This window comes from Syzygium oleosum, unplaced genomic scaffold (assembly GCF_021117445.2).
Source record: "Syzygium oleosum isolate NSW1041296 unplaced genomic scaffold, Sole_v2.1 Sole_v2.04, whole genome shotgun sequence".
In the NCBI taxonomy this organism is placed as follows: domain Eukaryota; kingdom Viridiplantae; phylum Streptophyta; class Magnoliopsida; order Myrtales; family Myrtaceae; genus Syzygium; species Syzygium oleosum.
The window spans coordinates 3281953-3402839 of NW_026607488.1; the positions used below are offsets into that span (position 1 = coordinate 3281953).

At 40.4% G+C, this 120887-nt stretch overlaps 8 protein-coding genes, 2 long non-coding RNA genes and 2 other non-coding genes across 18 annotated transcripts; 7 read left to right on the forward strand and 5 right to left on the reverse strand.

Annotated features, from left to right (window-relative positions):
- The first annotated feature begins 9573 nt into the window (after positions 1-9573).
- On the forward strand, positions 9574-10775 carry LOC115665306 (transcription factor MYB123-like). The gene is made up of 3 exons (XM_030587180.2): positions 9574-9751; positions 9867-9996; positions 10125-10775. The coding sequence occupies exons 1-3, from the start codon at positions 9619-9621 to the stop codon at positions 10711-10713; spliced, it is 852 nt and encodes a 283-aa protein (XP_030443040.1). The 5' UTR covers positions 9574-9618; the 3' UTR covers positions 10714-10775.
- Positions 10776-17601: 6826 nt separating this feature from the next.
- Positions 17602-18766, reverse strand: LOC130137856 (NAD(P)H-quinone oxidoreductase subunit U, chloroplastic-like). Of its 2 annotated transcripts, none has more exons than XM_056310346.1 (4): positions 18525-18766; positions 18321-18382; positions 17955-18191; positions 17602-17751 (listed from the first exon to the last, which is right to left on the reverse strand). In XM_056310346.1, exons 1-4 carry the CDS (start codon positions 18549-18551, stop codon positions 17640-17642), a joined length of 438 nt encoding a protein of 145 aa, XP_056166321.1. In that variant the 5' UTR covers positions 18552-18766; the 3' UTR covers positions 17602-17639. The 2 variants fall into 2 exon arrangements, with proteins under 2 accessions (XP_056166321.1, XP_056166322.1); XM_056310347.1 differs by having other exon boundaries at positions 18321-18389.
- A 99-nt stretch (positions 18767-18865) lies between these two features.
- On the forward strand, positions 18866-18937 carry TRNAD-GUC (transfer RNA aspartic acid (anticodon GUC)). The gene has a single exon. It is a non-coding gene; the product is annotated as a tRNA-Asp (tRNA).
- An 18882-nt stretch (positions 18938-37819) lies between these two features.
- Positions 37820-38409, forward strand: LOC130137954 (uncharacterized). Its single transcript, XR_008816395.1, has 2 exons — positions 37820-38005; positions 38094-38409. It is a non-coding gene; the product is annotated as an uncharacterized LOC130137954 (long non-coding RNA).
- Positions 38410-40784: 2375 nt separating this feature from the next.
- On the reverse strand, positions 40785-49859 carry LOC115688674 (uncharacterized). 2 transcript variants are annotated; one of them, XM_030614566.2, is made up of 15 exons: positions 49675-49859; positions 48130-48237; positions 47923-48037; positions 46771-47516; positions 46476-46607; positions 45833-45922; positions 45625-45745; positions 44982-45305; positions 44075-44139; positions 43375-43543; positions 42168-42272; positions 41984-42085; positions 41736-41909; positions 41279-41410; positions 40785-41201 (listed from the first exon to the last, which is right to left on the reverse strand). In XM_030614566.2, the coding sequence occupies exons 1-15, from the start codon at positions 49737-49739 to the stop codon at positions 41058-41060; spliced, it is 2592 nt and encodes an 863-aa protein (XP_030470426.2). In that variant the 5' UTR covers positions 49740-49859; the 3' UTR covers positions 40785-41057. The 2 variants fall into 2 exon arrangements, with proteins under 2 accessions (XP_030470426.2, XP_030470431.2); XM_030614571.2 differs by lacking the exon at positions 49675-49859 and having other exon boundaries at positions 47969-48037; positions 48130-48179.
- A 13302-nt stretch (positions 49860-63161) lies between these two features.
- On the reverse strand, positions 63162-65651 carry LOC115665968 (transcription factor MYB23-like). The gene is made up of 3 exons (XM_030587777.2): positions 65513-65651; positions 63823-63952; positions 63162-63618 (listed from the first exon to the last, which is right to left on the reverse strand). Exons 1-3 carry the CDS (start codon positions 65649-65651, stop codon positions 63162-63164), a joined length of 726 nt encoding a protein of 241 aa, XP_030443637.2.
- Positions 65652-71301: 5650 nt separating this feature from the next.
- LOC130138044 (transcription factor MYB23-like) lies at positions 71302-85704 on the reverse strand. The gene is made up of 3 exons (XM_056310964.1): positions 85566-85704; positions 71963-72092; positions 71302-71758 (listed from the first exon to the last, which is right to left on the reverse strand). Exons 1-3 carry the CDS (start codon positions 85702-85704, stop codon positions 71302-71304), a joined length of 726 nt encoding a protein of 241 aa, XP_056166939.1.
- Positions 85705-93080: 7376 nt separating this feature from the next.
- On the reverse strand, positions 93081-94468 carry LOC115688640 (NAD(P)H-quinone oxidoreductase subunit U, chloroplastic). Its single transcript, XM_030614521.2, has 5 exons — positions 94121-94468; positions 93924-93985; positions 93728-93820; positions 93494-93634; positions 93081-93287 (listed from the first exon to the last, which is right to left on the reverse strand). Exons 1-5 carry the CDS (start codon positions 94389-94391, stop codon positions 93192-93194), a joined length of 663 nt encoding a protein of 220 aa, XP_030470381.1. The 5' UTR covers positions 94392-94468; the 3' UTR covers positions 93081-93191.
- A 436-nt stretch (positions 94469-94904) lies between these two features.
- TRNAD-GUC (transfer RNA aspartic acid (anticodon GUC)) lies at positions 94905-94976 on the forward strand. Its single transcript has one exon. It is a non-coding gene; the product is annotated as a tRNA-Asp (tRNA).
- Positions 94977-95075: 99 nt separating this feature from the next.
- LOC115665520 (peroxisome biogenesis factor 10) lies at positions 95076-98758 on the forward strand. The gene is made up of 11 exons (XM_030587390.2): positions 95076-95333; positions 95460-95491; positions 95596-95685; positions 95984-96078; positions 96192-96402; positions 96657-96726; positions 96804-96882; positions 97261-97394; positions 97609-97700; positions 98175-98266; positions 98359-98758. Exons 1-11 carry the CDS (start codon positions 95111-95113, stop codon positions 98459-98461), a joined length of 1221 nt encoding a protein of 406 aa, XP_030443250.2. The 5' UTR covers positions 95076-95110; the 3' UTR covers positions 98462-98758.
- A 902-nt stretch (positions 98759-99660) lies between these two features.
- LOC115665521 (uncharacterized) lies at positions 99661-101979 on the forward strand. Of its 5 annotated transcripts, XR_008816353.1 has the most exons (4): positions 99693-99861; positions 101066-101149; positions 101226-101291; positions 101505-101979. It is a non-coding gene; the product is annotated as an uncharacterized LOC115665521 (long non-coding RNA). The 5 variants fall into 5 exon arrangements; XR_008816352.1 differs by having other exon boundaries at positions 99682-99861; positions 101066-101415; XR_008816351.1 differs by having other exon boundaries at positions 99686-99861; positions 101066-101291.
- Positions 101980-109288: 7309 nt separating this feature from the next.
- Positions 109289-113151, forward strand: LOC115688634 (thermospermine synthase ACAULIS5-like). The gene is made up of 10 exons (XM_030614514.2): positions 109289-109836; positions 110513-110579; positions 110655-110749; positions 111185-111287; positions 111702-111790; positions 111867-112023; positions 112241-112316; positions 112426-112484; positions 112572-112708; positions 112830-113151. The coding sequence occupies exons 1-10, from the start codon at positions 109682-109684 to the stop codon at positions 112906-112908; spliced, it is 1017 nt and encodes a 338-aa protein (XP_030470374.1). The 5' UTR covers positions 109289-109681; the 3' UTR covers positions 112909-113151.
- The last annotated feature ends 7736 nt before the right edge of the window (positions 113152-120887 follow it).

Below are 120887 nucleotides of genomic sequence, written 5' to 3' on the forward strand. Positions count from 1 at the left end.
TGAGTATAACACAACATCGCAATGCTTAATCGCAACTTAGAAATGTAATTCTGTAGTCAAATAGTGTTTGTGTTGAACAATACAAATGTATTTAAAACCTATAAAACCAAAAATCACGAATTTTTATGTTTCTTTAACCGATAGAATCCTAAGCTAGAGCTTGAGTTTTGAATTGAAATCTCGTTTTTCAATCACCGAGCTATCTTATTGTTAACTCTGAACACCTAGATAGAAAGCATATCGAGTCAAGCTGAAGGTTGAGGTTGAGAAACCAAGTTTGACATAGGCCAATCTTAGACATCAATCTCAAGTCAAGTTTGCGCTGTATATTGAATAAAATCGACTTGGGTTAATCTTACCTCCTTTCTTATAGTGTCAGGACCTCTCACTCGAACCTCCATTGATTTCATTAACCCCCACAAGTCGATTAGTTTAACACCATGAAGAGAATAACCTCCGGCGACTGAACCCTAAAATATTCCTCGCAGCATAAACCAATCAAAGATCGATATGTTCCCAAGAACACGGGAATTTAGCTGGCCCTTTTTCCTTTTATACTAAACAACCCCCGTGTTCAACCAAACCTCGGATTCCATCCCTTTATGTCGTGTTTGCTATCTTAATGTAGACACGTGTTTCGCCACATTAATTTTATATACAGCAACCAAGTACAGCTCAAAGAATATCTGACTTCCCCAACTCATTAAGCCATGGATCATGTGGAGAAAGTTTGATGTCTATATTGTCGTTTTCTATGTTTCCGGCTGGTCCAGAGCAAAAGGCAGGTGATGTGTAGCGTATGATGGTTTCACGTGTATGATTAGAATGAGTACGATCATCTAAAGAAGAGAGGCGCACAGACTGTGACTTAATTTCTTGGCATCATGTAGGTGTATTTTTTGGTTTCTGGCCGGTTTGGAGAGAGTGATATTACATAGGCTCTCATCTTGTTAGTTGAGAAATTTTTTTGAATGGAGGCTATGTTAAAGACCATTTTATGTATGCATTATCAACTAGTTTCCGAAAACTTTTTACGGAAAATCTCTAGAGCTGATGATTCAATTGGTTAGAGAGGTATTTCCAACTTGAAAATTGGAGGTCATCCGTTCAATTCTCACTAGTAGTGTGCAAAATCCTCTAGGTTAGGGCCACCTACACTAGTCAAAGATTTGAACTTGATCGGTTCACGAGACTTATTAGGTGTTGTAACATAAGATTTCAAGGGAAAAGCATTCGCAGTGTATAATTTCATTGCAAGACTAACATTTCTTACACGTTCCAATGCATCATATATTAGGATTAATTTCTTTTTGAGAAACATCGTAGAAACTAATGTTTGATGAAGTCACTTATTTCTCATTTCAAATTTTCCATTGTATAAAGGAACATATATAGTTGTGTTTATCAATCATAATTACATGTATTTTGCAATTTCGGAGTAAGAGGGCTAGCTACTTAACATTCGCCCCAATTGAAGTCCTGCTAGTAAAGCGAAAATCTTGAAATACTTCATCAAAGCCTTTGTAAACTCTCTAATTTTACAATGATGCTACCGCCGAGGCCCCGGCGACTTCCGCCGGCTCTTTCCGAGAAGATCAACAACAAACGAAAAGAAAAGAAAATAAATAATAAGTTTCTCGAAATAACATTATTTTGAGTGGAGTCCGACACATTAGATCATCAGCCATGTTACGTGGGATGGTTACCGCTGACTGGATCACTAGGTCAGCAATTTCCAATATAAATTGATCAGGTGGACTACATTGAAAAATCTTTAAAAGGATAGGTCCATATTGAACAATTTAATCGATATACATGCACATGCTCCCGGCAAAACAAAAGTTCTAATTAATTAATTTGTCCATAGTATTATTTTGGGGAAAGTGCCAAAAAAGTTCTAAACCTTTTGCATTGATGCCAATTTAGTCCTAAACCTTTTTTTGGTGCCAATTCAGTCCTAAACCTTTTGTATTGGTGCCAATTTAGTCCTAAACCTTTTTTTGGTGCCAATTCAGTCCTAAACCTTTTGCATTGGTTCTAATTCAGTCCTAAACCTTTTGTCTTTGTGTCAATTCAGTCCTTCTGACCAATTTTAGTCGGATTTTTCCGACGTGGATGCCGACCGGCCGGTCATTGGCGCTGACGTGGACAACTTTAATAATATTTTTTTCTTTTTTTTTTTCCCCTCCCTTCCTCCAGCCGGTTACCGGACTGGCGACAGGCCAGAGCCCAGAGGCCGGCGCTAGCAAGGGCAGCCTTGCGCTGGGCGAGGCCCGACCTCACCAGATCTGGCGAGGTCGTGCCTCACCCAGCCGCCGACGAGGCTCAACCTCGCCAGATCCGGCGAGGTCGGACCTCGTCCAGCTGCCGGCGAGGCTCGCCTTCGCCAACGACGGTGAAGGCGAGCTTCGCCATGGCCGGGCAAGGCCCGACCTCTCCAGATCCGGTGAGGTCGTGCCTCGCCCAGCCGCCGGTGAGGCTCGACCTCGCCAGCGACGGCGAGGGCGAGCCTCGCCGGCGGCTGGGCGAGGCCCGACCTCGCCGGATTTGGAGAGGTCGAGCCTCGCCGGCGCCGGCCTCTGGGCTCTGGCCGATCGCCAGTCCGGCGACCGGCTGGAGGACGGGAGGGGAAAAAAAAAGAAAAGAAAAGAAAAATAAAAATTCAAAAAAATATTAAAAAATTATTAAAATTGTCCACGTCAGCGCCGGTGACCGGCCGCTGGCCGGTCGGCGTCCACGTCAGCAAAATCCGGCCAAAATTGATCGGAAGGACTGAATTGGCACAAAGACAAAAGGTTTAGGATTGAATTGGCACCAATGCAAAATGTTTAGGACTGAATTGATACTAAAAAAAGGTTTATGACTAAATTGGCATAAATGCAAAAGGTTTAGGACTGAATTGGCATAAAAAAAAGGTTTAAGACTAAATTGGCACTAATGCAAAAAGTTTAGGACTTTTTTGGCACTTTTCCCTATTATTTTGGGTCGAGGAATGTCTATTAGTCAACTTATGCCCCCAAATTCAATGTAAAGATCTCCAGGTGTCTTCATTAATTGATGTCGGTCGGCAACCAATAATAAACTGCACGTTTTTCGTATTTTACAAAATTTTCATGAAGCTTGATCGGCGCCGTTTCCCACGGTGATCTGGAACAATTTTCCAATCTAGCAGATGACACACTGATCCGTGGATACGGAAAAAAGCATAAACAAAGACTTGAATTAACAAGTCGAATGTCTTATTCTGCCACTGATTTGAGCTCAGCTTAGAAATGAAGAAGCCAATACAACATCTCTATCTAGTGACATGCTTAGGGGTGAGCGAAAGGAATCGCTTGGATCGGGAATTGCCCGGACCTGACGGAACCAATTGATTCTGGCATTTCTCGGGGGCACCGGTCCGGTTCCCGATTTCAATTTTTTGGAACCAGTGATTTTGGGTCCGGTTCCCAATTCCATGTGTGCAACCATCCAGTCAGATCACACGGACTAGATCGATTATTTTTTTTTTAAAATTTCTTATAAATCTGTAAAAACTAAAATGCCCTAATCCATATTCCTTCACAAACCCTCACACTGCTCGCTCTTTCACAAATCTGAAAAAAAAAAAAAAGGTCTAATTGCTCGCTCCAAGCCCAAAACCCCTTCATCTCCCCACTAAATCTCCAGTCCTCATCTCCATGTCGTCCTTGGTCTTGGCTAATCCCTCAGCCAGCGCCGCCAGGCTCGACTGCGATAACAAGCCTGTCCGCGTGGCCTAGAGCTCCAGCCCCGACGACCCTGTTCGTCAACTCATCAGTGGGTTGAGGGGCTCCAGAGTGGAGGGATACGTCGCTTCTCCTCACTCTAGGGCTGTGGTTTCTGAGTTTGAATCGGTTTTAGGTCGACCGAGTAGTGGATGCTTTAAAGGTCGAGAGCTCGGCTTTGCGGTTGCTTTCTTCAATGTTTTAAGGATTGAGTACGGGTTTCGGCATTTGAGGTTCTCTTGGTTACTGGTCTCGCATGTTTTAGCTGGAAGGTGGGAGTTGGGGCGATTGTATTGGGTTCTTCAGCAAATGCTGGAAGAGGAAGGTGATTTTTGAGTAACCAGAATTTTCCCATGTTATAATCTTTGTTTGGTTCTCCTGAGTTGAGTGGTACTCTGAAAGTTTTGTTTAGCAAGATATAGGGGCAAGCAAAGTGAAATAGTGAGCTCCCAAATTCAACACAGAGGAAAAAGAAAAAAAAATATTGGTTCCATTGGCCCACTTGGGAATTGGAGTGGATCGGTCGGTTCGGTCTGGTCCGATTCCAAGACCAGATGGTCTGGTTCTCACTTCCAGAAACTAGAAACCGATCCCTCTAGTCTAGTTCTCAATTTCTAGGTGGGAATTGAATCGCTTAGGACCCAATTTCCCCTAGACATGCTGATGCAATATTAATTACTTAAAATAATGTGCTGTTATTTTCGACGGGTGTCTAAAATTGAAAACAAATGAGGATACTTGAATTGACAAGTGATATCTCGTCATCGTCATGTCATGTGGTGAAGTTATGTAACAAAAATTTATCCATAATGTGCCGTTTTTATTAATAAATTTTTGATATTTACCAACTCTTTCCGAAATTTACCGACACAGAAAGCATATTAATAGCGCAAAGCATATTATTATTATTATTTTTATATGGATGATTAAAACTAAAGGTCTCGTATATAAGCATGATCTAGGAAAACTGGAAAAAAAAGCATTTGGCAAGTTTCAAACACGCCTTTGTAAGCTTTTGAAAACAGCATTTACATCAGGAACCAAACAATAAATTGCGAGCATCTGATATTCAACTAAACCGTAGACGATCCAATAGTAGCCGTTTCCTTAGCTTCAATCATCATACAATTGCAAATGAAGAAGAAATAAATGATGGGATTAGCACCTTGAGATTATGTAACTCTTCCATTAATTTGCTTCATCAAATATTCAAAGTCTCAGATGGTCCACTCTAACGAGGATTCCATCATAGACATCCATGTATTCATACGAGAGTTCATTTCAGGTTGATCGTAGTCGTCCTCCACAAACTCTGCGAGAAAGGTCCATAGCATAGTTGCAGCGTGGCACATCGCTTTCGCTGACTTTGTTTATATGGCTTGCTTCAGTAAAAGCATCGATATGAAAAATCTCAAACTCACGAGCCTTGAGAAAGCATTGTCAAAGTCGATCTCTGGAATGTCTATATCTCCGATATCAAATCCATTATGAGTTCTGGACGATTTTCATCTATGGGTATGACATTTGTGTGGACATTGATCGGATGCGATCCAACTAGTTTTTTAAGGTCTTCATCTTCAGGTTTAGTGACATCCAGAGCGACTGCGATTATGGCTGGCTTCGTCTTGGTCGATTAACATTTCTCTCTTTCATGGCTTGCTTAGATTGCTTAGGGTCAGCTTGTCCCCTTCTGGCCATGTTCGAGTGCCAATAGTTTTTCATTTCATTGCCTGTTCGCCTGGAAGCCGGCCGGCAATCAATGACCACCTGCAAAAATTTCATCTTAATCGATCTGGATGCTATAGCGACCCCAGCAACGAAGATCATTAAATAAAATTATAGACAGTGTTTAAGCTTATTAATTATATATATCTTCAAGGCTTCCGCCAACACTACTCTCACGTGCAATTAAAGTTGAGTTTCCTAGTCTCAGAATGTGGTTGGAGTCATGTTCAATGAAAATGCAGCATCATTAACATAGATTGTTGCCCTCTTGATGCCGGGTCTCAAGTAATTCAAACGACGAAGCCTACAACTCTTCGCAGATCTCTGGAGCCATACCCAAAAGCATAGATCGATTAATTTATTTCCCAAGGTAGAAAAAAAAAAACCCAGAAAGATTTTGCCATGTTGTTGCCAATGAGAACAAGATCATATGCGTGTATGATCTCAGACCTGCTTCTTTCGCCACAATGCTCCACTTTTTATCACCATGGAGAGCGACGTAATGAATGAGTGTCTGGTCTTCTTGAAAGGCCCATGCTCCTTTCTTTATTCCTTGTTTGGTGAAAGAATGACCTTTGCCCATTTCTGGCAAAAGATGAAAAGGAACTGCACAAACTTCAGTCTGTTAAATTGATGGGTGTTGCAGGCTGTGGGTTATTGTTCATGCAAGTGGAATTTATAATCAATTATCGGGTCGGAAATAAACAATTTCTCTGCGTACTAAAGATGTACACATTAGTCTGATTTCTCAAAAGAGAGAAAAAAGAAACTATAACGTGCATTTTCGATTGCGTTTTCTATCGGGTGCATTGGCAGCCTAGAGATTCCTAATGGGCCACTTCGCACCAGTTTGCGATCTAGAAAAGTCGGTCATAGGCAAAGATCGATGGGTCAGAAGTGCGTGTGAACTTAGGCATCTGATATGGTCTCTCTCTTTTTTTCTTTTTTGTGAAACACACCATAATTTTTTATTAGCAAATTATGCAATTGAAAAACCTTTTTGTTAAATCAAAAGGGTGTTTGGAACTCTTTGAGCATCCAACCAATCCCGTTTGACAATCTCCTTATTCCGCGCATAAATCGAGTAATTATTAGAGACACATAGGTTTGTGCTCTTGAGAGTGGTTTCAAGAGAATGCGCAAGTGTGGTGATTCGAACTCAAATTTTGATTGAGTAAAAGCGAACTTACTTACACCTTATGCAATACCTTTAGATAAAATGATTGCAATATCATTTGTGCATACAAGGTCGCGAACAAAAGTGGAGTAGAGAGACCCCATTTTTATAACAAAAGTGGATATAAGGGTACACATGTATTTTAAGTTGTCATGTATTGCTAGCTAACACTCAGAAAAACCGAGTTTGGAGAACACTTCATAGGCATGTTACGAAATTGTAACGATCGTCAATTGTATAACTGACATTGCTGTAATAATTTCAGCTCAAATGATATTTAAATGCGGTCGAGACAACTTTCAATAAGTATAATCTATTTTTATCTTGACTCCAACTTCATAATGAGCTTCTAAAGCCAACTAAGCTCAATTTTCAATTAAGTATAATTTACTCTGTGGATGCGTGTGTGCCATCATATTGACACGTGTAGAAATATTAATTAGCGAAGTAGCTCCATCGGCGGGGTGGTCATTATTAGTATTTCTTTCGTATATGCTACGATCATCGGGAATAATAAATTCCTAATTTTTAAATGATGGGTGCTTTTCATATCCTAGTAACTTAACGATGATTACAACCTAAGATTGGAACTGGATGACCGAGGATCACGCTCAAAGTATTTTTTTTCTTGGCACAAGATGACGTATGATTTACATAATTTTTTTTGTTCAGCATGTAGTTTGTCGAAGATTTCTATTACAAAGATTGATCTAATAAATAACTTCTATGTTATGATAAGTGATCCGAGATGAATTTCGTGCAGTGTTGTCAAGGTGATTTTCCTGTCGAAAAAGTGGGGAAAAGTGCCAAAAAAGTCCTAAACCTTTTGCATTAGTGCCAATTTAGTCCTAAACCTTTTTTTGGTGCCAATTCAGTCCTAAACCTTTTGCATTGGTGCCAATTTAGTCCTAAACCTTTTTTTGGTGCCAATTAAGTCCTAAACCTTTTAAATTAGTGCCAATTCAGTCCTAAACCTTTTATTTTTGTGCCAATTTAGTCCTTAGATCAACTTTGACCGAATTTGCTGATGTGGCGCTGCCGGCCCGGCGCTAGCCGGTCCACGCCATGACGTGTGCTGACGTGGACAAATTAAATAATATTTTTAATATTTTTTTGAATTTTTTGAATTTTTTTCTTTCTTTTTTTTTTTTTCCACTTTTTTTGTTTGGTTTCTTCTTCATACCGGCGACCGGCCAGAGGCCAGTGGCCGGCGAGCTCGACCTCGCCGGCCACCGGGAGGGCGGCCTCGCCGGCGAGGCCGAGCCTCGCCTTGGTCGGGCGAGGCTCGAGCCCTCGCCGGAGGCCGTGGCGAGGGCGAGCCTCGCCATGGTGCTGGCGAGGCCCGACTCTCGCCGGATCCGGCGAGGCCTCGGGCCTCGCCCACCCGCCGGCGAGGCTCGACCTCGCCAGATCCGGCGAGGTCGGGCCTCGCCCGACCATGGCGAGGCTCGCCCTCGCCGCGGCCTCCGGCGAGGGCTCGAGCCTCGCCATGGTTGGTCAGGCTCGACCTCGCCAGATCCGGCGAGGTCGGGCCTCGCCCGACCATGGCGAGGCTCGCCTCGCCGCGGCCTCCCGGCGAGGGCTCGAGCCTCGCCCGACCATGGCGAGGCTCGGCCTCGCCGGCGAGGCCGCCCTCCCGGGGGCCGGCGAGGTCGAGCTCGCGGCCACCGGCTCGGCCGGTCGCCGGACCGGTGACCGGCCAATGAAGAAGAAACCAAAAAAAAAAAAGTGGAAAAAAAAAAAAAAAAGGAAAAAATAAAAATTCAAAAAATATTAAAATATTATTTAATTTGTCCACGTCGGCACGCCACGTCGGGCCGGTGATCGCCGCCGGCCTAAGCAAGCGTCCACGTACAGAATTCCGGTCAAAGTTGACCTAAGGACTAAATTGGCACAAAAATAAAAGGTTTAGGATCGAATTGGCACCAATTTAAAAGGTTTAGGACTTAATTGGCACTAAAAAAGGTTTAGGACTAAATTGGCACCAATGCAAAAGGTTTAGGACTGAATTGGCACCAAAAAAAGGTTTAGGACTAAATTGGCACTAATGCAAAAGGTTTAGGACTTTTTTGGCACTTTTCCCCGAAAAAGTGAGTGCTTCATTGTTGTTTGAAGCAAGAGGAACAATATGATCATGATTCTTGACCCACCACCACTCATAAATTATTAGGGTTTTCTCGTGTTGGACTTAGGGGTGTGCAAAAGAACCGGGACCCGCCCGGAACCGCCCAGAACCGGACCGGAACCGGTCCAGTTCCCAGTTCCAATTTTTTGGAAACCCGATCGTTTGGGCTGGTTCCGTGCCAGTGTGGAACCGCCCACCCGCCCACCCGGACTGCACGTAATATAATAATAATATATTTTATTTTTTAAAATTTTTAATTAAAAAAATCTGACCAAAAAAAAAAGAAAATTTGTTATCATGTCTGAAGCTCTTGTGTAGTTGGGATACCTTGGTCATTTTTCGCAATAATTAATGGGTACCCACTTGATTTATGGATGATGTGGTTAATATAATCGATCATAGTGTAGGAATTATATGAAAAGTTATGTTCTTTTCCTTTTGTTATGTTGATCCGATGTTGGTCCACAGATTTTTTTTTATTTGTCTAGGAAAACTTGTTGAGACCGGGTTCCATGGACCCGCCCAAGAACCGGACCGGACCGGCGGTTCGGTTCTCGGGCGGGTCCATGGAACCGACGGGCGGTTCTCGGTTCCAATTTTTGGAACCGGTCTTGTAGCGGGCGGTCCACGGTTTCGGGGTGGGAACCGCGCACCTGGACCATGCACACCCCTTGGACTAGTTTCTTGTTTGGCGTTATTGGCCACATCATCGCCGTGCACAGTTATCGTACTTCACTGGCAGATCTCTGTCACTTTTGCTTCTGCCAGTATATAAAGGCCATATGGATACTCTTCATTTCACTTGATAAAGTCACAAAGAGAGAGAGAGAGAGAGAGAGAGAGAGATGGGAAGGAGTCCATGTTGCTCAAAGGTGGGACTGAACAGAGGAGCATGGACTCCCTTGGAAGATAGAATTCTGACCGCTTATGTCAAAGCACATGGAGAAGGCCAATGGACGAATCTTCCCAAGAGAGCTGGTATTCTTATACCTTGCTTTTGTTTCTTCCACAACCCACTTTCCCATTTTCTCTCAATTTCATTGAATTAAAAAGTACATCTCCAGTTCATGTCTCATAAAGCTGAGAATTGCAGGTCTCAAGAGATGTGGCAAGAGCTGTAGACTGAGATGGCTAAACTATCTAAAACCAGACATCAAGAGGGGTAACATATCCCATGATGAAGAAGAACTCATTATCAGACTCCATAAGCTCCTTGGTAACAGGTCCTCCTCTCTCTGTCTCTCTCCCTCTCTCTCTCTCTCTCCCCGGGTGCTGGTGTCGTGTACATATCATGATCTTACAATCTAAATAATTCGACTTAACCGAAAGAATTATTAATGTTTTTGTGTAGATGGTCGCTGATCGCGGGTAGACTTCCGGGACGAACGGACAATGAAATCAAGAACTATTGGAACACCACTTTGGCGAAGAAAGCTATAGCTCAACCACCTCCTTTTCCATCCCAAGAATCACCTTCATCAAAGCCCAAAGCCAAAAGGATCTTGGCCACCAATGCCAATTCCAACATCGTCGGGCCCTCGAGTTTGCCATCGCCGCCGGCAATCACCACCAGACCCCAACCTGTACGAGCAAAGCCGACATGGTGCACCCTGCTTCTAGCCCAGGAGAAACTACATGAAAACAGTCCCCTGCTTAAATCAACGAGTGACATCCAGGATTCACAGATTTGTAAGGCTCGCCGTGAAGATTTTCCTCTTCAAGGTGCTAGCGAAATTCGTCTCTGCGACTTTGACCTTGATGATCATTTCCAAGCAGAGAAAGACCATTTTATGGGGAATATGCTCGAGACTATCGATAATACTGCACCTAGTGGCGAAGGAATTTTTTTAGAGAGTTGGACGGGGACTGTTTGTACAAAAGAGGACACATTAGATCTAGAGTCTACTGCATTTTTGCTTGATTTTGAGGAATGGCCGTGATGTTGTGTAACAGAGAATTTAATTTTGATTAGGCCTGCCTTTTTAGGTACCTAAATTAATCACTGCTCGGGCAAAGGCCCCTTAGAATTGGTGTGATTGGTTGGAGTGCGAAAGGATTTTCAACTCGAAAATTAGAGCTCACCCTTTCAAATCTCATTAACTGCGTGCAAACTGCTCTTGACCGACACTACCTACACAGGCCAAATTAAGGCCTCTTAACTATTATATAGGGTTTAAAGGTGTTTCATGAGTTACCACATAGTTAGGTCTTTAGTTGATTTTTGCTTAATATAGAAAACGGGGGACAAATAGAAGGTCAAATGAAAATGAATAAATTCATATTTATTACATTGATCGTACCGAGCTGCAAATTTTTTCGACCACAATATTAGCTTGACTAACGTTATGAGATAAACAACTATTGCTAAGTAGAAGCTGTCTTATCAATCCATAATTTTCACTAACAGCTTCTTTTTTAGAAAATACTAATGATTAATGACATAATGGAGATGACCAATATGGAATTTCATCAATAAATTGAAATGTTATATATAAAAAAATTAACAATCATGAAATGAATATCAGTTTTGCAAATTATTCAATTTTGCATCTTAGGGAATGAACTCATTGAGATTCGAATATCAGGACAGAAAAAACGCATGTCATTTGACAAGATTCGAATATTAAGACAGAAAAAACGCATGTCATTTGACAAGATTCGAACCAAAAACATCCAAATCGAACATTTGATTTCGTGCCTTCCGATGCATGAATGCTGTCGTCTCACGTGAGAAGAATACAAAATTGGACCACCGCCTTAGAATTTGCAATTATATGATCAAGTGTCGTCTTCCTTGAACTGTTGCGCTACTCACCCTCCATCGTACGATGTTGATAATGGGACCAAAACGTCTCTTATCTTAAAGAAAATATTCAATGGCTTGTAAGCGCCAGACTAATAGCTGATGTGGCGTGCATATTTTATTCTCGTCCACTAATAAATGGACAAATGGCTGCTGATGTGTATTAAAAAAATGATGTGGAATTTCTTTTTTTTTTCTTCTTCAACAACGCACTCCTTCTTCATCTGGGTTTCCATGGACAGCGGGCGGCCGGTATGGATGGCCGCTAGACGGCGGCACGACTTCTCGTCACAGATCTGAAGACGCGCAGGAGGGGTGGCCATGGACGGTGGCTCGTCCATAAATCGCGCGGAGGTCGGCCATGGACGAGCGTTTCGTCTTCCTCTGTTCGTCCACGAAAGAACTCCAGATCTGGAGCAATAGGTGGACGAACTTTAAATCTAGGGCCAAATGACTCAAGGCACCATCCATGGCCGCGAGAGAACACCAGATCTGAAGCCATGACTTGAGCAGGTTGGGTGGCCATGGACGGTGGCTCGTCCATAAAGCGTGCAGAGGTCGGCCATGGACGAGCGCTTCTTCTTCCTCTGTTCATTCACCAACGAAATCCAAATCTGGAGCAGTAGGCATCTTGAAAGACAAATCGAGAAAACCACACGCAGTTCACAGAACTTCATCGTCCATGGTTGCCGGTGACAAGCTCAACAACTTTGCCGCGGACGGTGGTGGCCACGGTGGGGCGGTGGCTCAAGGATGGTGGTGGCGGCGGCTTGGTGGTAGAGATAGCCAAGCCCAGCGGAGCGGAGGTTGAAGAAGCAGTGCTGAAGAAGGAAGAAAAAAAAGCATTTTTTTAATACACGTCAGCAACCATGTGTCGAGAGTAAAATATGCACGCCACATCAGCTATTGACGCGGCGCTTGCAAATCACTGAATATTTTCTATCATGGCAATTGTGCCGTACCCCTTTTAATAGTTTCAATCTAAAAATTTAAAATATATTTGTTCATATTGAAGCGATATAAAATATACTTTAAGCTTCCTCTATCTAGTATGTTTTCTATAAGAGCATGCAAAATATGCATGCCAGCCCTATGATCGAGTAGCCTTTTTTCGAATTATTACATATGCCGTGTTAGTAGATATATGTTGAGACATGGCTCCTAATTTTAGTTTGATTTGTGGATTTGCGATCACGTACGTGTCTCCATAGGTTATGCCCTAGAAATTTTGCACGCAAATTAGTAAAATTCACCTTTTTTATATGAAAGATTGAGAGATTCGGGGAAAAGATAAAGCGAATTAAAATAAAATTTCGTCGACTGGAATTGAAGAAATTCAATGATTTTATCTTTCCTGGACGTAGAAGTCAAACTATGGTTTCAATTTCAAAGATCCTATCTGAATTTCAGATTTGCTTATATTTTGTTCATCCCCCAACTACAAAACAGGACTTTTCTGCTTAAGCGCATCCCGTTCCATCATGCATATCGGAACTAATCTAACTTTTAGTTTTCCACGCACGATTTCCAAATCATATCTAGATTTTTTGCCAATTGTTCATGGGCTAATTCTCAAAAAAAGCACCAACTTTATCTTGAGTGATAATTCTGATCCCAACATTTTTTTGTTCTATAAAAAAAATCACCAACTTTTACTCGAGTCTTAAATTTAGCTCCCGTGATGTAAAATTTTCAAATTATTCGGACCAGATTTTGAACTTAAGTGAAAGTTTATAATTTTTTAGGGGGCCCAGATTTGAGACTTGAGTAGAAGTTAGTGATTTTTTATAAGACTCCAGCCAGAATTGTCACGGAAGGCAAAGTTTGTGTGTGTGTGTGTTTTTTTTTTTTGAATTAGGCCCTTGTTCATTGGCTAAGCATTTAATATCGGAGAATTGGTATGATGTTCGACAGTTAATATATTTTAGTTTGCTCATAATATATTAATTTAAATTTTTGAATGAAAACGTATTTAATTCGGTATATTGATGAACTCGAATTTAGACTTTTTCATTGGGGATTTCTCCATGTGAAGATATCTTACGAGTCCTAACAAGTGTATCACCGGCCATGGCTGGTCGGTGGGCCTTAATCTGTTTCGTTGTTCCTTAAATATTTTAAGGAAGAAATCTCATAATTAACGCTTGTTTTGGATGCAAGATAGAGATCATGCATGGTGCAGGCGCGTGTTGGGCTACAACAATGTGATATTGAGTCAATAGATGCTATGTAGGGTAACAATGTGAAAATTAAAATTGAGATATATTAATGCAGAAGCATACATGAACTAAAGGCGAACATGCTTGAAACCGGAGGTCACATGTGGAGAGAAGAACATTGATGTGCACATGTAAGTTATATTGGAAAAATTCCACATCAACAATTTGATGTGATTTGGAGCAATCAATATACATCTCTCCTAGTTAACTCATAACTCATGATTTGAACTTTTGAATGAAAGTGGATAAAACATAATATGTTGATGAGCTCATATTTGAATCCCCTCTTATTGATCTCCCCTTATGAATGTATCGGATTTCTTTTGCGTCAGCACCACTGCTTGCCCGATCATCTTATCAAGGAAACCTAGGAAGTCATCAGGCACCAATTACCAAGTATATAACGTGTTCACCAATAGATTGTGTCGCTATATGTCTTCTGTTTCCTCAGCTGTCCCCATTATGGATAGAGTGGAAAATCACCTCACCAGATTAAGCAAATTGCATCCCCTTAACTTAGAGAACTGAATATGAGCACCATAAGTTAGTCCATGATCGATGTCAACTCGATATCGATGAAAAAATTGCGACCTATAAACCAATCTATCTCGATGACTTGATGTCCTTCGACGCCATTGAATAATACTTTCTTTCTAATGCGGCAACTTCTGATTGAAGTACGGTCCCATTTCTTCATTTCACTAAAGTCCCATTTTGAACTATTGACTTCGGACTATTGCTTCGCCCTTAAGAATTTGAAATTTCCAAAAGACAGTTCAACGCTGCTAAAAGTGTCCGTGTCCTTCCACGAAACCATATATGTCATCCTGATCTGGATGCGCAACCAACGGTACTCGATGGAAAAGATTGCGACCTATAAACCAATCTATCTCGATGAACTTTTGTCCTTCGACGCCATTAAATAATACTTCTTTTCGAATGCGACGACTTATGTTTAAAGTAAGGTCCCACTTTCTTCATTTCACCAGAGTCCCATCTCGACCTATTGAATTCGGTCTATTACTTTGCCGTTAAGAATTTGAAATTCCAAAAGACAGTTCACACTGCTAAAAGCATTAATTCTACAAGAAAGTGCCACGCCTGGACCTTTCATGGAGTGTCTGTGTCCTTCCACGTAAGCGTCTAGTATCTTGCAATGAGTTAATTATCGAATTTCAGTCAAATACGGTTTCATAGTTGAAATTGATGAACAATACGATAATGTCACCTCAAGAACCTAACTGAGGCCCACTAGGACCCATCTTCTTGGTGCATAAGATGCCGTAATTCTCATTTCTCAATGTCAAGATCAATTTAGAGTCGAGTCAACACCGTCCAACATTCAAACTCGACTCGACTCGCTAACTCTAAGGTATGACACTCTCGCTCATGCTAAAATGAGCTCGATTTTTTTCCACTCGTGATGTGCTCGATGTATTTGAACTGAACTTGACCTTACCTATTATTAAGATATGAGCAAAACACGAAGTCGAGTTCTGAGAATACAGTCGCTTAGCAAGATCCGGGAGCCGCCCTAGTCAAAGCTCGAAACTCGCCTTCACTTGATGTTTGAGTTGTTGTGCTATTCCGAATATAACTGAACTAGATAAGAATCCCGTTGAAGCCAAGCGATCATCGGTCGAACGAGTTAATCTCGACTATCTCACACTTTTCTTTCACCATATTCATTAGACACGAGATCGATAGCTATTTTGCCTTGGGTATGCACTGTCTTACACCAAGCTTAGCAATAAACACACGATCGCCTTTCACTCGTTTTTCACATCTAAAAAGTCAAGTGTTTGGGCAACTCTTGTTGGGACCATGTACCTGCGTATAACAACGAAATTGTATGAGAAAAGGACATCTAGCGGTTGAAAATGGTCGAGTTTAGCAAAATTTTGGCTAAATTGTGGGGGAAAGTATTACTGAAGTGAACGCTTCTAGGCAACACACATCTTGAGAAGCACATCGAAGGCAAAGCCACGTAAACTTCTTTCTTTTGGCCAGCAAAGCCCACCTAATCTTCTTGCAAGGTAAACTTAACAAGTCATCTTGACCAAAAAGAAATAAACTTAAATAAGTCATCGCAATGGATTTGCTAGTTTGATCTTTTTGTTAAGTGACAGCGAGATTCAAGAAACCAGCAGAATTTGACAGTTCCATGCTGGAAAATTGCGATATCTTTTTAACGTGATGGTAAATTTTAACAAATGTCGGTAAGTGTCAGAAAACTGTTGGTAGAAAAAGGATTTGTGGCTTTTTTTTTTTACACGCAACTTATTGATAATCTACCAACACTTTTGTGAAATTATCAACAATTTTATTATAGTTGGTAAGGATACTACTGCAGATATGTTTTGCTACTTTTGTGGAGAAAGTATCGAAACACTTTTATAAAAGTGTCGATAAGAAATTAACAAGTTACCGATAAATCAGGTGAACATAAACATTTTTACCAAAATTACCGACTCTTTAAGAAATGTACCAGCACAAAAAAATCGCTTTTTTCCTAAACGGAACAATAAAATTGTCCAAGAAATTAATGAAACTTTCCCTCTTCACACAACTCGTTTTCTCTCGGGTTCATCTACTAGCTCAATTCTTAATCAATGTTAACTATGCGTAAGCAAAGGGAAGATGAGAGAGGATAGAGGTGTAAGTAAGCTTATTGGCAGAAACCCACTCGACACATACAAATAGGCCAAGAACTAATAATAGAGCTCAACACGGCAAATCCAAAAGGCGCAATCTTAGAAATTGCGTAACCGGGTTCCGTGCCACTTGACTTATCCATGCGTATTCAATGGCTCCTGGGAGATATGCACAAGTGTTTGATTGGTCGAGGTGAACCATCTTTTTGATGGAGCTAATCGTATTAAGACTCGAAAATAAGAGAAGCGACGAGCTTTTCGGCCCATCAGATCTGCCTGAATGATCTTTGACCCCAAGGGATGGCATAAGTTGGGCCAAGTACAAGAGTATCGTATCATTCGGTTGGACCTACAAATGAATTATAAATTTAGTGAGACGAAAAGAATTTGTAGATGTTATTAATCAAGATTGATCAATGTTTTAATGATGATGGTTGTTTCTTGAAAAATATATGAAAAAATAGAGCAATACTTTTTACTGAGTATATATTATCTCAAAGTTGTGCGAACAAGATTTTGATTATAGAGACGATGGATGGAGTCAATTTTCGATGAAATGAATTACTTTGTCTACTCAACCGTTGGACTATGTAGAAAACAAATGTTTAGCCTGAGTTGAGGATCGAATTGAGCTGAATCTGCGGCATTTTGTCGTGTTGTGCTGCCCATCTACAACTGGAGCACATTGCTCTGGCTCGTAATTTTGGTGAGAGATACGACGTTATAGAATGTAGAAGTATCAAAATGTAAGTGTTCCAAATTTTACGTTCATAAGGTTGCGTCGTTTTGAACTAGAGGTAAGTTTTCTTGAATCGAAAAGTATGTCGTTTTAAACTTTAAGAAGGATAAAGGAGTCCCTGGTTGAATTGTGAGGCATGATATAACCAAAGTCAACCATTATACCGTCAGTAGTGATAGCGTCGATTTCGTGCCAACACCACCGATACTCTCTTACAATCTAACAAACCATCTCGAGATATATTGAGAGGAATATATATGAAGATCAAAGTAAACAAATGCACTCTTTTTGGTATATAGATCTATCATGATATTTGGTTGATCGATGTGTGGTGACATTGGATTATGAAGTTTATTGGTTACAGAAACTTCAATAAGAATTACTATAATTTACAACCAATTCAAGATCCGTGCTTCGTCCAATTCAAGATTCTTCTTGGGATATATATGTTTTACAAACTCGATGAACTATCGATTGAGAATAATAGATAATACGAAGGACAATACCACCCATCCAAGCCTGAAGTAACTAACAAGTCTCGTCGGCCCCTCATCCTCCGGTTCCTGCATCACAAAGCTTTAGACTCTCAGCAAATGGAACTTGTTAAAGCATATGGACATTCCATTCGAGATTATTCGAGCAATTTAACATTGAACAAATTGAAAATGCGCGTGCCGTAAGATCTAGATTAACCAAAAAGTAAAAGCCTTTTTGGACGAATGATAAAAAGAACAGAGAGAAAACATGGAGCAGTTTGATTGAGTACCGGTGGTGGAGGAGGAGAGGAGAGTGTGTAGGGGTCTGAGTAATGTCGGCCTCGAAAGGCCACATGTATCTGTCCGGCTTCTCACTCCTGGCCAAGCTCCAATCATACAGTGTTTTCTCTTCGACTGATGACAGTATCCTTGCACGACTCCTGTCCGAACATTGCGAAATCTCATTGATCTCATCTTCTTCGAGCCCCTCCTCGCTGTTCACTTCTTCCACCTTCTTCTTGTACGGCCTGGCAACCAGCTCGTTTCCATGCAGGCAGACAGAATATGAACATTAATCTCGACGTTCTTCGAAAAGGGAAATCAGAGTGCCTGAATTGGGCGAAGATACAAGCACACGGGAGGCACATGGGCTGGACCTGATCGTAGGGGCATTTTCTCGGGAGCCCGAGCCTGCCGTAATGATCCACGTCCGTGATGGCTGCATTCTAAAACCAAAACCAATCAAATTCCCATCTTTACCTCCTCTTCCCGAACAAAACTCAAGCAGGACACGATTGAAACACCCCCCCCCCCCTCGGTAAAGAACCAAAACTTTGAGAGCTAAAGATGGAGTCTTTTACTGATGCCGCGAAGGGCTCGTTCGACATTGAGCACGGAGATGAGAGAAGGGGGCAAGTCAGGGAGCTTCAATGGAGCTTTCCGAGGTGTGGCTCTCTGTCGCTGCCGCCGCCATCGCCGTGTTGGTCTTGGTTGGGTCGTCGCCGGAGGAGCTTGTCGACAAGGATTGACCTCCTGGGTTTGGTCGGGAACGCAAGAGCAGTGTTGAGTGGGAATGAGGAGGAAGATGATGCGGATGGCCTCCAACCTGTGGAACGTTATCCGCACACGCAGTACAAATAGAAAGAGAACAGCCCTTTAATCTTAACATTAAATAAATTTAAATTATGAGAAGAGCCACAAGGTCGTTGTAGTATAGTGGTGAGTATTCCCGCCTGTCACGCGGGTGACCCGGGTTCGATCCCCGGCAACGGCGTCTATTTTCTTTTGGTTTTTTGCAGAAATAGGACGGCTCTTACCAATGAATCCACAAGAAGATACACGCATGCCTATACACATCACAGAAATCCTTGGTTTCTAACAACATGTATATCACGCTAGTTTTTTACTATACCTTAATCTGTAGGATGTAGAGCTCCATGACTGGAGGTTTGGCTGTGTTTGATGGTCCCAGTGGGATAGTCCTTACTGGTCGACGAAAACATTGATTTGGTCTTCTTGATTAGCTTGAAATCCCCGAGATATATTCCAAAAAGAGAGATCACAGGAAACATAAGCATGTTAGGGAGCTAGTATCCTGTTCAGATATGTGTCATGACCTACGTCTGGTGCATGGTTGATGGCCGATGAAATCAGGGGTTGTCTCTTACGCCTTGTTTTCTCGTTCAGCCTCAAGGAACGACTGGGACGAGTAAATGTACATTGTGCCGGAGCCCTCGCCAGCAACCCAACGGCCACGCCTTGTGGTCATGTATTCAGCCGGTACTCCTCTGCATGACTTGAATTCCCGTTTTCCTCTGTGGTTATGTGTGTTCCTATTTTACATTTTAGTGCAATTCTCCATGTATAGGAATCGCATTATGGAATGGTGCAACGAGAAGCCCGAATGCCCTCTCTGCCGCACTCCTATTACTCACTCAAGCTTAGTCTGCCTATATCATTCGGATTTTTAGTCCATTTAAAGTGTATTTCAATCTTTAGCTGGTGGAAAGAATAAGAAGGAAGCAAAGCAGTTGCCTCTGTGTTACATAGGTGAGGGTAGCCATTGGAGCCGGGAGCCATCAACTTTCACATCAGATTAGTTGCGTTTAGAGTAAGTTTGCATCACATGCATTGCGTAAAACTCAATTTTCATTAAGGGTGCGCATGGCAACTTGCCAAATAGTGATTGATTCTATTCTTTTGTTCCCAGAATCAGTTTGGAAACAGAAATCCGTTTGTTTAATTTTTTTATTCTGAGCACAAATTTGCAAGAATTTGTTCCCAGAATGAGTTTTGGAACAGAATCAAGAATAAAAAAAATAGCTTTTTGATTCTGGGAACAAAAATGAGAATCAGTTTTTTTTTCTTCTTCTTTTTCTTGGTTTTTGATGTAGCTTCTAATGTCCGGCGCGAGGACCGCCCTCGCCATATCTGGCGAGATTAAAATATTTTAATAAAAAAATATTTTACTGGCCATGGCCGGCGACTAGGCCATGAACAAAAAAATTTATTATTAATAAAAAAATAATTAATCGGCCATGGCCGGCGACTAGGCCATGAAAAAAATATATTATTAATAAAAAATATTTTACCGACCATGGCCGGCAATCAGGCCATGGCAAAAAAAAATTCAATATAATAAAAAAATATTATTAATAAATAATATAAAAAAAATTTACCGGCCATGGCAAAAAAAAATTAAAAAATATTTTTATTAAAAATAATTTTTATTAAAATATTTTAATAAAAAAATATTTTACCGGCCATGGCTAAAAAAACTAAAAAAGTTATATTTTAAAAAAATATTATTAATTAAAAAAAATATTTTACCGGCCATGGCCAAGAAGGAGAGAAGAAAAAAAGAAAAGAAAAAAAAGAAAAAAAAAGAAAGAAATATTAAAATATTTAAAATATTATTAATAAAAAGAAATTTTGTGTCGTTACCAAAGCATTTCTGTTTTTTTTCTATTCCAGAAATGGAAATTTTGGGCCGTTATCAAACACTTTCAAATGCTCAGAATAAGTTCCCAGGCACAGAATAAAAAAAAATCATTTCTGAGCAGGATCAGTTCTCGGGCACAGAATCGTTGCCATGTGCACCTTAAAGAGAAAACCCAGAAAAGGCTAATTACAATTGCATAATTAGAATAGAATTCTTTTTTTCTTGCAATTTATTTATTGCTTTTGATTTATGAAGTGTTACTTTTATTGGTTGCATGCCCACGTGATCACATTACATGTTAGTGACTAGGTTTAAAATTGATTCAAGATTGCTTGCAAAAATGTTTTTGAAATAAAGAGAAAATGTACCGAATGGGTGTTGATTAATCCAACGTAATCAAGTCCCCATATCCGGAAATCTCTCATTCGCAGAAGTAAATTATTATCCCACACTTTATTTGGGTATCTAATCAACCTATCAATAACTTATTAATTGCGACTCCTAAATAAATTGATTTTGCATGTTAATTGATCTGAAAGTTGGGAATTGGTATGGACTTGGAAGAGCTCGAACTAAGTCTTTGGGCTTAGTAATCCCACATAATCAGCCCCTAAGTGGTTCACTCGAGGGAAGGTCACGACACTTATTTCTAGTTAATATTGCTCCCTGAATGTTGTAGAATAACACTGATGCCTTATTTGAGGTTAAGGTTGCTTATGGATAAAGATTGAAGGCCATGAACATGATTAAGAGAAACTTGTCAAGCCAATCTAATGCATACTATGTGTTCGACGAAATGCCCAAACCAATTGTGAATCTTGAAAATGTTGATTCGAGCTTGATTAATGTGATATCCATATCCTGAGTTATTAAACACAGTTCGGTTTAATGAATTAAAATTATTTAAAACAAAATCTGGAAATTTTTCAAAAAAAATTGTGGGCTAGTGTTAAATTAGGGAAGAAATGACATTTTTTGGAATTTTCCTCATTTTTCTAAAGTCATTCTCCTAATTTAGTGTTTTTTTGGCATTTTACGAATAATTATTTTCGTAAATAATCAGTTTTGTATATATTAGAATTATCTAAATGTAGTTCACGCAATTAGAGTAATTTCATGCATATTTAAGTTTCCATTTAGCTTCTGAGGGACCCTGTTTTGGGCTCTATAACAAGGTCATATATATTTTTTGCCCGACTTGTATTGGGTTTTACCTACTGTACTTTACTTATTTCAATATCGTCATACTTTGATCTTATGTGGTTTCATTTTCATTGTTTGGGTGTGGATATATGTATTTATGATTATCTATGTTTAGCTCGATTGCATATGGACACATAGATGAACACGTAAATGGAATATAAAATGAAAAGACCGCATGGATCACTTAGTTCACAAATACTCAAGTTTAGGTACCAAAAGGGTTTTAGTTCGATAACTAGTGTAACCAAGTACCTGTACTTGAATCTCTGGTTGCGTAGAAAGTGAGATATACTCTCGTACCTCACTTGGCTTTTCAATCGACTAGTGGAGACTCCCAGTTCACATAGAACCTTTGGAACTTAAAATGAATCCCAACATTGCGTGAGATAGGGGTTTAGGAGAGCTCATGCCTAATCAAGGGCCGTTGGCCCACCTTTTGGACATTATCTTTAAACCTGTCATTCCTTGATCACGTTAGGAGGATCGCGTTAGGAGGATCGCGATAGTTACATACAGTAAATAGGTCATAAATGAGTTTAGAATGGTAAAACCAAAAATAATATGTATGTTAAATGAATTCACAGTTTACTTAAATCCAACTCACCTCTATGAATCTCTCTTAACTCTCTCTTACCCTCACTCGATCTTGTGCTCGCTCACTTCGCGCTCTCACTTCAATTTGGGTATGAGTTTTCCTATATTGAGTTAAATATATAAGCATGTTAGTAATATAGGTAAGATTGGGGATGGATCTGGTAAGGTATGTGTCACTATATATACATTGCATGGAAATGGGTTAAACGGATTAAATGGGTCAATTTGGATCGAAAAATTTTCGACCCAACATAAACCTGATCAGACTCACCCATTTGACAGGTCTACTATGGGAATTCACCCCTCATATTCCAACCGCAACCTCAAGAAAAAGGGAGATAAAGATCAACACTAACTAAAAACTAAAACAAAAAGTTTCAAAGTCGAAAGCCTCACTTATTGAATTGCTCAAGATAGCTCCTCATTACTAACCATCCCTCCCTCCCTCACAACAACTCCCCGGACCACCAAAGCTAATCCAATATCCGAATTGTCGTCTTCTAACATAGCCATAGTTCTTCAAATCATAGACATTGGATTTATCCACCCACTTGACTGTTTTTGTTGAAGGATGTTGAAAAGCACCGGTTGCATCGATCCAAGTAAGTTGTCGAAAAAATGTGGCGTGCCTGAAATTTCCGGCAGGCTTGTGACCAGTATGTTGCACCGACACTCTCTTAGAGCCACCGTGTCGGTGTCCGACACGCGTTCGACACGCTCGAACAAGTGGTCAAGAGGTGTCGAACATTCGACACGCGACCAACGCATCGGACACGCCGGCGACACGCGTGCCCTCGTTATCGAGAGAGATGAGGAAGAAGGTGCAGCCGAGAGAGATAGATGAGGAAGAAGGTGCCAGATCTCCGGCGCCGAGGACGACACCCTCCGCGCCGTCATCTCCTTCGCCTCCCGCTTCTCCAGCGCCGAGGACGACGCCCTTCACGCCATCATCTCCTTTGCCTTGCGCTTCGTCGGCGACGAAGGAGAAGGAAGAGGTGGGAGGAAGCTGCGGGTCGCGCGAAGGAGGAAGCTGAAGAGAGCAGGAGGCGGGGCAAAAGAGAGGAAGATGTTATTAGGCCTAATTCCAAAAAAAACCCCAAACTTTACACTTTGTCCCAATTATACCCTGAACTTTTTTTTGTCTCAAGAAAAACCTCAAACTTTTCTCCGAGTCCCAAATCTACCCTACCGTTATAACTCTGTCCAATTAACGTCGGAAAAAAAAAAAAAAAAAAAAAAAAAAAAAAACAGAACCGTGCGGCGTGGCCAAGCCTTCGCCGGTGGCCCGCCACGCCGCCGGAAGGAGCGGCGGCCCTCGCCTGGGCCTTCCGAAGGCGGCGACCTCGCCGGCCCGGGCGAGTCGCCGGCGAGGGCTGCGGCCCCGATCGGGGCGAGGTCGCGCCTCCCCAGATCGGGGCTTGTGCCCTCGCCGGCGACTCGCCCGGGCCGGCGAGGTCTCCGCCTTCGGGAGGCCGGCGAGGCCTCGCCTGGGGTCGGCGGCCCTCGCTGGGCCTTCCCGAAGGCCGGCGACCCTCGCCGGCCCGGGCGAGTCGCCGGCGAGGGCTCGCAAGCCCCGATATGGGGGAGGGCGCGACCTCGCCCGGATCGGGGCTGCGTCCCTCGCCGGCGAGGGTCGTCGGCACTTCGGGAGGCCCGGGCGAGGCCTCGCCCGGGTCAGCTGGCCCTCGCCCGGGCCTTCCCGAAGGCCGGCGACCCTCGCCGGCCCGGGCGAGTCGCCGGGCGAGGGCCTGCAAGCCCCGATCTCGGGGAGGCGCGACCTCGCCCGAGATCGGGGGGCTGCAGTCCCCTCGCCGACGAGGGTCGTCGGCCTTCGGGAGGCCCAGGGCGACGCCTCGCGGGGTCGGCGGCCTCGCCGGGCCTTCCCGAAGGCGGCGACCCTCGCCGCCCGGGCGAGTCGCCGGCGAGGGCCTCCGCCTCCCGATCCGGGGGCGAGTGGTCGCGCCCTCGCCCCTGATCGGGGGCTGCAGCTCCTCGCCGGCGACTCGCCCGGGCCGGCGAGGGTCGCCGGCCTTCGAGAAGGCCCGAGCGAGCCGCCGCTCCTTCCGGCGGCGTGGCGGCGGCCACCGGCGAAGGCTTGGCCACGCCGCACTGCGGCTGTTTTTTTTTTTTTTTTTTTTTTCCCGACGTTAATTGGACGGAGTTATAACGGTAGGGTAGATTTGGGACTCAGAGCAAAGTTTGAGGTTTTTCTTGGGACAAAAAAAAGTTCAGGGTATAATTGGGACAAAGTGTAAAGTTTGGGGTTTTTTTTGGAATTGGGCCGATGTTATTAGGGTTTTGACAAAAGAAAGTGGGCTGGGCTTCCAAATTGGCTGTTTTTTTGGTTTTTGATCTTGTACTTTCCTTGTTTTCTAATTTCATTATCTAATTTTAGTTTCTTAACTAATATATTTATTTACACATAATTATTTTTTGAAAATTTATGTTTACTAAGCTCGCGTGTGTATAATGTTTTTAGGGTAAATTCATTCTAGGCTTTTTTTTAATCATTTATTTACTTATTTGAATCAAATTTAAAAATAATAATTTATTATATATATATCAACATATCCCAACGTGTCGAAATTCTCTATTTTTTGAAAAATAATGTGTCACGTGTCGTATCGTGTCGTATTGCGTGTCGCGTGTCGGTATCGGTGCAACATAGGTGACCACTTGCCATCGGAGGACAAACTCCGTCTCTCCCGGACCGACCCACTCCTCCCCAAGCCATATGTAGCAAGCCATTGCGTAAATATAAGAACAGTTCACTCGGCCAATAACCAACTAAAATCTCTGGATCACCAACGGTAAGGATGCGCATGGAATGCATTCCAGAATAAAAATTCTGTTCCGGAATGCATTCCGGAACAGAATGGCGTTTGTTAACAAATTTCCGGAATGCATTCTGGAGCGATTTTTGCATTCTTGAATAAAAATGCGTTTGTTAAAAATATTTGTTTCCAGAATGCATTCTTGATTCCAGAATGCATTTTTGATTCCGGAATGAGTTTTTGGCAAGAAAAAGATAAGCTACTTTTTGTAGCTTCTTGATTCCGGAATGCATTCTCCCTTTCTCACAATTTTTTTTTTCAGAAAATGCATAAAAATTGAAAATTCCTAGAAAAATTCATAAAAATTTCCAGAAAATAAAAAAAATCAGATTTCGGGAAAATATGAAATTTGGTGAATTTTTTTTAAAAAAATCAAAAAAATCAAAAATTTCAAAATTTCACAGAATAGCTTAAAACACATGTGGCCACCAACTTTGAGTGAAATTTAAATTTTTTGAGATGCCCAAAAAAAATCAAAAATTTCAAAACTTCACAAAATGGCTTAAAATACCTGTGGCCACCTATTTTGGGTGAAATTTAAATTTTTTGAGGTGCCAAAAAAAAAATAAAAATAATAAAAAAATAAAAATTTTCAAAACTTCACAAAATGGCTTAAAATACCTGTGGCCACCCATTTTGAGTGAAATTTAAATTTTTTGAGATGCCAAAAAAATAAAAAATAAATAAAAAATAAAAAACTTCACAGAATGGCTTAGAATATCTGTAGCCACCTACTTTGAGTAAAATTTAAATTTTTTGAGGTGCCCAAAAAAATAAAAAAATAAAAAATTCAAAACTTCACAAAATGGCTTAGAATACCTGTGGCCACCCACTTTGAGTGAAATTTAAATTTTTTTAGGTGCCCAAAAAAAATTAAAAAAAATCAAAAATTTCTAAACTTTACAGAATGGCTTATAATACATGTGGCCACCCACTTTGAGTAAAATTTAAATTTTTTTAGGTGCAAAAAAAAATCAACAAATCAAAATAGATTTATGTTCCAGAAATCAATTTCTTGAGCAGAATTAGTCATGTTTTATCAAACAGATTTCTCCTCCAGAAATCAATTTCTGGCAAGAATTCCAGAAATCAATTTCTGGCAATAATTTGATTTCTGGAGCAGAATGGTTACCATTCGCATCCTAAGCCACCAATTCTTTTTACTTGGATCCAGCGTATGAGCAAAAATGTCCATGAGTTCTTAACGTATTTGAGATTAACTTCATTACTTCTAAAAGTTAAAAAGATAAATTGTGCAAAGTTTGAAATAACATATATTCATATACATATGTGTATGTGTATATATATACGCACACAACTATAGAAATTGCTTATGTATTGTAAAAAGGAAAAGTAAAATTTAAAGAAGTGGATGAACAAAACTCACATATCAAAAGCGCTTTTGTGTGTGTGCGATTTCCCTAACTTTTTTTTATCAGAATTTTCCCTAACATATGTACCCCCAAAAACTTTCTTCCTAGATGTGTCCCATCACACATCTATCCGAAAATTGATTGCCTAAGAAAAATTAGATCTAATAGTTCATATTTGATAAACGTTTATTATGTCTTGATAGTAAATGGACATATCCACATGATTTTTAGCTGCCCCAATCAATTTTGAGAGATAGACAGATTGGAGGTTGTAATTTGTTGAATATTTGTTATGTGTCACGACTAGTGTTAATCGCCCAACATGTGTGTAGTTCAAGATTATTCACCGAAGTTGAAGTCAGTTAATCTTGTTCTCAGCATATGCGATTAGTGAAGAAGATAGCACGATAGGTTTGAATTGGTCTAGTTAAGAACATAATACATTGTCTAAATTTTCTCAAAATCAAGCTCACTTGGAAGATTTGGATAGAAAAACTCAAATTGAGATCCGCCATAAGAGGAAGCACGATTGAATATATCACCAGGAGTTACTGACCTATGAACCTGGACAAAACCTAGACATAGCATGTTGTAACATCCGTTACGGTAGCCATTACCCTACAAGAATGATGCTTTAGTCCACAAAAGAAGCCAAGGTTCCAACTTCATTGTTGGAAATTCAAAATCCGTTGGGAGAATAAATCAACAAGTTTCAAACTAACCGTCCAATATGTAAACAACCGAGGCCGAGTATCACCATATAGTTGTAAAGAAACCTAGTCAAAGCAAAAGATATTATATTTTTCATCTTAATACCTTCTCTGTATATACCTACAAATTGAAGTAACTGCCAGCCTATAGCAGTCACATTTATATGATCGAGGGGGATCAATTTTAATCCACATGTTATGTGAGATGACTTGATCAGGAGCTATGGTTAGATTGTAGATATTAGATCTCCCATAACCTTCATATTTGATATTCTTTGTCATGTCGTCTCTCAAAGAAACTACTTGCATCAAGTTGTAAAAGGGGTAAAAAGACAAATAAACTTTTGTTTGCTTATGATTCGTTCTACTATGGTGGATTAGTGGTGCTTATGCTTCAAAATCACAAATGCAATTTGGATCGAGAATTTAGATTCCGAAAGGTGATAATACATTTTTTTTAATTGTATTTTTTCTTTGTACTGCTTGTGAAAAGATCGATCTATATGATTTCTCGAATATAGCCGGACCTGTATTTTCTTATGTCGAGAAATTTTGGGCATATCAGAGGTGGCTGTGACAAGAATATAGGTCATGCAATGCATACAACCTATGAACGCTAATCTTTTCATAAGTTATCTACAGGCTTTCAATGAAACAAACTCTCATAAACCTCAAATTATGTAAATGTGCGTGTCTGGGTGCGCTAGAGCACAACATATGTTGAGATAGAGAGAACTATACATGTTGAGAAAGAGCATTCTGACTCTTAAGAGGATGGCATCTTGGCTACGGATTTTTCCCTTATCAAGTCTTCCTTTCTAACTCGAGGAATTGGTACTGTGCCGGTAGGGCAAGGTTCTCTCAATCCGAACCGTTCAAATTTAACCTTTGAAGGAATATGAAAGCGAACGAAGCTTATATTTGGCTCGGTCTGCAAAAATGACGGTCATAGCTAGTATCATCAAGCAGAGCAAGTTGATTCGAGAGTGACGATTGTTTGACTAAACACGATTTTATTCCTCGACAGAATAAAGGGGAAAAAAGGATAAATTATTACCTGAATTTTGTGGTTTTTCAAGAGTGGATAATCAAGTGCCGTTTGCTTGTTAATTTCAACAAAATCGATGGTGTCTCCTTCCTTGGTCTTCATTAAAATACCAAATATAATCAGTCAAATTTTCAAAAAAAAAAACACCACTTCCGAACAAGATAGATTGTAGAATGTAACATGTAATCCAAAAGGCTCGAAGAAAATCACTGAGAATTTTGATAGATTAACTACCACAAATGTCTTCATGGGCGACTTGGTCATCATCTGAAATTGTCTTTCCAAATCTCGATCATCATCATCTTCAGAGATGCTTGCCATCTCACCCGTCGAAACACTTAAGAGAATAAGCAACAATAATGCAAGTTGCATTCTCACTTGTATAATGATTCTTGAAGTTTCGAAATGATGTTGCATAGTGTTTAGGTTATCTCTATTTATAAACAATGACGTTTTTCTTCTTTCCCGTGGCCGCTCTTTGTGCCTTAGTGAAACCCCACATGCCCCGACAATGGGGTTCGACGCAAGAAATTATTTCATCAGAAAAAAGAAGCTCGACAAATGGCAAGCGTGCATTTTCATTAGCAATAAAATGGCAGACATGCATTATTTCATGGACAATTTGTAGTCTCCCAAGTCGAATAAGAAATACATATCTTTGATTTAAAAGAAATAAATTGATGACGTTTTTTTATATAATTATTTTGTCGAAGGGAGGCTTTTGTCAAGACAACGTGGATATAACGGGAAAAGTGCCAAAAAAGTCCTAAACCTTTTGCATTGGTACCAATTTAGTCCTAAACCTTTTTTTTGTGCCAATTCAGTCCTAAACCTTTTGCATTGGTACCAATTTAGTCCTAAACCTTTTTTTGGTGCCAATTCAGTCCTAAACCTTTTGTATTAGTACCAATTCAGTCCTAAACCTTTTTTTGGTGCCAATTCTGTCCTAAACTTTTTGCATTTGTGCCAATTCAGTCCTAAACCTTTTGTCTTTGTGCCAATTCAGTCCTTCCGGCCAAAATTGGCCGGATTTTGTTGAAGTGGACGCCGACCGGCCGGCGGCCGGTCACCGGCACTGATGTGAACAAAAATAATAATATTTTAATATTTTTTGAATATTTGTTTATTTTTTTCTTCTCTTCTTTTCTTTTTTTTTCCCCTCCCCTCCCCTCCCTCCTCCAGCCGGTTGTCGGACCGACGACCGGCGACGGCAGGCTCGCCCTTGCCGGCCACTGGCGACGGCGGCCTCACCCAGCCATGGCGAGGCTCGCCCTCGCCGGGCGAGGCCGTCATCGCCCGTGGCCGGCGAGGGCTCGAGCCTCGCCCAGCCATGGCGAGTCTCGCCGTCGCCGGGTGAGGCCGTCGTCGCCGGCCTCTAGCCTCTGGCCAGTCGTCAGTTCGGCGACCGGCTAGAGGAGCGAGGGGAGGGGAGGGGAGGGGAAAAAGAAAAGAAAAGAAGAAAAGAAATAAAAATTCAAAAAATATTAAAATATTATTAAATTGTCCACGTCAGCGCCGGTGACCGGCCACCGGTCGGCCAGCATCCACGTCAGTAAAATCCGGCCAAAATTGGCCGAAAGGACTTAATTGGCACAAAGACAAAAGGTTTAGGACTGAATTGGCACCAATGCAAAAGGTTTAGGACTTAATTGGCATTAAAAAAAGGTTTAGGACTGAATTGGCACAAATGTAAAAGGTTTAGGACTAATTTGGCATCAAAAAAAAGTTTAGGACTAAATTGGTATCAATGCAAAAAGTTTAGGACTTTTTTGGCACTTTTTTCCCTGTATATAACTATGGCATGATCGACAAATGGCGAACATGTATTCTCAATAGAACCGAATTGGCAAACATGCCTTACTTCACGCACATTTTGTACCCTTTTGAGTCATTTATTATTTTAACCAAGCATGAGAACGACATCTCTTAAGTCATTCAACCCCTTAATTTAATTTTCTGTTCCATGATTTTTGCAACGGAAAACAAAAATCGATATAATCGTTTTCAGTCTTCCTTCGTGGTATTATCATCAGCCAAAACTGAATGAAATTTTGATAAAGTGGATCGAAGATTCTTTTTCTTTTTTTAAAAGTTCATACCTACATTCAATCACACTATTTAAAGTTGTTATCATATATATATAATCCGTGATATGATTAACTTCGAAAAAAATCCATTCCAAGCATGGGCAAGGGAACTTGTTTCATAATATAAGTAGGCTACTTTTTATGGATAGTTCAATTTTTGCATGAAATTCGATTGACACCACCTACTTTTTTTATTAAAAAAAAAATCTCTACTGCATCAAGCAAATATTATATGAACCTTAAGTATACATTAAACTAAATCTGAACCGATAAATTTGTGGGACCATATGCGATTCTCATAGAACCAAGCATGTTCAATGAGTCAAATTCGATGTAATATATACACTGGGTTCATCGAATAATTTCTCGTGTTGATCCCCATTGTCAGACGTGTGGGGTTTCACTAAAGTACAACTAGTGTACCTTCGTTGTTTATAAATGGGATAACGACACTAATTATCCATAAACTTTGATCCAATATATAATATGATCCCGAAACTTTAAATTTATTTAATGTGGTCTTTGAACTTTAGCCCAATATGCAATATCGTCCCTGAACTTTTAATTTATTCAATTTGATCCCCGAACTTTTGATACATGTTCAATTTAGTCCCTATATTATATGAAAATGTCCAATGATGTTATTCCATTAATTAAAATTTATGGACAACATTGAATATTTTTATATAGTTTAGAGACTAAGTTGAATATGCACAAAAACTCCAAGGATCTCATTGAACAAATTTAAAGTTCAAAGACCATATTGCACATTTGGCCAAAGTTCATGAAAGATTTATGTCATTTACCCTTTATAAACAGACAGCCTTAAAACTATGCAACATATTTCGAAACTTCATATTCCACTATACAAGGGAGAATGAAACTTGCATCATTATTGTTGAGATACACGTGTGAGTTCTGTTAGAAAAGTCCCACATCGGATAATTGATATGGTGTTGAGCAATTAATATATCTCACTTGGCCCATAACTTATTGGTTTAAGCTTTTGAGTGAAAGTGGGTCCAACTAGATATGTTGACGGGCTCGGACTTAAGCTCCCTCTTGATGATCTCTCCCTAGGTGAATGTGGGTCTAACTGGGTAGGCTTGAATTTGAGCTCCCTCTTGACGATCTTCCCAGGTGAAGGGGTGAATGTGGGTCTAACTGGTGAAGGTATCGGACTTCTGCTGCGCAATCCCAACAATTATTGCCCATTTTCTTAAGTTCTACACATGAGATAGCAAGCATTTCGGAAGATGATGATTGAGAGTTGGAAAGACAAATTAAAATTATGACCAAGTCTTGCTTATAGTTGACAAGCAATAACCTCTTTTTCATAAGTTTCTTGAGTTTGAATTTGAGAACCACAACCTTGCATCTCTTTTCATCCTAGTATGATGTAAACTCAAATACTCGTTCGAAATTCTTGTGGTAATTAATCCTTCGAAATTCATGGTGATTTCCTCCTTTCGGATTTTGTTACTTTCTGCAACCTATCATGTTCAAAAGCAGTACTGGTTTGGCAAATGACCGATTAATTTTTTATATTTTCATTTAGACCAAGGAAGGAAGCACAATTGATTGTGTTGAAATTGACAAGCAATCAGTACTGATCATTCGCGATTGAAAAACCACAAAATTCAGGTAACACTTAATCATTTTTCTCCTCGATTCCATGAACAAGGAAAGCCGTGTTCGTCAAAATATCATCACTCTCACATAAAATTCTATGCTTGATAATATTGTGACTGCCTTTCTTATAGACAGAGCCAGATTTATGCTTCGTTGGCTTTCCTACTTCTTCAAAGATTAAATATGTACAGTTCTGTTTCACCGGAATTGTATCCCGTGACGAAATACCTTTTCACCAAACGTCGAAGATCGACTTTTAATTTTAAAGAAAATCAGGATTCCGCGCCAACTCTGAACAGGAAGCGTTACAGGCAAATAGACAATAATCAATACTCAATACGATTAGAACAAGACTATACAGATGCAAACCGCGCCAGAATTTAATCGACGACAAGGTTTGGTGATACTGACTTGAGAAAGTACTCTACAAAAAAATAAGGATTTAGCCACGAAAATTTGCGACGAAAAATTTGCGACAAAAAAGAAATTCGTCGATAATTTGCGATGAAAAAATAATTCGTCGTTAATTTTCGACGAAAAATAATTCGACGGAATTTGCGACGGAAAATTAGCGACGAAAAATAATTTGTCGCTAATTTGCGGCGAAAATAACTATCGTGGCACCTTCATCGCAAAATTCATCGCTAATTAGCGACAAATCGTATACGTTGCTAAATTTTTTATTTGCTGAATTTTTAATATAATACGTTCGTCGCTAATTTCATCGCAAAATTACGCTATACAGAACAAGTATTTTAGTCATGAAAAATTGGCGATGAAAGAAAATTGATCGCTAATTTGAACACGACGACGACGGATTTATGGGATCGTGTGTGTGGTTTTCTTTGGAGCGTTCTTGAGGATTTCCTTGGCTTCTTGTTCCTGGGCGAGGTGGGGGCTGAAACCGCCGCCGAGTGCGAAGTTCGGTCCTTTGCGGAGCCGCGAGCAGGGGGCGGCCGTCCCGCGGTTATTGGTCGTGAGGGCTAGTAAAAAATCCGCAACGATTCTGTTAAGGAGTTTGGGGGATGACGGATGCGGAATGCGAAGCTGCTGTTGTGGCGGGGGAATGTGCCCAAAGCGCCTCCGGTTCATCTTCTTCGCCGGCGGCGGCGGCTGGTAGTAGAGCGTTTGGCGACGTTGAACCCGGAGAGGTGGTCGACGGTGGCCTGTTTCATTCCCCTGTGCTGTTTCTTGAGCTTAATAATCCGTTCGTTTGGCGGAAAATATTCTTTTTTTGAAAAATATTTTCCCGGAAGTCATTTTCCTGGAAAATGTTTTCCCGGAACATAATTTTCCGGTGTTCGGCGACCAATATGAAAAAGTTTCGGAAAATATTTTTCACCGGCGACCGGCGGCGGCGGCGGCGGGCGGCCAGCGACCGGCGGCCAACGGTGGTGACCGGCGATCAACTTCCTCTCCCACGGAAAATATTTTCCCTCCCATGGGCAATTTTGCCTTCAATTTGGGGGAAAATGATTTCCTCTTTGTGAAAAGAGGAAATCATTTTCCTCAAAGCAATGAAGGATTTGGGGGTGGGAAAGGAAAATGTTTTCCCACGGAAAATATTTTCCGCCCCCGAACACCGGAAAACGCGAAAAATATTTTCCAAAAAAATATTTTTCCGCAAACGAACGCAGCCTAAATTTATTTTCTTTCTTTTTTGGAAGTTTCTTAGAGTATTGAACGGGACTGTCGCCATCTATTACCTTAAGCTGTCGGTAATTCTTTTTGTTTTTCTGGCATTGGGAGTTACTTCGCGATCCTCATGATGTCCGATTACTCTACCAGCGCGAGCAATGTAAAGAAATCGTGTTTCTTGGTTAGTGATTTGCTCAAATTTGTAGGATCTTGCTGCGATTCAGTCTCACAAGAGTCCCAAAAGCCGACTTTAACGCCCCTTACGCCCCTTGCACGGAAGATTCTGGTGTTTGAAGGAGAGATGACGCTTTCTCGGGCTGTGATGCGATCCTTGAGTAATGGCTTGCCGCGGCGGTTCCATCGTCCCCATTTAGCTAGACCCCTCTCGGTGAATGCGGCGTCAGGTACTTTTGGAATTTCACTGTCCTGGTGCCGTTCGGGGCTGTTGGAGTGGTCCAAGCTTTCATTGGTCGGCTGTGTGGAAATTTGGTGTAGGTGTAATATTCAAGCTTTCATTGTTAGAAGTAACGATTACTTTCTTCGATGAAGTTGGCCAAATTTCAGTCAAGAACATGTTCGTCCGCATGATTTAGATTTTAAGAGTTTGCAAATGGAGATGTTCCTGAACATTGTTTACCGGGTCATTCTCCTAATGAATCATCAGCAAATTTTGTTAAAGTTCCAGAAGTGCACTCCACTTGAGACTGGACTTCCGCATTTAGGGGAGGTCTTGTTGTTTTTCAGTTTTTCCGTTTAAATTTTAAGTTTCCTTTGATTTAGGTGCTTCTTGGTCTGTTCGATTTTGTTTACAAATGATTCTGTGATATGTGGTCATAGACTCACGTCCTCAACTTTTCTTTGCACAAAACATGATGGATTTTTTTTACTCCTAATTAGCAGCAGTTTTGCCGTCGGACTCATCTATAGATGTGTTGACATTCTTAGTAGATCAAGAAGAATCTTATTGATAAGCTGTTTCTCTACTTTATCCAGGTTCAAGTGACACAACCTTAAAACTATGGAGAGGAAAGACATGCACTCAGACTTTTGTTGGGCATACAGGTTAACCGTTCTCTTTCGTTCTGTTTCTATCTGCTCCAACTTACTAATTTAACAAAAAATAAAGAACAGCTGCTAGAGCTAGCTGAGTGTACTATCTTAAATAGTCAATAGCAGTTTAGTAGTTTATAATGCTCCAAAATCTGCTATGTAGCTGTTGAATTTGATAATAAGCAGTTTGAGAGAAGCCCCCTGTTATGTTTTTTCTTATCATCTTAACTGTTTAGAAATTGAAGCAATTCTTGTTTCCTCTCTTTATTGACTGGAAACTATCGGTTCTCTATTGTGTTTATGAAGCCTGAATTTCATGGAGTCCTTGTGAATTTGTATAAGCTATTATTCAATTGTGTGAAGCTGAACATTTTGGGCCCCTGCTGCTACTGTACCAATGTGTTTGAAATGATAGCAGTTCCTTCCATCATGCTCTTTTTGTTTTTTTTTCCTTCGTGCATTCTGCTTTTGAAAGAAATGTACTAGGTTGATGGCTATTGTTTTGTTCCATGTACTTATTCACTGGTGGATGGTGTAGATACAGTTCGAGGCTTGGCAGTGATGCCTCATCTGGGCATTCTATCTGCATCACATGATGGGTAGGTTCATTTTTTTTTTCTGGTGATTCATTGAATTAAGTTTGTGGTATAGAAAGTTCATCTGTTAGTACTCACTATGTCTAAAGTCCATGAAAGTAATTAGTATATGCTCTTGCTTCTTTGCAAGTTTTGAAGTTTATGTAAGATAAAATCAAACAATAGAAAAAAGTCACCTTCAAACTTTCAAGTCCAATAGTGCTTTAATCCTTAAGATGCCTTCTTAACTCGAATGAGGATTTCTAAAATACCCTACTGGGTGATGGAAAGGTTAGCTGAGACTAGAAACAAGCTTGCATTTATGCCAACTTTGCAACAATTGAGAACGAAGAGAAGTGGTCTCCTGTATAAGTTGACTTGGAAACCTAAAGTGACACGGAAATAAGAGGAGAAGTAGCTGTGGAAAGGAGGACCCATTCGAAACCTGGATCGCTCAGATCAAATGACTTGTGAGAAAAATTGCAGCAAACAAATGAAGTTTGTTTAAGTGCTCCAAGATGTATGTTTGTTCTGACTCTTTGTGGCTGGTCGGACCAATCTTGCATTGGGAACTTACATACCCAAAGAACGCCAAGTGAAATGCTCAGGCATTTTGATGATGCCTTGTCCAATATTTACCATGGAGAAGTTATCTTATCATTCATAGGCACAGCCTGGCAGATCAGGTCTGAGCTTCTGATCATGGGCTAAAGGGAGCCTGTATTTGGCCTGTCATGTCTTTGAATATGGCATATAAGTATGCATGCTGCTGAGCTTATTATATTTACCTTCTTGTCTAATTTGCTCATTCATTTTTGTCTAATTATGTTTACAAAGTTGTATAATCCGCTGCTTGCTGTTAGTGAATAGTTTTTCGTCCCCTGGCAACAGGTCTATCAGGTTATGGGCAGTGAGCGGTGAATGTCTAATGGAGATGGTTGATCATACTTCTATAGTCTATTCTGTTGATTCACATGCTTCGGGCCTTATAGTCGGTGGCAGTGAAGATCGTTTTGCCAAAATATGGAAAGGTAGTTGCTTTTGATTTTCACTTCCACGGGGGTTGCCATGAGCGTTTAACCAATCACTTATTTCTCTTTTTTCCTTTTTCTTACTCCAGCTGTTTGTTGCTGGTTCTTTTAGTTATGTTAGAATAATTATGTTACGGTAGAGTTACAGAGCTTGTCATGCATCATGGCTTGGGTCCTTTATGCTTCTGGCTGGAAGTTTTCTTGTCTATTGCGGTTGGAAGCTTCTGTTTGGTATCAACTAGGTTGCACATTGCTTCCATTGAACATGCGTCTGGAGTGTAATAGTGTGCAGCTGTTTTTGAATGTGGCTCCAAACTCTTTATAGGTTGAGTTAAAATGAAAATGACTTCCCTCGTAAAACTCTTAGGCATTTCTTCAAATGCAACAGTTCCTCCTTGGATTTAATGCTGATGCTCTCTCAATGCAGTCAGCCGCTTATTTTGCCTCCTCCTTTCTAACATATATAGGAGCTGGTCAAATGTGCCTGACTGGTAGCAATTATAGAAATGGTTCAGCGAGGCGACTTGAAAGATGATTAATAGAAACTGAAAGTCTTCGTCCTTGCATCAGAAATAAATTATAATTGAAAATTATCTTATGGATTTTGGGAGTTTTTGATCTTTCAGATGGAGTTTGTGTTCAGAGCATTGAGCATCCCGGTTGTGTATGGGATGCCAAATTTTTGGAAGATGGAGACATTGTGACAGCATGTTCCGATGGGACCATACGTATATGGACAAATCAACAAGATAGGATGGCCGACTCAACTGAGCTCGAGTTATTTGATTCAGAACTATCTTCTTACAAGAGAAGCAGGTACTATAATTGATTAGATGCCAATGGCTGATGTATACCAGTTCCTTAAGTTGATATGTGCATCATGAAGTGATGATTATGAGGAAGATTACTGGCTTTGAGTATGTGTCTGTTCTTTCTCATTCCTCTTCCACTTTTTTCTCTGCATTCTGGACTTTGGGGAGGTTTTGGTCTCTTCATCTTTCTCAGCTGTATAGATAAGATGATATTAAATTTTCTTTGGCTGGTACTCATTATTTGCAGACTGAATGAATGATTGCAAGGTCCTCAATTTTCAGTAATTTGACAGTGTTTCATTTGTCATCCATTTCTTGTTATGACCACAACATTCAGTTACCAGATAGATCTGTATCGCAGAATGGTCTGATCATGTTGCTCCTCAAGAGAGGTTATGGTGAATCATTTCTTTTGGTTAGGTAGTGAATTTTTTCAGCTGAAGGGTTAGGGTAGTGGTTCACCTTGCTTTTCTAAAGCTCAGGTTAAGACACTTTAGAATCTAATGCATGTGGGCGCTTCTTTTTGCGTTTCTCTCTGTTTTGTCTATTTCAGGAAAAGGGTCGGAGGACTGAAATTGGAAGAGTTGCCTGGGTTAGAGGCTTTACAAGTGCCATGTGGGTGCTGTAGTTCGCCTAATAATATATGAATAACATAGCTTGCATGAAACTTTTGCGTACTTGGATGGTTTGTCATGTTCTGTTGGTATCTTTTTGCTTAGAGGTTTACTTTCTCAATGTTCAATTTTCTGCAGAATGTGAGGTTCCTTGCAAATTTTCATAAACGCTGCCGGAATAATAATCAAGAGGAGCTCGGTAAAGTTCGAATATCAGTTAGGTTATGGAAATTAATTGAGCTGCAAATTGATTTTCTTATTTATTTGCCATTTGTCCCTTTTTGTAGACTCGCATCAGCGCCAAGGAGCAGAGGAAGGTTGCGAGGGAGATCAAAACCGCTCGAGCTTTCGGCCTCGTGCCTTTCACGACGATGGGAACGAAATCCTTCGTCTTTGGAAAAACAATGGAGAATCTTGATGAGGATTACGAGTATGAGGCCTTTGAGGGGACGGGTGGTGACATGGAATGAGTGACACGATCCCGATGCCACCGAGGTTTCTGTGAGGATTGTCCATTCGACTTTTCGATCTCATCCTAGCATGCTCCTTTGACTTCTCTTTCTTTATGTACTTTCCAATTTTGGGCAAGTTCATAGCGTTGAATCAGAGTAGATCAGATTTCTGATGTTGGATAAACTAGGCGCAAAGAGCCATTCTTGTGGAAAATATTGATGAATGTATTTAATTTTCATATTATTATAATATTTTCATGTTATTAAGTGCTTAATCAATGTTAAATATAAATTCTAGAAATTAATTTTGCTGTTAATTAGATTTAAAATCAAATAATAAAAGAAATGGTTTTATCATACAGTTGCAAATTATAAAAGTTCGTTGCAAAAATAAAATTTCGTCTCTAAACAATATTCGTCGCAGAGTTCGTCGCTAAAGAATTAATAAAAATTTGTCGTAAATTCGTTCTGGAACAATGTTTGTGGCAAAAGTCAAAATTTTGGCAAAAGTCAAAATTTTTCGTCGCTAAATTAGAGACGAATTTTTTGACCAAAAAAAAAAAAATTAGCTCTTCAAGGAATACGAGTGCGTCGGCTTGAGCGTATGTTGGTTTTCGGCATTCCAAGGTAAGTGGTACGATCTCTTCTTCGTGTTTGCAAACTCATATTTCAAAAGTAATATTGATTATATATAGTATAGTTTATATGAAATGGCATATTTGTTGTATAAAATGTTGGATCGAAGATTTACTCCTTTTCGGTTATTTGTGAATGGTTTGAGAAATGTTTTATGAAAGGCATTTCAAAAAGTTACTAGTTTATAAAATGAATTCCGAAGTGTTTATTTATATACATATATATTCTATTTGATGAACAAAGTTGAGAAAGATTATATATTTTGGATTTGCGAAACCTTTTTTTATGAAAGAATTACAAAAAGCTCTTGATTTTGAGTATAATTATAAAAGGTTATATGTATTGAATTGTGAAATGCTTTCAATTTGATAAAGTGGGTTGTGAAAGGTGATATGATTCAGTTTGCGAAACCATTTTATGAGATGAATTATGGTTTTGATTGTGGGATTATTGGAGAATAAGGATTATGCTCAATATCGTTGTGAACCCATCAAGGGGTTTGTGAATATGCATACTAGTTTTAGGATATTCTTATGGGTTGGACACTAGCAATATGAGTGAAGAGCAAGCCAAGGGGAGAATCTTGGTAGCATTATCACGGGGCATTATACATTGATAAATTGAATGGACCATTAACATGTGATTTAAGATTAGTCGATGGAATAGACCATTGGCGTGTGATTTGATAAAAATTAATCAATGGACTAAATCATTGATGTGTGATATGATATTTTGGATTTAAGCAATGTTTATTATATGTACACAATAATGTTGAAGTAATGTAACTCATTTGGATCTTGTACATATACTATATTCTAGATTTGGGTTAAATGAGTTGTGTTTTAGATTTGTAAATATGCATAGTAGATGCTTGATCTGCTAAGAAAAGATGCACTACATACTGAGTTGTGGCTTCTCACTCAATTCCTTTCAATCTTTTCAGGTTTCTCGTTTAGCGGCCAATAGTATAAGAGCACTTTTGATAGGGACATTTGGGAGATGATTTTTTTTTTTTTTTTTGTATGGCTTGAGGCCATGTCCATGGGGAAGTCATTATCAGAACTCTAACAAACTTTTGCTCACTAGCACTAGTACCTTGTTTGGAGGGAATCATGGATCATTGACAGGCTGGTGGGGCTCTGTTGGCAATTTGGCGCGCCAGGCGCCGCACGGGCTATTCCGCGGCCAAGGAACCGTCGGCCCGTGACACTTGTCTCTAAGGTCTCAAGTGGTGCTGAATAACTGCAACTCAAACTTGATACTTTGTTGTAGATGTTGGGTTCAGGTGAGCGTCCGGGGAACAATAAACATTGGTCCTTCGGCTAATAAACATTACAGTCAAATCGAGTACGAATTCTCACTTGATCAAATCAAACTCGAGCGTTAAAATATTTTGATCCTTCTTTGACTTGATTGCAATAGTGGTTGCCAAATTCCTTTAGAGCCATGTTCCACGGTTGATTAGGTCATTTCAGAATTACGATCTGTTCTAATCATTTATCCATTTTCGTTGAAGTTACCAACTTTTATATGACATTACCGGTTTTTTTTTTAATTATGAATTTAATTTTTTCCGTCGAAATTGCCAATTAATTTAAGATGTTAATTCCTAACCGAGTCACTTAGCAACATTCATTCAATCGATTATGAACTAGAAAGTTTTTTTATAGCAATTTACCAATTCTGTATTACCCTTTAATAAAGTTTAAACATATAGCAAAGTTAGTAATTCGAAATCGCTTGAACGTTGTTAAGTGATTTAAATAAGAGTTAGTAACCTAACAGTAGTTGATAATTTTGATTGGAAAAATGTTGGTAAATAACATGGTATTTTCAATATACTGACCCAATTCGCCTATAAAGTTTATAAGTCAGTATAAAAGTTGCAACTTGGAAAATAACCTAATGAACTTTTATAATTGACTTAAATAGAAGTTAATAGCATAAAATTAGTTCGTGACTTCATCTAGCAAAAAAATGTGGTAATTGAAAAGCGAAAGGCCTCTGACCAACTAAAACTAGAACCCAAAATCAGCAAAACTGGGCATATCATTACACATAATAAACACCTCTTCTGCCCCTTTGTACATCGCTTGAAGCAATTCTTCAATCAGTTTTTGGACTTCAAACTCAACCAGCATCGATTGGCAATCCTTTTGATCTTCATTTATCCTCATCCAAGATGGCCATATGCTTCCTCTTCTTGGATAACTTGCCCATACTATACCCATTTTCATCATTAAACTGCGCAGCGGTTCGAGCACGTAATTCTTCCAAACTCTCGCCTTCCTTCGCTCTCTCTAGCACCTGAAAACCAAAATTATAGCTCCAACTTAACTGCATGTAAGAATTTAACATATTCCAGAGTAGTAGTAATGACTTACCAGATGCCTTCCATACAAATGGGTGTTCGCTAGTGCTTGCAAAGCATTCTGGGCCTCCTGTTTCGTGACGTATTCCACAAATGCAAATCCTCTGTGATTTCCAAATTTCATAGGCAGCCTCAAACTCTTAATCTGCGGAATCGGATCATTGGTCAACCAAAATGCTAGAAAAAACTGCACCCTCAAACAATTGGTATGAATAAAGCCGACAGAGGATTCATTGACTCTAAAAGGAGCAATAGTCCAAAATCTTAGAAGACCCCAAGAAACTTGAATTTTGTTAAACAACGCGAAAATCAAATTTGCTTATTGAGGAGAAGATCCAAAATTTACATCCACAACTATTAAAGAGTATGTCGTTTTGACCAACAACTGTGTCACCTTCAGTTAATCCACGACAAACACAATGGAGGCAATCCATGCAATGGATACATACAACAGTAAAAAAGAAAATTACCTTTCCGAATGGGCTGAAAAGCTTTCTTAAATCTTTCTCCGTTGCCTCAAAAGCAACGTTTTTCGCAAGCAACTTGGTCGAACTTCTTTCTTCGTCAGCTTTTTTTAGTACTCGTTCATCTTTCTTTACTTGGCAAAGTTGCAAGATAAGGGCATGCCCATCTAAGATGGTTCCCTAGAGAGAACTTAATAAAATATGAGAAAATTACAAAATAGAATTTTATCAAGGAGAAAAAAGAAGAGGCTTACTGGTAAATCCCGACAAATAGTTGTTGCTGTCTCCATTGAATCAAATTCTATAAACCCAAAACCCATTGAAACATGCTTCCCGTTTTTCATGTGCTTCTTTATCTGTACAGAAAATAACAATATCTTGATAAACAGTAGTGGATAATAAATCATATACATTAATTCTTGTTGTCTAAAAGATTACCGTGATGCTGAGAATTCTTCCCTCCTTCATTTGTTTATTAAAGTGGCTTTTCAAAGTTTCATCAGATGTTTTGGAGCTAAGATTCTTGACAAACAAAGACCGTGACTGTAAAAGCAAAGGCAAAAACATAAGTATACCCAAAAAAGGAAAGGCAGGAATTATCCCTAACTTGTTTAGTAGCAAGTATGGCATGCATAATACTACATGTCAAAAGATGAGAAGCTTTTAGTAAAAGCAAAGGGAATCTGAAAAAGTTATACGCAAAATTGCTGCATCAACCATTTTATACAAGCAATTACGTTGTTCAAGTTAGAAAGCTAAGAACAGTTCCAATAATTTTCGAATGTTCATCACATCAGACTCACAAGGACAAGGTATAAATTGCAGCTAATGCAAGTAAAAAAGAGCTTTAATTTAGTGTGAGGCACAATCCAATATATGATATTGCGGAACCTTTTTTAAGATCCAAATAGATTGAAAAAGACATTACATATAGTATAAGAGAAAAATAGGAATACTCGCATGGGAAATATAACCCTATCTCATACTAAGGCCAATCTAGCTCACTATCATGCTTCGCATCTTTTGACCTTATAGTTCATCTTACTCGTATGACAGTTGATGCCAGCACAATCAAATAAAATAGATTAAACGAAGCAGGCTGAGTAACATGAATTCAAATATTTAAAAAGTGGCATGTGAAATTCTTGAACACATCCAGCACACTAACTTAAATATTGTATTTATAGCATTAACCATTTGACAGTTCAGAATGACGAAATGCCTCAACCTCTAACAAATTCATTATCAACAAGTGCATTTGAACAAAGATGACCTTCACTGTATCGAATTCTGTTATAATATAGAAGTTTCCTTTTAAAGAACTTCATACAAGTAAATATGCTTATACTTCTCTATGAACACTTAATTAACAAGAGAATATGTATATAGTGTTGTTCAACTTTCTCTTTTCATGCTTCTGGTTTTGAGAAGTGCACCAAAAAGTAGATGTAATTTCAGGCAGAATTGCTTACTCGAACACATGGGCCCACAATTACATGCATAAAAAAAGAGTGAACGGAAAATACATTAACACGGGTCAAAGCAATAGCAGAACACATGTATACATTTCAAACAAGGAAAAAAACAACAATTGTATATGAAAGTAGAAAGGCATGAAATGCCAAATCTGAAATAAAATTTAGACCTCAATTCTGTCAGAATCAACATCCACATCCAGTAGTCCCTCTACATGTTGTTCCAGTAACACCCTTTTAGCATCCTGTTCACCAACAACAGTTCTATTGTTTCCATCGCTTTTAGCTGTGGGATTAAGAACATTTCCAGGAGCCCATTCTAAATACAGTGGTGCATCCCTACATCATGGTTAACTTTTATTAGAAACTCTTACAACAACTAAATGATGATAATATGAGAAACGAAAGAAATCAAAAGTTCAGGCAATGTAGTGATTAGGCCATATGTGAAAAATCATTCATCTATCAAAATGTATCAACTGTTTCATTGCCAAGGCATCTCAAAACCTATCATAATTTGTACTTTTTAAAAAATATATATTATTGGCATTGTAGAAGGACTAGTTGCTCTTGCTCCATTCCATCTCAGGTGCCCTAAATAATCATATGTTCGATCTTTTTTAATATAATCATGGATTACAGATTTCCAATTAGATTAAGAACCATATTTTCTCCCAAGTAACAATGTATCATGAACCTAGCTAAACTCGAAAAATGAGAATTCCCGATTTAAAGAATTTTCTGTTATCGCGGCAGAAGGGCAGATTGTGAAGAGTTCACACAATTATGAGCAGCATATCCAATGCACTTATGCAAGAGAAAGACAGTAAGGGGCTGTCACGAAGCAGATGAAGATTGAACATCACATACTTGTATCGCCGGTATGCTAGACCTCTAAAAGCAGCACGAGCCTCAGAAGGTTCGAGGAAAACAACCTGATCAATGTAACCAGAATAAGGTTGAATAGTTAATAGATTGAACTATCAAACTAGATAGAAAACTACAATACGAGGCAAACTTGATTAATTGTTGAAGAAAATTGAATGAGAAAGGGAAGTTAAGGAGTCCCAACACAACCATGTCATTTTATTCACAAGCTATAATAATTCCAGTCTACTCTATAAGTTTCCACTTTCTGTTAGTAATCATGGGAATGAGGGAAAAAAAATTTAGAACATCAGTGTTTCATAACCACGGTGAAATAATACTGTGTCTGTGTCGTTTCAGAAAATTAAGCATCCAGGCTAGTCTCAGCTAGAATGGATCCAGATCAAGTGTCAGTGATTAATCTTCACTAGAAGAGAACCCAACAATATCGCAATGCCTCTGGACCTATCTTCTCCACCACTTTGGACCCTCTTCCTCTCCCGTCTCTCCCCTCACCCAGTAGAGAAGAAGCTCCCATGCAAAGGGTAACTGGCAGGTTGATATTATACACCTTATTCTCTTCCACCAAAATTCTGAGCCAAAGTAATGTCAAGCATTGGCATGTGGAACAATCAGTTAACATGCTGTTCATACCAAGGTTCTGAACTCTCATTAGCTGTCCGCTGAAGGTATTTTGGCCTACATTGCCAAACAAATCCATCTAACCTAGCAGACATGTCAATCCTCGCTTCAATTCCATCAGATATGTGTCCAAATATAGACTTGCACCTCAAATTAGATATCAACAATGACGTGTTCCGTAAATAACACACTAACATTAAGGAAAAGTAGTGTATTGCAGTTCGATGTCCTATTTAGAAGGGAAAAACATAGAGAGATCACCACATACCAGTGCCATTGTCTTTGTTGGAGGCAAAATTATTTTCTCCAGACTACCAAATTTCTCGAACATTTTAGTCAGCTCAGCCTCAGAACATCCATAAGGCAAGTTTTTCACTAGCAAGACATGATTACTCCTTTTCAAACCCTCTGCTCTCAAAGAGGCAAGCTCCTCCAAAGATGCTACATTGACACCAGCATCTGTCAATGCCTTCTTTGTTTCAGCAATCACTTGTGTCTCTCCTAAAGCAATACGTACGGCATGATCATCGCCTTCACGATCAAGGAAATCACTTTTGCTTATACCATACTTCCTCGCAATGTTTTCAACAACCTATTGTATTGAATAAGTAATAAATGAGAGCAAACACATACACCCTAAAAAAGATAAGTGTGCTGACTAAAAAAGGGACACAATTATCACATGACCATGCCAATAAACTCGCCCAAAGCATTCATGACAAGAAAGATAATTCTGCAAACGATTCTCCATTAACTAATCAGTCTTATACAATTACTCGCGAATACACTTTTATTTAATCAACTGCTGGAGATTCAGATTTCTTGCCGTCATAAAATAATTATATTGAGCAAAGTTCTAGACTATGACAAATTAGGAACAGTCTTGAATCAAAACTAAAATCTTAACAGACCGTGTCGGGGCGCATGAATAATGTATTCCATGCTTTTGTATCTCCACTTGCTTCAGAAGCCTTTCTATCTTCTTTCCGCTGCTGTTTGAAAGTTTTTGGAGCTTGATTTGAAGTCAAATCACTACATAAAAGTAACATTATAAGGTCCTTTAAGACAGCATATTGAAGGAGCGTAACACGAATAAAATTATAGAATACTACTACTTACTGCTGCTTTTTAGAAGCGGTTTTCTGCAAGGCTGGCAAAATATGCAGTAGTCTTCCCTGGAAATCTGAATAGTCCAATTCTTCTAAAGCTCTGCATGAGAATCAAAACAAAATAATACATCTGATTTAGTCAATTTCATGCCCTGAAATAATAAAGTTTACATATATCCATCTTACAACTTTAACAGTATTATCAAGGTTTGAAGGCACGAATCAAGTGGCAAAACATACACCGATGCTGACGTTACGACGACAACCACTGATAAACTGGAAAAAAACTATTCCAATGGCTGCTGCTCATACAGTAAGGAAATCTATAATAACTTAGAGCCTAGAAAATATATAATGACACGTGTGCCCATAATAATAATTGAACAAGAGGTTCTTCAAGATTGCTTGTCCGTTCTAAGAGACTAAGAACTAACGAAGCAATGAATAGTGAGCCAACAACTTCATAGTTAGAGCCCATATATTAACATCATATGACAGTTAAAGAATTAGTTTAAGTAACCAAGATCTTGGAGCCCAAGAATAAACCTACTATCTCAAAATGTTTAAAGAATGAATAGAAAATTCAATCATTATCAATTCAATAAAAATTAATGGATAGAAGAAACACACAATTTCTCTAAAAAAAGCAATACCTCAATGCGGACTCTGGGAGAGCGAACTGGATATAAGCAATGCCCTTTGACCGTCTTGTTATCTTATCGACAACAACGTGGACTTCTGCAAGCTTGCCGAATTTGCTAAATAACTCTTCCAGCTCTTCCTCACTTCACACAAACACCATAAAATTACGCAGGCTATATTGATGTGGTTATCTAAAAAAGAAAAGTCAATATTTCTCTGGAAATTGTTTATATAGATAATTTCTTTGGAAATATCTCACAATAATAGAACAACTTGCAAAGTCAAGTAGTCAAGGTAAAAAATTACCTTGTCGTGTAAGGCAGGTTGCGAACAAAAAGACGGCCAGTTTCCATTATCCCTTCCTTATCATCCGTTGCACTTGATGAGGGATTTGTGGGGTCAAGTGCCTCGCCATCTGAAACTTCAGGACCTTGCCTTTCAGCCTCATCTTGTATATCGTTTTCTTCATCAGCATGCACAGTTGTTTCATTTTTTGCCCTGGACCTTTTATTTGACAGATCTACTTTAGCTTCTTTTCGATTAACATCACCTTCACCTTCACTATCTTCTGATTCTGACTCAGACAATTCTTTCTTAATCCTGCTCTTGAAGTAGTCCATGTCAGAAATTACATCATCATGAGAAACAGCAGAAGCATCACTATCTGACTCCTCAGAAGCATCACTGTTTGAAGATTCGATAGCCCCATTGTCATTAACTTTTGCTTCTATTAATTTTTCTTTGATGTTTTTCTTTGCTTGAGTAGGATTCCCGTTGGCACTCTCATTTGGGTAATCTGTTGAAACTACTACTGTGTCATTTGCCCACAACTTTGACTTGGTCCTTGGTTGCATGACCTGAAGGAATTCCTGAAGCTGAGGGTCATCGCTCTCGCTTGTCTTTTTAAGATTCTTCTTCTCTCCATTAGGAATCACAATGGTGGATTCACCACCAGAAACTTTTTTCCCACCCTTAGCTACTTCATCTTTATTCTTCAATGAGTGCCGACTCCATGGTCGAGGAATATCAGGATCTCCAACTTTTCGTGCAATCTACCAATAAGCAAAAGGATTGAATCCACATGTTCAAGCTATATTTACTGAACTAAGACACTCTATAGATGTGCATACAAAGAGGTATTTGATTGACTAAATCGTTGATCATACTCTTCATACTACCAATAGTGTCTACATGTACAGCCTCTGTTGAGGATTACTAGTAAACAGCAGCAATTAATTAAAAATGTGTGCTGATCACATTACTATAGAACCAGTCCAAAATGATGCCTAAGAGGTAACAGAGATGAGAGTGTGTCAAAAATTCAATTCATGTTAGCTGCATTACATCACAAGCCATTTGCCATGCTTTGACAAGTTAATGAAAACAGGAAAAACACAAGGACCAGACTTTGAAATAAGAATTACAAAACGATCATACAACATCAATTACAAAACGAACCTCACAAATAATCCGGAAAGTATCAATGTAGGACTTGTTGAAGTACCTAATAGCTTCCTGCGCTTCCTCCTCGGTCCGAAACCCAATAAAGGCGAACTGCCTGCTCTTACCATCGCTGCACACATTCAAACCCGACACAAAAACCTCACTCTTCCAACACCGATTTCAAGAACAAAAGAAGAAGAAGAGGGCAAAAACAACAAATACATGGTGCGCATGAGCTTAACGTCTTTAATTTCGCCCTTCTGAGAGAAGAGGTCGCTCAGGCGATCCTCCTCCACGTAGCTGGGCAAATTTTTTACGCAGATTCTCGACCTGCACATGAACAAACACCAATTACGACAAATTGTTCGTTCGTTTGTTCGAGTTTAACATCAAAAAGGAAACGTGTTGAGCTAAACTAACATTGCGGTTGCACATAGGAGTTCCACCTGGAACCTACCCTCGGGTGAGGAACCTGGAACCTACCATCGGGTAGGTTCCAGGGTCGATTCCAGGGTATTACAGGTTCTTTTTTGTTTCATTTTTAATTAAACAAAACGGCTTGTCATTCACCAAAAAAATACAAAAGACTAGTTACTGGTAGGGATGAGCATGGTCCGGGTCGGCGGTTCCCACCCTAAAACTGGGAACCGCCCGCTAAGGACCGGTTCCGAAAAATTGAAACCGGGAACCGTCCGTTGATTCCATGGACCCACCCGGGAACCGGACCGCCGGTCCGGTCCGGTTCCCGGGTGAGTCTATGGAACCGGTCCCACCAACCTTCATATACACAAGTTCAACCTGCTGTTCAGACATTGCTCTTCAAGTTAGGAACTTCCTAAAAAGCCAAAGCCAAAGACTGGAAAGTGGAAACCTTCACCTGTTGTTCAAAATTTCTAAATATGACCGCATAAAGACATTTGTGCCAAGAACTTCCTAACAAGCTAGAGCCAAAGACATTGCAATAGCTACATTTAGGAGTGTAACTTTCCACTCCTTTTTCATGTGAAGAAGCCAGACAGTGGACTTCAACAATTTTGGTCTTCATTCCTTCCATAAGAAGAGCAGATGACTACACAGACACTACCATGAAATGTTGTAACATGGAGGACAGGAAACTGTCATAGGTAATCAAATGTATACTGCTCGTCACTCGGTGTATTAGTACAATCTCTATTAAAGTGAGTTGTGAGATTTCTCTAGAACTGATAGATAAATGAGGACGCAAACACAGGCAGCCGAATTCCTGTTTTCACAGCATCTCACAGGCACAATCTCTTCGAAGTCACTTAAGAGAAAAAGGAAACCGAGAGTGAGAACCGCACGACGATGCCGCATCTAATTGCAGATTTTCCTAAAATTTCAAAGCCTCCTCATCTCTGTCAATACTTCACGGAAAAGTTAAAATCAATCTTTAGATTCAATCCTCAATAGAACTAGCAACGCACAGTTACAAGCTCCAAATTTCAGCTGATGAAGTCATTCGTAATCTAATCGCAATCATTTTGTGCATTTTTCCGCCAAAAATAGACAGTTCAGAAGCAGCAAAATTCCACGAAACTGGAAGATTCACAGAGTCATCCGCTCATCACCAGACCGGGAATGCTCATGGACTCGGATCAACATAGAACAGTAGTTCCTTAAAGCTACGGAACCAAGGATTTCTCAAAACGAAGCAAGTGGACGATCGATTGCACGAAAGGAAGAGAGGGAGAGAGAGAGAGAGGGAGAGAGAGAGAGAGAGAGAGAGAGCGCGCGCGGGCGATGAACCTGGCGTGAGGAGGGAGGACGGAGATGGAGCTGAGGTCGCAGGCGCGGTTGATCTTCATCTTCATCGCTCGATCCCACTTCGTGAGGAGACGGCGACGGAGACGGTGAGAGTCGGAGAGGAGAGAGTATCGAGTTATACAGTATCGGAGAGGCGTCGACCAAAGAGTGAGATTGTGAGAGAGTTAGGTTGACTGGTTTAGTTGAGGGTTTTGGATTTTTCTTTTTTAAATTAAAAATTAAATAAATATAGTATATTACCGGTTCGGTCCGGATGGGCGGTTCCACACCCGGAACCGGGAACCGAACCGGTACCCACCGGTTCCAATTATTGGAACCACCGGTTCCCGATTCTTTTGCATATCCCTAGTTACTAGTGGCTATGTTGCACTGACACGCTCTCCGGAGGCCACCGTGTCGGTGTCCGACAACACGACACGCGTCCGACACGCCAACACGCGGCGTACACGCGGTCAACGCGTAGGCGACACGCGAGTCCGGAGCGCCGACGAGGAGCTCCTGGCGGAGAAAGAAGAAAGAAAAGCGACCGAAGAGAATCGAGCGAGACGAACCTGCACTTCCTGGCGGAAGCGACGCAGACGGCGGAGTGAGGGAGAGGAGCGGCCATGGAAGAGAAGAGAGGGAGGATCTGGAAATCTAGGGTTTGGGGTTGAGGAGGGAATTTGCGATTTCGGCTATGGAAGAGAAGAGCGGCCACGGAAGAGAAGATGGGTAGGGTTTCGTCTGACCGAGAGAGAGGAGTAATGCTAAGATAACGGCACCGTTACTATTCCAAAAGTAACGGTGGTAACGGTGCCGCTGGCATCACTCGTTTTCATAAGGAAACCGGATGAATATATTTGTAATCTTTTGTGGGGGAAAAAAACGAAAATAGTCAAAGAGAAAAATATACATGGCCAAAGGAACTTTACTACATCACATGGCTTAATAAAATATGTCATGAATAATTTATCAAATTAATTTGATTTTGTTATTATTTATTTGTTTATAGATTTGAATCAAATTTGTTTGATTAAAATAATCGTAAAAATAATAATTTATCATGTATATATAAAAATATACATTTAATATATAACGTGTCACAACGTATCGGAATTCTCTACTTTTTGAGAAATGACGTGTCGGCGTATCGTGTTGAGTCGCGTGTCGTGTCGCATGTCAGTGCAACATAGATTATTGAAAAGCCACATTTTTCTTAATAGAAAGGGGATATAACGATAAATAGTAATTATTGGGATGCAACACATATGACTTTAAATTTCAAGGTAAGATGCCACATTTTTCTCAACAAAAAGCACGAAACATGTTCCCCTCCAAGCTCCTCCAAGGTAGCATTTAGCTCTTGAAACATTTAATCGCTAATGCTTGTGTTTGTCTTCCATCTACAAGTGACAAAGATGGTAAATATCTCTCCACCAAGCAGGAAAGTTAGAGCTAGAGTCATTGTTTTTGACACTTAAAAGAGTCCTCATACTGAATTGAGAAGACCTATAGCGCTTTCCAAAAGCGGATCAGTAGGATTAACCGGCTCTTAGCCTAGCAAAGTTAAGAGCTTCAGTAGTAGAGACTCTTTAACTTTCCAACAAGCTTAAGATAATTAGTTCCCACATATCTGGGTTAATAAACTTCAGAATGAGATTTTAAGATTGGTGGTCTCATTTGGACTCTCGTTACTCTATTCCTCGCAGGAACTACGATGATTACAAATTTCTAATTGCCTTGAATCTGTTTTCTTTCTCCTGAACTTTAGTTGGGATATGGTTTGTAACTCGAAGATTTTGAAGTGCAGCAGCTACTGATACGATGGACAAGCTAACTGGAATTCTCTGAGATGCAACACCGTATTTCGTTGGAGGTTAGCTATGTTTGCTTAGCTGATGATTCTTGCTAAGTTTATTACTTAAAGATATACCATGTTACATGTCTCAGCACTGATTTCTTCTGTGCAAATCGTGGTTTAATTCATATGACAGATTGTCATGTTCTTTGCCACCGAAATGAATTTTGGCTCAAAGTTACAAAATGATGTCTTCAGATGTGCAGCTTTTCTACATACCTACAGACTTCACATGCATCAAAATTGATGGAAGAATCAATTCAAGTGGACATTTGTTAGATCCAACAAACAAGATGAACGGATGCAGACCATGAAAATCAACCAACACAACAACAATCGCTTGACCAAGAAAACGAAGGGCTGAGCGTGCAAACTTCAACAGCTAGAGAGAGAGAGAGAGAAACCTGAGAAATAGAGGGATTTCACCAAACTCCTTGGGTCTGAGCCGTGGCCAGGGCGGTGATAGCAAACAGAGGGCTCAGTGTCGCGGCGGCAGAAGGGGCTCAGCATTGCGGCAGCGGAAGGCTCAGCGTCGCAGATGCCGTCGATGAGAATTTGACTCAAAGAAAATGATATCTTCAGATGACACGATACCCAATCGGACAAACACGCAGGGGTGGACTCAAAACCCTCTTGTCCAGGACCTGATCTCAAAGAGAGCTGAGAAGTGAGAATAGAAAAGTAGCAAGAAAATTAGGGATTTTAGGGTTCTCGGTTCTCTTCCCTTCCCGGTTCCGGTTCCTCTAGGAACCGGGAACCGACCTGGAACTAACAGTTCCTAAAAAAATGGAACTGGGAACCGGAACCGAACCGAACCCACCGATTCGATTCTCCAATTCACAGTTCTCCCTGGAACCGTGCTCACCCCTAGTTGCACGCGAGGAGCAGAACAAGAGAGATACGAAAGCGAAGCAAATCGTCGAACAGGAAGTGTCCTCATGGTCGCCACTGGGTTGGAGTTTGGACTTAAGAGGCGGAGTGTCGTGATGGACAGCGAAACCCTCAAAGTAAGTCAGCTCCGTTCGGTCCAACCCGGTTCGTTTTAATTCGAACCGAACGGTTCGAGTTTTTCACATATTTTGTAGTATCGGCCCATCTTATTTGGTGTTTTGAAGAACTTATATATATTCTTCACTTAAATTACTTTTGATTTCTTTCATAGATGGGAATGCATAAATCTAGTTCGGAACTTTATTCGAGTACTAAAAACAATTACTAAGATGTCCACGTTACCGGTTTTCATGAATTCTGTTACGCGGAAATTTTAGCGAAATTAAAAATGAGAAGAATAAAAGAATACACATATTTACATAAAAAAAAATTCTTGTGGGAAAAATCACGGGGAGAGGAGAAACAAAATTCACAATAAAATTTCAAGGATTACAAAAGATACCTCAAAAACCTAAAACTATTTTTGTCTCGGTTTCTTAACCTAAAAAATTAAGAAAAATAATATTTATATTGTTCTCAAGCCCTAACGTTGGCTCAAACCCATAAAGAATTCAAGATATACTCAACAAATTCTAAAGAATTAATATAGATTTTTTGTTTGTGGTGGCTTGGAGTAAGAATCTAATTTTAAGTAGCAACAAACAGATACTTGTCTTCACTTTTGCATCATCTCGTTTGAGTTTAGATTTAATCAGAGATTTGATTATAATCAAGGTAATCCCAAGCCGTCGAAGTAGATTTCACTAGGATCATTACATATTTGAATGATGATTATGCATTTGGATTCCACTAACTTAACAATCACTCGAAAACGGCACGATATGGCCCGATAAGAGATTTTCTAGTCTTTGTTGTCTTGAAAGGTAGCGTCGGCGATTGTCACCATGGGTAGTTCCTTCCAAGAGATGGGCATCAAAGTGTGGTAATAGTCCAAGCGAGACTAGTGCAAGTTGTTTGTGATCCAACCCGGGCATTCTTCTTTGTGATAATCGAGCAAGACTGCTTGGAGGAGGAAGTTGATGAGGAAGCTCCTGATCCATATGCCGGTTGTGTAATACGAGGTCTTGAGGCTCTTCATGCCCTCAGGTGCCACTGTCGCGTGATTTCTATAGTGTTGAAGACGCTTATAACTTGATTTTTAATGTGGCATTAATCAATTCGGTCAAATCACAAAATTGTGGACACCCATGATGGAATGGCCGCAATTAAAATATATGATTCATTAAGAACGTGTGATCTAATTCGGACAAATCGGGTAATAGTAAGAAAGCTATTGATGAGCATGGCCCAATTTTATTCTCTGATTGAACTTTTAACGAAATAATATTTTCAATCGACTTTAGGGCAAACCTTAAGTTAAAAATTAGGTGGCTACAAGTAGCATCTTGGAAGTCTCACAATCTACATCAATAATTATTAGGATATTTCATGGCCCGCGGAGGAAAAAAAAAAGGGCTAGCCGCTCTTTTAGGGTGCGCATGACAATGTTTCTATGCCGGGGAACTATTTCTACTCAGAAATGGTTCTTTTTTATTCTGTGCCCGGAAACAATTTCTAAGCATTTGAAGGCGTTTGGTAACTGTCCAAAATTTCTATGCCCGGGATAGAAAAGAACATAAATGCGTTTGGTAACTACACAAATTTTCTTTTTATTAATAATATTTTAAATTGTTTAATTATTTTTTTCTTTCTACCCATTCTCTTCCTTGGCCATTGCCGGTCGCCGGTGACCGGCCACACCCTGAGGCCGGCGAGGGCGTCACGGCCCTCGCCGGCCGCCGGCGGAGGCGAGGGTCCCCCTTGCCGGCGAGGGCGAGGGCTGGACCCTCGCCGCCTGGGAGAGGCGACTCGACGTCGGTCATGGCGAGTTCGGCCTCGCCCAAATCGGGCCGAGCCTCGCTGTCGCGACCCACGGCGAGGCTCGGCCTCGCCCGATCTGGGCGAGGCCGACCTCGCCATGACCGACGGCGAGCCGCCTCGCCCAGCGGCGAGGGTCCAGCCTCGCCCTCGCCGGCAAGGGGGACCTCGCTCCTCGGGCTGGCGGCCGGCGAGGGCCGTGACGCTCGCTGCCTGGGCTGCAGGCCTGTCGCCGGCGACCGGCCACAACCCAAGAACAGCAACACAAAAAGAAGAAAAGAAAAAAAACTGATTCTCAAAATTGTGCCGAGAAACAAGAAGCAACTTTTTTTACTTCTTGTTTCTCTTTCAAAACTGTTTCTGGGCACAAATTTTTGCAAAAATGTACCAGGGAACAAAAAGTTTACCAAACGCATTTCTGTTCCCAAACTATTTCTGGGAACAAAAGAGCAGAAATTTTTACTATTTGGCACGTTACCAAACGAGCCCTTAGTGGCCTGGCTAGCAGGAGGCTTGTTATGAAGAAAAGGCTTCAACATGAGGCCCAAATTCATAATAATCAGGCCCAGATTTTCTCCTCACAATTTGGCACAAAGTTTTTTTTTTGGGGGGATCGGATAATTCGGCACAAAGTTACTCGAACAAGATGTTAGAAACTGTGGATCTCCTCGTTGCTTGATCAGACCGCGTGTTAGTAAATCCTGGCCTTTCCTACTTCCCACGCAAATTCAACATGCACAACAATCTCTTCATCACATACATAATGATAATGATAATCTTAATTAGCGGATTAGTGAAGGACACTACCTCTCCACTCTAACGAAGAACTTAGCAGCACCAGGGCAAAATCACACTACGCTAGGCCTAGTTTCACCGGTCATTGGGCCTGACATTCTCGATGAAGCCCACTAGAAGCGGACTACAACCGTCGACACAAACGTCATTCCCCGTTTTTCAATATCTCAATTAGCCTACTTGGTATTGCTGTGGCTGAGCTGCGTTATGGCTATGCTATGAAGTGTTATAACGTATCCGTTTAGTAATACAGTTTCTTGATATTTGTTATAAGCCGTTGTAATTTTGAGGATATCGTCAGTGTGACACCTCAATAAGTAGCATCATCTTCTTCTTCTTTTCATTGTCCCAACCAATACAGTGTACTAACACGCTCTTAATCATTTGCTTTGATGACCGCCCATGGTTTTCGCATGCATATGTAGAGTTTCTCTTAGTGATTAAACCTTAAAGGGGGATGGACCCAACAAGTACCTTTTGTCTCCTACGTCATCAAACCTGCGTATGTCCATTTCCTCCCCCTTGCCGCAAGAAAACTCAAACGGAATTGGAATCATGTGCTGATGCACCATGCATTGCCCGGTGTCTCACGAAGTCAAGGTGCGTTCGTTTCACAGAAAATAAATGATTTGAAATATATTTTCCAAAAAACTAATCGATCATATTGCTTATAAAAATAAATGAATAAAAAATATTTTTATCGTCCATGAAAATTATTTTCATCGTCTGTAAAAGAATTTTTAGGTGTTATGCTAACATGGCATTGTTGATGGAGACAGCACATCTGAAAGTACACCAGATTGACAAAATAGAGGACGGCCATCAAAGTGTAGTAAGAGTCCAAGCGAGACTGGGGCGAGTTGTTCGGTGATCCAATCTGGCTACATTCTGCTTTGTGATAGTCGAGACCGCTAGGAGGAGGAAGTTGGTGAGGAAGCTCCTGATCCTCATGCCAGCTGTGTAATAGAAGGTCCCGATGCTCTTCATGCCCTCGTGTGCCACGATCGTGTGATTCCTATCGTGCTAAAAAGCTTATGACTTGATCTTTAAGGTGAAGTTAATCAATTCGGTCAAATCACAAAATTCTCGACACCCCGTGACGGAATGACCGCGATTAAAAGATATGATATATTAAGAGCATATGTCATCTAATTTGGATAGATTGGGTAATCGCAAGAAAGCTATTGACAAGCACAGCCCAATTGTATTTTCTCATTGAACTTTTCACGAAATAATATTTCATGGCCGAGGAATTTACCTATCCTAACATGGACTTTCCCTTTTGTGATTACCAAAAATCACCGGTTAGCTACTCTTTTGGTGGCCTAGCTAGAAGGAGGTCTGTTGTGACAAAAAAAGAAGAAGAAAAATGACACAAACGGTCCCTGAACTTTGACTCAATGTGTAATTTGGTACATGAACTTTTAATTTGTTCAATGTAGTCCTTGAACTTTAACCCAATGTTCAATATAGTCCATGAACTTTCAATTTGTTTAATGTAATCCCTGAACTTTTAGTATATATTCAATATAGTCCCTAAATTTTATAAAAATATTCAACGTAGTCCTTCCATTAATTCAAGTTCAAAGACTATATTTTACATTTTCATATAGTTCAGGGACTAAATTGAACATTTACTAAAAGTTCATGGACCAAGTTGAACAAATTGAAAGTTCATGGACCACATTGAACATTGGGTTAAAGTTCATGGAGTATATTGAACAAATTAAAAGTCCCTACCTGCACATCAATTTTATCTATTATTTTCAGTGATTAGGAGATACAAAACAAGTAAATATAAGCACATGATAGGATTTACTCTCATAAATGAAGGATACTTTTCCAGAGGATAAGAAAAAAGAAGAAATTTTCAGACCATTTGCTATGGCTAAATAACTTGGATTCATTGAAAACTACGAAGTGTAATGTCCTGTACTTGGAATTTTATTGTAAGACTTTAGATGAAACTTATTCACTGGACTGCACACTATGTCTCGTGTTTACCCGTCGCCCATAAAAAATTTTCAGGCATTCAAGATCTATTGGAAAACAATATGTTGGACCTTATATTTATATATCGAATGCAGCATATTGGTGCACTTAATGAATTATCGGTATTTATCTAAATAGATGGCACTCCTATCATTAACAGTACTGTTTTTTTTTGTCCACATGGAAGTCTGCAAAGAGAAAAATAGAAAAAATCCTAAAGACCGTAATTCACCTGTTGCCTTACGAACTTTATGCCATCTCCCTTGACCATGATCTTTGACGTAATCGATGAGGATTTGGTCTTCAACGACTGTCCAAGCTATTTTCTTGAACTTCAATCCATCTTTACCATTACTGGGGTTTCTGCCCATCTCTCTCTCTCTCTCATTCTAATGGTAACTGTCTTGACGATGACTGATTTTGTAGAGACTGTTTCGTGTGCCATTGACGTGAACACAGCTTATTATATTGAATCACTCTGTCCTCACTTAGAGAAAGAGAGGCAAACAGAATTGTTACCTTAAACAGAACAGCAACGTGCATCAAACATTAATAAATTATGTAGAACGGGAAACCAAAAGCTACTTTTTTGAGACACTCACTTGCAATTTTGATATACTCAGTGGTATCGAGTAAAAGTATGGTTTTGACCGGTAGATATGGTTTTCCTATAATTCAAGGACAAGATCTATTTGTTTTGAACTATTAGAATGATGATTGGTTGTATACTCATGAAATTTTTCTATGTAAGTACACTCATAAGTTCATTGCATTCAATGAATTTTTAAAAGACCCGGACCAAAAGGTTGTGACTGACGATACATAATCGCTTTGGGATCGGTAGAAATGCTCAAAGGCTCCAAAGCCGATTTTAGTGGGCCCCGCTTCAAGTGGGCGCCCAGTACGTAAATCGAGGTTAACACAACATTGTAATGCTTAATCACAACTTATAAATGTAAACAAGTAGTTAGATACTGCTTATGTCAAACACATGAATGTATTCATAAAACGATAAAACTAAAAATCAAATTCTAAGCTAGAGCTTGAGTTTTGTATAAACATTTTCTTTGCCTCGAAAGGACAATAATTAGGTGCATTACGACCATAACGAGGCTAAGCCACAAATAAATTAACATTTCAAGAGACCTCCGGTTACTGAACCCTAAAATATTCCAGGCAACATAAACCAATCGTAGGTCAACATGTTTGCAAGAAGACAGGAATTGAGCGCAGATCCCTTTATATCAAACGACTTTTGTGTTCAACCAATTCTGACACTTTATGTCGTGTTTGCTTTCTTGATTTGTAGTCACGTGTTTCCCCACATTCTTATTGTATAAAGGAGCCTCGTACAGCTCAAAGAATATTTAATTTCCCAAATTCATTAAGCCATACATCATGTGGAGAAAGTATGGTGTCTGTATTGTCGTTTTCTATGTAGCATATAATATAACAGTATAACGTGTATGATTATGATTAAAGCGAGTCCAATCATGTGAAAAAGAGAGGTGCTCAGAATGTGACTTACTTAATTTTATGGCACATGCAGGTAACTTTTTGGTTCTTGGCCGATTTGGTGAGAGTGATGTTACATAGGATCCGACCTTGTTAGTTGAGAGAAAATTTTGAATAGAGGATGTTAAAGGCCAAGTTATGTATGCATTATTAACTAGTTTCTTAAAACTTTTTAAGGAAAATCTTTAGAGCTAGCATAGTTGATCAATGCGTTATTTCCAGCTCGAAAATTAGAGGTCACCTGGCCGAATCCTGCCAACGGCATGCATAATCCTCTGAATTGGGGTCACTTACACTGGTCAAAGGTCTGGATTTAATCGGTGCATGTAACTTGTTGGGCATTGTATCATAAGATTTTAAGGGAAAAAGCATTCACAACGTGACATGTGGTCCCAACAAATGTATAACTTCGTCACAAGACAAGCATCTCTTACACGTTCCAATGCATAATATATTAGGATTCATTGCTTTTCGAGAAACACTATAGAAACTAATGTTTGATGAAGTCACTTCTTTCTCATTTCAATTTTTTCATTGTAAAAGCGAACATATATGGTTGTGTCGATCAATCATAATTACATGTATTTTACAACCTCATGGTTTAGGAGTAAGAGGGCTAGCTACTTAACTCTCTCCCCAATTGAAGTCATGTTGGTAAAGTGAAACTCTTGAAGTACTTCGTCAAAGCCCTTGTCCAACTCTAAAGTTTTACAATGATCCCATCGCCGAGGCCCTGCTGACTCTTTCTAGGAAGATCAACAATGAAGAAAAAGAAAATAAAATAAAAGAAAATTCTCAAAACTGCATCGTTTTGAGTAGAGTAGGATGCGTCAAATCGTCAACCATGATACATAGACAGTTATCGCTGACTGGACCGCCACGTCAGCAATTTCTCATATAAATTGGTTAGATAGACTACATTGAGAAATCTTTAAAAGGGTTTAGGATTACATTAACAAAATTGTAAAGTTTAAAATTGAATTGGCGGCCTTACAATAGGTTTAGGAATTTTTATAATTTTTTCCATCGATATGCATTCACATGCTCCCGACAAAATAGAAGTTTAAATTAATGAATTTGTCCTTACTATTATCTGGGGTCGGGAAATGTATAGTGGTCAACTTAAGCCCCCAAATTCAATGGACGGATGTCCGACTGTCTTCATTAATTGACAACCAACAACGAAACTGCCAAACTTGTCGAGCCTCTTGATGCAAAAGATTACTTACTTGGCCCAATGTCTGCGAGTGTCCAGGAAAATCATGGCTAAACGAAGTATTGTTTTTTTTTTTTTATAACCCGGGAACCCCCCCGCACGGCCGACAGCCGGAGAGGTAAACCCGGGGTGACGCTAGCGCAGGACCTACCACCACGACGTCACGCTTAAGAATCCCTAACGCCAACGCTGGGATTCGAACTCCTTCCCTTCGTGAGGGGAAGAGAGCCCGAAGTCAACGCAGCCGCTGAGGGCGGTGGTAAGTATTGTTTATTGCACGTTTTTCGTATTTTGCAAAATTTTCGACACCACACATTGATTTGAGGATACGTAAAAAAGCATAAACAAAGACTTGAATTAAGAAGTCAAATATCTTATTGCCATTGAATCGAGCTCAGCTTAGAAATGAAGAAGCTAATACAACATCGATATAATGATGCAGTATCAATCATTTAAAATAAGGTGTCGTTATTTTCAATGAGTTTCCAAAAGTTGAAAACAAATGAGAATACTTAATTGAACAAGTGATATCCCGTCAATATGTCATGTGGTGTAAGTTATACAACATATTTTCTCCTTTTAAAGAGGATTACAAAGAGGAGGTTAATGATAAAATATGTCATGTGGTGTAGGTAATTTGTAAGTACATTGTCATTCACTCCAAGGTGATGTAACATAGTTTTGACATAGAACCTTATTTGGTCATGGAGTGTTCTTGAGATGATGTTCTCTAGAGAGATCTTGGGGTTATAGAACTTTGGCCCCCCTAAAAAAAACAGAGTATATCTAATTTATGTAGAATTCCATTGTTCTTTACCAAAAACTATGATTTTTTTCGCTGTGCTTATAATGAATTTCAATAATTGTTCCTAAGTGTAAAAAAAACACTGATAAAAAAATGGTTGGTGATATTTTTTTTAAAGTAACTTGTTGATAACTTACCGACATTTTCATGAAATTATTAAATTTTAAAGTTTGCAAATTAGTAATTTTTGTTCTAACTTATCAACTTTTATTACATAACATTACCAACACTTTAAATTTACTAATTTAAAATTACGAATCTAAATTAAAGGGTTTAACCAACTTTTGTCATATTAGATTAAGGACCACCCAGTTTTGAGTTGTCAAATCTCATTTAAGTAATTTACTAACATTTATTTCTTTCAAGTTACCAACTTTCCATTGAATTTTCCAATTTTTATTTGCCTTGGTTAGCAACCTAACATCTACTAACTCTTTTCAAAGATTACCAACCTAAATTAGCGTAACTCACAAACTTTTCTCCCTTTAAACTAACATATATCGGTGTTGACACCTATAATTAATTAGGTTATCGACAATCAAAATAAATAAAATAATAAAAGACGTCAAATGATGACGTAACCCATACGAGACGGCTCACGTAAGAAAAACAGCTAGCAAGCACTGGGTGATACCGGCGGGGAATTTGAAATTGAAAGAGCTTGAGTCATAAAAGGAGCGAGCGCCAAAGTTGTCGACAAAAATGGTCATATGGGATTCGAGTCATCGAGGCTGTCGACAAAGAAAAGGACAGGTGTCAAGTTAGGAAGAGCTCGACGATGGTTCCTGCTTCGTGGAGGATAGGTGTCAAGAAGAGAAGAACTCGATGACGATTATCACCCTCGGAAAGGACAGGTGTCAGGATGAGAAGAACTCGATGACGATTACTGCTTCGAGAAAGACAGATGTTAGGATAAGAAGAGCTCGATGACGATTACTGCTTCGAGGATGACAAGTGTCAAGACGGTATAAGCTTGATGACGGTTACTACCTCGAGAAGGACAGGTGTTAAGATAATATGAGCTCGATAACGGTTACTGCTTTGAAGAAGACAAGTGTCAAGACAATATAAGCTCGATGACGGTTACTACCTCGAGAAGGACAGAAGCCAGATGGTATGAACTCGACGACGGTTATTACCTCGGAACAAAAAGATAAGATCGATAGCAGTTGGCGAACAGATGTCATTAGATGGACGGTGATGATGAGATCAATGGCGATTATCAAACGTGGTATCAAAGGCAGTTACCAAGCCCATATTATAAATAGCACCCGGCTACCAAAGGAAAGCCCCCCGTGAACACAAACCAAAATGCTGTCTTTCAATTATCTTTACTTTCTAGTACCGTACCTTTAGTTTCCATAGCGTAGTTGTCTACTTCCTAAGCCAGTAGCTTTGTAATGTTGCATCATTGAACTTCGGACTCTGCCAGTAAGTGGACAAATTCGTCTGAATTATCTATAAATATAAGTCAAACTTCGTTACTGTGCGAAATTTGAGTTATTGATCAAGACAATCAAGCTATTTGTTCACGCCTGGATAACTCCTGTCCGGAATTAGACACGGAACCCGGTCTCCTCTAATTAAAAATTGAAGAACAACTTTCGGTGAATTATATTTCGTCACGGGAATGTTTCCGGCGAAAAAATCGGTTACCAATTCTCATTTGAATTAATTATCAATATTTATTAATTTTTTTAATATTTTCAAATTTTATAATCGTTTTAACTTTTATGTGCAAGCAACGCTTTAAATTTACCTACTTTTCTAAGAAATTATCAACCTTAATTAGAATAACTTACAATTTTTCTGTAATATCTACTAGTTTTGGATTACCAACTCAAATTTGAGTTACTTACCAAGTTTATTTATTTTAATTACCAATTTTTATTTATCTTTCTTAATTAAGCTTTATACCAACTTTTATATGAAATTAATAACTTCACTTTAAATGATTCATCGAGTTTTCTCTAACAAATTATCAACTACTTATGGGTTATCAACTTTCGAGTTAGTTATCAACGTAGGTTTGGATTTTTTTTTTAATTTACCAACTTTAATTCGAGTTAGTTACCATGTCACCTTGGCGTGAACGACGCCCTCAATTTCACAAAACATGTAGTCACCTGAAATGCATCAGTTAATAATATCTTTATTTTTTATAAACTTTTAATATTTATATATTTCTATCTTACAAAAATGTTCCCTAAAAGGTTAAAAAATTTCAGGGATGTGCATGTCCTTTTTTGAGATGCATTATAGTCGCATGATATAACAAAACTAACAAAATCATTATTGAAACTAGTCAAGATAACTACCAATTAATCTTATAAATATTTTACTTTTCAGGAGGGAATGTGAAATTCTCTCATAAATATCTTAAAACGCGGGGGGGGGTGGGTCGAGAAATAGAGGGAAACTCTTGATCTATTTCAACGAAGCGTTAGGCATTTCTGTCGATATGAATGCGAAGAGTTGATGCACCATGGAAGGATTTTGCATCACCCCATCAACTCAGCAACCCATTTAGAAAGCATTTCATCAGAAGTCCACCCGTTTTGATTCCCTCCATCTTCATTGCCTTCAAAGAGCTCAGAGTGCTGATTCTCGGACGTCCTCATATCCTCCACATTGAGGTCCATCATCATGTTTTCCCATGAAATCATGTCGTCCTCGCGATCTCCTCCCTGACCCTTTCCTTCAACCGGTTCTGTCATTCTATCTGAAACAATACCGTCTGTATTACCCGGCTTACTGTCACAATGCGAATTGCATCGTAATTCGACCGCCGCAGTCTCGTCCAGGGGCTTGTTCTTTGTGAGCTTATCATCCTCGCACTTTGACTTCATTGGTGGGTTGTCGTTGTCTTGGACTAGCTTCTTCTTTATGGTGGTATTCCAGTAATTCTTTATCTCATTGTCTGTCCGGCCAGGAAGCCTTCCCGCGATAAGAACCCACCTACAAGATAATAAACTAACACATGTTGGTGCCAATCTCTATAATGTCCTTTTGGAACTGAAAATGGCTTTGAGAAACAACATGGTCAAGTTCCTCTCTTTCGTTAAGGGTGAAGGACATTGTAAATTACCATAACCATCAATAACTCCTTCAAAGAACAATCTTTAAGGTATGATGAGCTCATCACCTGAAGTATACAAATACCTGTTACCCAGGAGCTTATGGAGCCTAATGATGAGCTCTTCTTCTTCAGGTGATATGTTTCCTCTCTTGACATCTGGTTTTAGGTAATTTAACCACCGGAGCCTACAGCTCTTTCCACACCTCTTGAGGCCTGCACATCAATTTTATCTATTATTTTCAGTGATTAGGAGATACAAAACAAGTAAGTATAAGCACATGATAGGATTTACTTTCATAAATGAAGGATACTTTTCCAAGAGGATAAAATGAAAGAAGAAATTTTCATACCATTTGCTATGGCTAAATAACTAGGATTCATTGAAAACTACGAAGTGTAATGTCCTGTACTTGAAATTTTATAGTAGGACTTTAGATGAAACTTATTCACTGGACTGCACACTGTGTAACGTGTTTACCCGTCGCCCATAAAAAATTTTCAGGCATTCAAGATCTATTGGAAAACAATATGTTGGACCTTATATTCATATATCGAATGCAGCATATTGGTGCACTTAGGGTGCGCATGGCAACGATTTTGTGCCCGGGAACTGATTCTACTCAGAAATAATTCTTTTTTATTCTATGCCCGGGAACTGATTCTGAGCATTTGAAGGCGTTTGATAACGGCCCAAAATTTCTATTCCTGAAATAATAAAAGAACATAAATGCGTTTGGTAACGGCATAAAATTTCTTTTTATTAATAATATTTTAATAATATTTTAAATATTTTAATATTTCTTTCTTTTCTTTTTTTCTTCTCCTCCTTCTTGGCCATGGCCGGTAAAATATTTTTTAATTAATAATACTTTTATTAAAAATAATTTTTTTATTTTTTTTGGCCATGGCCGGTAAAAAACTTCTTTATTAATAGTACTTTTATTAAAAAATAATTTTTTTATTATTTTTGGTCATGGCAGGTAAAATTTTTTTATTAATAATATTTTTTTCTTTTTTTTGGCCATGGCTGGTAAAATATTTTTTTCTTTTTTTTCCATGGCCTGGTCGCCGGCCATGGCCGGTAAAATATTTTTTTATTAACATTTTTTTATTAATAATATTTTAATAAAAAAATTTTTTATTGAAAATATTTTAATAAAAAATATTTTTATTGAAAATATTTTTTTCCTTTTTTTTTTGCCATGGCCCGGTCGCCGGCCATGGCCGATAAAATATTTTTTTATTAATAATATTTTTTTCATGGCCTAGTCGCTGGCCATGGCTGGTAACATAATTTTTTTTGTTCATGGCTGGTAAAATTTTTTTTATTTTAATCTCGCCATTTTAATCTCGCCATACGGCGAGGGTGGCCCTCGCGCCGGACATTAGAAGCTACATTAAAAACCAAGAAAAAGAAGAAGAAAAAAAAATTGATTCTCATTTTTGTTCCGAGAATCAAGAAACTACTTTTTTTTTATTCTTGATTCTGCTCCAAAACTGATTCTGGGCACAAATTTACAAGATTTTGTGCCCAGAATCAAAAAATTTAACAAACGGATTTCTGTTCCAAAACTGATTCTGATAATAAAAGAACAGAAATTTTCACTATTTTGCTAGTTGCCAAACAGGCCCTTAGTGAATTATCGGTATTTATCTAATAGATGGCACTCCTATCATTAACAGTACTGTTTTTGAACATTTACTGTTTTTTTTTTGTCCACATGGTAGTCTGCAAAGAGAAAAATAGAAAAAATCCCAAAGGTCGTAACTCACCTGTTGCCTTACGAACTTTATGCCATCTCCCTTGACCATGATCTTTGACGTAATCGATGAGGATTTGGTCTTCAACGACTGTCCAAGCTATTTTCTTGAACTTCAATCCATCTTTACCATTACTGGGGTTTCTGCCCATCTCTCTCTCTGTCTCTCATTCTAATGGTAACTGTCTTGACGATGACTGATTTTGTAGAGACTGTTTCGTGTGCCATTGACGTGAACACAGCTTATTATATTGAATCACTCTGTCCTCACTTAGAGAAAGAGAGGGAAAAAGAATTGTTACCTTAAACAGAACAGCAACGTGCATGAAACATTAATAAATTATGTATACCGGGAAACCAAAAGCTACTTTTTTGAGACACTCACTTGCAATTTTGATATACTAAGTGGTATCGAGTAAAAGTATGGTTTTGACCGGTAGATATGATTTTCCTATAAATCAAGGACAAGATCTATTTGTTTTGAACTATTAGAATGGTGGTTGGTTGTACACTCATGAAATTTTTCTATGTAAATACACTCATAAGTTCATTGCATTCAATGAATTTTTAAAAGACCCGGACCAAAAGGTTGTGACTGATGACACATAATTGCTTTGGGATCGGTAGAAATGCTCAAAGGCTCCAAAGATGATTTTAGTGGGCCCCGCTTCAAGTGGGCGCCCAGCACCTAAATCGAGGTTAACACAACATTGTAATGCTTAATCACAACTTATAAATGTAAACAAGTAGTTACATACTGCTTATGTCAAACACATGAATGTATTCATAAAACGATAAAACTAAAAATCAAATTCTAAGCTAGAGCTTGAGTTTTGTATAAACATTTTCTTTGCCTCGAAAGGACAATAATTAGGTGCATTACGACCATAACGAGGCTAAGCCACAAATAAATTAACATTTCAAGAGACCTCCGGTTACTGAACCCTAAAATATTCCAGTCAACATAAACCAATCGTAGGTCAACATGTTTGCAAGAAGACAGGAATTGAGCGCAGATCCCTTTATATCAAACTATCTTTGTGTTCAACCAATTCTGACACTTTATGTCGTGTTTGCTTTCTTGATTTGTAGTCACGTGTTTCCTCACATTCTTATTGTATAAAGGAGCCTCGTACAGCTCAAAGAATATTTAATTTCCCAAATTCATTAAGCCATACATCATGTGGAGAAAGTATGGTGTCTGTATTGTCGTTTTCTATGTAGCATATAATATAACAGTATAACGTGTATGATTATGATTAAAGCGAGTCCAATCATGTGAAAAAGAGAGGTGCTCAGAATGTGACTTACTTAATTTTATGGCACATGCAGGTAACTTTTTGGTTCTTGGCCGATTTGGTGAGAGTGATGTTACATAGGATCCGACCTTGTTAGTTGAGAGAAAATTTTGAATAGAGGATGTGTTAAAGGCCAAGTTATGTATGCATTATTAACTAGTTTCCTAAAACTTTTTAAGGAAAATCTTCAGAGCTAGCATAGTTGATCAATGCGTTATTTCCAGCTCGAAAATTAGAGGTCACCCGGCCGAATCCTGCCAACGGCATGCATAATCCTCTGAATTGGGGTCACTTACACTGGTCAAAGGTCTGGATTTAATCGGTGCATGTAACTTGTTGGGCATTGTACCATAAGATTTTAAGGGAAAAAGCATGCACAGCGTGACATGTGGTCCCAACAAATGTATAACTTCGTCACAAGACAAGCATCTCTTACACGTTCCAATGCATAATATATTAGGATTCATTGCTTTTTGAGAAACACTATAGAAACTAATGTTTGATGAAGTCACTTCTTTCTCATTTCAATTTTTTCATTGTAAAAGCGAACATATATGGTTGTGTCGATTTACATGTATTTTACAACCTCATGGTTTAGGAGTAAGAGGGCTAGCTACTTAACTCTCCCCAATTGCAGTCCTGTTGGTAAAGTGAAACTCTTGAAGTACTTCATCAAAGCCCTTGTCCAACTCTAAAGTTTTACAATGATCCCATCGCCGAGGCCCTGCTGAATCTTTCTAGGAAGATCAACAATGAAGAAAAAGAAAATAAAATAAAAGAAAATTCTCAAAACGATGAGTAGGATGCGTCAAATCATCAACCATGATACATAGACAGTTATCGCTGACTGGACCGCCACGTCAGCAATTTCTCATATAAATTGGTTAGATAGACTACATTGAGAAATCTTTAAAAGGGTTTAGGATTACATTAACAAAATTGTAAAGTTTAAAATTGATTTGGCGGCCTTACAATAGGTTTAGGAATTTTTACAATTTTTTCCATCGATATGCATTCACATGCTCCCGACAAAATAGAAGTTTAAATTAATGAATTTGTCCTTACTATTATCTGGGGTCGGGAAATGTATAGTGGTCAACTTAAGCCCCCAAATTCAATGGACGGATGTCCGACTGTCTTCATTAATTGACAACCAACAACGAAACTGCCAAACTTGTCGAGCCTCTTGATGCAAAAGATTACTTACTTGGCCCAATGTCTGCGAGTGTCCAGGAAAATCATGGCTAATCGAAGTATTGTTTTTAGTTTTTTGATAACCCGGGAATCCCCCCGCACGGCCGACAGCCAGAGAGGTAAACCCGTAGTGACGCTAGCGCAGGACCCACCACCACGACGTCACGCTTAAGAATCCCTAACGCCAACGCTGGGATTCGAACTCCTTCCCTTTGTGAGGGGAAGAGAGCCCGAAGCCAACGCAACCGCTGAGGGCGGTGGTAAGTATTGTTTATTGCACGTTTTTCGTATTTTACAAAATTTTCGACACCACACATTGATTTGAGGATACGTAAAAAAGCATAAACAAAGACTTGAATTAAGAAGTCAAATATCTTATTGCCATTGAATCGAGCTCAGCTTAGAAATGAAGAAGCTAATACAACATCGATATAATGATGCAGTATCAATCATTTAAAATAAGGTGTCGCTATTTTCAATGAGTTTCCAAAAGTTGAAAACAAATGAGAATACTTAATTGAACAAGTGATATCCCGTCAATATGTCATGGTGTAAGTTATACAACATATTTTCTCCTTTTAAAGAGGATTACAAAGAGGAGGTTAATGATAAAATATGTCATGTGGTGTAGGTAATTTGTAAGTACATTGTCATTCACTCCAAGGTGATGTAACATAGTTTTGACATAGAACCTTATTTGGTCATGGAGTGTTCTTGAGATGATGTTCTCTAGAGAGATCTTGGGGTTATAGAACTTTGGACCCCCTAAAAAAAACAGAGTATATCTAATTTATGTAGAATTCCATTGTTCTTTACCAAAAACTATGATTTTTTTCGCTGTGCTTATAATGAATTTCAATAATTGTTCCTAAGTGTAAAAAAAACACTGATAAAAAAATGGTTGGTGATATTTTTTTTTAAAGTAACTTGTTGATAACTTACCGACATTTTCATGAAATTATTAAATTTTAAAGTTTGCAAATTAGTAATTTTTGTTCTAACTTATCAACTTTTATTACATAAAATTACCAACACTTTAAATTTACTAATTTAAAATTACGAATCTAAATTAAAGGGTTTAACCAACTTTTGTCATATTAGATTAAGGACCACCCAGTTTTGAGTTGTCAAATCTCATTTAAGTAATTTACTAACATTTATTTCTTTCAAGTTACCAACTTTCCATTGAATTTTCCAATTTTTATTTGCCTTGGTTAGCAACCTAACATCTACTAACTCTTTTCAAAGATTACCAACCTAAATTAGCGTAACTCACAAACTTTTCTCCCTTTAAACTAACATATATCGGTGTTGACACCTATAATTAATTAGGTTATCGACAATCGAAATAAATAAAATAATAAAAGACGTCAAAGGATGACGTAACCCATACGAGACGGCTCACGTAAGAAAAACAGCTAGCAAGCACTGGGTGATACCGGCGGGGAATTTGAAATTGAAAGAGCTTGAGTCATAAAAGGAGCGAACGCCAAAGTTGTCGACGAAAATGGTCATATGGGATTCGAGTCATCGAGGCTGTCGACAAAGAAAAGGACAGGTGTCAAGTTAGGAAGAGCTCGACGATGGTTCCTGCTTCGTGGAGGATAGGTGTCAAGAAGAGAAGAACTCGATGACGATTATCACCCTCGGAAAGGACAGGTGTCAGGATGAGAAGAACTCGATGACGATTACTGCTTCGAGAAAGACAGATGTTAGGATAAGAAGAGCTCGATGACGATTACTGCTTCGAGGAGGACAAGTGTCAAGACGGTATAGGCTTGATGACGGTTACTACCTCGAGAAGGACAGGTGTTAAGATAATATGAGCTCGATAACGGTTACAGCTTCGAATAAGACAAGTGTCAAGACAATATAAGCTCGATGACGGTTACTACCTCGAGAAGGACATAAGTCAGATGGTATGAACTCGACGACGGTTATTACCTCGGAACAAAAAGATAAGATCGATAGCAGTTGGCGAACAGATGTCATTAGATGGACGGTGATGATGAGATCAATGGCGATTATCAAATGCGGTATCAAAGGCAGTTACCAAGCCCATATTATAAATAGCACCCGGCTACCAAAGGAAAGCCCCCCGTGAACACAAACCAAAATGCTGTCTTTCAATTATCTTTACTTTCTAGTACCGTACCTTTAGTTTCCATAGCGTAGTTGTCTACTTCCTAAGCTAGTAGCTTTGTAATGTTGCATCATTGAACTTCGGACTCTGCCAATAAGTGGACAAATTCGTCTGAATTATCTATAAATATAAGTCAAACTTCGTTACTGTGCGAAATTTGAGTTATTGATCAAGACAATCAAGCTATTTGTTCACGCCTGGATAACTCCTGTCCGGAATTAGACACGGAACCCGGTCTCCTCTAATTAAAAATTGAAGAACAACTTTCGGTGAATTATATTTCGTCACGGGAACGTTTCCGGCGAAAAAATCGGTTACCAATTCTCATTTGAATTAATTATCAATATTTATTAATTTTTTTAATATTTTCGAATTTTATAATCGTTTTAACTTTTATGTGCAAGCAATGCTTTAAATTTACCTACTTTTCTAAGAAATTATCAACCTTAATTAGAATAACTTACAATTTTTCTGTAATATCTACTAGTTTTGGATTACCAACTCAAATTTGAGTTACTTACCAAGTTTATTTATTTTAATTACCAATTTTTATTTATCTTTCTTAATTAAGCTTTATACCAACTTTTATATGAAATTAATAACTTCACTTTAAATGATTCATCGAGTTTTCTCTAACAAATTATCAACTACTTATGGGTTATCAACTTTCGAGTTAGTTATCAACGTAGGTTTAGATTTTTTTTTTAATTTACCAACTTTAATTCGAGTTAGTTACCATGTCACCTTGGCGTGAACGACGCCCTCAATTTCACAAAACATGTAGTCACCTGAAATGCATCAGTTAATAATATCTTTATTTTTCATAAACTTTTAATATTTATATATTTCTATCTTACAAAAATGTTCCCTAAAAGGTTAAAAAAATTTCAGGGATGTGCATGTCCTTTTTTGAGATGCATTATAGTCGCATGATATAACAAAACTAACAAAATCATTATTGAAACTAGTCAAGATAACTACCAATTAATCTTATAAATATTTTACTTTTCAGGAGGGAATGTGAAATTCTCTCATAAATATCTTAAAACGGGGGTGGGGGGTGTGGGTCGAGAAATAGAGGGAAACTCTTGATCTATTTCAACGAAGCGTTAGGCATTTCTGTCGATATGAATGCGAAGAGTTGATGCACCATGGAAGGATTTTGCATCACCCCATCAACTCAGCAACCCATTTAGACAGCATTTCATCAGAAGTCCACCCGTTTTGATTCCCTCCATCTTCATTGCCTTCAAAGAGCTCAGAGTGCTGATTCTCGGACGTCCTCATATCCTCCACATTGAGGTCCATCATCATGTTTTCCCATGAAATCATGTCGTCCTCGCGATCTCCTCCCTGACCCTTTCCTTCAACCGGTTCTGTCATTCTATCTGAAACAATACCGTCTGTATTACCCGGCTTACTGTCACAATGCGAATTGCATCGTAATTCGACCGCCGCAGTCTCGTCCAGGGGCTTGTTCTTTGTGAGCTTATCATCCTCGCACTTTGACTTCATTGGCGGGTTGTCGTTGTCTTGGACTAGCTTCTTCTTTATGGTGGTATTCCAGTAATTCTTTATCTCATTGTCTGTCCGGCCAGGAAGCCTTCCCGCGATAAGAACCCACCTACAAGATAATAAACTAACACATGTTGGTGCCAATCTCTATAATGTCCTTTTGGAACTGAAAATGGCTTTGACAAACAACATGGTCAAGTTCCTCTCTTTCGTTAAAGGTGAAGGACATTGTAAATTACCATAACCATCAATAACTCCTTCAAAGAACAATCTTTAAGATATGATGAGCTCATCACTTGAAGTATACAAATACCTGTTACCCAGGAGCTTATGGAGCCTAATGATGAGCTCTTCTTCTTCAGGTGATATGTTTCCTCTCTTGGCATCTGGTTTTAGGTAATTTAACCACCGGAGCCTACAGCTCTTTCCACACCTCTTGAGGCCTGCACATCAATTTTATCTATTATTTTCAGTGATTAGGAGATACAAAACAAGTAAGTATAAGCACATGATAGGATTTACTTTCATAAATGAAGGATACTTTTCCAAGACGATAAAATGAAAGAAGAAATTTTCATACCATTTGCTATGGCTAAATAACTCGAATTCATTGAAAACTACGAAGTGTAATGTCCTGTACTTGGAATTTTATAGTAGGACTTTAGATGAAACTTATTCACTAGACTGCACACTGTGTAACGTGTTTACCCGTCGCCCATAAAAAATTTTCAGGCATTCAAGATCTATTGGAAAACAATATGTTGGACCTTATATTCATATATCGAATGCAGCATATTGGTGCACTTAGGGTGCGCATGGCAATGATTCTGTGTCCGGAAACTGATTCTGCTCAGAAATAATTCTTTTTTATTCTGTGCTCGGGAACTGATTCTGAGCATTTGAAGGCGTTTGGTAACGGCCCAAAATTTCTATTCCTGAAATAATAAAAGAACATAAATGCGTTTGGTAACGACATAAAATTTCTTTTAATTAATAATATTTTAAATATTTTAATATTTCTTTCTTTTCTTTTTTTTTTCTCCTCCTTCTTGGCCATGGCCGGTAAAATATTTTTTAATTAATAATACTTTTATTAAAAATAATTTTTTTATTATTTTTGGCCATGGCCGGTAAAATTTTTTTATTAATAATATTTTGTTCTTTTTTTTTGCCATGGCTGATAAAATATTTTTATTGAAAATATTTTTTTTTGTTTTTTTCCATGGCCTGGTCGCCGGCCATGGCCGGTAAAATATTTTTTTATTAACATTTTTTTATTAATAATATTTTTTATTAAAATATTTTAATAAAAAATATTATTATTGAAAATATTTTTTTCCTTTTTTTTTTGCCATGGCCAATAAAATATTTTTTTATTAATAATATTTTTTTTCATGGCCTAGTCGCTGGCCATGGCTGGTAAAATAATTTTTTTTGTTCATGGCCGGTAAAATATTTTTTTATTAATAATATTTTTTTATTAAAATATTTTAATCTCTCCAGATACGGCGAGGGTGGCCCTCGCGCCGGACATTAGAAGCTACATTAAAAACCAAGAAAAAGAAGAAGAAAAAAAAATTGATTCTCATTTTTGATCCGAGAATCAAGAAGCTACTTTTTTTTTATTCTTGATTCTGGGCACAAATTTGCAAGAATTTGTGCCCAGAATCAAAAAATTTAACAAACGGATTTCTGTTCCAAAACTGATTCTGAGAATAAAATAACAGAAATTTTTACTATTTTGCTAGTTGCCAAACAGGTCCTTAGTGAATTATCGGTATTTATCTAATAGATGGCACTCCTATCATTAACAGTACTGTTTTTGAACATTTATTATTATTTTTTTGTCCACGTGGTAGTCTGCAAAGAGAAATGACACAAACGGTCTGTTGTGACAAAAAAAGAAGAAGAAAAATTGTGACATTCCGAATTTTGGCCCATTTTTGGGATTTATAAAACGGGTATTTCGTCAGTGCGCTTATAGTAAAAATCTCGCCCGGGAACTGATCACTCCCGGTTATTATTTTTAAATCTTGAGATTTCGCTAGAATCGCATTCGATCGAATTTGGCCGTTATTTAGACCTCGAACTTGGCAGTCGATTTTCGGGAGTTTCGGGAAGAAATAAATTGGACGGTGTCGATATTGTTGTGGCCAACGTCGAGATTATCAGGAATAGTGAGAAAGTGGATTTTTGACCGGGTGCGAATTTGGACTAGTAGACCTCCCTCGTAGTGTGTTTTGAGTTATTTTATTTTGGCCATTTATCCTATAATATTAATTTGGATTTTTGCGGATCGTTAGATCGTTTTTCGATTTTGAACCGTGTCCGTTGGATCGCGCTCGAGTACGCATTGACTTTTTGGCTCTCTTCTCTCTCCTCTCTCTCCTCTGCGCCGCGCCACCCACCCCCGTGCAACGTCCCTTCGCGCACGTCTCTCTCCCTCTCTCTCTCTTTCTCTCTCGCCCTCTCTCTTTCTTTTCCTTTCTCTTTTCTCCTCTGGCCGCGCACGTCTCCGCCCATGCAGACCCCTGACACTCTCTCTCCTCTTTCCTTCTTCCCCTTTCTCTCTCTCTCTTCTTCTTTTCTTCTTCTTCCTCTTCCTTCTTCCTCCCCACCCCGGCGGGTTCTCGCTTCGCTCGCCCGAGCTCGCGACCGCCGTGCGCTTGCCGTCGCCTGCCAACAGCTCGGACCGCCGCACCGTCCGCCCGGCCGCCGCCCGACCGACCGGGTCTCTCCCTCCACTTCGCGCCCGGCTTCGCTGCTCGAGCCCACCGCGTGCTTCGCCTCCGCTTCTGCTCGCCCAGCCGGCGCTGCCCAGCTGTGCCTGGCTATCGCCGCCGTCGCCCCCGCCGCACCGACCGTCGCCGTCGCCGCCGCGAGCGAGCGACCCAACCATCGCCGAGCTCGCCACGTCCGGCCGTCGCTGTTCGCCGCTTCGCTGCCCGCCACGGTTCGGTCGGCGTGCCCGTGTCCGTTGCCGCCGAGGCCGCCGCGCTGCCCCGTCGCCGCCGGTTCGCCACCTCCCCCTCAGCCTCGATCCCTCTCTCCCTCATCCTCACCCCCGCTCACTCTTTTTCTCCCCGGCTCTGGCCGCCGCGTCGCCGCCGCAGCCGCCGTCACCGCCGCGTCGCCGCCGTGCCGCCCAAGCCAACCGCCGGCCCGGCTCGCCAGCCCAGCCGTGGCCGGCTCGCCGCCCACGCGACCAAGCCGCGCCCACGCCCGCGCCCGTGCCCGCGCCCGTCGCCACGCCCGTGGCCGAGCTCGCCGGTGCCGTGCCGTCCGACCGGGCGCGTCGCCCATCCGACTAGGCGCGTCGCTCGTCCGTTCGCCCGTGCGCCCCGGGCACGCCGTTCGGCCATCGCGCCGCGCGCGCAGCACGCCGATCGGCCATTGTGCCCGCGTTGGCCGGCCACCGAGGCTGTTGGCCCGCGCCCGCGCCCGATCCCGTCTTGTTCACCGGGCTATTTTGGGCCCGAGCCGACTTTTCCCGGGCCAAACTTAGGTAAGTGACTTCCTAAATCCTACCTAGTACTTTGGGTATTTTTAGACTTGTTTAGGATGTGATTAGTACCGGGTTAGGAATTAATTTAGGCATGGGCTAATTAGATTGAGTGTGCCTAATTGATGAATTATTGTGGTGATAATTGTGTGGCTAATTTAGTGATTGACTGAGGTAAATAGCATGACTGAATTGTCGTGGCGCTTGTGGGTGAATTGGAATTTATTGAATGTGTTGACTTGAATGTCGGGTCGGTGGACCGATGTCGGGAGCATGAATTGAGTTGACTGATGTGGCGTGCTAGATTAACATTGGTGAATGGGTGGTGATTGAAATTGATTTATATGACTAAGAGCATGGTGAATTTTGTATTGTGGTGCATGTGCATGAGAAAAGCCCGGCTTGATCTGAGGGCTGACCTGAGGCGCAGTAGCGCGGGTCGTGGGAAAGTGTGAAATGTCCAGGGAGGGACGAAGCCCGGCTTGATCTGAGGGCTGCCAACCTGAGGCGTGGTTACGCGGGTGTGGCTAGAAATGCAAGTAAGGACCTGAGGCGTGGTTACGCGGGTCGAGAGAAATGTCCTGAGGCGTGGTTACGCGGGACTGAGCCCGGCTTGATCTGAGGGCTGCCAACCTGAGGCGTGGTTACGCGGGTGTGGCTAGAAAGGCAAGTAAGGACCTGAGGCGTGGTTACGCGGGTCGAGAGAAATGTCTGAGGCGTGGTTACGCGGACCGAGCCCGCTTGATCTCGAGGGCGGCTCGAGGCGTGTTGACGGGCCGTGTGAAAGGACCGGGAGGTCGTGAGAAAGTTGCTCGGCCACGCATGCGAATTGAGTGTGATTGAATTGATTGGTTGAATTAGTTGGAGTGATTGAGTGAAAGTGTGGTTGGTGTTTGAGCGATTTGTGATGTGCTATTTAATTAATATTATTGCCTTTATCACGTGACGACTAACGTGTAGAGTTGGCATGGACTTGATGACGAGGTAAGTACAATTATGTGAATTTTATATGTTATGGGGTAGATTGCATGTATGACTTGTCTGGGTACGCATTGGCCTACGTGGGGTTTAGGGGGTTGCTTATTGAGACTCGTTCTCACGGTTATTATATAACCATTTCAGATCCGCGACCGTAATCGATTTGGAGACGCCGCCAGAGCACCACAGGGATTGAAGAATAGATCATTTACCCTGTCTTTTGAGTACCTTTTGTAGAGGAGATAAGTTTGTCAACCACCGCCCCCTTTTGAAAACTGTGGTTCTAAATTGGTAGCCCGAGTTATCGTTTTGTATAGTGGCTATTTTATGATGGTATGCAATTATTGTTTCGCACTATCCCTTTGTCGTTGTTTATTGTCTGGGTTAATTAGTTTCGCTTCCGCTTGCTTTTATTGTTGAGTGTTTCGTTTGGGTCGGCGACGCGTCCTGGGACGTCGCGTTCAATGATCGACCATCGCGGGATGATCACGCGCTCGTAGGGTGCGGGGCGTGACATCCCCGTTGATTTGGTATCAGAGCAAGGTCAGCTCGAACCAAGATGGTCGAAGCTTGGAGTGATAAGGAGCGATGACTTTGGGGTAGCTAGTTAGGGAGACTTGTTGGCCATGCGTACCCCAGACTGTATGATTGTGATTGCTGAGTGGTTTTTATGCAATATTATGTGAGGTGCAGGTGCGTCAGGACTTGAGGTAAGTGCATGAACTCGTTGGTTGTGATTGGGTGTTGTTGTGGTTGGTGCCGCTTAATGAAATGTGTTGTGATGCACTTGCCTAGGGCTTAGGCGGTGTAGTTGGCCTAGGTTTCTAATTCCTGCGTGGAATTTAGCAGGTGAGCCTTGTGAGGACCGGTAAGATGAGCGGTCGAGGTCGAGGTAGAGGTCGAGGTAGAGGTCGAGGTCGAGGTCGTATAGCCCCGCAATGGAGTTGTGGGGATCCCAGTTGGATGAAGTGTGGAGGGTACTTGAGGAAGCGGGATTATTATCGGGTAGACGGACGGGAGAAAGGAGCGCGGCTGCCTGCTGCTGCATACCGGTGAGATCATAGGGAATAATGGAAATCAGGGGAATAATGTGATTAGTGGAAATCCGGGTATAGTGCGAGTAAATGCGAACAGGCCGATGTCCAAGCTAGTTGAGCAATTTCTGAGGTTGAAACCCCCGAAGTTTGATGGGAGAGGCGACCCCGAGGCTGCACCAAGATGGGTAGAAGAGCTAGAGAAAGCTTTTGAGGTCTTTGGGGTGTGCGAGGAAGAGAAAGTGACGCTAGCGGTTTATCGCCTTGGAATAATGCAAGTGATTGGTGGAGGGCCACCAGGGGTCAAGTGTTCCCCGCTGGTACCGCCCCGAATTGGATTGTTTTTACCGAGACCTTCAATGGCAAGTATTTCTCGGAAAGTGCCCGAGAACAGAAATTGGCTGAATTTATGGGGCTCCGCCAAGGTCAGAGATCGGTAGATCAGTATGAGGCCGAGTTCGCAAGACTATCCAAATTTGCCCCTAGGATGGTGGAGGACCCGATGGACAAAGCTAGGAGGTTCCGGGATGGGCTGAAGCCGGACCTTCGCAGCCAGATGATCTCGTTGAACTTGAGAGGCTACAATGAGATATATGAAAGGGCTCGAGCAATTGAGCGAGATCGAGACGGATCAGCCGCCGCTCGGATCGCGGTATGCCCCGGCTAGGGACAACCGTCAACCGGGAAAGGACCCATGACGGGAAATAGTCGCTTCGTTCCACCCGCTCGGAGGAATATCGGGAAGCCAAACCGTTGAACGCCCGTGTAGGTTGTGTGGTGGAAAACACGGGAATGGACCTTGCCCAAATAGGGGCGGAGCATGTTTTACATGTGGTGGAAGGGGCCATAAGATGAGAGAATGTCCAAACAACAAGCAGGCCGGGTCACTCGCACGCCGCCGCCGCCGCCTCGGAATGGAAATCAAATTAGAGCTATCCACCGGCCACTCGAGAATCGGCCGCCGGCCCAAGGACGGGTATATGCAATGGCAAGGAGGGAGGCTCAGGACGCGCCTGGCGTGGTCACAGGTACGGTCTCTCTCTGTGATCATGCTGCTTATGCCTTGTTTGATCCGGGGGCGTCGCATTCATTTATATCTGAGCAGTTCGTTGAATTATCTGGGATTGAGCCAAAATTGCTTGATGTTATGCTGTGTGTGACTACTCCGCTGAATGATAAAGTGCTGATTACGTTTGGGTGTCCCGATTGTAAAATAGTGATTGGTGATAGAGAAGGAAGGATAGATTTGGCGGTATTATGTATGCATGACTTCGATGTGATTATTGGTATGGACTGGCTAGTCAAGCAGAGAGCATTATGGATGTAGTAGCGGGGTGATCCGGTTTAATCCATTGGACATCCTAGATTTGAGTTTGTGGGAAACCGAGGAGGAACCTCGATCCCACGGATTTCATCGCTCGAGGTAACAAATGTTGGATGAAGGGTGCCAAGGATTTTCGGCAAATGTAATCGATTCGACGGCCGGAGAGCCGAGACTAGAAGACATAGCCGTGGTGTGCAACTTTCCCGATGTCTTTCCTCGGGAATTGCGGGACGCCACGATCGAGAAGTGGAGTTCGCGATTGAGTTAGCCCCAGGGGACGTTGGAACCGATCTCGAAAGCACCCTATAGGATGTCACTGTCGGAATTGAAGGAATTAAAAGTCCAAATGCAAGAGTTGTTGGACAAAGGCTTCATTCGCCCTAGTGCGTCTCCATGGGGAGCGCCAGTGTTATTCGTGAGGAAAAAGGATGGATCCTTGAGGTTGTGCATTGACTACAGACAATTGAACCAGGTGACCATTAAGAATAAGTATCCACTGCCAAGGATTGATGACCTATTTGATCAGTTGCAAGGGGCGTCGGTGTTTTCAAAAATCGATCTGAGGACTGGCTATCACCAATTGAGGATCAAGAAGGAGGACGTGCCGAAGTCGGCATTTAGGACGAGGTATGGACACTATGAGTTTACGGTAATGCCGTTTGGACTGACGAACGCCCTGCAGCCTTTATGGATTTAATGAATCGGGTATTCAAGGAATTTTTAGATCAGTTTGTGATCGTGTTCATAGATGATATTCTGGTGTATTCAAAGAGTTCCGCCGAGCACGAGGTACATTTGGAAAAGGTTCTACGGACCTTAAGGGAACACGCACTCTACGCTAAGTTCGGTAAGTGCGAGTCGGCTTCACCAAGTGGCGTTCTTAGGACATGTGATATCCGGAGAAGGAATTGCGGTGGACCCGACAAAGATTGAAGCCGTCACGAATTGGCCGAGACCGACAACAGAACCGAGGTTCGGAGCTTCCTCGGACTAGCGAGGTTATTATAGACGCTTCGTGGAGAAGTTTTCGGCATTAGCGACGCCGTTGACGCGGTTACTAAAGAAGGAGATGAGGTTTGAATGGACGGATAAGTGCGAAAGGAGCTTCCAAGAATTAAAACAGAGATTGACGACCGCGCCAGTGTTAACGATCCCGTCAGGCCCGGGAGGATATGAGATTTACAGTGACGCGTCGTTGAGAGGATTAGGATGCGTGCTAATGCAACACGGGAAAGTAGTGGCATACGCATCGCGACAGTTGAGGCCACACGAGCAGAACTATCCGACGCATGACTTGGAATTGGCCGCGATTATTTTCGCTCTTAAGATTTGGAGACACTACCTGTGTGGGGAGAAATTTCAGATTTATACGGACCATCAAAGTTTAAGGTACTTGTTCTCCCAAAAGGAATTAAATATGAGGCAGGCCGTTGGATGGAACTCCTTAAGGATTACGCTGCGAGATTATGTATCACCCTGGAAAAGCTAATAAGGTAGCGGATGCACTGAGTCGGAAATCGAGCATCGCGCATATGATGGTCAAGGAGTGGACTCTGTTGGAGGGAGTTCGGGATTCAGAATTTAAGTTTGAAGTGAGTCATGTCTCGAGTCTACTTGCAGCGCTGAGGATTGAACCAGAAATACAGACTAAGATTAAGACTTTACAATCGACGGACCCGGAGACTCAGAAGATTTTGAGTATGGATGCCACAAAAAGGAAATCGGATTTTCAGGTATCCGAGGATGGAATTCTAAAGTTCCGTGGACGGTTATGTGTACCCAGTGATACAGAACTGAAGGAAGAGATTTTGTCTGAAGCACACCGTAGCAATTACAGTATTCACCCGGGTAGTACGAAAATGTATCAGAACTTGCGACAGCATTATTGGTGGAACGGCATGAAAGTGGACGTAGCCAAGCACGTGGCCAAGTGTTTAACATGTCAGCAAGTGAAGGCACAACATTGTAAGCCGGGTGGTATGTTGCAGCCATTGGAAATTCCCGAGTGGAAATGGGAACACATCACGATGGACTTTGTAATGGGATTACCGAGAAGTCAAAGGGGTCATGATTCGATTTGGGTGATAGTCGACCGATTGACAAAGTCAGCACATTTTCTACCTGTACGAAAGGACTTCGCCTTGGAAAGGTATGCCGAGATTTACGTGCGACAAATAGTCCGTCTGCACGGAGTGCCAGTGACAATCACTTCAGACCGTGATCCTAAATTTACTGCCGCCTTTTGGAAAAGTCTTCATGCGGCATTAGGAACGGTTACGCTTTAGCACGGCCTATCATCCCCGGACGGATGGCCGGTCGAAAGGACGATTCGGACCTTGGAAGACATTTGCGAGCATGTGTTTTGGATTTTAAGGGTGGTTGGGAGGAACGCTACATTTGGTGGAATTCGCCTACAACAATAGCTACCAAGCAAAGTATCGAGAATGGCACCATTCGAGGCACTTTATGGCGGGGCTTGCGAGAACACCGGTTTGTTGGGATGAAGTTGGTGAGAGGAGCATCACGAGTCCCGAGTTGGTTCAAGAATCGGTCGAAAGCAGATCAAGATAATTCGGGATAGGCTTAAGACCGCTCGAGCCGCCAAAAGAATTATGCGGACCGGAGACGTAGGCCTTTGGAATTTCAAGTGGGGGACCACGTTTTCCTCAAGGTATCGCCTATGAGAGGATTATCTCGGTTTGGTAAGAAAGGGAAGTTGAGCCCGAGGTACGTGGGCCCATTCGAGGTCTTAGAGAGAATTGGTACCCTGGCCTACCGTCTCGCGCTACCACCAAATTTGTCTCAAGTGCACAACGTATTCCACGTGTCAATGTTAAGAAAGTATGAACCGGACCCGACCCACGTCTTGAACTACGAAGAGATAGACATGGACGACGAGTGTCGTATGTGGAAAAGCCAGTTCGGATCGAAGACAGAATAGAAAGAGTGCTGCGGAACAAGAAAATTCCGATGGTCAAGGTGATTTGGGAGCACCATGGAACTGAAGGTGCGACGTGGGAAAGTGAAGAGTTGATGCGACACCAGTACCCTCATTTGTTTGAATAGTTGGGTTGAATTGTAAATTTCGAGGACGAAATTTTTGTAAGGGGGGAAGAGTTGTGACATTCCGAATTTTGGCCCATTTTTGGGATTTATAAAACGGGTATTTCGTCAGTGCGCTTATAATAAAAATCTCGCCCGGGAACTGATCACTCCCGGTTATTATTTTTAAATCTTGAGATTTCGCTAGAATCGCATTCGATCGAATTTGGCCGTTATTTAGACCTCGAACTTGGCAGTCGATTTTCGGGAGTTTCGGGAAGAAATAAATTGGACGGTGTCGATATTGTTGTGGCCAACGTCGAGATTATCAGGAATAGTGAGAAAGTGGATTTTTGACCGGGTGCGAATTTGGACTAGTAGACCTCCCTCGTAGTGTGTTTTGAGTTATTTTATTTTGGCCATTTATCCTATAATATTAATTTGGATTTTTGCGGATCGTTAGATCGTTTTTCGATTTTGAACCGTGTCCGTTGGATCGCGCTCGAGTACGCATTGACTTTTTGGCTCTCTTCTCTCTCCTCTCTCTCCTCTGCGCCGCGCCACCCACCCCCGTGCAACGTCCCTTCGCGCACGTCTCTCTCCCTCTCTCTCTCTTTCTCTCTCGCCCTCTCTCTTTCTTTTCCTTTCTCTTTTCTCCTCCTCGGCCGCGCACGTCTCCGCCCATGCGGACCCACGACACTCTCTCTCTCCTCTTTCCTTCTTCCCCTTTCTCTCTCTCTCTTCTTCTTTTCTTCTTCTTCCTCTTCCTTCTTCCTCCCCCAGCCCCGACTGGTTCTGCTTCGCTTCTGCCCGAGCTCGCCTGACCGCCGTGCGCCGCTGCCGTCGCCGGCCAGCTCGACCGCCGCACCGTCCCCGCCGCCGCCCCGACCGACCGGGTCTCTCCCTCCACTCGCGCCCGGCTTGCTGCTCGAGCCCACCGCGTGCTTCGCCTCCGCGCTGCTCGCCCCGGCCGGCCACGCCATTGTGCTCGGGCTATCGCCGCCGTCGTCCTGCCCTGCGCGCACCGACCGTCGCCGTCGCCGCCGCGAGCGAGCGACCCAACCACTGCTCGAGCTCGCCACGTCCGGCCGTCGCGGTTCGCCCGATTCGGGCGCCGCCGGTTCGGTCGGGCGTGCCCGTGCTTTGCCCGCTGAGGCCGCTTGCTGCCCCGTCGCCGCCGGTTCGCCACCTCCCCTCGGCCTCGATCCCTCTCTCCCTCATCCTCACCCCCCGGCTCACTCTTTTTCTCCCCGTTCAGCTCGCCTGCCCGCCGTGTCGCCGCCGCAGCCGCCGTCACCGCCGCGTCGCCGCCGTCGCCGCCCCGCCAACCAGCCACCCCGGTCGGCACCAGCCCGGGCCGTGGCCGCTCGTCGCCCACGCGACCAAGCCGCGCCCACGCCTGCGCCCGTGCCCGCGCCCGTCGCCACGCCCGTGGCCGAGCTCGCCCGGTGCCGTGCCCGTCCGACCGGGCGCGTCGCCCATCCGACTAGGCGCGTCGCTCGTCCGTTCGCCCGTGCGCCCCCGGGCACGCCGTTCGGCCATCGCGCCCGCGCGCCAGGCACGCCGATCGGCCATTGTGCCGCGTTGGCCGGCCACCGAGCACTGTTGGCCGCGCCGCGCCCGGTCCGTCTTGTTCACCCGGGCTATTTTGGGCCCTGAGCCGACTTTTCCGGGCCAAACTTAGGTAAGTGACTTCCTAAATCCTACCTAGTACTTTGGGTATTTTTAGACTTGTTTAGGATGTGATTAGTACCGGGTTAGGAATTAATTTAGGCATGGGCTAATTAGATTGAGTGTGCCTAATTGATGAATTATTGTGGTGATAATTGTGTGGCTAATTTAGTGATTGACTGAGGTAAATAGCATGACTGAATTGTCGTGGCGCTTGTGGGTGAATTGGAATTTATTGAATGTGTTGACTTGAATGTCGGGTCGGTGGACCGATGTCGGGAGCATGAATTGAGTTGACTGATGTGGCGTGCTAGATTAACATTGGTGAATGGGTGGTGATTGAAATTGATTTATATGACTAAGAGCATGGTGAATTTTGTATTGTGGTGCATGTGCATGAGAAAAGCCCGGCTTGATCTGAGGGCTGACCTGAGGCGCAGTAGCGCGGGTCGTGGGAAAGTGTGAAATGTCCAGTGAGGGACGAAGCCCGGCTTGATCTGAGGGCTGCCAACCTGAGGCGTGGTTACGCGGGTGTGGCTAGAAATGCAAGTAAGGACCTGAGGCGTGGTTACGCGGGTCGAGAGAAATGTCCTGAGGCGTGGTTACGCGGGACTGAGCCCGGCTTGATCTGAGGGCTGCCAACCTGAGGCGTGGTTACGCGGGTGTGGCTAGAAAGGCAAGTAAGGACACGAGGCGTGGTTACGCGGGTCGAGAGAAATGTCCCGAGGCGTGGTTACGGGGACCGAGCCCGGCTTGATCTCGAGGGCCGGCTCGAGGCGTGTTGACGCGGGCCGTGTGAAAGGACACGGGAGGTCGTGAGAAAGTTGCTCGGCCACGCATGCGAATTGAGTGTGATTGAATTGGTGGTTGAATTAGTTGGAGTGATTGAGTGAAAGTGTGGTTGGTGTTTGAGCGATTTGTGATGTGCTATTTAATTAATATTATTGCCTTATCACGTGACGACTAACGTGTAGAGTTGGCATGGACTTGATGACGAGGTAAGTACAATTATGTGAATTTTATATGTTATGGGGTAGATTGCATGTATGACTTGTCCGGGTACGCATTGGCCTACGTGGGGTTTAGGGGTTGCTTATTGAGACTCGTTCTCACGGTTATTATATAACCATTTCGGATCCGCGACCGTAATCGATTTGGAGACGCCGCCGCGAGCACCACGGGGATTGAAGAATAGATCATTTACCCTGTCTTTTGAGTACCTTTTGTAGAGGAGATAAGTTTGTCAACCACCGCCCCCTTTTGAAAACTGTGGTTCTAAATTGGTAGCCCGAGTTATCGTTTTGTATAGTGGCTATTTTATGATGGTATGCAATTATTGTTTCGCACTATCCCTTTGTCGTTGTTTATTGTCTGGGTTAATTAGTTTCGCTTCCGCTTGCTTTTATTGTTGAGTGTTTCGTTTGGGTCGGCGACGCGTCCTGGGACGTCGCGTTCAATGATCGACCATCGCGGGATGATCACGCGCTCGTAGGGTGCGGGGCGTGACAAAAATGACACAAACGGTCCCTGAACTTTGACTCAATGTGTAATTTGGTACATGAACTTTTAATTTGTTCAATGTAGTCCTTGAACTTTAACCCAATGTTCAATATAGTCCATGAACTTTCAATTTGTTTAATGTAATCCCTGAACTTTTGGTATATGTTTAATATAGTCCCTAAATTTTATAAAAATATTCAATGTAGTCCTTCCATTAATTCAAGTTCAAAGACTATATTTTACATTTTCATATAGTTCAGGGACTAAATTGAACATTTACTAAAAGTTCATGGACCAAGTTGAACAAATTAAAAGTTCATGGACCACATTGAACATTGGGTTAAAGTTTATGGAGTATATTGAACAAATTAAAAGTCCCTACCTACACATCAATTTTATCTATTATTTTCAGTGATTAGGAGATATAAAACAAGTAAATATAAGCACATGATAGGATTTACTCTCATAAATGAAGGATACTTTTCCAGAGGATAAGAAAAAAGAAGAAATTTTCAGACCATTTGCTATGGCTAAATAACTTGGATTCATTGAAAACTACGAAGTGTAATGTCCTGTACTTGGAATTTTATTGTAGGACTTTAGATGAAACTTATTCACTGGACTGCACACTATGTCTCGTGTTTACCCGTCGCCCATAAAAAATTTTCAGGCATTCAAGATCTATTGGAAAACAATATGTTGGACCTTATATTTATATATCAAATGCAGCATATTGGTGCACTTAATGAATTATCGGTATTTATCTAAATAGATGGCACTCCTATCATTAACAGTACTGTTTTTTTTGTCCACATGGTAGTCTGCAAAGAGAAAAATAGAAAAAATCCTAAAGGCCGTAACTCACCTGTTGCCTTACGAACTTTATCCCATCTCCCTTGACCATTATCTTTGACGTAATCGATGAGGATTTGGTCTTCAACGACTGTCCAAGCTATTTTCTTGAACTTCAATCCATCTTTACCATTACTGGGGTTTCTGCCCATCTCTCTCTCTCTCTCTCTCTCTCTCTCTCTCTCTCTCTCTCTCTCTCTCTCTCTCTCTCATTCTAATGGTAACTGTCTTGACGATGACTGATTTTATAGAGACTGTTTCGTGTGCCATTGACGTGAACACAGCTTATTATATTGAATCACTCTGTCCTCACTTAGAGAAAGAGAGGCAAACAGAATTGTTACCTTAAACAGAACAGCAACGTGCATCAAACATTAATAAATTATGTAGAACGGGAAACCAAAAGCTACTTTTTTGAGACACTCACTTGCAATTTTGATATACTCAGTGGTATCGAGTAAAAGTATGGTTTTGACCGGTAGATATGGTTTTCCTATAATTCAAGGACAAGATCTATTTGTTTTGAACTATTAGAATGGTGGTTGGTTGTACACTCATGAAATTTTTCTATGTAAGTACACTCATAAGTTTATTGCATTCAATGAATTTTTAAGAGACCCGGACCAAAAGGTTGTGACTGACGTAATCATTTTGGTTCCCGGGCCGATTTTGGAATTTCTTTGAGTTACTAACTAGCAATTCATCCTGGACACATAATCGCTTTGGGATCGGTAGAAATGCTCAAAGGCTCCAAAGCCGATTTTAGTGGAACCCGCTTCAAGTGGGCGCCCGGTACCTAAATCGAGGTTAACACAACATTGTAATGCTTAATCACAACTTATAAATGTAAACAAGTAGTTAGATACTGCTTATGTCAAACATATGAATGTATTCATAAAACGATAAAACTAAAAATCAAATTCTAAGCTAGAGCTTGAGTTTTGTATGAACATTTTCTTTGCCTCGAAAGGACAATAATTAGGTGCATTACGACAATAGTGAGGAAACCACTAACCCACAAATAAATTAACATTGAACACCCTCAAGAATATTCCTGGCAACATAAACCAATCAAAAATCAAAATGTTTGCAAGAAGACATGAATTGAGCTGGCGCATTTCCCTTTATATCAGACCACCTTTGTGTTCAACCGATTCTGACCTTTATGTTGGGTTTGCATTCTTAATTTGTAGTCACATGTTTCACCACATTCTTATTATATATAGGAGCCTCGTACAGCTCAAAGAATATTTAATTTCCCAAATTCATTAAGCCATACATCATGTGGAGAAAGTACGGTTTCTGTATTGTCGTTTTTTTTATGTTGCATATAATATAACAGCATAACGTGTATAATTATGATTAAAGCGAGTCCAATCATGTAAAAAAGAGAGGTGCACAAACTGTGACTTACTTAATTTTGTGGCACATGCAGGTAACTTTTTGGTTCTTGGCCGATTTGGAGAGAGTGATGTTACATAGGATCCGACCTCGTTAATTGAGAGAAAATTTTGTGTTGTGGAAGTCAAGCGATCGAACAATAAATTTGACAGAATAAGAAAATAAATAGGATACCAGATTTACGTGGTTCGGTCGTAGTGACCTACGTCCATGGGGAGAGCAGCACGGAATTCCACTATAGATCAAGCGATACAACGGAGATTACAACCACACTCGAGTCACTCAAACACTCTAAGTGTTTCCCAAGTCTCAATTACACCCAGTAACTCACGCAGTGTTTAGCCTCATAATTCCTCGCGAAATAATCTCTCAATCTCGCAAAAGAATTATACACAAATCTTAACACAAGATTTAATCGCTACGAACACTTAAACTCTTGGTGTAATTCCACGAATAAAATCACGAACCCACGACCAAGCACTCGCTTGCGGAGCGGCGCTTCAAGAAGTCTTTGCTAAAAGCATCCCCTGACCATAAACATATATATACATGTATATCCAACGCCTGAAAAGTAGTCCCATGTTGGTCAACAAAAGAAGTCCACGCAGATTAGGATCAGGAAACAAAATCCAGCCTTTCCACTTGGGCACAAGATCCTTTCCTTTCTTTCTTTGTTGACCAACTTCAACGTAGAAGCTCTATGTTTGACTTTCCTGTTTCAATGGGCAATGGCCCCGATGCACATTCCAACTTCAATTCGGAATTTGATTTCATATTTTTTTTTCCTTTGCTTACCGTCGGACATCCGTAAAATACTCAATTCGAAATATTCAAACTTCCGCAAATAATATTTAATTTCGGATCGGATTTCGTCTATCGGGCTCAAATTCGAGACATATTTTAACATTTTGAATGGAGGATGTGTTAAAGACCATGTTATGTATGCATTATTAACTAGTTTCCTAAAATGTTTTAAAGAAAATCTTTGGAGCTGGCGTAGTTGATCGAGGCGTTATTTCCAACTCGATCGAAAATTAGACGTCGCCCGGCCTAATCCTACCAACAACGTGCATAATCCTCTGAATTGGGGTATCGGTGTATGGAACTTGTTGGGAGTTGTAACATAAAATTTTAAGGGAAAAAGCATTCACACATGACGTGTGTCCCAAAAAATATATAACTTCGTCACTAGACAAGCATCTCTTGCATGTTCCAATGCATCATATATAAGGATTCATTGCTTTTCGAGAAACAATGTAGAAACTAATGCTTGATGAAGTCACTTCATCGTAAAAGCGAACATATATAGTTGTGTTGATCAATCATAATTACATGTATTTTGCAACCTCATGGTTTAAGAGTAAGAGGGCTAGCTCTCGCCTCAATTTAAGTCCTGCTGGTAAAGTGAAACTCTTGAAATACTTGCCCTTGTCCAACTCTTTAGTTTTATAATGATCCCATCACCGAAGCCCTGCCGGCTCTTTTTGGGAAGATCAACGATGAAGGAAAAGAAAAGAAAAAACTTCTCAAAACGACATCATTTTGAGTGAAGTAGGACACGTTAAATCGTCAACTATGATACGTAGGATGGTTGCCGCTGATTAGACCGCCACGTCAGCAATTTCCCATATAAATTGGTCAGATGGACAATATTGAGAAATCTTTAAAGGGTTTACGATTACATTGACTAAATTGTAGAATTTAAAACTTAATTAGCAGCCTTATAATAATTTTAGAACTTTTTACAATTTTCTCTGTGGATATGCATGCATATGCTCCCGGCAAAATAGAAGTTTAAATTAATTAATTTGTCCTTACTATTATCTACGGTCGGGAATTGTGTAGTGGTCAACTTAAGCCCCGAAATTCAATGTACGGATATCCGAGTGACTTTATTAATTGATGTCGGTCAGCAACCATCAATAAAACTGCCAAACTTGTCGAGCCTCTTGATGTAAAAAATTACTTACTTGGCCTAATGTCTGTAAGTGTCCAGGAAAATCTTGGCTAAAAAAAGAAAAAAAACACAGAGTATTGTTTTTTTTTTGTAACCGAGATGTCCGGGTCAGCTTGCGCGCACCTCAATTATCCCTCAGGGGAGACTAGTATAGCAACCTACGGCCATGGCCCCCCACTTAAATCACAAGTGCTCAACTGGGGAATCGAATCTGGGACCAGTGCGCCTAACCACACAATCTCAAGTACGCCCTACCCAACTGAGCTATCCATGGGTGGGTTAAGTATTGTTTATTGCACGTTCTTCGTATTTTACAAAATTTTCGACGTGACACATTGATATGAAAATACGTAAAAAAGCATAAACAAAGACTTGAATTAAGAAGTTGAATCGAATGTCTTACTTTGCCACTGAATCGAGCTTAGCTTAGAAATGAAGAAGCTAATACAACATCTCTATTTAGTGACATAACAATGCAGTATCAATCATTTAAAATAATGTGCCATTATTTTCAATGAGTGTCCAAAGTTGAAAGCAAATGAAAATACTTGATTGGATGAATAATAGTCCGTCAATATGTCATGTGGTGTAGGTTACACAACAAATTTTCTCCATTTAAAGAGGGTTACAAAGAGGAGGTTGATGATAAAATATGTCATGTGGCGTAGGTAACTCGTAAGTATATTGTCATTCACTCCAAGGTGATATAAAATAGTTTTGACGGAGAACCTTACTTGGTTATGGAGTGTTCTTGAGATGTTCTCTAGAGAGATCTTGGGGTTATAGAAATTTGGCCCCCCTAAAAAAATCAGAGTATATCTAATTTATGTAAAATTCCATTGTTCTATACAAAAAAAAAGTATGAATTTTTTTCTCCGTGCTTATAATAAATTTCAGTTATTGTTCCTAAGTGTCAAAAAAATACTGATAAAAAATGGTTGGTGATATTTTTTCAAGTAATTTGTTGCTAATTTAACGACATTTTCATGAAATTATTAATTTTTACAGTTTGCAAGTTAGTAATTTTTGTTCTAACTTATCAACTTTTATTACATGAACTTACCAACACTTTAAATTTACTAATTTAAAATTACGAATCTAAATTAAAGTGTTTAACCAACTTTTGTCATATTAGATTAGGGACCACCTAGTTTTGAGTTACCAAATCTCATTTAAGTAATTTACCAACATTTATTTCTTTCAAGTTATCAACTTTCCATTGAATTTTCAATTTTTATTTGCATTGGCTAGCAACCTAACATCTACTAACTCTTTTCAAAGATTACCAACATAAATTAGCGTAACTCACAAACTTTTCTCCCTTTAAACTAACATATATTGGTTACCAATTATCATTTGAATTACTTATCAATATTTATTAATTTTTTAACATTTTTCAAGTTTTATAATCATTTTAACTTTTATGTGCAAGCAATGCTTTAAATTTACCTACTTTTCTAAGAAATTATCAAACTTAATTAGAATAACATACAAATTTTCTGTAATATCTACTAGTTTTGGATTACCAACTCACATTTGAGTTACTTGCCAAGTTTATTTATTTTAATTACCAATTTTTATTTCTCTTTCTTAATTAAGCATTATGCAAACTTTCATATGAAATTACTAACTTTAATTTTAATGATTCATCAACTTTTCTCAGACTAATTATCAACTACTTAAGGGTTATCAACTTTTGAGTTAGTTATCAACGTAGGTTTGGATTTTTTTTTAATTTACCAACTTTAATTTGAGTTAGTTACCATGTCGCCTTGGTGCGAGCGACGCTCGATGAGGCCGTCGTGGCATGGGTGAGGGCCGGCGTCGCCAGATTTGGAGAGTAGAGCCCTCGCTGAGACTCATTCAGGCGAGGCCGACCTCGCCAGTGGCAAGGGAAGCCCTTGCTGAGGCTCAGCCTCGCCTAGCCGGCCGGCGACGACCCTCACTTGGGCGAGGCCAGCCTACCTAACGATGGCCGATGGTCGGTCAATGGCAAAAGGAAGAAGAAAGAAAAAATAATAAATAATCAGAAAAAATAATGAAAAAATAATTAAAATATTATTAAATATTATTCACGTAAACCAGACAGTATCCACATCAGCAATATCCAACCAAAATTAGTCTGAATGACTGAATTGACACTATGTTAAAAGGTTTAGGACTAGACTGACACCAAAAACAGATTTACGACTAGTTTGGTACCATTGCAGTAGGTTTAATACTTTTATGACACTTTTACGGTGTTCGGGCAACTCTTGTAGGGATAATGTACTTGCATATAATAACAAAATTGTGTGAGAAAAGGACATCTGGCGGTTGAAAATGGTCGAATTTTAGAAAGATTTTGACTAAATTGTGGGAAAGCATCGCTAAAGTGGACACTTCTAGGCAACACACATCTTCAGAAGCACATCAAAGGCAAAGCCACGTAAACTTCTTTCTTTTGGCCAGCAAAGCCCACCCAACCTTCTTGCAAGGTAAACTTAATAAGTCGTTGCAATGGATTTGCGAGTTTGATCTTTTTGTTAAGTGACAGTGAGATTCAAGAAACCAGCAGACCTTTATACTTCCATGCTTCAAATTAATACGTGTTTTTCTCAGTGTCGGTAAATTTCAATATATATTGTTAAATGTAAAAAAAAATTGTTAGTAAAAGAAAGGACTGGTAATTTTTGTATCGGGAAATTTATTGGTAACTTACCAACATTTTTATGAAGTTATCAATTTTTTTTTATAAGTAGTAAATATATTAGTGCATATATGTTTTGCTACTTTTGTGGAGAAAGTGTCAAAATCTTTTCATTAAAGAATCGATAAGTTACCAACAAACTATCGATAAATCATGTGCACGGAAACTTTTTTTTACCAATAATATTTTTTACACTTACCAACTTTTTAACAAATGTACGAACACTGAAAAAAATTATTTTATGTTGAACGGAATAGTAAAATCTTCCGAAGAAAATAACGAAGCTTTTCCTCATCACACAACTTGGTCCTTGCGAGGTCAATTTTACGACCAATAGGTATTGTCTATCCCCTATGTCTATTTTCAATGAATGTTAACTATGTGTTAATTTTTTTTATTAGTAAAGCAACGATGAGAGAGAGTAGATGTATAAATAAGCTCATTGGCAGAAGCCCACTAGAGCATACAAGATGGGTCAAGAGCTTATAAAACTCAATACACCAGTTTCAAAATGACCGACCTTTAGGTATTGGCTGAATTGGGTTATAAGCCACTCAACTCTTCCATGAATTTTCGTTGGCTCTCGAGAGATGTGCATAAAAGCGTTTGATTGGTTGAGGTGAACTATGTGTTAATTAAGCTAATAATGAAAAACTCAAAATAAGAAAAGTAACGAGCTTATGGGACCATCATTTCTGCCTGAATGATTCTTGACCTGTAGGGATGGTATGGGTTGGGCCAAGTACATGAGTTTCAAGCACATCTATTGTGCAGTTTCTCGATTGTTGCTCGTGGTATTGTCTGGTTGGACCTATTAATAATTTATAAATTTAGTGAGATGAAAAAGTAGATCAATATTGATTATTGTGCACATATCATCGCTAAGTTGTACGAACAAGATTTTGATCATAGAGACGAGTTGAATGGAGTCAATTTTCGATAAAATGAATTACTTTGTCAACTCGACTGTTGGGTTACGTAGAAAACAAATATTTAGCTGGTGGAATTGAGCATTGGACCGAGTCGAATTTGCAACATTTTGTGGTGCTGCCCTGTCCATCTACAACTAGAGCACATTGTTCAGGCTCATATATTTGTGAGTGATACGACATTATAAAATATGAAAGTATCAAAATGTGCATGCTCCAAATTTTACCTTCGTGAAGTTGCATTATTTTTTAAATAGAAGTGATTTCTCAATGGCAAAGTTTTTGTCCATCAAAAAGCATGTCATTTAAGGTTACGTAGGATCGGGAAGTCCAGGGCTGAATGGTGAGGCATGATACAACCAAAGTCGACCATCGTAATGTTAGTAGTGATAGAGGTGATTCCGCACCGATCGAAATGGCACTTTCTTGCAAACTTAACAAATCATCTCGAGATATACTGAGACGAATATGAAAATCAAAATAAAGAAAGATAGTCTTTCCAATACCCAGATCAACCATGATATTGGTAGATCAATCTTTGGCGGCATTGGGTTCTAATAAGAATTATTATGATTTAGTACCAATTCAAGATCCATGCTTCATCCAATTCAAGATCTCTCTTTGGGAGATATGTTTTATAAATTCCATACATCGTCCGAGGAACTATCGATTGAGAGCAATTGATAATACGAAGGACAATACCACCCATCCAAGCATGAAGTAACCCACAAGTCTCGTCGGCCCCTCATCCTCCGGCTCCTGCATCACAGAGTTCAGACTCTCAGCGAATGAACTCGTTAAAGTATATCGACATTCCATTCAAGACTACCCGAGCAACTTGACATCGAACAAATTCAAAATGTGCGCGTTGCAAGGTCTAGATTAAGCAAAAAGTAGAAGCCCTTTCGGACAGATTAAAAAAAACATGAGATTGAGCAAAGATGGAGCAGTTTGATTGAGCACACCGGCGGAGGAGGAGATTGTGTAGGGGTCTGAGTAATGTCGGGCTCGAAAGGCCACATGTATCTGTCCGGCTTCCCGCTCCTGGCCAAGCTCCAATCGTACAGTCTCCTCTCTTCCACGGACGACAGTATCCTGTACGACTCCTGTCCGAACATTGCATACCCACGACATCAAATCGTCAAACATTATTACATTCTCATGCATAATCTCGAACTGTATACCCTCTCATCTCTCACTTTCAGTTGTTCCAGTTTCTCGTTGAGCTCGTCTTCTTCGAGCCCCTCCTCGCTCTTCACTTCTTCCACCTTCTTCTTGTACGCCCCAGCCACCTGCTCGTTTCCATGCAGACAGTCAGAGAACATGAACATTACTCTTGACATTCTTCGAAAAGGGAAATCAGAGTGCCTGAATCCTGGGGCACATGAGGTGGACCTGATCGTAGGGGCATTTTCTTGGGAGCCCGAGCCTACCGTAATGATCCACGTCCGTGATGGCTGCATTCCAAAACCAAAACCAATCAAGTTCGCATCTTTACCTCCTCTTCCCGAACAAAAGCTCAAGCGGGACACAATTGAAATAGCCACCCCGCAAAGAACCAAAACATTGAGAGCTAGAGATGGAGTCTTCACCGATGCCGCGAAGGGCTCGTTCCACGTTGAGCGCGGAGATCAGAGAAGGGGCCAAGTCAGGAGCTTCGATGGAGCTTTCCGAGGCGTCGCTCTCTGTTGTCACCGGGTTGGTCTCAGTTGGGGTGTCGCCGGACGAGCTTGCGGTGAGGATTGACCTCCTGGGCTTGCTAGGGAACGCAAGAGCAGTGTTGAGCGGGAACGAGGAGGAAGACGATGGGGATGGAGAAGGTCGGCATGGGATGGATATGGTGGAAGCGGTGGACAGAGCCATCTTCTGCTCACCACACCGATTGGAATGTTTCCACTGCGGTGTTGCTAAAAATTTGAGAGAGAGAGAGAGAGAGAGAGAGAGAGAGGGAGATAAGCGACGGCCTCTAACCAGAGGAACGTTATCCGCACATGTAATGCAAGCATAAGGGAAAATGACACAAATAATCTTTAAATTTGGTTCGTGTAATGTGGTCCTCGAATTTTCAATTAATTTAATATGATCCATAAATTTTAACCCAACGTGTAATTGTTCGATGTGATCCCCAAACTTTTGGTATATTGAACTACATAAAGATATTCAATGTAGTCCTTCAATTTATTCAAGTTTAGAGACTATATTGAACATGTATCAAAAGTTCATCGATCAATTGAACAAATTAAAAGTTTATGGACCACACTGCATATTGGCCAGTTTAGGGGCTGCTAGTGTCATTTTACCTAGAAAGGAAACAACCCTTTAATTTGAAATTAAATTAATTTAAATTATAACTACAATTACAACTAGAACAACAAGGTCGTTGTAGTATAGTGGTGAGTATTCCCGCCTGTCACGCGGGTGACCCGGGTTCGATCCCCGGCAACGGCGTCTTCTCTTTTTCTTTTTCTTTGTTTTTTGGTTTTTCGCAGAGGTGAAGCGGCGCCGTTTTGGCTCGTCCCTATCTGTACCTTCCTTGTTCACCGGACGCACACGTGTGCACGGAGCGAAGCAGAGCAGAGGAGATGGGGCTCCGGAGGATGACGGGTCAGCCGTCGCCGTCGTCGTCGTCGTCGCCGCCGCCGTCCGGGTCCGGCGACCCGGGCGCCTCCACCAGCGGCGGCGCGGAGCCGCCGCGGCGGTTCCCGCCGGCGGCCCAGCCAGAGATCATGAGGGCCGCCGAGAAGGACGACCAGTACGCCTCCTTCCTCTACGACGCTTGCCGCGACGCCATCCGCCACCTCTTCGGTACACTCCCTCCCTCCCCCACCCTCCTTCGACCCTCCGATTCTTTAGGGCTGACCATTCGCCAGCAGCAGCGTTGCGCGCTCCTCTCTGCTTGCTAATTGGAGTTTGATTGCGATTCGTGTTCAGGCACCAGAGTCGTCGTGGCTTATCAAAGCGAGGTCTTTTTCCCGCTCAATCTTTTCTCTATTTCTGGTTCGTCTTGTTAGAATTTAACTGCGTGTTCGAACGCTGATGATGATGAACGCTTGCCGGTGTCGTGCAGACGCAGCTTCTCGGGCAAATGCTTTACTACGTGTTGACGACTGGCTCGGGGCAGCAGACGTTGGGCGAAGAGTATTGCGACATCACCCAGGTTTGTTTAATGGCTTAACATTGCTCATGTCGGCCTTATGGCGTTGTAGTTGGAAATTTCAAATTGTGTTGCTTAGCCTGTAAGCTTAGCTTTTAGCGTTTGGTGTGCAATAGGATGATTTGTGATGGTTTCGTAAGTTCTCTGCTGGTGAGGTCCCGGATGACGCTTACATGGCATCAATAGAAATGTCGCAACGGTTGGGGGGCTTTAGTTTGATGTGTGGATGATATGTTACTTCGGTGTGTCCGTGTTGGTTTCTAATTGGGTCCCCTCAAGATCGATTCTTTTTGCTTTTTAGGTTGCTGGGCCTTACGGGCTTCCTCCGACGCCGGCAAGGCGCGCCCTTTTCATCATATATCAGACTGCATTCCCTTATCTCGCGGAAAGAATAAGGTCGGTTTTACTGCTTTTCGCCTGTTGATCGCATTGTTGATGCTTAAATCTATACTAGGAACTCGGAAAACTGTTTGGCAAATTGTGAACTTTAATTGGGATTTTGTTTGCAGTTCTAGAGTTGCTTCACGTGGAATCATGCTGGCCGAGACACAATCTAGTGAACTGCATGAGAGTACTGCTTTCGAGAATAATCAAGGTCAAACTTCTTTAGCTACTGGTAATCCATCTTCCTCTGTGTCACGGGGAAATGGATCTGTTTTCGCGAGGTGGAAGAGGAGATTAAATATGTTGTGGCTGGATGCTGTTCAGAGGTGGCCTGTGGTAATTTGAGTCTATATTTTTTTTTGTTAAAGCTTATGAGATTTGTTTTGGAATGATCAGTGTTCAGTTGTATAGGTGTATTTTTCTCCTTGTGCAGTCATTTGTACAAATTCTTACCAAAAATTGTTATTTTGTGCCTGAAAGTATTGTTGACTGCATTAGATGACTGTATCACCTTTTCCTCAATGGATCTAGAACTATTGGCTCATTATCTTTTGTATTGGTATTGTGTGCTTCCCTTTGATTACATTCAGGTGCTTCCTGTAGCTCGAGAGTTTTTGCAGCTGGTCATTCGAAGTAACCTTATGTTCTTCTACTTTGAAGGTGATTTCTGCCGAGATCCATCTTTTGTGTCTGATATGGTTTCTTGTCTAACTTTTGCTTTCATGTTCTATCTATAGGCTTGTATTATCATATATCAAAACGAGCAGCAGGCATCAAATATGTGTTCATTGGTAAACCATCCAACCAAAGGCCTAGGTAGGGTTTTGTTCTAATTTCAGGGCTTTTGTTATGTCCAAAGGTGTTGCTGATCAATTTATATGGTGCATCCCGTTGGTTTGTGGAGCATTAATGTAGATTGTGCCCTTTGTTGCATGCTTGATGCTTGTGGGGGTTAATCTATTCACCTCTTTGACATAATCATTGGTCGTATCCATTTTGGTGGTCGGCTCGAGCTAGCTTTATGCTTTGCTGCTGAGGTTAAGAGTTAATGCTTTTGTTTTTTCGGGAGCATATAGCACTCGTCTATTCAGTCTAGCCAAACTTCATATTCTTCCAGTTTAAGGATTACGTCTTCAAATGTTACAGATGTTCTCCACTCAAATATTAAAGCTGATAAAATTCATTTTCTTGCAGATACCAAATATTGGGCATATTTCTCTTGATACAGCTTTGCATCCTTGCTGCTGAAGGACTAAGGCGCAACAATTTGTCATCCATTGCGAGTTCAGTTCATCAGATATCATTAGGCACCCACCAAACTTCATCAGGTATATTATGCTCTCCTGAGATACTTCACATTGTACGCGTTCTTGTTCAGTCCAGATTTTTGCTAGATGACTGATCAGAATTTCTATAGGCAAATGGTTTCTAGTTCTTTAAGCATAAGGCAAACCTCACTTTCAATTCTTTAACCTCTCCCACTTGACATAGCATTGTTCTTTCTGGAATCAAATCGGTACTCTGTCCATCTCTTGGGTGTAGGGAGAGGTTTGCCTGTACTAAATGAGGAGGGCAATATGATATCGCTGGATCATAACAAAGGAAGTTGGCTAACAGATTCTTCGACTTCAGAGGTAATTGATATTTAAAAAACTTTTAGTTCGATTTATCACATCACGGCAGGCATCTTGTGTTCAGTTCCTATCTTCCCCCCCCCCCCCCCCCCCTCATCTTACTGATGAATCCACAAAAAGATACTTGCATGCATACACACATCACAGAAATCTTTCGTTTCTAACAACGTGCATATCACACTAGGATTTTACTATACCTTAATCTGTAGGATGTAGAGCTCCATGACTGGAGGTTTGGCTGTATTTGATGGTGCCAGTTGGATAGTACTTACTGGTCGACGAAAACCTTGATTTGGTCTTCTTGATTAGCTTGAAATCCCAAGATATATTCCAAAAAAGAGAGATCACAGAAAACATAAGCATGTTAGGTAGCTTGTTCCCTGTTCAGATTTGTGTCATGACCTACATCTGGTGCATGGTTGATGGCCAATGAAATCAGTGCTCGTCTCTTACGCGTCTTGTTTTCTTGTTCAGCCTCAAGGAACTACTGGGACGAGTAAATGTACATTGTGTCTGAGCCATCGCCAACACCCAACAGCCACACCTTGTGGTCATGTATTCTGCTGGTACTTCCTCTGCATGACCTGAATTCCCCATTTTCCTTTGTGCTTGCACATGCGTTCCCCTCTTTCGATAAACCGCCATTCTCCATGTACAGGAATTGCATCATGGAATGGTGCAACGAAAAGCCCGAATGCCCTCTCTGCCGCACTCCTATTACTCACTCGAGCTTAGTCTGTCTTTATCATTCAGACTTTTAGTCCATTTGAACTGTATTTTAATCCTTAGCTGGTGAAAAGAAGAAGAAAGAAGCAAAGCAATTTGCCTCGGTGGTACATAGGCTGCGAGTGGCGAACTTTTTCGTGTCCATGCCTCGGAATGAATGTTGTAATTCTAGTCTCCTAAACTGCAGACCGTGGCCATTAGAGCTGGGAGCCATCAATTTTCACATCATGTGACGTCGGTCTCCCTTTACATACTCATCTTACGAACAATGATCGGTTGTTGTACATTTAGTTATTTTGAGGTTCACCAAATGAATTTTCTTAGCATCCAAATCCAATTATACTATGAATTCAAATTATCTTTCGACATCGTTGAGCATCTTACAAAGCATTGGTACACGGCGCTCGACAAATCATCCTTTGAAGACAAACTATGGTGTGCAAAGAAAGCAAAGGTTGCAGATATGATCAACCATCCTTGACATGTTTGAATTGGGAATTGTTAATGTGTAATCCAATGGGAAACAAAAACACGAAAAAATGCTAATGTAACAAGACATGTTAGTCGATCGTTCTTTTTTAAGATTGAAATCGTGATACTTAATGGAAATACGAACCGACATGGATCACAATTTTAAGGAAAGTACTAGGTGAGCTTATTATCATGGAGCTTGTTGAGCTGCCAAACTCAACGTTGGATCGCTTGACAAGCTCAATAAGTCAGTGCCATCATTCTAAGTGGGTTGGGAAGCTCATCAAGTCCAACCTACTCCTATGAAAACATACGAAGAAAGAAAACAAAATTGCACCAGGCTCCATTTATTTCGCACAAAAGAGAATGGTCTGAAAAAATATTTTCCCGAAAATGATGGCTCGTGTCGCTTAAATTAATCATTCGATGGAAAAATGTTTTCATTACCGACAGCAATCTATGTCCGAACGTTTTCATTCGTTCATTTTATAAACGATACCGACAATCATTTTTAAGAAACTATTTTTCGACATCATTCTTTTTCGCGAAACAAACGGAGCCTAACCTGCGGTTTGTTTATCTCCAACTAAGTTTAGTTGGCTCCAAAAATGAACTCAATTGAAAATTCCAAAGAGAAATTTTGTAGTTGAGATTGCATTGGACTTGACCCGTATTTAGCATCCGGCCCGGACCAAACTGATGGGCTTATAAAGTCCAAGAGGCCCGGACCGGGTCGGCCCGCCTGTCGATCGGGCCTTTTTCCGGGTCGGATCTTTTTTTCCGAAACGGATCCCTCCAGCTCCGGAACCCGCCATCATTAGGGTTTCGAGCTCTGAGCATGGGAGGGCGATGCACTGCTCGAGCCGACGATGACGTTCGAGTTCGCAAGAATACCATTCCCGTCCTCTCGGCCAAACCAGGATCGCGCAAATGGCGTTGCGGGTCGGCGAAGAAATGGCGAAAGGTTCGTCCTTGGCTCCTCTTCTCAGCTCTTTTGCTTGCTCGTGATCATCGGAGAAGAAGACGATGGCGTATGGTTTTGGAATGATTTGTTTGAGCTTCAAATTGATTTTTGGGGGGGTTCGTGCTTGGTGGGATTCGCGTTCTGACTTGAATGTTTCAGTCCGTAGAATTTCCATTTCCATGTTCTTGATGGGGGGAAAAGAAAGGGAGAAGCTCTGATTTTTTCGCTTGCTTCGATTCTGGTTGCGGTGCTGTGATTGATGTTTGAATCTCTTATCCCGCAAAATGTCATCTTTACAGCGAGTTGGGTTTTTAGTATCAATCTCGTGTCTGAGGATGACGATAACTATTGTTACCATCCAGCTTCGGTTCTTGTTGGAAATGGTTCTTGCCCATTGCGACAGAAGATTGGATGGTCAAATTTTCTGATGATGTGATAGAGGTTGTCCTGTTATTTTTGTGATAGCATTTGAGTTTTTTGTTTCCCTTTGGCGTCGCTACGTTGCTTCGGGGATTTCGTAGAAATGCTTATATGAACGGTGGGAGTTTGTCAGGCTTCCTGCTCTGCACACAATGGCTTGGAGTTTGGAATAATCTCCCACATGATGATCAGATACAATTCTCTTTCCATCGCTTGTGCTGTTTCAGCTAAGAACTGGTTTGATAGTGATAAGCTGTCTTTACGTCCGTGATATTTTTAACGTGAGACTATTTCTCTTTCCATTGTCCCCTCCACTCGCTGCACCGCTTTCATACTAAATGAGCCTTGCATTTTGAGCATTTCTTTTGGGCACCCTGTTTTGTTATGGTCATGGGGGCTTTGCTTGCAATGCTCATCCACTACCGGTGGGAGCCTGTCTGGCTTCTTGTGCTAATCCAAGTAATTGGAGTTTGGAATGTGCTCCTACATTTTGAATTATTCCCCATTGAATTAAGCTGACTTTCAGTGTTACATGCTATAGTGTGTTTTTCGTAGGTTGCCTGTGTAATGTTTGATCTACACAGATTAGCCTGGATACGCATTTGAATTTAAAAAAGAAAAACTTGTTGAAAAACAAGCTTTCCACGATCTATGTAAATGTATGAAATAGAATCATGTTATAGTAGGTGATGGCCTTATCAAAAACAAATTTTTAAGATGAAGGGAGATATACGAAGGCATTTTTATTAAACTGCTCATTTACCTCTCATTTTCGTGAATACAGGGATCAAATGTTCACCATATTGTGCTTGCTGCAACAAACTGATGTTCGTGGGCGAGGCTGAATGGTGAAATGGCATAATGTAAGGTATATCTGAGAGCTCCTATTACTGTCTTCATTTTTGACCCACGTCCTATAATTGTGGTGACTCCTCTTTTACCAGGCTATATGAGTGTAAACCTCTGTCAGCTTGCCAAATGGTTGCTAGGAGTACATCCTTCGTAGATAGGTGAGCTGATTTGCTGTTTTGCACTTCATTGTCTTGTATTTGTCACCACGCACTCTCCACAACACTTTGTGGGCGCCTGAAGGCTGACATATATTAGCTTCTGTCATATTTCCTCCCATTCAAAGTACGTTCTTTTTCAGGTTTTCCTTGTGAGTGCTATGTTTTTTCCTCAGATTTTTTGGGCTAAATTCTCAGAATGTGCTTGTTATCAAGGTCATGATTCTGGTGCCATCAAGGACAGATGACGTGGTTTCTCGTGGATTCCATCCATTCTTAACTACCACCATCTCCAACAGAGATTTTGAAGATTCCAGTTTGGTTAAGGACCAAGACACCTACTCAACCAATCAGTAGTGTAGTGAAGTAATCACACAGCGTGACTGAATGTGTTCATGCTCGAGCGTTTCTTTTGTGGGAAATGCTTGATGAAGCTTGGTGAATTTCTCGGGGCTATGAATCACCACAATTGATGGGGTCTTCTGGATCGAGCTCTTGTGAATGTCCAATTTACATCGAACTGTTTACTAGTGTTTTGAGTGGTCAATTTGTACGGTAGTGTTGTGTAAAACACATTTTATGAGTGGTGAGGTAGAATGTTATGGGCTCCTTTTGCTGAGGAGTGATTAGAAAGTTCATCGATGCCTTCTTTTGAAGGGTAATATGAACAAATGGTCATGACTTGTGATAAGCCTCTTCCTGTTCTCTGTTGCGATGCATTCAAATCAACTCGCAAACCGTTTTAGTAGGACGTGGTGCTGGCAATTTAGTGGTTCTTGCTAATACAAAACATGACCACTTCATGCTAAAATACATACATGTCAACATGAACCCTGTCCTAAACTTGCCTTTAATGACGATTGGCTAATCTTTAATAGCTCGTGTCATGCAAATCCCGTGAAGCAATTGTCAAAATGCAGCGTCATAGGTTCTTCTCCTCTTTCATCTTTCCTTTTCCTTTCGGGCGTCAACGGCTGCCGTGGAATTGCCATCATTTTAGTCTCGGCTTATCTAGGGTACCTCGAGAAGAAGTGCGCTCAGACGTGAGCACGCGGACACACGCTTTAATCTAGCCTCTTTCCTGGTGTCGAATCGGCTCATGGAAAGGGAATCCTGAATCCATGAGAGACGTACGTAAAACTATTAAAATTCAGCCAAACTAGACATGCTTTGACATTTTTTTTCTCATTCGGTGATGAGCAATGACAGCTAGTCTTTGCTCACTCATCATTCGTCGTCGACAAGAGCAATGTCAAAGCATCATTTGTTGTGGCTCATGCGTGCTTAGAAAGTACTTCATTCTCAGATTGGTTGCTGAAGATCATATTTTCGTGTCGGGGCAGGACTCTTGAGGAACCATCAATGACTCGTAAAAGAAATCCTTTCGTTCGGTGGCGAAACGGGTGAATCTTGTGATATTGCTTCATCATTACATGTTCACCCAAGATTTCAGTGGGAGGGATCCGACCGAGTTTGTCAAATAAGACTAGAGAATATACAAGCTTTCACAACAGTAGCATCCACCATCCACCCACATGTTGTGCTGAAAAATCTCTGAAAACGATTTGGGTGCCGTGATCGACATCTCCTAAAACCCATTGTGCTCCACGAAATCGACTCGCAACTTCCTTTCTTCTCTTCTTTCTTCACCCTTTTCGTGAGCACATCTTGACTCGACATAACGATACAACTGGCCACTTGACTTTGTTACTGCATTGTCATTTCTCGAAAATCAACTCGAGTTCGAGCTTAAGTATCAAGATCAAAACTCTGTGAATGGACTACATCGCTCAAGGCCAACCACACCTAATTAAATGGGGTTCCTCACTATTCAAATCTTGCCCTTCTCCAATCTAACTCTTTCGCAAGTACCCATCACTCGTTCGACGCCATTGACGGGCCCATCTCCAAGCTGAGAGCACAGACAATGAGCACGTGTACGCAAGACGTGCCCCATATATTTCCCCACACAACAAACCTTTTTCCACCGCATCACCAAATCCATAATAAGCAGAGATTCTGTGTGTGTGATGTTGGAGCACCGAGCAGCCAACCCAAACGAGCGCACACGCGCACACCACACCATGAAAAGTGATGATTGACTCTGTCTTCTTGTCCCCTTGCTCGCCTCTGCTGTTTGGCTCATCTCTCTACTTTTGGCTTACAGCAGTTAGTGGGGACTTTGCACGCATGGCTTCGTATGTGGCCGGTGAATGATTCGGGACCCCCCATTTTCTAATGTACCCCTCGTCCTATGAGAGTAGGAAGTGAAGACGGGCTTGTTGTCTTATACTTGATATACTTTTCTTTGTTGAGAATAAGCCCTCGTGCTTGGAGTGGGCAACTATACTTGTAGGGGAAGTGGAAGAGAGTCCTTTTTACTCAAAATGCTTACTTTCTAGTGTTGGTACTTGATCTATATAGTGCGGGTAGTTACTAAGATTGTCTCTTATCTTTTGAAGGGTTTTTCAGGATTGCCCTCAAGCATGATCATAACTTGGGATTTTCCACCCTTTCTTGACCGTTCACGGGGCATCTGTATAGTAAACGAAGGAATTACACAAGTTATTTATAAATTTTCTTTTATAGTCTAGGAAGGTCGAGATTGGCGATGCGGGTAAGCTTAATCCGAGTTTGTTACTTTGATGCTGATGATCGTAGTTGTTAAATTGAGATGTGTATTGTGAATCGAGATCTTAAGTTTTTGAGCTGTAAAACGAGAATCGAATTGAAGACTAGGTAAAATACTTGAAATTAGTTTTTTTTTATCATGGACATTTATAAATTTTCTGGGCAATATTATAAGTTATAAAAAAAAATTTGTGAGAATTGCGATTTAGGAAAAAGAAATATTATTTATGTGATGATCCCTATGCATAAGAAGATATAATCGGCAAAAGTACACAAGAAGTGACATAAGTTGTGTACAGAAATCACTTTGATGCCATAACTTTTTTTCGGATCACTTTGGTGCCAAATCGGAGAAAAATAGATCACTTTAGTGACTCCGGCCAAAAAGCTGATGTGGCATTTATATTTTAAAAAAATGATCTGAATTGTACATGTGGAAATTATGTGGCTTTTTTTCGAATTTTTTAATCTTTTTTTTTCCTAACTTTTTCCCGGTCGCCGGATAGCCAGAGGGGAGGGCCGGCGAGGCCGACCTCGCCGACCTCTGGCGAAGCTCGCCCCGCCGGCCATCGGCGAGGGCAAGCCTCGCCGGCCCCTGGCTGGGCGAGGTCTCCCCTCGCCGTCGTGACCCAGGCAACGGCGAGGTCGGCCTCGCCAGATCTAGCAAAGCTCGCGGGTGGCCGGCAGGGCGAGCTTCGCCAGATCTGGCAAGGCCGACCTCGCCATTGCCTGGGTCGCAATGGCGAGGTCTCGCCTCGCCAGCAAAGGCGATCGCTTCCTCTTGGCGAGGGTCGCCGGGCCCCGGCCAGGGGCCGGCGACCCTCGCCGACCACTCCACCCACCACCGCCGGCCGTTCCTGGCGGTGGTGGGGTGGGAGCCCTCGCCGCTGCTGCAATGTTTGATGTTTTTTTATTTTATTAATATAATATAAATTTTATTTTTCTAAAAAAGTACACGTCAGCGGACTAAACGGCGTCGTTTTTGGTTTTTAATGTTAACTGGACCTCTCCGGCGAGCCATGGACCTCTCCGGCGAGCCATGTCAGCGGCACGTAAGATTTCCGACAAGTCATGTCAGCATTGACACTAAAGTGATCGTTTTTCAAAAAAGTTAGCACCAAAGTGATCCGAAAAAAAGTTATGACACTAAAGTGATCTCCATACATAAGTTATGGCACTAATAGTGTCCTTTTGCCAGATATAATCTCCATTGTTTATTTAAATATAGGCACATTCAATTATATACAGATCTTCATTTGTCATGTCATTTACCTTAGCATTTTAGAGTGAAAAATTTACTTCTACTCATTTTGTAGCTATCAAAATAAACCATACATCACAAAATATGATAGAATCACATCAATTGACAGGTGAACACGTACAAAGTTGATACAGTAGCGTCGAATTGTAGATTGGTAGTGAATCGATAGATCCGCTGGAGCTTAAGGAGATTAGCAAGTCACTTAATAGACAGGTATCATTTGACCCAAAACAAAATAGACAGGTATCACAAAGGCCTAGAATTTAATCGAATCATACGACATGAATTGGGAATCGTATGATCCTGATAACAATGCTAATGATGTCATGTTTCAAGTTATGTGATTTAGTAAATAATTCTTGGCAAAAACATTGACCGTCGCCCGTTGAATCCTTGAGATCAAAAGTTAATAAAATCTGACCTTCTAAGCATTGAAGGCTTTCTCTTTTCAACAATTGCAAATCAATAGCCACACATCGTTAATAATTCTTTTATTTTCTTCCTCTTGTTTTTGGTTTTTCCTTTTCTTTCTGAGTAGCTAGAGTGGAAATTTCAACTTTAAGCCTTTTGAGATAATGAAGGAGCCGACAAGAAATATCATTAAGCAGTCGGACAAATGTGTTGACCCTTTGTGAAAAGATCAGATGGTTACAAAAGCTTTGACTCAAAACCCTATCACGGCACTCCCTCTTGCATTATAAAATCATCTTGACTTTCGAGGAAAAAGTTTAATAATTTAAAAGTGGGGTTATTATTTGTTATTATTATTGTAATTAGCCGCCCTAACGATGAATTATTGGAAAAAAAACAAAAGATCTAAAAAGGGTTCTCTTGCACCCGGTTCCCCCAATACTAGAAAAGGTGAGACATCTCAAAAGGGCACTTCCTTTTGTTGGCTCTATCTTTCTTTAGTGTTGCTTGACAATCTTGTCCTTAATTTATTAACCATGCTAATTCATATGGCTATTAAGGTTGAGCGATTCTAGGTTCCATATATGTTCCACCTAAAACTTGGAACCTGAAATCTACCCATTGGAACAGGTGCCTCATTTTTTGGAACCTGGAACATACCCTGCATATCCTGAAACTTGCAACGTACCATGTCACAGGTTTCAAGGTCGATTCCAAGGTCCACTTAGATTTCACCTGAATTATTAATTAAACTATTGCAGTTAAACATCACTTTTTATGACCACAACTTGTTACTATAATCTACTGATCACAACTTATATTTAGACACACGAAAAATATGAAACATTAACAAAGTAAAATTCTCGGTTATAAAATGGAAGCTCAGACTAGTGGTTTCAAATTATACATTCATCATCGGACGCCATGGAACACCGCAAGATCATGCGAAGACATAAACCAAGAAAAACACAAAAACTTGTTATAGGTTCCAGATTTCAGGTTCCATGTTTCACATACTTAGAACCTAGAACCTACTCATCGAAACAGGTTCCTCAATTTTTAGAATCCGGAACCTACTCTTTATACCTTGGAATCTGGAACCGACAGGTTCCCACTGGTCCGGTTCTCAAGTTTCAGGTTCTACTTTGGAATCATGCTCACCCCTAATTGCTATAGACCAACAAAATATACTCATTACCAATGTATAGATTACGAGATGCTCTTATACTTCTTTGCGCACGCCTTGCCTTATCTTGAGGGCGTGCGACTGATAAAGCATATCACGTCTTGATTAAAGATCGACCACGTGCATGCTTACTCTCCTAAACAACCTTACGTTTAGATATGTCAAAATGGGTCAAAGACCAATTTCTTAACCCTTATATGATGGGATGAATTATTATATGAGTTAGTTATAATTAGTAAATGAGTTTAAATATAATATGGGTGTGAAATGGGTCATAAGTGGATCATAAATGGCTTTACGACTTTTGACTCTCTCTCCATTCTTTCTCGTCCCCATTCGATCTCGCGCTCACTCCCTCCGTACTCTCACCTCAATTTGGGTATAAATTTTTCTAGATTAGATTAAATATGGAAGTGATTTAGTAATATGGGTCGGGTATAGAACACTAGATTTGCATTGCATATAAATTGGTCAAAACAAGTTAAATGGGTATATTGGTCGGACCATTTTTGACCTGCCCCAAAACCGACCGACTTGTTTGACATGTCTACTTACGTTCTACTCTCTCTTTCGAAATCTAGATGCATTTGCGATTGATTATCCAACATCGTTTACACGTAGTTGTTTAGTCTCAAATGAAAAAAAAAAAAAAAGAAAGAAAAGAAATCAGATACCCCACCTAGGAGAAACAAACTAGCGGGATGGCAAATTAGTCATTGACCATCAAATTGGAGCCAAACAAATAGGGGATTGAGAAGCCAATCCCATGCACGCAAATAGGGAAGAGCACATGATAGAGAGAGACAGAGAGAGAGAGAAGGTGGTAAGAATGGTGGTGATGATGCACCATGGATGGAGGGGAGTGGTCTCTCCACAATCCAAAAATCTCATCTTAGTGGGATCACCCCACGCTCGACACCCAGGCCTATTTCCCCACCCCCAACCCCCAAAATCTTTGGTGGGCCCACCCACCAAAGCCCAATTCAAGTGGGCCCCACGGTCCCCCCACCACCCACTTTAGGCCAAGATTTTTCTTTTTCCCCTCCTCCCTCTCTTTTTCTTGTCTCTTTCGTTTTGCCCTCCTAATAGACCGCACAACCCTAGATGGGGTCGATCAAAATTTCATCTAGCATTTCACACGCTTCACTCAATAGTCAAATGCCCTCGTTTTCAATGCATATCCACATCATTCAGAGAAAAAGCGACATCCCGTTATAATCTTGAAATAAACCGGGCTCTCAGAACTTATCGATCTTCTCAAACTGTTACTGCATCCGGGATTTTACCCGTTCTCTCTTTGTACAGAACCGTCGATTCTATGTGGGTACATGGACGGTAGCGCGTGCCCGAATGCTAATTTAAAAAAAATTAAGGAGAGGGGAGAGGGGGGAAGAAGTGGAATATTGCATGATACAAGGTAGACATGCTCGTGTAAGTGGGTTGTAGTACCACCCACCCAAATCCACTTTGCCCCATTTTCATTTCATCGCCGCTCAAAAAAATACACATTAAAAAATTGATCCACTCACAGTCCCCACCCAACACCTGCGCCCAGTCACGCCGCGACACGTGGGCCAAAAGCGCCGCCGACGTGTCACGCTCGGACCCCCCGCGTGGAAGTGGTGGGCCCCGCCCATTATCCCACGCGCGGAGGGGCTCCTCGCCTATGGATGGTGTCGTTTTCCGGGGAGTTTTTTCCCTCGCCGGCAAAGCAAGAATCCTCCCACCCGCGTGCGCTGCCTTCTACGGACCAAAACCTACTAGAGGCATCATCAAAATGGCTAAAAGAAGAAAGAAAAATTTGTTGTGATCATAGCCAATACACACATCTCTTATCTAGACTCCTTATGCATCACATCGTCAACCGAAGTTACGTGACAATCGATAGGGATCTTACACGAATGGTGGAAAAAAAGGAATCGATTCTTAAAGTCATACCGAAAAAAAAAAAGCAGAAACCGACAGTATAGATAACCATAACATTTCTACATTGTGACTGGCGATGACGACGACGACAACAACGAATCCCGTCCCACATCACGGGATCGAGGATGGGTCTGAATAAAATTCGCCACGATCTCATGCGTGATATTATGTGCATCTCCCGAACACTAGTCTCGATAAGCGTGTAAAGATCGTTTATATTAGGAGAAATAATATGTTTTGATTCGTGCTATGTTTGGAAATAGGAGGGAGTTGAAAGGAAAGGGGGGGAGAAAAATTGAAATAAATGGAAGGGAAGAGAAAAGAAATTGTAATCTTCATCAATTCAGACATGGTGTAAAAATCTCACTTGCATTTAAAAAAACAAAGTGAAGGATAAGACTAGAAAGAAGAAATGCTTCGAAAGTTGATGAACATTTGCTTCTTTATGTTTTCACCCAAACATGACAAACATTATGCTGAGGATACAATTGGCGCATCTTGAGTAACTATGCTGTATCGATATGTGCATGTAATTCGTATCTCTAACATTATCTCTAATACGTTTCTTATTCCTACTTCCCGAGTAATTTCCATGCTGAATCATCCATGAAAGATGAACCATTTGAGTGGCCCAGTTGGCAAGTGAGAAGAGTGATGTGAAGATAATCCGTAAGCCTGCACTGTGACACAATCATTAATGTCAACATTCCTTGCCTGGTTTGGATGATGCAGCTCCCCTCTTTTTTTGGCGCATGATCGCTTCTCCTTCGGCTATAAAGATGAGACCCTTTGCGCTCCAAAGCACTCACCCCAACACCGGTTCCTGTTCTTCTCCCCATAACCAACCAACGTCCCTCATACTTTGAAAGGGGCACAGAGAAGGACTCTTCCTTATACATTCAATTGGGGTTGTGTGGGTTCTTGCTGTTTTTTCTACTTTTTGAGGTGAATCTTGGTGAATTCTTTTGCTTCTTGGAGATGGGTACCGAGAGTCTCGCAATCTTGCACACCAATGGGTTCTCCAAGACTCGCAATGAGGGTGAGAGAAATGTGGAGGACAGTCCGGCCGATGGTTGCATTTGGTTTGAGGAGCAGATAGATGATGATCTCAAATGGTCATTTACTTTGGAGAGGTCTGTCCTACCTACTTGAACTGTTTATGTCACTTTGTCTCTAGAAAGCCAAGAAATATATATACTTGGATGAAGATTGAGGGTGATTAGCTTATCAGACTTGAGGAACAGGTTATGGTTGAGTTTCATCATCAGAGATTATTCGTTTGCACAGTTAGTACTTGACGGTACATAACATAGCTAAAACCATGCAGGGTCAAGTTTTCACAATTCTTTTTCCACATAAGCATTGTTATATACCTTTGTAGTGCCAATACGTTTACTCGAGTATGTAATTTCCTCACCACCATACTTCTACTACTATGGTGGAAGGTATGATTAATTGCATTAAATGGATGTGATTATTGACGAAGTCTTACTCTTCCACAGCAGGAAGAAATATAGAAACAGTAAGTAGTAATCGTCAAATCATGTTGATCTTGATACTAGGCTTATTTTGTTTCTCTATTCCTTTTCTTTAATGCATTGGCATGGGAATAGTATGCACGTATGCAGTGTTGATTGATTTGCATATTTGCAAAAATGTCAGATTTGTTTACTTTGTCCAGCATATGGGAAGTTGTCGCAATCTTTTAGGATTAATCCAGTGTTCTCTGTTTAACTCGAGTGGTCTATTTTCCTATTGTTTCGCAAAAGAGCAATATGGAGAACTGATTCTCTTCACCCATTTCTCTAGAGTGCTAGATAGAGGGACAAGCGCTTATCAGCAGATAGCTCTCCTCGACACCAAGCGATTTGGGAAGGTCTGTTCTGTTTCTCTTGCTCCCAGTATGGTTGTCAACATGGTGAACGAACCGTAACGTGTTGCTTGGTTTCAGGTCTTGTTGATAGATGGGAAAATGCAGAGCGCCGAAAAGGACGAGTTCATATACCACGAATGCTTGATTCACCCTCCTCTGTTATGTCATCCAAAGTAAGTCCCCTACAGGAAGTTGTGTTCACCTTTCATGGCCTCATTCACAAGTCCTTTCTCATTTGTCCCTTGGGGATCGAACTTCCCTCTTTTTTGTTTACCACATTACTTGAAGGTTTCAAATAGTGTTTAAATTTGATTCAGATGGCATTTTTATATATACGACCGCAGGTACTCCTATGGTGCAATGTGCTCATTAATACAAACTTTTACTCGGTCTATGAAACTAAATTTTAAGATAGTGCTATAAGTTTATCTGTTATTCTCATAGACATAAATTTTCACTATGATGGCGAGTGCATTGAATTTGGAGAAGTCTTCACTAAGATGCCTGCGCTTAAGTTTCCCAGTTTCATCTTAAATCTGTAAGTTAGCTTGTTTATATGTTTTCTCAGTCAACTGCATTTAACTTTGATGCGTTCATTGTCATGTTAGCCCGAAAACTGTGTTCATAATGGGAGGTGGCGAGGGTTCGGCTGCAAGAGAAGCACTTAAGCACTTGTCAATTGAAGAAGTGGTCATGTGTGATATCGACCAGGTAACCCAGACAAATTATGTTTTCTCAGTTTGAAGTTTGCTAAGTTAACATCGTGTTTGCATGAAGCGTAAAAAGTCTCAAATTCAAATTAAATCAAGAATTACATGGACACTGTGCAGTCTAAATGTAGTAATTGGGCCAAGCCACATCTAATGATCCTCAAGGTTCAATAGAAGTCTTGTTACAGATGTCTTGCAGTTGTCGAATATTTTAATTTATAGTTGAAGACGTCGTCTTGACTTAGGTCAGTCGACATGGGGACTATACAAAATGTAACTTCTTATTGACAAAAGAAATCGCTTTTCTTTAGATCCATATTGAATAGCCATGGCTACACTTAATTCTAGTAGATGCTTACGCTTCATATGCAAATTGAGCGTGTTTTTGCAAACATTCTTCTCTGATGAACTGCAGGAAGTGGTCGATTTTTGCAAGAAACATCTGACTGAAAATCATGAGGCCTTTTCTAGCAAGAAGCTGAAATTAGTCATAAATGACGCAAAGTAAGTCGTGTGTATTTCATTTGTAGTAGATCAGTTGGATAATTTTAAGCTGATCGGGTGAACATCTCTGTTAAAGGGCCGAGCTGGAGAATAGGAAAAGTAAGTTTGACATTATAGTTGGAGATCTAGCTGATCCAGTTGAAGGAGGACCGTGCTATCAGCTCTACACCAAGTCATTCTATGAGAAGATTATCAAGCCTAAGCTTAACAAGAATGGTATATTTGTCACTCAGGTACCCTTCTCACAGTTTCACTTTATCTCTGTTGAGTAACATGTGACTTCCGAATTCTGTTTCAGCTCCAGGAAAAAAAAAATCATATGGTTTTGGAGAATTTAGTCTCAGTAGTGAGAAAAATCTGTTTACTGTCCTTACCAAAAAAAAAAATCTGTTTACTGTAACTCTCTTTGCTGGTCTGTACATATTGAGTTTGGACTTTCTTACGGTGCAGGCAGGACCAGCAGGCATTTTCACCCACAAGGAGGTCTTCTCATCAATATACAATACAATTAAGCAAGTTTTCAAATGTAATTCTCTCTACCAATTGAAGCCTTGCTTATTTATTCATTGTCTAACAAGCTATAAGCCTGCAAATCAGCGCTATATAATGGACAGTGCCTTTTCATCTTTCTGCAGATGTCATTCCTTATACGGCCCACGTGCCATCTTTTGCTGATACATGGGGATGGGTCATGGTATGTCTTGGCTTGCTCGAAATCATTCAGCTAGTTAACTTTTACTTCATGTTCTGTATCATATTCTTGATGTGTTTCTTGAATCAGGCCTCCGATGAACCGTTCTCTGTGGATGCCAAGGAAATTGATAGGAGAATAGAAAAGAGAATCGATGGGGATTTGCTCTATCTCAATGGTGCCTCGTTCCTTTCTTCAGCCACCCTGAACAAGATGGTTTTGACCACGTAAGTGAATGGTTTTCTCCGCTACTTGTGCTAATCGAAAAGTGGCATTGACTGCATTTTTCTTCACCAGATCATTGCGTACAAGTTTTTTGATTTTATTGAGTTTCCGTGCGTCGTTCAGACTTTTGAAGGAAACCCACGTCTACACGGAAGAAGATGCGAGATTTATACATGGACATGGTGTGGCTTACCGCCGCTGAGGGCTCGAGCCTCGGTTTGATGGGAATGGCTGTACAGGAAAGGGAGATCTTGAGTTGCTGTGAAAAAGATTTAACATAAATCTTATTAGACGGAAGAAATCCATCAAGCAATTGTTAGAAGAAGCGACGACAGTTGTTTGAATCTGTCTCTTTTGTCCTTCCCACTTATGTCGGCTCGATTCAACTGTTTACAGAAATCAAAATCAATGCTGAACTGAATGACAGCTTTTTCCCTTTGATCCATCCGCAGGCATTCCTCAGTTTGCTATTCATTTACATGGATGTTATTCCCATTATCTTGTCTGTCGAATCGCGGATTTGGGAAGGTTTCTGACTAATCTGATGCATAAGTGAAAGGCATATCCAATCCATAACTTGAGAGTCACTTATGTGAACGTAACACTGAACAAAGTAAAGAATAACCACTAAAGTGAAAATAATATTTCCATTGTCATCATCCTGAGGATGATACAAGCAATGTATCAGATCGCCATGACCCTTTGAGCATTAAGCTCTAATTGCCTTTGATGGATTTGGGAAGGTTTCTGACTAATCTGATGCATAAGTGAAAGGCATATCCAATCCATAACTTGGGAGTTATTTATGTGAATGCAACACTGAACAAAGTAAAGAATAACCATCAAAGTGAAAATAATATTTCCATTGTCATCATCCTGAGGGTGATACAAGCAATGTATCAGATCGCCATGATCCTTTGAGCATTAAGCTCTAATTGCCTTTGATGGATTTTTTGTTAATTCATCCTCAAGGTTTTGACTTGTTTCCTCCAATGGCTGGACCTTAATGGTTGTATGCACAGTCAGCCCATTTATGTCGGCCCAAGAGATATCGATCATCGCAAGCCCGCTAATGTGGCAGAGGTTACTCAGCCCAAGTTTGCACGGGCCATCTTTGCGAAGCCTGATGATACCCAATTATTTCATCAACTGAATTTTCTTTTTCTCTGTCTTAATTTTCCTTTATTTCACAACATGACAGCTCTAAGATTCAAAAGAAAACGAGAGGAGTTGTGAGAATTGTCATTTATTTTTGGGCCAAATTGTTTTATGAATTGAGAAGTTCCTTTAGGAGTGATTGGGGAATGGAACCTAAGTGTGGGTTGAGTTCATTTGAATGAAGAACACATACATGTTAACCCCCCCAAAAAAGGAAAGAGACATGGAGCTCCAATTCAAATTGGGTGCGGGGCTTTTGCTAATTGGTCCTTTTTCTCTGGACCCTCCTCTTTTTCGAACGTCAGAGAAATATCATCTCCATCACTCACTGTTGGTCACTGCTTGGTTTGTACTTGCAGGACAGAAGGCAAAAGCTGCAAAGCAATCAGTGGAGAATTCTTTCTAGGGATTGGCAATCGAATTCCTTTTCTCTTTATTGGGTTGCAAAAGCCAAAGTTGCCCACGTAAGTTGGGACCTATCTCGCTCTTTCTGTATCCTCGAGCTAATCCTATCTTCACCTATTTCACATTTCGAATGCATGTACATCTTTTTCCCTTTTTATTACAGCAATAAGGTAGTACCGTGCCTCGGATAGGAATCAAACTTGTGATATCCGTACTAGGTTTTTGAAACCTAGCATCCCATTCATTTTACTACATTATCGAATAACAAATTTCTTAAATTAAAAAATTAAAACAATAATTAAATATAAAATAATATTTGGATTCTAATATAAAAATAAAATTCAAAATAAAAAGATAATGGACAAATTTCATTTTTTATTTATTTCTTTTATTCATATATTTGAATTTCGTTATATTCTATAATTTATATTCTGTATATATATATATATTATATTTAGTATCTATATTTATTCCATATTTTAGGTATATTAGTATAGTTTATTATTTAATAAAATTTTTATTGAGGAATGGTGGAGGGGAAAAAATAAATAAAAAAAAGAGGAAAATTGATTTTAAAATAAGTAAATAAAATGAAGTAGCGAAAACCCTATTTTAAATTAACAAATTCAAACTTGAAATGGATCTTTCTATTTCACCGCGTCTCGTTCTTCTTCGTATCTTTGGTTCACGTTAAAGCTTCACAACTCTTCCATAGTTTTTTGTTCATGTCAAAGCTCCACGAAAACGATGAAAGAGTTTAAATTCCTTCTTCTCTGTAGCTCTCTAGTTCCTGTCAAAAGTCCACAAAAGCAGCAACAGAGTCGAAAGTCATCTTTTATATAGCTCAATGGTTTATGTTGAAGTTTCACAAAAGTGGCAAGAGAGTTAAAGCACTATACTTTTTGAAATCGTGAGAGTAAATAATCAAGTTTTTTCTTTTTTACTAGATTTGGTGTTCGCTGGCTGATCTACCTCATTGATGTTCGATGTTGCTATAGCCCATTTACATTTCTTATCACTGTTGAACCTGTGGCTCTGGAATGCTATAATAAGTTCTTTTTCTGTTTAAGATGTAGAGAGTACAATAAGGGCCACGCTTTTTTCACTCCCTTTTTTTGGCTAAAATACTCCCCAATACAGTGTTATGACGATTTTACCCTGGGTCCCATCTTTACTATGTGTTTTTGTCCCGTTTATGGTTTCTTTCTCTTCTTTTCTTATGGATACCACTTTCCTTCATCTTGTTTCCCCTCTCTTTCTCTCTCTTCGAGCAATTTATCTTCCTTCCTCATACCCTCTAGCGAAGTTGAGGAGGATGCGGAGTGCAAGAGGTAAAACACCACCTCAAAAAACAGAATGAAAAACCACAACTTGAAGCTCCAATTCAATTACAGACAAGCTTCTTCACCATGTTCAAGTAAGAAACTAGAAAACAACTGAACTCCACCTCGAAAAAAAGAACGAAATAGAGATACAAAAATTTCTTCTCTTTAGTATAGGGAATTAGCAAGTGGGGTCAAAAGAATTTCTTTGAACTCAAGTCGATCTTCAAGAAAGAGAAAATGAAGGTTGTAGCAAAATGCTCTAACTCCTTGCCATGGCACTAGGCAGTAGAGGTGAGCATGGTCCGGGTGGGCAGCTCCCACCCTAAAACTGGGAACCGCCCACTAACGATCGGTTCCGAAAAATTAGAATCGGGAACCGCCCGTTGGTTCCATGGATTCATTCGGGAACCGGACCGCCGGTTCGGTCCGATTCCCGGGTGAGTCCATGGAACCAGTCCCACTAGCCAAGGACGGAGACTGAAAGACAAAGACGGAGACAGAGATGGAGAGTCGAAGATAGTAAGGTGAGCATTAATCAAGAAGAGTGAGAGAGTGAGGCCAAAGCGAAAGAAGGTCTTTCTCAGCTCGATGTGAGGCTATGAGTGTCGAGCGAGTTAGATTTAGTTTAGGGATTTAGGATTTTTCTTTTTTAAAAAAATTAAAAAAAATAGATTATATATTATATTATATTATATTTATTATTATATTACCGGTCCGGTCTGGGTGGGCGGGCGGGCAGTCGGTTCCATACCTAGAACTGGGAACCACCAGTTTCGATCCTGTTCTAGGCCATCCCGAGCGGTCTGGGTGGTTCCCGATTTTTTTGCACACCCCTACTAGGCAGTATCAATTACTTAAGGGCAACAAAAAATTAGATCAAGATGTAAAGAAACTGTATTCCTTGACCCTTGCCATATCCAAACAGACTATACCTTGACCCTCACCACTCGCACCATTAATGGCAGCAGATTCAGAGTGATGTGGAGGTCTTGAGCTTCAATCACCATCGCATGCAGGTACCACAGCTTTGGAGACCGATAGACCTTAGAGCTCATGTGAACCACATACAGCGCCTCCAAGCTCCACACCTTGGGTGCCAATCCAGATGGAGAGTAGGATGTTGCCGGAGACGCAGCTCTTCTCCATTGCGTCGCCGTCCTCAAGGCGGTACCATAGTGGATTCAGCAAATTGTCCGGTGGATCGCGGACGAGCACGTCAGAGAGGCTGAAGCAAACGCCACCCAAGAAAGTCTCTGACGGCGAGTTCCATATGAAGGTCTCCAGCGGGGAGCCTTGTCTACTCAGGCTTGTTCTAGCCTCACAATTCTGACAATATCACCCTCTGCATGCTCATTAACTTTACCCGAGGATACCACGTTTTACAAAAAGTGTGAAAGGAGGATTGCCTACAAAAAGAGTAGGAATAAAATGAAGGAAATTGGGATCCGCAAGAAAAGAAAGGAAAAAATCCAATGCATAGTAGCACTCATATGCTGAAAGGTGGGATGAAGGGTAAAATTGTCAGAACACTATATTAAGGGGTGTTTTAACCAAGGAAGGAATAGAAAAGGCGCCACCCGTATAATAATTGTAAATTGATTGAGGGAGGTTATCTGCATTTGCGTATTTATGGTTTCTTTAGTAGTGAATCATGAGAGATTCTTACCATCTATGTTTGTTCATTTACATACGTTCATACCAAACAATGGACAAGATATAATATGAAAGTATCCAGTTTTAATGCTGAGATTCACCAAATAGTGAATTGGATACAGAAAAATCCTTAGATTTATTATCATATCCTTTCCAGGCTAAAAATCCAAATGACCAAACGCCATCTAAAAGAATTGTCTAATTGGTTAAAGGTTTAATTAGGTTGTGACAGATTTCATTCAAATGACAATATCTATCCCTCAAAAGAACTTTGAGGATCATGTCTGCTGCTCTAACAATGGAGCCTTTCCTTTTGCACATGGACAAGATAGGGTGGAGCCATTATGTATGCACTCGAACGAGGCAATTTATGTGCATTCATGGGAATTGATTAAGTTGAATGTTATGCCCATGTTATCCAAAACAAAAGGAGAGATGATAAAGGAACCAAGACTGATTAGCAAGTAGCTATATACTAATTATGTTTATAAACACAACATCTCCTATTTGGACATTTTCAGTGGCGGTTGCTTATCAATTCAGATGTACTGAATATTGAAATTTTATATTAAATGTCACAGATATTGTGGCATATATTACTTAAAAATTGCACCAAGTACCAATTGGTCATGGAGAGGCGACGGCTCTCGGTAGCCTCCTTCGATCCATCATTGGCCGTTGTAGAAATTAATATGAAGTGGGATCTTTACTCGTTTATTAAAAATGTAAGGATCTTTTTATGACGAGAAAACTCACTTTAAGAAGATAAGTTGTGGAAACAAAATACACCCTCATTAACATTATAGATCAAGTAAGCACGGCAAAAATACGAGTGGGTAGACCAAATATAAACTCATTTGCTCTTGATGGTGTGCATAATCATGTGCCATGCATCCAATATACACACATAAGGGTTCTCTCCTAAAAGCTCAAATTTTTATATAGTAAAATCTCAATAATGGTCAAATTTGCTATAATATAAATAATAACTATATATTGCTTAGAATGGACAATATGATCATTTGAACAGTCAACATATGAACAATGTGTTCACATAACTTTCTCGTGGATTTCAAATTTCAATTAAAAAATTTCAATCTGGAAACATCTTAAATGTTCATTTCTTAAAATAACCCAAATCACAACTTTTCTTTCATTATATGAAGAAAACATCCATATCTTGCATGTCTCACTTTGTGGATTAGATCAGCCGTTCCTCATTTTGAGGTTGTAATGATTATAATTCTTGTGTTCCTTTTTCCTCATTGTCAACCTTTGTAACTCAATAAACAAATGGAATTAGGCAAAATTTGTACTTGTATGTCACCTGGGTGGGTCTTGTACTAAGGCATGAGTCTTTTGCTTTAATTTCCACATAAAGCATGTCCTTATTTTGGCAGCAAATTCACAATGTTCCCACTACAGAGGAAAGCAAGGATAAGTTAAATAAAGAATTGAACAAGACTAGCTCTAGGTAGGTTGTGAGCTCATAAGATGCAAAATTCTTCCTATTTTTTGGAAATTTGGAAAAATTGTCTAATCAGTTCTAAGCTGACAGCGTCACGGTCAAAGGTCAGCCACAAATTTTTTTTGAGGAAACTGGTAAACTTCCTTAATCGATTTCAATTTTTAACTCTATGTTTCCTTTCTTTTTTTAACTTTTTTTTACTCCTATGTTTCCTTATTGCAAGCTCAAATTGAGAGACAAAATCATAAAATGGCCTACATAATCAATTTTCTTGAATATAAAGAAAGAAAAAAAATTAGATACCGAAATATAAATTAATTACAAGTAAAAAATATTATCACTCACTAAAAAGAAATCATTAATGTCATTATATAGATTTATTAAATTTAAAAGATGAAAAACACTTAAAACGTTGGTTTTGCAACATAATAACGAAATCATTGTGCAATGAAATGATTTCTCATTCCTTTTGCTCAAATCAAATTGCTCTAGAAGGACTCTTCGGTGACCTAAAATTAAGACCAGTAATATCGATTATACATAAAATAAATGAAGTAAAGAAAATATCAAAATAAGATTAATGAATTAGTTGAGAAAAAAGTTTACACTGTTGATCCAAATCTCATAGGTGAAGATGTGTAGGGACCTAAAACATTACAAAATCAATCTTAGGATCACTTGAGTCAACGCTCAAGTTAAAAAAAAAATTGATCGATTTTTATACAAATTTTATCTAATATAGCTCCAATGTGTGACTCATCGAGAAGTTCACATCACCACAAGACACTTGACCACACATAATTTCATACAGATAAAAAGTCAATTTATAGTAAGGTATTTATTTCAAAACTAAATAATAACAAGTACCAGCAATGATTGAAAACCCCCAATTGATTCTTGATTGCCAATCAAATTTTGAGAATAGCTACAATGACTCATCTAATCCGAATTCCCAATTGAGTGAAAATCAATGAAATTTGTTGTACCCTCATCCTGGTAGATTGTATTTATCAATTCAACTGGTAGATGCTAAGACATATATTTCCAAAGAATTCTACATAATTATTGGAAAATAATTTGGAAACACCATATGAGATAATTACATGCCTATTTTTTGAGTAATTAATTTTTTTTAATTTAGGAACAATATCCACATAATCTTTTCTTTGGTCGGAGAATTATATTCACTATTTTAGTTACAACCGAGTTCATATATTTCTTATTGTTTGAATATTATCATTGATTTGTTTCTTAAATAAGACAAGAAAATGGTTCTCATCTTATGACTTTTTTAATTGGAAAATGTAAGTTTATATAATAAAATTAGGACACCTGTTAAATAAATCTCCCATTTTGAAGATGGAAAATGTGTGGCTGAGGATTGACCGTCCACTTTCCAAGCTAACGGCATGGTTATCTTAGCATTTTTCAATTCAGTCTTAAATCATTGCGCGAAATTCCAACCTAGTCCTTTCAGTCAATTTTCGTTGGAAATAGCCAATGTGACGGTCCAGTCACCGTCGGTTATCCTAAGTGGCACAACATCTCGTTAGCAATTTCCGACAAAAATTGATTAGGAGGACTACGTTGGAAATTTCATGCAAAGGTTATTGACTAAATTAACAAAATTAGAAAGTTTGCGACTTGATTAACATCCATAAAATAAGTTTATGATTGATTGGACAATTTCTACTTGAAACTTCACTCAACTTGACTAATTCACCTCCTACAAAGATAGATTTGATCATGCATGTGAAGTCCAATTTGTCACATAAACCATGAATTATGCGTAAGATATGATTGATGCTTCAATCAAACCAACTGCCTAACTAATAAAACTTTCTCTAAACCATTAATTAGTTTTGATACCCATTTCCATTACATAAACTGATAACTAACAGATGTGATATATATCCCCAGAAATGCAATTTTTTCATAAAAAAAAATAAACACAAGCTTTATGAAAGAAAGGCAAGAGTCAAGCCCAGGCAGGCATCTAGGTTTTTCTGTCTAGCTCACTTGTCCTTCCACAAACAAAATTATTCCATGCATTCATATCATTGCTGGTTTGGTCCTAAGGAAGAACTTTAAAAACTTTATCTCAGTCCTCAACCGAATTTTGGGATCATCGGGATATAAAACTCTTAGAGGGTATTCCCTTCTCTTAGGAAA

What these genes read in the sequence shown, in the direction of transcription:
- LOC115665306 (XM_030587180.2), top strand. Translation starts at nt 9,619, where the DNA reads ATGGGAAGGAGTCCATGTTGCTCAAAGGTGGGACTGAACAGAGGAGCA. An exon ending in GAATCTTCCCAAGAGAGCTG is followed by an intron (nt 9,752 to 9,866) that starts GTATTCTTATAC and finishes TGAGAATTGCAG; the next exon opens with GTCTCAAGAGATGTGGCAAG. An exon ending in CATAAGCTCCTTGGTAACAG is followed by an intron (nt 9,997 to 10,124) that starts GTCCTCCTCTCT and finishes GTTTTTGTGTAG; the next exon opens with ATGGTCGCTGATCGCGGGTA.
- LOC130137856 (XM_056310346.1), bottom strand. Translation starts at nt 18,551, where the DNA reads ATGTCGAACGAGCCCTTCGCGGCATCA. An exon ending in ACGAGCCCTTCGCGGCATCA is followed by an intron (nt 18,383 to 18,524) that starts GTAAAAGACTCC and finishes TTTAGAATGCAG; the next exon opens with CCATCACGGACGTGGATCAT. An exon ending in CCTCTCCTCCTCCACCACCG is followed by an intron (nt 17,752 to 17,954) that starts GTACTCAATCAA and finishes TTTGTGATGCAG; the next exon opens with GAACCGGAGGATGAGGGGCC.
- LOC115688674 (XM_030614566.2), bottom strand. Translation starts at nt 49,739, where the DNA reads ATGAAGATGAAGATCAACCGCGCCTGCGACCTCAGCTCCATCTCCGTC. An exon ending in CTTTCCGGATTATTTGTGAG is followed by an intron (nt 47,517 to 47,922) that starts GTTCGTTTTGTA and finishes GCTTATTGGTAG; the next exon opens with ATTGCACGAAAAGTTGGAGA. An exon ending in CTCCCAGAGTCCGCATTGAG is followed by an intron (nt 45,923 to 46,475) that starts GTATTGCTTTTT and finishes ATTCTCATGCAG; the next exon opens with AGCTTTAGAAGAATTGGACT.
- LOC115665968 (XM_030587777.2), bottom strand. Translation starts at nt 65,651, where the DNA reads ATGGGCAGAAACCCCAGTAATGGTAAAGATGGATTGAAGTTCAAGAAA. An exon ending in TAAAGTTCGTAAGGCAACAG is followed by an intron (nt 63,953 to 65,512) that starts GTGAGTTACGAC and finishes ATTGATGTGCAG; the next exon opens with GCCTCAAGAGGTGTGGAAAG. An exon ending in CATAAGCTCCTGGGTAACAG is followed by an intron (nt 63,619 to 63,822) that starts GTATTTGTATAC and finishes ATTATCTTGTAG; the next exon opens with GTGGGTTCTTATCGCGGGAA.
- LOC130138044 (XM_056310964.1), bottom strand. Translation starts at nt 85,704, where the DNA reads ATGGGCAGAAACCCCAGTAATGGTAAAGATGGATTGAAGTTCAAGAAA. An exon ending in TAAAGTTCGTAAGGCAACAG is followed by an intron (nt 72,093 to 85,565) that starts GTGAGTTACGGC and finishes ATTGATGTGCAG; the next exon opens with GCCTCAAGAGGTGTGGAAAG. An exon ending in CATAAGCTCCTGGGTAACAG is followed by an intron (nt 71,759 to 71,962) that starts GTATTTGTATAC and finishes ATTATCTTGTAG; the next exon opens with GTGGGTTCTTATCGCGGGAA.
- LOC115688640 (XM_030614521.2), bottom strand. Translation starts at nt 94,391, where the DNA reads ATGGCTCTGTCCACCGCTTCCACCATATCCATCCCATGCCGACCTTCT. An exon ending in ACGAGCCCTTCGCGGCATCG is followed by an intron (nt 93,986 to 94,120) that starts GTGAAGACTCCA and finishes TTTGGAATGCAG; the next exon opens with CCATCACGGACGTGGATCAT. An exon ending in GAAAATGCCCCTACGATCAG is followed by an intron (nt 93,821 to 93,923) that starts GTCCACCTCATG and finishes GGAAACGAGCAG; the next exon opens with GTGGCTGGGGCGTACAAGAA.
- LOC115665520 (XM_030587390.2), top strand. Translation starts at nt 95,111, where the DNA reads ATGGGGCTCCGGAGGATGACGGGTCAGCCGTCGCCGTCGTCGTCGTCG. An exon ending in CGCCATCCGCCACCTCTTCG is followed by an intron (nt 95,334 to 95,459) that starts GTACACTCCCTC and finishes ATTCGTGTTCAG; the next exon opens with GCACCAGAGTCGTCGTGGCT. An exon ending in CTGTTCAGAGGTGGCCTGTG is followed by an intron (nt 96,403 to 96,656) that starts GTAATTTGAGTC and finishes GATTACATTCAG; the next exon opens with GTGCTTCCTGTAGCTCGAGA.
- LOC115688634 (XM_030614514.2), top strand. Translation starts at nt 109,682, where the DNA reads ATGGGTACCGAGAGTCTCGCAATCTTGCACACCAATGGGTTCTCCAAG. An exon ending in AATTAAGCAAGTTTTCAAAT is followed by an intron (nt 112,317 to 112,425) that starts GTAATTCTCTCT and finishes ATCTTTCTGCAG; the next exon opens with ATGTCATTCCTTATACGGCC. An exon ending in ATACATGGGGATGGGTCATG is followed by an intron (nt 112,485 to 112,571) that starts GTATGTCTTGGC and finishes TTCTTGAATCAG; the next exon opens with GCCTCCGATGAACCGTTCTC.